The sequence below is a fragment of the Strigops habroptila genome, chromosome 20, assembly GCF_004027225.2.
Source record: "Strigops habroptila isolate Jane chromosome 20, bStrHab1.2.pri, whole genome shotgun sequence".
Taxonomy (NCBI): domain Eukaryota; kingdom Metazoa; phylum Chordata; class Aves; order Psittaciformes; family Psittacidae; genus Strigops; species Strigops habroptila.
The window spans coordinates 3,069,515-3,207,692 of record NC_044296.2 but is presented as its reverse complement, the minus strand read 5'-3'; the positions used below and the strand labels follow the sequence as shown (position 1 = coordinate 3,207,692).

At 53.5% G+C, this 138,178-nt stretch overlaps 5 protein-coding genes across 13 annotated transcripts; 2 read left to right on the top strand and 3 right to left on the bottom strand.

Moving 5' to 3' along the window:
* Positions 1 to 9,236: 9,236 nt before the first annotated feature.
* Positions 9,237 to 17,378, top strand: LOC115618123 (acidic leucine-rich nuclear phosphoprotein 32 family member B). Of its 4 annotated transcripts, none has more exons than XM_030509340.1 (7): positions 9,237 to 9,470; positions 11,616 to 11,765; positions 12,454 to 12,576; positions 13,548 to 13,746; positions 14,046 to 14,170; positions 14,567 to 14,621; positions 15,442 to 17,378. In XM_030509340.1, the coding sequence occupies exons 1-7, from the start codon at positions 9,417 to 9,419 to the stop codon at positions 15,528 to 15,530; spliced, it is 795 nt and encodes a 264-aa protein (XP_030365200.1). In that variant the 5' UTR covers positions 9,237 to 9,416; the 3' UTR covers positions 15,531 to 17,378. The 4 variants fall into 4 exon arrangements, with proteins under 4 accessions (XP_030365200.1, XP_030365199.1, XP_030365201.1 ...); XM_030509339.1 differs by having other exon boundaries at positions 14,043 to 14,170; XM_030509341.1 differs by having other exon boundaries at positions 14,043 to 14,170; positions 14,488 to 14,621.
* Positions 17,379 to 19,234: 1,856 nt separating this feature from the next.
* LOC115618122 (zinc finger protein 414-like) lies at positions 19,235 to 29,054 on the bottom strand. 4 transcript variants are annotated; one of them, XM_030509337.1, is made up of 9 exons: positions 28,959 to 29,054; positions 24,438 to 24,568; positions 22,801 to 22,896; positions 22,615 to 22,722; positions 22,297 to 22,402; positions 21,253 to 21,773; positions 20,842 to 20,892; positions 20,055 to 20,213; positions 19,235 to 19,661 (listed from the first exon to the last, which is right to left on the bottom strand). In XM_030509337.1, exons 2-9 carry the CDS (start codon positions 24,505 to 24,507, stop codon positions 19,585 to 19,587), a joined length of 1,188 nt encoding a protein of 395 aa, XP_030365197.1. In that variant the 5' UTR covers positions 24,508 to 24,568; positions 28,959 to 29,054; the 3' UTR covers positions 19,235 to 19,584. The 4 variants fall into 4 exon arrangements, with proteins under 4 accessions (XP_030365197.1, XP_030365198.1, XP_030365195.1 ...); XM_030509338.1 differs by lacking the exon at positions 20,842 to 20,892 and having other exon boundaries at positions 28,959 to 29,046; XM_030509335.1 differs by lacking the exons at positions 19,235 to 19,661; positions 20,055 to 20,213; positions 20,842 to 20,892 and having other exon boundaries at positions 20,899 to 21,773; positions 28,959 to 29,046.
* Positions 29,055 to 30,945: 1,891 nt separating this feature from the next.
* On the bottom strand, positions 30,946 to 46,627 carry MYO1F (myosin IF). 3 transcript variants are annotated; one of them, XR_003994736.1, is made up of 28 exons: positions 46,523 to 46,627; positions 42,700 to 42,837; positions 40,908 to 40,997; positions 40,612 to 40,706; positions 39,455 to 39,542; positions 39,248 to 39,337; positions 38,983 to 39,114; positions 38,772 to 38,906; positions 38,564 to 38,696; positions 38,006 to 38,202; positions 37,824 to 37,904; positions 37,515 to 37,601; positions 37,273 to 37,359; positions 36,832 to 36,999; positions 36,668 to 36,753; positions 36,131 to 36,212; positions 35,920 to 36,026; positions 35,473 to 35,571; positions 35,245 to 35,389; positions 34,964 to 35,078; positions 34,106 to 34,275; positions 33,828 to 33,973; positions 33,160 to 33,306; positions 32,966 to 33,080; positions 32,613 to 32,696; positions 32,280 to 32,481; positions 31,806 to 31,972; positions 30,946 to 31,333 (listed from the first exon to the last, which is right to left on the bottom strand). XR_003994736.1 is itself a non-coding variant. In XM_030509333.1 (28 exons), the coding sequence occupies exons 1-28, from the start codon at positions 46,523 to 46,525 to the stop codon at positions 31,257 to 31,259; spliced, it is 3,300 nt and encodes a 1,099-aa protein (XP_030365193.1). In that variant the 5' UTR covers positions 46,526 to 46,627; the 3' UTR covers positions 30,946 to 31,256. The 3 variants fall into 3 exon arrangements, 1 of the variants encoding a protein (XP_030365193.1); XR_003994737.1 differs by having other exon boundaries at positions 32,932 to 33,080; positions 33,848 to 33,973; XM_030509333.1 differs by having other exon boundaries at positions 32,932 to 33,080.
* A 1,765-nt stretch (positions 46,628 to 48,392) lies between these two features.
* Positions 48,393 to 106,450, bottom strand: ADAMTS10 (ADAM metallopeptidase with thrombospondin type 1 motif 10). The gene is made up of 25 exons (XM_030509584.1): positions 106,126 to 106,450; positions 93,683 to 94,005; positions 87,828 to 88,192; positions 82,994 to 83,153; positions 80,599 to 80,816; positions 79,310 to 79,393; positions 78,654 to 78,799; positions 75,317 to 75,360; positions 73,979 to 74,084; positions 73,676 to 73,822; positions 71,918 to 72,059; positions 68,279 to 68,386; positions 64,752 to 64,897; positions 64,357 to 64,420; positions 63,350 to 63,452; positions 57,939 to 58,072; positions 56,943 to 57,066; positions 56,311 to 56,391; positions 54,755 to 54,918; positions 54,229 to 54,355; positions 53,160 to 53,289; positions 52,297 to 52,501; positions 51,409 to 51,585; positions 50,604 to 50,760; positions 48,393 to 50,215 (listed from the first exon to the last, which is right to left on the bottom strand). Exons 2-25 carry the CDS (start codon positions 93,768 to 93,770, stop codon positions 50,106 to 50,108), a joined length of 3,330 nt encoding a protein of 1,109 aa, XP_030365444.1. The 5' UTR covers positions 93,771 to 94,005; positions 106,126 to 106,450; the 3' UTR covers positions 48,393 to 50,105.
* Positions 106,451 to 127,121: 20,671 nt separating this feature from the next.
* Positions 127,122 to 137,166, top strand: LOC115618228 (tyrosine-protein kinase ZAP-70). The gene is made up of 12 exons (XM_030509583.1): positions 127,122 to 127,523; positions 128,833 to 128,993; positions 129,626 to 129,764; positions 131,543 to 131,621; positions 132,303 to 132,343; positions 133,531 to 133,579; positions 134,168 to 134,348; positions 135,030 to 135,236; positions 135,496 to 135,688; positions 135,915 to 136,055; positions 136,576 to 136,688; positions 137,049 to 137,166. Exons 1-12 carry the CDS (start codon positions 127,122 to 127,124, stop codon positions 137,164 to 137,166), a joined length of 1,824 nt encoding a protein of 607 aa, XP_030365443.1.
* Positions 137,167 to 138,178: the final 1,012 nt, after the last annotated feature.

The following is a 138,178-nucleotide window of genomic DNA, read 5'->3' as shown; positions in this document are numbered from 1 at the left end:
TAGTAACAGCAATAAGAGCAATAATTAAAGGAAGTTCTCCCAGCACTGTCATCTGTCACATGCGCTTCGTGGCATGCTTGTGTATGTGCCACAGAGATTTGATAACTCAGCAGGAGTTACCTGCTGGATGTGCAGGGGCTAAGCAGAGATACAGTCTGGTTTGGGTTGGAAGGGACCTTAAAGCGCATCCAGTTCCAACCCCTGCCACGGGCAGGGACACCTTCCACTAGAGCAGGTTGCTCCAAGCCCCTGTGTCCAACCTGGCCTTGAACACTGCCAGGGATGGGGCAGCCACAGCTTCTCTGGGTGACCCTTTTGTAAATGGAAATAGAAAGTATCTAAGTCAGGAGAGAGAAAAACCACCTTGTTCTTGGCAGTGCTGAACCAGCCCAGCCAGGGATCTCAGACACAGCGAGGGCTGCCTTGAGTCCCAGCAGGTTTCCAGTTTAGCAGACCCAGAGCAGGGAGGCAGCTCTTGCCAAACCAAACCCCTGCATCCAGCAACTTTCCACCCTTTCTCACTTGCAGGACTGTGGACTTTGAAAAGATGTGACAAGGGAAGGAGATAAAGTTCCTTTTCGCTTTGGCTGAGCCTGCAGCTTTGCATCCCGGCTGGCAGAAGCTTGGCTCTGCACACAGGTAGATGGCTTTATCTAACATTGCAATCCTTTCACAGAGTGGCGCAAAGCTTTGGCAGGAGACAGCAATGGTTTGGGCATGTTCTGTGAGAGATTTAACAGCAGAGCCTGCAACAGGCCTTGGGAACCAGAGGTTTCTTCACCAGTATCAGTATTGGTCTGTTGAAAGGGATAGAAGAGAGAAGGCAAGCAGGAAATAATCCTGCCCCATCTTCTGGTGGTCAGTGACTTAACACTTCCTTAGCTGGAGGTCCTGGACCATCATGTTTAACCAGTCTGAACAGACCGATCCTGTCTATGTTTATCTCAAGCTTTTAAAGGTTATTTTTTGAGGTCATATCCTGTGGAAATGACATTCAGTTTAAATAGGTGCTGGGTGAAAAAGTACCTCCTTTTGCCTATCTGCTGCCTGATGGCTGCATTGGGTGCCTTCCATGTGGGTCAATTCTGGAGTGGGAAATCATGTTCCCTGTTCCCATCCTCCAGGCCCCTTCACTGCATCTCCCTGCAACCTCCCCATCCCACCGTGGTCATTCCCAGTGCACATCCTTGTGCCTTGTCTAGTTTCCCATCTCTGTTCAAAGGAGCACATCCCATCCCAGATGCTTTGAAACCTCTGTCTGCCTATAAAAATAAATGGAGACTAATATTTAACACAGTGCCTTGTCTTGAAAACAGAACTGTGGTGTGAGTGCCTCATGGGCAGACAAGAGGGGTTGTTATAACAAGGACACGGTGACACTTAGAAGCACCACTAGAAAAACCTCTTGGAAGAGTTTGTCACCTGCAATAGCAAAGCCTGAGAAAGGTACAGGAATGTCTCTGGCAGCCACGGAGCAGTTCCAGCCGTGCCCCATTCTCTTCGTTCTTGGTTTGGTGCCTGGACTCTGAGACCAGGAGGAAAACCCTCTCCATCCTCCTGCAGCCACCGCCTGGCACAAACCTCCCTCTTACTACGGAAAGCAGATGAGATCCCCTCCTAGCAGAGAGCATCCCTTGTGTTTCAAACTCAACCCCAACAGATACAAGCGATGCTTGTGTCCTCCTGTGAGCTATGTAACAGCCTCTGCCTGTGTGCCCATGCCCAGGCAGTGGTCAGGGTGCAGCTGCCTGCACAATAAAACATGTTCATGTCAAGAACATGCCACTCCTGTAGATCCTGTTCTTGGTGGCCTTAACACAGAGCTGGATGCATCCCTGAAGGTGTCTTGTCCTCTCTGAACACTCCATAGGAAGCTCCTGATGCCCTTTGCTTAAAGACCTTTAAGACCATGAAGTCCAGACGTTAACCTGGCACTGCCAATTCCACCACTAACCCATGTCCCTGAGCACCACATCTACATGTCTTTTAAATGCCTCCAGGGATGGTGACTCCACCACTTCCCTGGGCAGCCAGTTCCAGTGCTTGACAGCCCTTCTTTCTAGAGAAGAAATTGTTCCTAATATCCAGTCTAGACTTCCCCTGGTGCAACCTGATGGGCAACCAATAGGCCAAACGCCGGGGAGAAGCTGATTGGGAACACTCCTTCCATTGAGGATCCATCCCTTCCCACAGTGGCCCTCGCCAGCATAGACATTTTCCTTTATTCATTGGATGATTCCCCGTTTCTTCGCTATGTTGTTCACTTTTTACATTTCCAGCTTTCCCTTTCCCAGAGGGACTAAACCCCATCTCTAAATAATAAAACCAACTAGTCCTGAGAGCTCAAGAGTCTGCGGGCAACTGGGAGATAAATCTGAAGGGCCCAAAATAGCCCCGGGTTGGTGCAATTCACTTGACTTCCTGCTTGCATCAGGACTGAGTTTGGCTCTGAAATAGCTCCGAGGTGTGGAATCGTCCCTGCCTGCCTCTGACCTGACCTGGGACTCCATCCCAGCTCCAAAGGCACGTGTGAGGGGATGATGTGGTGCTGGTGTGTGATGCCATGGTGGGAAGGAGGGAGCTTTCCCAGTGCCAAGCTCTTTCCCAAGCCCACCCCTGCGAGGATTCCTGCCCACACCCTTGCAGGGAGGGCGAGAGCGTTGCACAAGGACTGGTGATGGAGGAGGCTGCTCTGGGAACACAGCCTCCAGGGTAAGCCCTTGCTTATCTCCCCAGCACAGCTCTGTTGTCGAGACTGGGAAACTGGGATGGGAACTGGGAGATGGAGCCATCCCACCTGCAGCGTGCCTCTCCCTGGGGCACCTGTGGGGCTGTTTCCCAAAGAGTGGAGTTTCCCAAATCCTCTTTTCGTGTCCTGAAATCTCCCTGCAGACAGTGAGAGGAGCACAGCAACCCCCTCGTGCTCTGGCATTGCGGAGGTGATGAGGAGGAACTCCAGTTTATCCCAGGATGCTCTTATTGGGATGTTACTCCTGCAAGTAACCGGAATATTAGCACAAACTTTGCAGTCAGGAGCAAGTGCAGTGACTGAGCAGATAACAAACAAATCCTGTATTTTCCTACCTGTTCACAGAAATTCTTCAGACAAGATGAATAGGTGGAGGGGCAGGATTTCTAAGCCTGGAAGCAGGAAGTTTTGCAGCATTGGAGCTGGGACATATCAATGTGTTTAAGCCTAGGCCAGAGAAAGAAAAGATATCAGGGTTCACCCACCAATGGTCACACTGCACACAAGTGTCATGAGCTGGCTGAGACCTGATGCAGTTGAAGGGGGCAGGAAAATGGTGCAGGGACAGACACGATCTTGGTGATACTCCAAAGGAGGAGGTAGGTATTGTTTCAATCATGTGTTTTTGAGATATAAACCCAAAAGAGGTGGCATTTGAGAATCCTACACACTGACTTCATGCCTGTTTGCTTGCGTGTGTTGTCTTTCTGGACTGAAGCATCTGCTCTCGAGGGGGATGAGGGCAGTTTCCTGGGGTTCCCTGGAGGTATCCATCCCAGCAGACACAGCTTTACCTAACACAAACATCAGGGGTGCATCTTGGGGCCTGAGGCACCTGAGGACCATTCCCCATCCCTGGCAGTGTTCAAGGCCAGGTTGGACACAGGGGCTTGGAGCAACCTGCTCTAGTGGAAGGTGTCCCTGCCCATGGCAGGGGGTTGGGACTGGGTGAGATTTAAGGTCCCTTCCAACCCAAACCGGGCTGGGATTCTATATAATCCATCTCATGTGTGTGTCACACGCTGCTGGGAGCTCTTTGGGACAGGTTTCTCTGTGGTCTTTCTGCTTGTTGGCTCCTTTACAGGCAGATCCAAACCCCCGTGGCAGTGCAAAGCAGTACTCGCTGTGATGATAGTTCCTGGCGCTGTTACTGCTTGGTCCAGCTGAGCTGGGAGGCTTTGCAGAGCTGGTGCCAACAGTCATTATCCACCAGGCTCCTTTTTTACCAAGTATTGCAAACAGCCCGGGAGTGCTGGGGCAGCCTGGAGGTGATAACCCCATGGAGGTGATAACACCTCATAAGGGTTAGGTGGGGATAGAGCACACCTGGCCAAGGACAGCCCTGTCTCCCCAAATCACACCCCAGGTACAACCCTGCTGCCTCCTCTGTAGCTGGATCCATTCAGCCCTTGGTTTCCAAGGCACTGATTGCAATGGAAATGATGCTGAGTGCGTTTCCTGGGAGAAGCTGGGCTGAAGGGCACTGGCTTTCGCTGGGGTGGTGGTGGATAAACACCTTCCCCACTACACAGCTCACCTTCCCTATCAGAAAGGTCAAACAGGGATCTGGAAGGTGCCTCCAGATCTGCTTTGAGATAGGGGCTGGGTGGTGTTATCTGGTTATGCTGCATAAAGACTCCACTATCCACAGCTAATTACAGCAGGGCAGAGAGAAGCCATCCTGAGCTGAGGAGCCCCTGCACTGGGATAATGACTCCATTTTCAGAGCGCAAAGGAAGCTGCCTCCTGCCTGGGTGTTTCAAACCAGGCACAGGCTGTTGTGAGGGATGGGATGCAACAGGTAAATTCTAGGGAGAATGGTTGGATTTTCCTTTTCATTCCCTGACTGGCTGATAAAATATTAAGGTGCAAAGCACATGGCTTGCAAGGCTGTTGTGGTGCAGAAGGCTGGAGGGAGAGGCCAATGTCCCCTCTGCACCATTAGGAGAATCATGGATAAAGGAGAAACGCTGGAAATACGAGAGAATTGTGACTTTATCTTACACTGAGGAAATACTGTGTGTGAAGTGGAGTGCCAGTCCCGTGCCTTGCTCTGCTTAGGCACTAATTCAGATACACAGTGCTCAGGACAGTGGAAAACCCAGGGGTGGCTCTGGAAGTGCCTCCATCTCCCTGCCGCTTTTTGGGAGCCCCCAAACAACTGGAACTGATGCTCCAGGCAATTCAGCCACGTTCCTGGATGGAGGCTGGTGGTATCCAATCCCTTTGGGCGCCTCCGTGTTGCCTCTAAATAGGAAAAGCTGCCTGGAGGTGGCGTGTCCCCTGGACGAGGGTCGCAGAGCCGGGGAGGGAGCATCAGCATCACCCCATCACCCCACATCAGCTTCGGGGCTCCAGCCCCGCTCCCCCGCCCCGGTACCCCTGGGCCCGGCGGGGCGATGCTGCCCTCTGGCGGCACCGGCGCAGCGCTGCAGCGAGGTACGAGGTCGGGGGGTGCCGGGGCCGGCACATGGGACCTGCGGGTTTGGTACCCCCGAGATCCACCCGCAGAACCAACTAACGAGAATAACGGGAATTCCTACTACAGGCTCCCGAGGAATGACAGGAGGAGAGGGCTGGGGGGGGGGAGGCATGCGGCCAGGAGAGGGGCTTTGGACAAGGGCCTGTAGGGACAGGACAAGGGGAAAGGCTTTAACCTGCCAGAGGGGAGATTGAGATAGCTCTTAGGCAGAAGTTCTTCCCTGTGAGGGTGGTGGAACACTGGCAAGACAGTGTGGGATTCTAGGATTCTATGGCTAAACTTCCAATAAGACAACTTGCTCCAGAGATCTTCAGGGCAGTTTGGAGATGTCCAGTGAAGGATATGACCAGGTGACTTCACTGAAGATTTACAAGCCCATAAGGCATCTACTGGGAGACCAAAAGATCCAGTGCCCACATGCACCCCAGTAACCACCCCAAAGGACTAAGCAAATAAGGCTAATGCAGTCATGGAATCCCAGACTGATTTGGGTGGAAGAGACTCATCCTGTTCCAACCCCTGCCACGGGCAGGGACACCTTGACTAGAGCAGGTTGCTCCAAGCCCCTGTGTCCAACCTGGCCTTGAACACTGCCAGGGATGGGGCAGCCACAGCTTCTCTGGGCACCCTGTGCCAGCGCCTCAGCACCCTCACAGGGAAGAGCTTCTGTCTCAGAGCTCATCTCAATCTCCCCTCTGGCAGGTTAAAGCCATTCCCCTTGGCCTGTCCCTACAGGCCCTTGTCCAAAGCCCCTCTCCAGGTTTCCTGGAGCCCCTTTAGGCACTGGAGCTGCTCTAAGGTCTCCCCTTCAGGAGCCTTCTCTTCTCCAGGCTGCCCCAGCCCAGCTCTCTCAGCCTGGCTCCAGAGCAGAGCTGCTCCAGCCCTCGCAGCATCTCCGTGGCCTCCTCTGGACTTGCTCCAACAGCTCCACGTCCCTCTGGTGCTGCTGCCCCAGAGCTGTATCAGGACTGCAGGGGGAGTCTGTGTTTTGAGGATGGGGAAGTGTGTTGTGGTGAGAAGGACCTTGTGGTGCAGAGAGCAGTAATGGCCTGTTTATTGTACAGGTTTCACTCTCGGGATGCTCTGGGCTAGGAACGAAGTAGTTAAAGCCAACTAACACACCAGCAGCTCATGTTGTGTTGTATAACAGACAGATAATACGTTATTCCCAGCATCTGTGCTGCAGCTTGCGTGAAAAGCTCCAGACCTGAATTTCAACCCGTGTCAGCATTTACAGTCCAGCCTTCCAGTTGCTGTCACTTGCACAGTAAATTACCGGCTTCGCGTTAATCTGCCCAAACATTGAAACTCTCGGAGCAGTTTAAATGCATCCACCAGACACCGAGTCCCAGGCGCAGCTTTAAAATCAATTCGGTTAAAGCAGAGCAGGGTTTTGTGTTTTAGGACAAACATAAAGCTCAGCTCCCGAGGGAGCTCTGCAGCCCACGGGACGGGAGATAAAGCCACCTCGGGATGGGCGGAGGGGGGGGGGAGCATTGTTTTCTACAAAGAACAGGAAACGAGCCTCAAAGAGTACATGAAAGAGACCTTAAAACAAATGCAGATCAGCAAGGGGGGACATGCAGCCCAGCTCCCAGCTGCTCTGCCCAGGGCAGCCCCATGGAGCTGCTGTTCTGGCCTGTGGGGGAGCTCAGAGAGGGGAGATAGGGGACCCTTGGGGTGCCAGGACCTGATTGTCCCTCCTGAGTAGGTCTTGGTGAAGCCAAAAAGACCTGGGTTCACCCTGCGGAGAAGGGACCTGGGCATGGTTGGGCTTAGTGATCTTGTATAGGGGTCAGTGATCTTGTATTGGGCTCAATGATCTTATGGTTGGGCTCAGTGATCTTATGGTTGGATGCAATGATCTTAAAGGTCTTTTCCAACCTAAATAACGTGATGATTCCATGCCTCCCTTGCTGCTTCACCCCTGGGGATGGGACTAACCCAGCCAGGGCAATAAGAGGATGCTCGGAGCCTTGCAGCTGAGCCCATCCCAACCATGGTCTGCTTTCCAGTTCCTTCAGCGCCACCACCACACACCTCATCCTCCACAGCATCTGCCCACCTCCACACAGCCTCGGTGCTGGGTGTTTCAGAGTTACTCCTTAGGGGCACGCTGAGGAGAAGGGTGACTGGCGTGGTGCCCCATGGACTGATCACCCCATGGCAGAGCACTGGGAGCTCAAACAGAGTTGCTGTCAGAAGAAGGGAGATCACAGACACGCAAAAATGCACCGACACTGAAGGGATTTCCTTATGGAGATGTCCCTTATCTGCTCTTAAAAATGAACCAACTGGGTTTGGCCCCTTTGGAGCTTAAACCCCTCTACTGAATGTCACCGTTTCATTTTGCTGCTCCTAATAAAATCAGGCTCATGTTAGAGCCAACTGGCAAAAATTATCCGCAATGTACCAGAAAGCCATTTCCTCCCATACAAGGCAAGCCAGTGGCCTCCTGCCAAAGGGGACAATGGGGGACTCTGAGGCTGGTCCTGCGAGCCCTCGTGTTCCTGTTTACTTGGAGGCTTGGTCCTTGATCAGAGAGATTTCTCTGGGTATTTTTGAAGCTAATGTTAATGGAGTCATTGGCAGCAGTGCCCACATCCTGCAGGAATCCTCCTCCTGCACGGGGTCTCTGGGAATGGTGGCACCTCTTGGACCTTCCCGAGCCATATGCAGCGAGTCCCACCAGCTCTGTGGCTCTCCTGAAGTGTGGCTCCATGGCACTGCCTGGGCCTGGCATTCCCACAGCCATGCATCCCATGGGCTGCAGGATTCCCAGCTCACTGTGTTTGTACCCGGAGCACAGCCGTGGGCTGTCCATCAGATGAGAGAAGGGAAAAACATCATGGTAACCCCCACCGTGACTGTTATCTCATCCTTCCCGGAGCAGAAAGCCTGACCAACACCCTGGCTTTATCAGCTGCCCCGGCCCCAGCACCGCTGGCAGGCGCAGCCTCAGCAGTGGCCAAAACAGGAGGCTGGGGATGGGAATGGGGATGTGGTGCTGGGAATGGGAACATGGAGCTGGGGATGGGAACATGGTGCTGGGGATGGGGACATGGAGCTGGGGATGGGAACATGGTGCTGGAGATGGGGACATGGAACCGGGGATGGGAACGTGGGGACAGCAATGTGAAGCTGGGGATGGAAACATGGTGCTGGGGATGGGAACGTGGAGCTGGGGATGGGAACATGGGGGTGGCAATGTGGAGCTGGGGATGGGAACATGGGAATGGCAATGTGGAGCTGGGGATGGGAACATGGGAATGGCAATGTGGAGCTGGGGATGGGAACATGGGAATGGCAATGTGGAGATGGGGATGGGAACATGATGCTGGGGATGGGAACATGGTGCTGGGAATGGGAACATGGGGATGGTAATGTGGACATGGTGATGTGAACATGGGAATGGCAATGTGGAGATGGGGATGGGAACATGGTGCTGGGAATGCAAACATGGAGCTGGGGATGGGAACATGGGGATGGGAACATGGCACTGGAGAAGGGACCACGGCTCCTGAGGATGGAAACATGGAGCTTAGGAATGGGAACATAGCATATGGGAATGTGGCACCTGGAGACGGAAACATGACGCTGGGGATAGGAACACGGGGATGGGGATGTGGTGCTGAGGACTACTAGAACGTGGTGCTGGGATGGGAACATGGCACTGGAGGACGGAACATGGCTCCTGAGGATGGAAACACGGCACCTGAGGATAAGAACGTGGTGCCTGGGGACGAGACCGTGGCACCGGGACTGGGAACATGGCACTGGAGAAAGGAACACGGGGGAAGGGAAGGGAAGGGAAGGGAAGGGAAGGGAAGGGAAGGGAAGGGAAGGGAAGGGAAGGGAAGGGAAGGGAAGGGAAGGGAAGGGAAGGGAAGGGAAGGGAAGGGAAAGCTGGGGCCGCTTTCCCGCCCCCCCCCCCCCCCTTGGCTCCGCGCTACCGAGCGCGGCGGGGCGGGGCCGACAGGGGGCGCTGCCGGTGGGGGTGGGCGCTGCGCTTGGGCGCGGCCGGCAGGGGGCGCGGCGCGCGCCGCCTTTGTTGCCGTTGGCGCCTTCCCTCGGCCGAGGCGGCGGCGGCGGCGCGCGCGGGAGCGGGAGCGGGGCGGGGCGGCGGGAGCGGCGCGCGGCGGGCTCGGCTCGGCTCGGCTCGGCTCGGCTCGGCTCGGCTCGAGGATGGAGATGAAGAAGCGGTTGACGCTGGAGCTGCGCAACAAGAAACCGGGCGAGGTACCGCGGCCGTGCGGGGGGGACCGGCCGGCACGTGTTGCTGGAGGGGAAGAAGGGGGTAACGGTAACGGGGAGCGTTACCCGCGGGGGTCCCGCGCGGTGAGCGGGGTGCTGGGGGTGCCGGTTTGGGAGTGCAGAGCGCGGCGGCGGAGAGTCCCCTTCCTCCTCCTCCTCCTCCTCTTCCTCCTCCTCACCCCCCCCCCCCCCCCGGCATGGCGGCGTGCACGTGCGCGGCGGGGCCCGGGCGGCGGCGGCGGCCGGTCCCGTCCCGTCCCGTCGCGGTCGGTCCCGTCTCGTCCCGCCCCCGTAGCAGCGGGTGACCGGTCGGTGCCGGGCAAGGCCGGGTCCCGCCGCCCCGGAGCAGCCGAGCAAGGCCGGTGCGGCCCCGCGCAGCCATGGCGGCTCGGCCATGTTAGCGGCCGCCCGGGCCTGCCCCGGCCCGCCCCGTCGGGGCTCCGCGGGGCCTGCTCGGGCCGGAGCCGGGGCTCTTCGGGCCGCGCTGTCAGCGCGGGGCTGAGCGCGGCCTCCCCGGTGCGGAGCTGGGAGCGAGGAGCGGAGCTGCGCTTCCCCCTCGCTTGGGGAAGGGGTCGGGACAGCGGCGCCTCAGCGCGGGGTCCCGCCCGCTCCCCTCGGCGGGAGGCATCGTTCCGGGCCCGGGCGTTCCGGTTCGCCCTTGGGCCTGCGCTCCCGGGGCTGGCTCGGCCCTTATCTGTGCGAGGCCGGCGCCTTGCAGCGCGATAGCTGGTGGCTGTCACCCGGCGTGGGGACAGCGCGCTGCGGCGTGGGGCGCCTGCAGACGGGCTGTGAGCGGAGGCTTTGGTCGAGATGAAAAGATGGTTTGTGGGTGGCAGAAGGGATTTTCAAGACGAAAATGAACCGAGGAGTCGGAGCGTCCCTCTTAAGGGCGCGGGGCTCCGCGTTTGACACCAGGGACTGGGGCGAGCGGGGTCCGAGCGTGCCCTGGGGCTGGAGCCGGGGCGAGCCAGCGCTGCTGCTGGGTGAGGCTGTCCTGCAGCAGTGCTCTGTGAGCCCGGACACGGCTTGCTCCGGGTTAAAGCTGCTCTTGGCCATGTTAGTTCATAACCTGGTAACGTCCAGCAAAGCAACAGCAGCGGAGGGTTGGCCTCGACCACCTTTATACCCACTGGGCTGGTTGGAGGCTTGTTTGGGGTGCTGGGGGCAAAACGAGCTCAGCTACGGAACTCCTGACCAGTGATGCCGCTTCTAGAGTCTTTAAGCGTTAATTCGTTCGGAGCTTGTGCTGCAAAGATGGCACAGCAGCCCCGAAACTGCTGCCAGTGAGGCAAAGGGATTTTAAAATGACTCCCTAATAGTTGGCTGATGTGAGCAAGAGAGGTAAAATGGGAGTGCTGCGAAGGAGGAATTTGGAGAGCATCACGAGCCTTCGGGCCAAGGCTGATTTTGCATCTTGCTGTGAAGAACGTGTGGGGTAAAAGTGAGTTTTGGAAGTGGCCTGTGAGAGCTGGGGCTTGAGCTTAGGGGGAAAAGGGGGTGCCGGGGGGGTTTACCCTCCTGGTGCTTGGGGGGGAGCAGTTCTGCGCTGGTGTTTCTTGGTCCTGATGCCACAGGAGGGGTGATTTCTGTGCTGAATTACTGCTTCTGTGTGTGTAGCCTATGCTGGGCAAAATAGTAGATGCCATCAGTGGTTCTGCATCATGAGCCTGAGGCTCATCTGCTTAAGAGACCTGCCTGGGCAGATGTGTCACCTCTGCATGGAGACTGTCACAGGGAAAGGAAGCCTCTGGAGGCAGCTTTTCCAGCACCCCATAGGCATGGGGAGAAGTTAAAGGGGACAAAACCAGAAGACCTTGTTGGGTCTCCTGTTAGTGAAGCCTCAAGTGTGACCCTGGAAGCTTTTCAATGCCTTGTACGTGAAACTTTTTGGTACAACCTCATGGTTCAACCCCTTAATGCTTCTTGGTGGAGAAGGCGGACCTTGGTTGGAGCTGTGCAGTGGTGCAGTGGTTGCAAGTTCTTTAGCTTTAAGATCTCTTGTGTCCCCTAATGTGAGTAAGGAGGACCTGCTGCTTTGAGGTGTGGGTCACTCCACCTGATGCCACCGTGGCGGGCTCGAGGTGAGGCTTGGCCGGGTGTGCTCACCCCTGCTGGTGTCTCTGTTGGCAGGTGAAGGAGCTGGTTCTTGATAACTGCCGTTCGGACGATGGGAAGATCGTTGGTCTCTCCTCAGACTTTGAGAACCTGGAGTTCCTCAGCATGATCAACATCAACCTGCTGTCCGTCTCCAACCTCCCCAAACTCAACAAACTACGGAAGGTGAGTCAGCCCTGTGGTCCCATCTCCAGCAGTCCTTGCTCTGACACTTCTGCTGTCCTGTCCCTGAGGTTTTTTCCTGAATTTGCCAGAAAAGAGCCATTTGATTTTGCTTTTTCCTCTGTAGCCTTCAGTCAGAGCAAGTGACAGAGGTGGTTTTTTAGCAACAAAATGCTTTTGAGCTCAGTGTATATTTAGCATCCTTTCTCTCTTGCTTTTGCTGTTGTGCTACTGTCAGAAGCTTCAGTAACATAGAATCATGGAATGATTTGTGTTGAAAGGGACCTTAAAGCTCATCCAGTTCCAACCCCCTGCCACAGGCAGGGACACCTTCCACTAGAGCAGGTTGCTCCAAGCCCCTGTGTCCAACCTGGCCTTGAACACTGCCAGGGATGGGGCAGCCACAGCTTCTCTGGGCACCCTGTTCCCCAAATATCAAATTATTATGTTCAAAATATCATAAATATTAGGGATTTTAGACATGTGCCCCTGTGTCCTGCAGCACGGAGGTGGCTGGGAGTGCTGTGGGCAAGGGGTTTCAAGTGAATACTTGAACTGCAGCTCTATGGTGTGGTCTAAGGAACAGGGTCTGGAACTTAAGTGCTCACTGTAGTCCTGTTCTCAGGACAGTTTTATTCCCCTTGTTGCAAACTGAAGCCCTTTGTGACTATGTGATACTCCCTCCTGGCAGCTGGAGCTGAGTGATAACAGGATTTCTGGTGGCCTTGAAGTTCTAGCAGAGAGAACTCCTAACTTGACACACTTGAACCTAAGCGGCAACAAGATCAAAGACATCAATACCCTGGAGCCCTTGGTGAGTGAAAGGCTGTGCTGGAATCTCAGGGATGATGATGTTTCCTTTGGGGAGTGTGTCTGTGCAGCAGAAGTCCAATGTCTTGGTAACTCCAGCAGCACTTTGTGGTTCTCATGGGAACAGATGAGTGGGACCAATTTGAGGCTGGGCTAATAGTTCATGGCTCCTCTGTCTGGAAAACTAGCAGCCACTTGCTAAAAGAAGCATGAAATGAGAAAGGACTGTTAATGGGCCAGATGCAGTTGGAGGTAGGTGGCATCTGAGGTGTCATGGAGATGAGCTGCTTGGACACCAGCGAGGATGTTTGTCACATCATTCCAAAGGCACTCTTGTGCTGGGCTGGGACCCTCTCACCCTGGGTGCTGTCACAGCACACATTGCAGGGTTCCCATTGCATCTGCACTGCACCAGAGAAGGCTCTTGCCTTGTGATCCTGACTCGGTAGCTGAAAGGTCTGATCTAGGGCATTGCCTCATTAGTTGTTGCCTTTGGTCCCTTCAGAAGAAGCTTGAAAGCATTTTACTCCTCCTTTGCTTGACCTGCTGCACAGTGCGAGGACCAGAGCAGGGGAGCTGCTGTCGCTGTGCTGAAAGGCTCACAGGCACTTTCTGCCTGGTGATTTAGGTTTTACCTCATGATTTGGGCAGGATGAGTCCAGCTCAGTGATTCCTCCTGCTGGGGAGTTGGGCTTGTTGCCCACCCTGTTCAGAAGAGAGTATGATTTGGATGTGGTTTCACAGGGAGCTGTCTCCAAGGTGGGGAAACTAGGACAGAGGAGCTGAAAAGAAGTCTTCTTTGCCTACAGTTAGCAAGAGCAGTGACTTCTCTCCATCTGAGCACATGGTGCAAATTAAGCATGCAAAGGCGCTTCTGTGCTGGATGTGGGTAGCAAACCAGCTGTCCTGTGATGGTTGCCTGATCTTCAAACAGTGTCAACTTGTCAATAATCTAATGAACTGATCTTTTTGCAGAAAAAGTTGCCAAACCTCCACAGTCTGGACCTCTTCAACTGTGAGGTGACGATGCTCATCAACTACCGGGAGAGCGTGTTCACCCTCCTGCCCCAGCTCACCTACCTAGACGGGTATGATGCTGATGACCAGGAAGCCCCTGACTCAGACCCTGAAGCAGATGGGGATGCACTGGAAGATGAGTATGAGAATGGGGAAGGTGAGGATTTTGCTCTTGGTTTTTTTGCTGGGGAAACAACCCCATTTTTAGCAACGTGACCGTTGCTATAAATCATGATTCTAACTTGCCACTAAAGTGGGGGCTGTGTGGGTAACCCCCCTCCCTCCTTTGGCAGGCTGGGGAAGATGTGAGACTTGCTGCAGGCTGACAGGGCTTGTTGCTGGCACTCCTCGTGCGTTCTTGCTGTGATTTCCTGCCCGCTGCTCACGTAGCACTCGGGCTGGAGGTGCGAGTGTTTGGGAACCGTAACACTTACCTCCTTCTCCTTTTGGTAGAAGGTGAGGGTGAGGAAGAGGAGGATGCTGATGAGGAAGATGATTTGGATGAAGAAGTCATCGATGATGAAGAAGATGAAGATGATGATCTGGAAGGTGAAGAGGAGGAGGACGGAGTAGACGATGAGGTGAGGCTTTCTGTCTTTGGTTTGTGTTTGACAGTGTGTTTCTCCCTCAACCTGGTGGCCCATCTGACCAGGCACCTCGGGTGGATCTGGGGGTGCTGCTGCGTGCTCCCTTTTCCCATACACCTTTTGGCTCGTCGTGTACAGAGTGTGCCAGGTCAGACCCGTTTATTGCTCAGCCTGGTACTTCCATGGCTTCCAGGGACAGAGCTGAACAGCCCCTTCGTAGGGATGCAGGAAGCTGTTCAGGAACCGATAGCTTCTCACTGCTCGGCTTGTGCTTGACACCCTGAGGCTCGAGTAGGGCTGGAGCAGAGCAGGAGGAAGATGTTGCTGTGGATTTACACCTTGCTGGTGGGACTGTGATTCTTGCATCAAAGCATCTTGTTTTGACTCCAGGAGGAAGATGAGGAGGAAGATGGTGAGGATGATGAAGAAGATGAAGCTGATGATGGTGAGTTGAATCCTAACAAACTGCAAACACTTAACATTCTCACATCTGCTGGTTTTGTAGAGCTTCCCAGGCTGCAGTGCAGTGCTGTTGTTGCCTGGAGCTCTTCCCTGATAGGAAGTGCAGCCTTTTGGCTATGCGCACCACTAAAGCTGCTGCTTATGCCTCAGCTGGCCATTGGATAGTGGTTATAACCAAAGGGTCATACAGCGGTGATGGGGAAACAGGTTTCAGTGCCTCCTAATACCAACCAAGCTGGGTAAGTGCTAAATATTGAAGAGGCAAATTGACTAGAAAACCAGTTCTGAGTAGCTTGAACTGGTAGTCTTGTGCTGGAGGAGGGCTTCTGTCACAGAAGCTCATGGTGGCATTATGTGTGAGGAAATGCTCTTGGAGACACATGTTCCACTTCTCTCAGCTGTAGGGGAGCATAGACCCTTCTTGACTCGAGTCCAGACTCCTGTGGCTGTAACAATCCATAAACACCTGAATGAAAGCTTGACAGAATATAGTGACTGGTGTGACTTCAGATCACCTTGTATGAGCCTGGTCCGAAGGGACTGAATTCTGCAAAGACGTTTTTGGTCGTTCTCAACAAAAAAAGCCCATTGAAACATGGGGTGCTTGAAGGGCAGTAGAAAACAGTTAATGCTTTGTGCTAGTCCTGGCTTTCCTGGGTGCCGTGAGAAGCTGGGCAGGGTGGATCTCTGCTCCGGAATGGTGCCAGTCTAGTCTGTGCTTGTTCACCAGCAGCTGGAAGCCCCAGTTCAAATGCTGTTCACACAAGACTGAACTGAGCTTCACGCTTGGCCTCTCTTTGCAGACCTGCCACGAGGGGAAAAGAGAAAACGAAATCTAGAGGATGAAGGAGAGGAAGATCCAGAAGACGAAGAGGACGATGAGGATGACTGATCCCAGCAACCCAATCAGTTTTACAGACTCTGACTGTGCTTGTCTTAACCTCCCCGTTGTGTCTATGTGAGACTGTAAATCCCCGTCTCCCGCTCCTCCCCCCTTTGTATGGCTGCAGCGTCCACAATATATTTTTTTAAGATGTAGAATCCTGTAGGCATTCAGGGGAATCTTCCATCCAAGGCTCACTTCTCACAGGTATCCATGACCAAAGGCTTTCTCCGTTCTGTGGTTTGTGCAGCAGTTTGCAAAAACAAACAAAAAAACACACAAAAAAAAAACACAAAAAAAGAAAGAAAACACACACACAAAAAAAAAAAAAAAAAACCCGAAAAAAACCAATTTCCTCCTCCTCGGGTATCTTTTGTGTCTGAAGTCAGCTTTGCCACACTGGACCCAGAGCTCCAGCTCCCACCCTGCCCGACAGCAAAGAAGGCATTTGCTTATCCACATGCCCTCAGACCAGCTTTCTGAAGACGCTTGAGCCACCTCGAGCAGTGGGTGCGAATCTGGTTCATCTAAATGGACTCCAACGCTCCCTGAGGTCTCTCTGATCAGAAATAATGGTGATGTGATCTCTGGAGATGCTTGAAGATACTTTAGTGCTGGGGATGGGGGGGTGCATGGGGTCTCGGGAGAGGGGGGGTGGCTGCTTGCAAGACCTGGTACCTCTGGCAATGCACCTTGCAGTAGCCCTGCACTTGCTTTCCTATTGTTTTTTTAGAAACTGGAATCTTTCTCCTAGTGGCCACCCAATAACTTCCACTTGGATGTCCAAATAAGCCTGATTTCCGTGGCTCTTGAGTGTCTTTGCTGTGACGAGGCCTCTTGTCACCCCGTAGCAGCCTCTGCCTTTAGGAAGAGATAGGAAATAGCAGGTGAAGGGATACTGCTCTTCTGTCAACCTCCATTTCGCACTGTACAGAACACGTTCAACCAGTATCACTGTGATGCACCTAACTCGGCGTTCCCCGGGAGACCGTGTTAGCCTCGATATTCTCAGGGTCCTTCTGCTAGCCAGTACCAGCTCTGGACAGTTGCCTCAGCGCTAGCCTGGTGTACGCATCCTCCTCTTCCTTCTCCTCTTTCTTTCTTAGCATGAAGAGAAGTGCATTGATCAGAACCCAGCTCTCTCCCACTCGTGTTCATGCTCTGACGGTGCCGCAGAGCAACGTGTCCCCCCACTCCACGGTGGCTGGAAGGAGGAAGCGGGGATGAGCCACGTGTAGCTCCGCTACAGAAGGTTCCTCACCCCTTGCCCACCCTTCCTCCGCCTGGAGGTGTTCATCCAGCACATCCACGAGCTTTGCTGGCCCCGTGGCACCCAAGGGATGGTAACTGGGTGCCGCAGAGCTGTGCTGGGGCAGGAGCAGCTGCTGTTCCTCCTGCTCCCCACGGATGCACTGGCACTTTGTGGCATTCCCGGTGGGCAACCTGCAGGCACCCAGAGGGGAGACTCGGCAGCGGTTCCTGCAGAGGAGTGGAGTGTGTTGCAGCACATCCCAGTTCCTGTTGCTTTGTTCTGGTCTTGCTGTTGTCTCGTGTTGTACAGTAGCTGTAACCATTCGGAGAAGAATTAGTCCTGTAAAATGCAAACTGAGTAACTTATAAATGTTAAAGGAATTTTTTTAAGAAAAAAGGAAATTTCAGAGCAGCAGTTACTTCTAATTTTTTTTTTTTTTTCCCTGCATTTTTAGCAGATTGTATGGATTTTATATTAGCTTAGTGACTGTCAGGTTGCGATTGGTCAGACTAGTCCCAGGAATAAGGATCTCCAGCCCCTTTTGTATCTTTTGTTACAAAATTTGGATAAAACTTTTAATAAAGACTTCAGTTTTTAAAAACTCATCGCAACGAGCCTTGTCTTGGCTGCCTCTGCTCTAGGAACACCCCGGCTGCCCCCAGCCGGTGTGCTGGAAGTGCTGGGACAGGTTTTGGGTCTCTTCTGGGAGCAGAGACTCAAAATCATGGAATGGTTTGGGTTGGAAAGGACCTTAAGATCATCCAGTTCCACTGCCATGGGCAGGGACACCTCACACTAGACCATGTCGCCCAAAGCTGGTGCAGGATGTGCTGGAGGGTCCCTCGCTGTGCTGGGGCTGCGAGTCCTGCCCTGCCCCTGTATTGAGTTGTCACTTCATTAGATCAGCACAAGCATCTCATTCAGTGCATGTGCCCCCATCTGGGGGGGCAGCCCCAGGCCCTGTGTGGACCAGAGCTGGGAGGCTCGGGGTGCTCCTGCAGCCCCCCCAGTCCTTCCCCACTCCCCTCCCATCGGGTGAGCCTCCCCCCCCCCCATTTCAAATACAGCCTCTTTGCCCACTCCCCACCCACATGGGGGGCAATGGGGGCTGTGGGGCTGCCCTGCTGCAGCTCCAGCTGTCTGGCCAGCTCTCTCCATCCAGCCTGGGCTCCGTGTCCCCTGGTTCCTCTCCATTGTCCAGGGCTGGTGCTGCCCCTGGGGCTGGGGAAGGTGGCCCCACACTGGGGTGCAGGCAGGAGTGAGCCGGGGGTGCTGCTCACCCCTGTGCAGGGGCCACAGCAGGATGAAGGCACATCCACCCGGCCAGACCCCTCCTGAGCCCCTGTCCTGGGGCAGCGCTGCAGACACCGGGGCTCACTCTGTGCCCCTGTGGTGCACCCCAGGATGGGTGTAGGTGGGAAGGGGAAGCCCCCGCCCTCACAGGACCTGTGTTCTGGGATGAATGTGGCTGGGAAAGGGGCAGCTCCAGGGGCAGGAGCCAGGGATGAGCCTGGGGGAAAACAAAACATCCCCACGGGTTTGTGTCCCTTTCCAGGGCTGGTGGCAGCACAGATGCTGTGGTGCTGAGCAGTGGGGGTGCAGAGCAGTGGGTGCTGAGCAGGGGGTGCAGAGCAGTGGGGGTGCAGAGCAGTGGGTGTTGAGTGGTGGGTGCTGAGCAGTGGGGGTGCAGAGCAGTGGGTGTTGAGTGGTGGGTGCTGAGCAGTGGGGGTGCAGAGCAGTGGGTGCTGAGCAGTGGGGTGCAGGGTGGTGGGTGCTGAGCAGTGGGTGCAGAGCAGTGGGGGTGCCTAGTGGTGGGGTGCAGAGCAGTGGGTGCTGAGCAGTGGGTGCTGAGCTGTGGGGGTGCCTAGTGGTGGGGTGTAGAGCGGTGGGGTGCTGAGCAGCGGGGTGCAGAGCAGTGGGGGTGCTGAGCTGTGGGGGGCTGAGCTGTGGGGGGCTGAGCAGTGGGTACTGGTGCTCCCATCCCTTGCTCACCAGAGGCAGTGCTGGGCCCCGTCCCGCAGCATCCTGCCTGGCTCATCCCTCTCCCCTCTCAGGGCCAGGCTCAGCCCCAGCACAGCACAGCAGGGCCCAGGGAGCCCCAGGCTGAGCACTCGCTGCTCGGCTCCCTTGGGGGGTGCAGGAGGTCGCGCAGCCCCCAGGGATGTGGACCTGGCCGAGCTGTTGGGGTGCAGCAGCCACCCTGTTCCCGTGGCCTCCTCACACCTCTGCCCATGGAGGGGCTGGGATGGGCGCAGAGGCTGGCTGGGTGCTGCAGGAGAGGGCTGAGCTCCTGCCCTGGTTGGGCGCCCAATCTGGGTGCTGGGAGCAGAGGCTCTAACTCTGCTTCTTACATACGCACCCCCCATCTGCCCCTTCTTCAGGTGGGGACATCCTTAAGGGTGCCACCACTCCCCTGTTGTCCCCAGCCACTGCTGGCACTGACAGAGGCGCTCCCGGCCGCTGCTCCTGTACAATTCCTATTTATTATTTCAAGACCTCATTCCAGAGAAGTCCATGAACTCCTGAGCAACCTACCAGGCTCCCCCCAGAGCCCCTGGGGCTGAACAACGAAACCTTGATGGGAGGGAGACACAGGATTCCAGGTGCTTAAGAGTTTCCGAAGACAAAAGGGAGGGTAGAAATGAATAAGCAAACATCCTCCCCTCCGCCACCCCGAGCTGGGGATGCTCCCGGTACCCAGGAAGGGGTTCCTGTCCCACAGTTGGTGGCAGGGGGCTGTGCAGTGCCCCCCTGCTCGGCTGCAGGGAGGGATAGGGAGGTGCAGGAGCAGTCCCATGGGAGCCAGGGGCATCAGAGCTGGGAGTACAGGGAGTTCTCCATCTCCGGCGTCAGCTTGGTGTGGAAGGAGGCGAGACCCACCCCGAAATCTGGAGGGAAAGGGAAGAGAATCATAGAATCAACATGGTTGGAAAAGACCTTTAAGCTCATCCAGTCCAACCGCTCCCCAGCGCTGCCAAGGCCACCACTAACCCGTGTCACTAAGAGCGGTCAGCACTGTGGCCAAACCCCTCATAACCTGGTGCACGGACATGGGGAGGACACATGGACACCCCCCAGGGCATCACTACAGGGTGAAGAACCAGGGGCTGGAGCCCGGTGCCCATCCCAGCATCAGGTCCTCCCCCTTCCAGGACAGAGGCATCGGGCACACATTGTCCATGCAGGGCAGGCTGAGGGATGCTGCTCCTGACCAGCATCCCTCCCTCCCCACCAGTATCCCAGCAGCTGGGGTCCCTCCCGCTGCCCCCATGGGGCCGTACCCATCTCGGTGTCCATGCGGCCGGGCGGCGGGGGGTTCTTGCGGTGGTCCTCGATGTGGAGGGTCATCTCCTCACGCGAGGCGCTGGAGTAGGGGCACTGCATGCAGGTGTAGCGGCCCCGCGTGTGCTCCCACACGATGCGGCTGTTGGAGGAGTGCCCTGCAAGGACGGGCGAGGAGGGAAGCACAGCGCTCGCCCCCCGCGCCATGGGAGCCGTGCGAAGCGCAGCGCTGGGTGCAGGGTGCTCGGTGCCATGGCTCGTGCTGGGTGCCACGGGGCTCGGATCGGCCGGTGCCATGGAGGCAGGAGACCCCTCACTCCGAGCCCTACATCCATGGAGGGTCCCTGCCCAATGAACGCCAAATCTGGGAGCAGGGAGCGAGGCTGTGCCCCCCCGGCCCTGACGTCCCTTTGCCTGTTGCCTCTCCGCAACCCGTGGAGCAAAGGGCAGCAGTTTCCAGCCCAGCCTTGGGACTGGGGAGGACTCGAGCCCAAGCAGCTCCAGCAGCTCCTTCTCTTGCTGCTTCTGCCCTCAGAACCAGGCTGGGTGCTTCCTGGGGGCACACAGCCAGTGACCCCCCTGTCTCCAAGCCTACCTGGGCAGCATTCCCTCTCCATGTGGCTCCTACAATGGAAGGAGCCTGCCCTCCCCCTGTGCTCCCCTCTACTCTCTGGGGAGCATCACGGTGCCCTGTGGGGCTTCTCCCATCCCCTGCAGCCCCCACCACCACCCACCGCCCCCCCGAGTGACAGAAAGCAGCCCCCAACCAGTAGGTGCCAAACTAACCTGGAGTCACTCCTGAGCCAAAGCATGGGAGGAGTGGGCTGACACTCACACCTGCGGAGGGAATCGAGGGGCAAGACAAGCATTAGGGCTTCCCCTCCCTGAGGGGGGACACGTGGGGGGGAAGGCCTGGCCCGGCCCCCCGCCTCGCACCCCCAGCACGCCGGGGAGCAGCGGGGCTGGGAAAATTTGGAGGCTCGATTTTGGTGTTTGCCGGTGCTTTGTCCAATAGAACATCCCTGTGGATGGGATGGAGAGGGCAGCGGAAGTGGGATGGGGCTGGGGGGGTGCAGAGCGGCCCCATGCGGGGCTGGGAGGGGGATCCTCGGCTGGCCGATGGCGGGTTCTCCTCCGGGAGCTGCTGGTGAAGGTGGGAGCAGAAGAAGCTTTGCCCGGACGGCCCCACGCGCTCACCTTGGCTTTTCTTCCAGACGGCGTTGGAGATGGGGGGGCCGTGGCCCGGCACGTAGGGCCGGAGGCGATGCTGCGCCGCGGGTTGGGGCAAGCTGTAGGGCGAAGGGTGCACGTAGGACAGGAACGGCCCCGGCACCGAGGAGGGGGGTGGCCCCGAGAACCGAGTCAAGGACGATGGCCCGAAAAGGCCGGGCTCCAGCAGCGGGAAGGGGTGCGGGGCCGGCGACACCAGCGGCAGCGCCTCCAGCGAGCCGGGCAGCTCGGGGAGGCTGCTGGGCACCGGGGCAGTGTCCGCACCGGGCACGATGGCTTCTTTCTCCAGGGGCCGGATAACGCTCGGGAGTTTGGGAAGCCCCTCGGGTGGCTTGGCCGGGGGGTCCTTCTCCAGGGCAGAGGTAGCGGGCGGGAGGGGCTTGTCGGCTTTGGGGGGTGGCGTGGGGCTGCTGGCACTGTCAGAGCAGACGTGAAGGTGCTTGAAGAGCGAGCGGTGCGTCCGGAAGCGCAGCATGCAGTTCTCACACCTGCAGGGCCAGGAGACAGCGTCAGGAATGGTGTGTCCCCCCACATCACCCCGAGAGCATCAGCGACAGCGTTCCTCTCCACATCACCCTCCCAACCCTAGCCCCAGGGTCTGCAAATGTGGGACTTCATGTGCTTGGGGCTGTTTGGGAGCTGTTGGGTGCCCCCAGATAGGACATGTCATGGCAGGGGTCTGCAGGGAGATGGCAGGTCTCTTCATGAGGGACTGCAGTGATAGGACAAGTGGGAGCAGGTTTAAATTAAACCAGGAAGAGTTCAGGTTAGATATAAGGAAGTTCTTTACTGTGAGGGTGCTGAGGTGCTGGCAGAGGTTGCCCAAAGAAGTGGTAAATGCTCCATCCCTGGCCGTGTTCAAGGCCAGGCTGGACAGAGCCTTGGGTGACATGGTCTAGTGTGAGGTGTCCCTGCCCATGGTAGGGGAGTTTGAACTGGATGATCTTAAGGTCCTTTCCAACCCAAACCATTCCATGATTCTCTGATGGGATGGGGACCAGCAGGACTCACTTGAAGTAGCGGTTCGGCTTGTAGTGCACCTTCATGTGGGCCATGAGGTCCTGCATGCTGGGGAAGGTCTCTGTGCAGCCCAGCGTGGGGCACTGGAAGGTTTTGCCTGAGCAAAGAAATAGGGCAGAGATTCAGCAACAACGCGGCTGCGCTGCCCCAGCCCCACCAGTGGGTCTCCAGCACCTCCTCTGGTGCTGTGCAGCATCTCCTGGAGGTACAGGCTCCACCACCAGCGCTGTCCCAGCTTCAAGCCCCACTTTGCCACCTCCCAGCCAAAGAAAGCGCACCCTGGAGCGATGTGGGATGTCCCAGCCTTACCCTCAAGAGACTGCGTGGGTCTGTAGTGGACTTTGAGGTGGTCCATCAGCTCCTGCATGCTGGGGAAGGCCAGTTTGCAGCCGTAGCTCGAGCACTGGTAGTGCTTCCCTGGAAGGACACAGATGCGTTGGCCTCGTCCCTGCCCCAGCCGCTGCTGTCACCCCGCGGGGCAGGGCTGGGGCTCACCTGGGACAGGCCTGCGCTTCAGCGGCCGCAGCTCCTGCGCTGGGGTCCCCCCGCTCCCCGGCACCGCGCCGCTGGGCACAGCCACCTCGCTGCTACCTGCGGGGAGAGACCGTCAGAGGCCACGCTCAGCCCCAGCCCGGCCACAGGCACCTCCACAGGCTGGGGAGAAACCTCATGAGGTTCAACAAGGGTGAGTGTAGGTCCTGCCCCTGGGGAGGAAGAACCCCAAGCACCAGCACAGGCTGGGGGCTGTATGGAGACAGGCTGAGAACATTGGGGCTGTTCAGCCTGGAGAAAACAAGCTGTGTGGAGACCTCAGAGCAGCTTCCAGTATCTGAAGGGGGCTACGAGGGTGCTGGAGAGGGACCTTCATCAGGGACTGTAGTGATAAGACAAGGGGTGAGGGGTTTAAACTGAAACAGGGGAAGTTCAGGTTAGATATAAAGAAGAAGTTCTTCCCTGTGAGGGTGCTGAGGCGCTGGCACAGGGTGCCCAGAGAAGCTGTAGCTGCCCCATCCCTGGCAGTGTTCAAGGCCAGGTTGGACACAGGGGCTTGGAGCAACCTGCTCTAGTGGAAGGTGTCCCTGCTCGTGGCAGGGGCTTGGAACTGGATGAGCTTTAAGATCCCTTCCAACACAAACCATTCTATGATTCTACTAGAGAGCATCTCAGCTGAGAAGGGCCTGGGGGTGCTGGTGGGTGACAAATTGCCCGTGAGCCGGCAGTTTGTGCCCTTGGGCCAGGAGGCACAAGAGTGTCCTGGGGTGCATCAGGAGGAGTGCGGCAGCAGGTCGAGGGAGGTGATTCCTCCCTCTCTACCGACCCTGGTGAGGCCACATCTGGAGCACTGTGTCCAGTGCTGGGCTCCTCAGGACAGGAGACAAGCAGCTGCTGGAGAGGGTCCAGCAGAGGCCACAGGGATGCTCAGGGGTCTGGAGCATCTCTCTGATGAGGAGAGATTGCGGGAGCTGGGCCTGGTTAGTCAGAGAAGAGCAGACTGAGGGGATCTCATCAATGCAGATCAATAGCTCAGAGGCAGGTGCCAGGAGGATGGTGCCAGACTCTTCTCAGTGGTGCCCAGTGACAGGATGAGGAGCAATGGCCAGAAACTAAAGCACAACAAGTTTCACCTCAACATGAGGAAGAACTTCTTTCCATTGAGGGTGTCAGAGCCCTGGCACAGGCTGCCCAGGGGGGTTGTGGAGTCTCCCTCTCTGGAGACATTCAAACCCCACCATGGACACATTCCTGTGTGACCTGCTCTGGGGGTTGGACTGGATGGTCTCCAGAGGGCCCTTCCAACACTAATGGTTCTGTGATTCCTACCCTTTACAAACAGGGGTGCATGCAATTGGGGGAGGGTCTGGTGGGGTCTGATTTAGAAGGGGCTGGAGCCCTCCAGGGTGGTTGGAGATGGGATGCTCTTTGCTCTGAAAAAGCTGCTGGTATGAAGGCAAAGCCTGCTGGTGTCTCAAACACATTGGGTGGTGCACCATGTACAGCCATGCCCACCCTCAGGGTGCTCCCCAGTCCACCTCTGGGGTGGGATTTGGCCAAAGGGACCTCACAGCAACAGGAGCAAAAGCTTCTCCCCTTCATCCTGCCCCAACCCCTCTCACCAGGCACAAGGGACTCACCTGCCCCCTCTCCAGTGTATTTACCCCGCAGGGAGAAGGTGGGCACAGACTCTTCCTTCTCCGTCTTCATGGCCTGGCCAGTGGTGGGCACAGGGTGATGCACGTGCTGATGGTGTCTTCTCCTGGTGATGCTACACCGAGTGCAAGGGGGAGAGGTTAAAGCGTGGCATGAAGGGCCTCCTCCTTGATGCCCCATGGTACCCTCCTACCGGGGGACCTCCAGGGCAGGAGATCCCAGCTTCTGAGTGGCTTTGCTGTGCCTCTGACAGGGAGGACCCACTGCAAAGGCAGGACTTCCCTGGATACTCCCCCCATCCACCCTATCCATGGTTTCAGAGGGTTTTCCAGCCAAGAGGAGCACCAGGTCCTATTGCATGACCAGGAGCATCGGCAGCAGGGCCCGATGCTGATGGGCATGTGGGAACAGTTCCTTCACACAACCTGCATCAGATGGTCCCCCAGATTAAATTGGCTTCACCAAGCCTCAGAGTCAGGCTCTGACATGCACAAGTCAAACACTAAGTCCTAGTAAAAAGCATCTGAATAGTCCCTCACTTCAGGAGAGTCCTCAATAGTGCCTTAATGTCAAAGTTAATAATAATAACAGCAATAATAAAAAAATTGAACCACAGAACGGTTTGGGTTGGAAGAGTCTTTAAAGCTCATCCAGTTCCAACCCCCTGCCATGGGCAGGGACACCTTCCACTAGAGCAGGTTGCTCCAAGCCCCTGTGTCCAACCTGGCCTTGAACACTGCCAGGGATGGGGCAGCCACAGCTTCTCTGGGCACCCTGTGCCAGCGCCTCAGCACCCTCACAGGGAAGAGCTTCTGCCTCAGAGCTCATCTCAATCTCCCCTCTGGCAGGTTAAAGCCATTCCCCTTGTCCTGTCCCTACAGGCCCATCATAGCAGTGCTGGGGCTGCAGAGTGGCTGCAACTCACACATCTGCATTTGGGTAGAGGGTTAATATTTCCCCAAGAGCTCAATGACTCCCAAACCAAATATCCCTGGGGAATCTCCTTGGGGATCAGCCTTGTGGTACAAGGAGGTGCACCTGCATCTACCCCATCCCTCCTGGCCTTGCTGACCTGCCTGTCAGCATCTATTTCAGAGGCATTTTCCCAGCTTTTCCGCTCCAGCCTGGCTCCCGGTGGGTCGCAGGAGGTGGGTTTTACCCTGGCACAGGCAGCTCAGCAGCTGTTACTGCAGGAACTGCAACCCACCGGCAATAAATCAGAGCATGGAGTGGGGAATCCATGTGGGATTATTTCTCCGGCTGCCCCCAGGCTTGTGGCTTTGTTTGGGGGTTGCATTGGGGTTTTTTGTCTCAGTTTCTGCTGCCACTGCGGGATGCAACCTGGGACTGAGGCTGGAAGGGGGATCAGCCACAGAGCTGTGGGGTTTGGGCCAGGAACAGGCTGGTTGTGTCCCAGGAGGGGAAATTCAGCCCTGGCTGGAGGGGTTGGTTTGCTCCGTCTGCACAAAGCAGCTTGGGCACACAAAATTCACAGCAGCTTTGATGGAGCTTTGTTTTATCAGGAGATAATGCAGGTTTTGGTGGGGAAAAACATCTTGGGAATCTTCCTTTGATGGAGAAAGCATTAAAAGGATCGAGGCAGGGCTACAAGCTCAGCCTTGTGCAGCGTCCGTGCAATGCCATCACATTTTGGTGACTGTCACCAAAACGCCCAACCTTTGGTGCTGCTGGAGCTTTTCACGAGTCCTTGAGGCTGTAGTGAACCTCCACCAGGTTCTCCCTTCCCTGCTGGAAACACTCATCCTGGCTCAGTCCTCAATGCCTGTCCCCAGGACCTGCTGACGGTCTCTGATGGCCTCCAGATGAGGCTGAAGGCAGCAGGACACCGGTGCCCACCGCACCAAGAGCTCAGCTGGAGCACAGGCAGCTTCCTGCTTCCTCGGGAGCATGGCAGCAGGGACCTCCCAGTGCTCCTGGGTCAAACCTTCCGAATTTGCAGCTCCTGCTGAAACCTCCCTCCTCTTCTTCCCGCGTGTCTGCTGCTGCTTGCTGTTCCCCAGTTGCAAGCAGTACCCCAGAGATGTGTTTTGAGCTGATTTTTCCCCTCTGGAAAAGCTGGGAAATGGCCTCTTGGGGACATACTAATGGACAGGTCAGTGAGGGCAGGTGGGATGGATACAGGCGCTCCTTGCTGCAGCCAGCACACGCCTGTACACACTTTGTGGTCCCGCCAATGTCCTGCTGGAGCAAAGCTGTTCAATGCAGGTGTGTTTTTGGCAGTGGACATGACAGCAGCACCGTAGCATCACGATATGATCAGCCCAGGCCCTGGTTTTTGGGGAGCTGGTGGTACCTGTGTCACTTTGCTGTCATTGATCACCTCCCGCGGGACACTGTATAATACTTTTAATTCTCCAGGACCCTCCGTTCTGCCACCCTGACACCATTCTGCCGCTGAGCTGCCACTGTCCCCATCCCTAGTGACCCCACAAAGCCACCGGAGATGTGACTCCCCACATGCCAATGCAAACCCTGCCCTGGAAACCCAAGTCTGGAGCCACAGCATATTTGGTGTTGTATTCACAGGGTTGTCTTGCTCCAGGTTCAGTCTCCCTGAAAACCTGCTGGCACCAAACTCCCTCATCCCAGCCCCTGCGGTGAACAGGGACCCTAGAAAAATCCTTTTGGGAGGCTGACAGCAACAAGGAGCTTTGCAGCTACTGGTAACCCAGTTGCTGATTCAGTTAATAATTAATACAGCTCATCTCCTGCAAACGAACCAGGGAGTTTATACATATCACCAAGCACAGGAGACTTACACACACACCTCCCCCCAGGAGGATAAATGGGACAAATAATCCTATTGGAGCATCTCGTTGTGGTTTCTGGCCTGGGGTTGCAGAAGCTTCCCAAGAGGCAGCTCCTCGGCGCAGGAGATGAGAGACAAAGGCTCTGAACAAGGGGCTCATGTGATTGCTCAGCCGGGGAGCGCGGAGGGAGGACGCACAGGCTGACAGCAGCACGGATGCTGCCGGCGCCGCGCTCCCGCAGCGCTCCGGCCACCGCGCATGGGGTGCAAACCTGCCCTAAATTAAACCCATGTCCTAAATTCTCCTGTTGCCTTCAGACGCTGCAGGGAGCCCTGCAAGAACCGGTGCTGGGGGGAAGATGCTCCAAGGACCCCTGCCCCTGATGCCCACCACAACCTAGGTGCCCTAATCCCAACCTGGGCTGGAGCAAAGCCACTGCTTTGATGTTTTGCCTTCTACTTCGCTCCGAGGGCATGCTCCCTGCTATCCAACTCAGAAAATCTGCCCAGAGAGGCCCACGGAGCCCACCCTGAAACCCCACCACATCTGCTGCTGGTGGCAGCGTGGGCATCCAAGGGGTTCCCTGTGCCATGTCCCCACAGCAGACATGGAGGGAGCTCATCCAAGGCCCTTCAGTGGTTCCTTTGGAAGCATCTTTCAGCCTTTCCTGCAGAACTGCCCTGGGCAGCAGGGGGGTCCCTGCCATCCCCCCGGCTTGCTCCAAGCCACAAGTGACCTGGGCAGCGTGTGAACAAGGAAAAGCCACGCTGACATTTCCCCACATCCCTGCACCATCCTGATGCCCACCTTTATCAGCCTGCTCACAGCCAGCTGATCTACTGGGCTCTTCAGCTAGAAAAATCCCTATTTCCTTTCAGGAGCCATTTGGGGAGGACAGACCTTCCTCCCTGAGCCCAGACAAAGCCGCTCCCGGAGCAGGCAGCCCTGGCCACGGTCAAGTTCACACCATGGCCAAGGCTCAGGAGCCCCTTCACCCCAGCAGCAGATGAGCAGCCGCATCCCCCAGCCCGTGACAGCAACAAAGCAGCTCCAGCGTGTGCAGGAAGATGGAGAGACCGTGGGGAGACCCCAGCGGGTGCAGCCCCGGGATGCTCGAGGTGGTGAAGCGGGTCTCGGTGCTCCCACAGACCCCACATGCCTGCAAAGACCCCGGGGCCAACACCTCCCGTGGCTAGCTGTCCCTGTGCTACTTAGCCCCACAGGTGAGACCCCTTCTTAGCTAGCAGCCCCCCATGGGTGGCACCCCTATGGCTAGTGGTTTCTGCAGCTAGTAGGCCCCTATGGTTATACACCCATGGCTACTCTGTGAGCAGTAACACGGCCATGGCTAGCACCCCCATGGCAAGTCACCCTGTAACCTGGAGCCCCCCGTGCGCAGCAGCCCCACGGCCGGTGCCCCCCCCCCCGCCTCTCCCGGGCAAAACGGGTTTACCCGGAGCCGGCCCCTCTCCGCAGCCCCCAGTGCACGTCCAGCTCGCTGCAGCGCCCGGTGTAACGAGCCCGTTACACCCCCGGTGCCGTACACCCCCCGTTCCTGCACAGCCGCCGGGGCCGGTCCCCCTTCCGGGGCCGTACACCCCCCCGTTCCCGTACCCCCCCCCCCGCCCGGGGCCGGTACCACCCTCCCTCCCCGTTCCGGTGCTCCCTTCCCGGTGCCGGTCCCGCCCCTTCCCGGTGCCGCGGTGCCGCCCGGCGCTGCCCGCCCGCACGTACCGGGGCTGCGGCGGGGCCGGGAGCGCGCATCAGCGGCGGCGCGGCCGCGGGGCCATTTTCTGAGCGGAGCTGTCGCGAGAGCGGGGGGAGGAGGAGGAGGAGGAGGAGGAGGAGGAGGAGGGGGGGGGAGGAAGGAGCGGTGCGGAAGGGGGGGCGGGGGCAGCGGGGGGGCCGCACGGCCCCGCCCCGGGACCCCCGGCTGCCTTTACCGGGTGTTTTCGCAGCGTCCACCCCCCCCCCCCCCCCAGGAGAGCTCCGCACCCAGCACTGCGGGCGGCTGGAGCATCCCGGGGGGCTCGGAGCATCCCAGGTCCTCGGATCATCCTCAGAGCACCCTCAGTCCCTTGGGAAGCCCCAGACCCCTTAGAGCATCCCTCCAAACCTTTTGGAGCTCTCTCAGAGCACCCCGGACCCGTTAAAGCATCCCAGGGCCCTCTGAGCACCCAAGTTCCTTGGAGCACCCTGGACTCCTGGGACCCTCAATCCTATCATGGCCCCTAAGAGCCCCTTGGAGCCTCCCAGGACCCTCAGAGCAACTGGAGCTCCTCAGAGACCTCCAAGCCCCTCGGAGCCTCTCTGAGCACCCGGAGAACTTTGGAGCAGCCGAGTGGGCGCCTGAGCTGAGTGGGAGCATCCCACACATACAGCACCCACAGCCGGGGTGCTGCCCCCCCACCCCCAAGGAAAGGCTGGAGGGTGCAGGAAGGAGCTTCTGTAATGAATGGATTTTCCAAAGCCTTTGTTTTTTTTTTAATCCAAATCAAATAAGAGTCTCTGCTTACCTTTCCCCCCCCCCCCCCCCCCCAAGTTCTGCAGTGAAAGAACTCCTAAAAACCTGGGATTTGCAGGAAAAATCCCCCCAAAGATCACAGGCGCTGTAAAGCCCATAGTGGGGAGGCCCAGCCGTGGGTTGCAGCGTGGGGCCATGGAGGGCTTCACATCCCAGCAGCCTCCTGCCTTGTGCCATCCCCACCCTGGAGGAAACAGGGTCCCCTGGACCCCTCTGCAGTGTCTGGGGCAGGGGGTGTCCCTGCACAGGGGGCTGCGGGATGGAGGAAGAGGAGGGCAGGGAGCGGGCTGTCGTCACTTCCTCCGGCGCAGGGCCCGGCGGGGGGAGCGAGGCACAGGCAGGATGAGCCCTGACATGTCGGTGCCGTTCATCTCTCTCCCTGCTGCAAACTGCCCAGAACAACCCCAGATCGGGCTCAGCCCCCACTCAAGACCCCCCCTCAGCCCCGGCTGTGCCCCTGTCCTGGGGGTCTCCTGAACCCCGGAGCTGGTGCAGCCAAGGAGTCCTCTGAGCACCCTGAACCCCTTGGGAACCCCCTTAGAGCCTTTTGGAGCTCTCTCAGAGCATCCCAGACCCATTAAAGCATCCCAGGGCCCTCTGAGCACCCAAGTTCCTTGGAGCACCCTGGACTCCTGGGACCCCCAATCCTATCATGGCCCCTAAGAGCCCCTTGGAGCCTCCCAGGACCCTCAGAGCAACTGGAGCTCCTCAGAGACCCCAAAGCCCCTCTGAGCCTCTCTGAGCACCCACAACCCTTTGGAGCAGCCCAGTTTCCACCCCACATATTGACCCCGGCCCCCCACAGATGAGACACCCCTCCTCTGCCCTGCAAACCAGGGGGGCCTCGTCAGCCCTCTGACCACCATCAGACAAAGCTGCTACAGCTCCATGGGCTTCAGCTAAGTGGTTCTCACAGCTTTTCCTATGAGAAATCAGGGAATGGCGATGGTGTCCCAGTCCTGCTGCACCCTGTTGTCCTGCTTTGCCCTGGCAGCTCCCGGCCATGCTAAGCGGTCCAGAGTCGTGCTGGGATGTGGAGGTGCCCAAGCCGGGTTCCTGGTGGGGCTGGTTTCTGTATTCGGCATCTTCTGGAGGGTTCAACACATGTTCCATTTGGGGACACGTGGGTGCAGAGCTCTTGTCAGAGGGCCAGAGGGAGCCACGGGCTGGCACCAGGGTGAAATACAAACTCCAGGCTCAGCTTCTGAATATTTACCATAATTATTAACAACAATCCTATTTATACCCTGGAATCACCGGAGCAGCTCCAGTCCCAGGGTACGAACAAGCAGCAAAGAGCCAGTCCTTGCTGCAGGAAGGCCACCATCTAAAAGCAGCTACAGGATTCCGTGGTTGGCACTGGCACATCCTGGCAGCCACAACTCAAGTCCAGTGTCTGTGGAGAACCACCATGGAGCCACCACTGGCCCCTTTGGCAAGGCCTTGGCAGAGGTGGGGTGTGAGGATGGTGACCCTCTCCCTGCCTCCACGCAGCCACTGTATGCGGCTCAGATCTTCTGCACATAGTTTCCAGGGAAAAGCCCTTCCTTGCCGTGCAGCCGGCCCTTCCACCAGCCCGAGATATCTGCAAAGAGGGAAAAAGAAGAGCTGGGTCAGGCGAGGTGCTGCCATAGGGCACAGAGAGGAAAACTCTTGAGACTCCACTTGCAGCACTGTGTGCACTTCTGGTGTCCCCAGCATAAGAAGGACATGGAGCTACAAGGATGCTGGAGAGGGACTCTTCATCAGGGACTGCAGTGATAGGACAAGGGGTGATGCTTTAAACTGAAACAGGGGAAGTTCAGCATAGATATAAGGCAGAAGTTCTTCCCTGTGAGGGTGCTGAGGCGCTGGCACAGGGTGCCCAGAGAAGCTGTGGCTGCCCCATCCCTGGCAGTGTTCAAGGCCAGGTTGGACACAGAGGCTTGGAGCAACCTGCTCTAGTGGAAGGTGTCCCTGCCCGTGGCAGGGGTTGGAGCTGGATGAGCTTTAAGGTCCCTTCAACCCAAACCATTCTATGATTCTATAAGCTGGGCAGGGCAGGGGTTTGGTGGCACCTTCCAGCAGGATGTCGATGATGTCCCCCACGTTGAAGCTGAGCTCGTCCACGTCCTGCCCGACGTACTGGTAGAGCGCCTGGCAGCGCGGCAGGGCCGCCTTGGGCTGTGGCTTGGGACGCCCGGCCGGAGGCGGCCGCTGGCTCAGGCTGCGCCGGCGCTGCATGCTGCGGGGCCGGGAGAAACTGTGTTCACATCGGGAGAGCAGAAGGGCTCCATCCTTCCTTCCCACCCTGCTCCCCTCCAACAACCCAACCTGCTGTTCTGTGCCTGCGGCTCAGCTGGGTCCTCCCAGTGCAGTGACTGGGAGAACTGGAATGTGCATGAGCCTGGTTGATGACAGCAAAACCAGCTTGCCCAGACCTGGCTGGGCTGTTGGTTGGGCAACCAAGGTGCTCAGAGGGGAAAGAACATCTCCTGGGGCTGGCAGCAGTGGGATGGGGCAGGGAGGAGGATGTGCCTACCCGGACCTACCCGGCCACCCCCTGGTCAGGCACATTGAGGAAATCCATGTTGTGCTCTGACGGGGGCCGTGTCTTCGGCTGGTGGCTGGCGTTCCGAGGGGGTAACACTGAAGCCGGTGGCCCCCGTGCCTGCTTCTGGGCTGCCTTGTGAGTGTCCCGCTGAGCCCGGCCATCTCCGCGTGGGAATTGGGGTGCCCCATTCCTGCAGGCTCCTGGGAGAACCCCGCCAGGATGGTGCATTACAGGGGCCCATGCTCAGCCTGCACTCCCCGGGACCGCAGTGCTGGCTGGACCCAGGCTGGCGTCCTCACACCCTGGTACCGCCTGGCACTGCCCTGCTCACCTCTGGGTGCTGGTGGGGCGCTTCGGGAGGGCGCTGGGCACCTGCTGCCACCTCCGCGCTGTGTCGCTCCTTTCCTCGTGGGCTCTGGGGGGACACAAGCCCCCCGTTAGGTGGCAGTGGGCTGCCCCCACCGTTTGTACCCAGCTGCCTTTCTCCCTGTGCTGCCCCGTCACCAGAGCAGAAGCGGGTCCCTCCTGAGTGAACCACAAACCCGCAGGGCTGGGGCACATGATGGCTCATCCCGGTGTTCCCAAGCCTCCAGTAGTGTTGTGGTGCCCTCCCTTTCCCCCCCTCACCCCCTGAACACCCTGGCACTCACTGGCATTCCTGGGGAGCCCATCCCCGATGCTGACCGTAAGGGTTTTGCCTCCAGCTTTGAGGATGGCCACATCGCCCTGTCCTCTGATGAAGGTGATGCTGCGGGTGCCGCCACCTCCCCAGCCCTCCTTCTTCACCCGAAACTGTAGTCTAGGGGACAGAGAGGCCATGAGACCACGGTGACAGCACCCTGTCCTGCTTCGTCGCCTCTCCCAGCCTCTATTCTTACGTGTCCTTGAAGGAGAGGCTCAGCTTGCTGTGGGTGAGCTCCTCGTAGCGTTTGCACAGCAGGCTGATCAGCTCCGTCTTGAAGATGGACTCCAAGAAATTGTCGGCATTGTTCTCATGGAGGATGAAGAAATCATCCTGCCTGGTGCTAGGAGAGCAACCCCGGTGTGGGGTGTCAGTGGGGGGCAAGACTGGTGCCAGCCAGTGCTGGGGGAGATCTGGGTTTGCCCTGAGGACATTTGGAGGGTGATTTGTGCTGGAAACCTTCCTGGGTTCCAAAGTCCCATCTGCAAAGCACTCTGTGGGAGCATCATCCCCATGGCTCCATAGGCAAGGGGCTGGGGCCTGGCCACAGGCACCGGGGCATGGGGAGGATGGTGGAGCTGATGAGTGAAGCCTGACCACATGGTTAGATATAAGGAAGTTATAGGTTAGGTGTAAGAAAGAAGTTCTTCCCTATGAGGGTGGTGAGGCATTAGCACAGGTTGCCCAAAGAAGTGGTGAATGCTCCATCCCTGGCAGTGTTCAAGGCCAGGTTGACCAGGTTGGACCCCTCCTTGGGCAACATGGTTGGGACTGGAAGATTTTAAGGTTCTTTCCAACCCAAACCATTCTATGTTTCTATGATTCTGTGGACGCCCTGTGCAGAGCCCGTGCTAAGGGACGCACCTCAGCGAGACACCGCTCACCGCTTGCAGCTCCACCTTCTTCTTGAGCACCTCCTTGATCTGCCCCTTCTCAGGACCTTTCTTTACCTTCTCCCGCCCGATCAGGTAGAAGTACTTGGGAGTGAGGATGAAGTCCCGCTTGATGGGCTGGGAAAGGGCAGAAGCAGGAGGTGAGAAGATGTCTGCAGGGGGGCACAAATGCCACACACACATCCCACATTGGCCAGCCACCACGAGCCACAACCTGGCCTGTCCCGTGCCCCTGGTGGGTCCATGTACCTTGAATCTCCGGTCGTACTTAGTGATGCAGTCGGCGAAGTCTACCCGCTCCCGCTTGGCCAGGAACTGGCGCAGCTCCGGCCGCTCCTCCATGCCCAGGTAATCGCCCACAAAGTTCCTGTTGATGCTGTTCCTCCTCCGCTCTTTGAAGTTGTAGAGGATGTTGGAGGCTGTGGGGAACCCCGAGGTGATGCTGGTCAGACAGGGCTCAACCCTCAACCCCTGCCTGCCCGCTTGGCCAGTGCCTGCCCTCCCAAACTGGCTGTGGGGGTTGTGGGAGCTGTCACATAGATTATGGCAGCAAGAAATGGGGCTCATTTTATGCCATGGGAGGAATCCAAGCTGCTTGAACTTGACTGGCTTTGAAACCCCTTAACTGCCTTCAAAAAACCTTGTGCTGCATGAGGGAGGGAGGGACCCCACTGCTTTCCGGGTTTTCCCCCTTGATTTGTCACTGCATGCTTGGGAGGGTGGGAAAACTCCCATGATGGGGTCGGGTGATGACCACTGGCCTTTCCCATCCCTCTGCAAACACTGACTCCCAGCTACTCCTCTCGGTCCCTTTGCAGGCAACGAACTGCAGAGTGAGATAGCGCAGGGTCTGGTTTCTGTCCTATGACCCTTCCCAGGGCTGGAAATAGGAGCAAGAAATCTGTGCCTGCCTTTAAGATGTAGAAAAAGCCCCCGGGCATCTCATGGGCTAGTCTCTCCTCACTCTCCCTCCTCAATAATGCCACAATTGGGAGCTGGGTTTCCACTCTCCTGCCGCTCTGGCAGCTCTCCCCATCTAAGGGCACCCTAAAAGTGCCCTAAAATGGGTTCCAGGGTGCTGGTGTCCCCATCTTTGCCCGATCTTACCCTCCTCTCGCATCTGCTCATACTTCCGGATGGCAATGTGCCGGCGCCAGGCATTCTGGATCACCCTGGCAAAGCCGTCGAATTTCCTCTCCCGCATCTCTTCGAGGAGGAAGAGCTGGGAGAGCCATGGGGTGCTGAGCACGGCCAGCAGGGCCATGATGAGCCCCAGCAGCATCACTTCCCCTGCACATCAACACCCCAAACCCTCTCCAGCGTTGCCCAGAGCGATGCTAAGCTCCATGCAGCGTTCCCCGGGTATGTAGGGGTGTGGGGTCACCTACCGATTCGGGGTTCTTGACAAACACCTTGCTCCGACCCATCTGGTACTGGTCCGGGTCCATGTTGACGGAGCGCAGCAAGTGCTGCACCCCTTGCCGCTCCTCCCCACGCCAGGACGGCCACGTCTCGGGGGTCAGGATGGCGTAGCTGCGGGGAGAAGGGATGTGGGTCACGGCTGGGCTGTGGGGATGTGGGGGGGACACGCCACCCCCATGCTGGTGGGCACTCACCGCTGCAGGAATTTCTGGAAGAGGCGGCGGTAGGCGAACCCTGCCCGGCGCACCCGGATGTTCTCCTTCAGCCCCAGGTACTCGACTTGGTGCTTCACCCTGCGGAGCCAGGAGGGACAGGCTTGGAGCAGGATGGCAGGGATGGTGACGGGACCTGCTTGTGCCCTTGGGCCACTGCTTTGCACCGGGACACCCATGACTGTGCATGTGTGAGAGCTTCTTGGGGCTTGGATGGAGCCTCTCTGTGTTGCATGTGGAGGGGTCTGTGTGTCCCCACATGCTCCTCAGCACCCACCTTGTGTTCCCCTGGGTCTGTGGACAGCACAGAGGGACCATCCCGGGGGTGTAGATTTTGGAGGAAACCTAGTCCTGGCCACATCTCCATGGCTGGGTCCCTTTCCCTGGGCTCTGTGAGCTTCCTGATACACCATGAGGGGCCTCTGTTACCTGCTTTCCTCCCAGTCCCGGGGTTTCTTGGTCTCGTTGGGCTTGATGCAGCGGATGTAGTGTGGTGTGCACTTCATGAGCGTGTTCACCAGGTCATTAGCCTGTTTCTGTTGCAAGGATTGATCTCTGTACCATTAAAGGCATTGGTGGGAGTCCATCACCCTGCTGCTGCCCCAGAAGCAGCTACTGCCCTGCAGCCTCTGCGACATACCTTGATTTTGGAGCCCGCCGTGGTCGGTCGCCCCTTTTTGTCAGAGTCAAGCTTTTCTGGGAAAAGCATCCGGATGAAACCACTGCAAGGCAGGAGGTGACAGTCCCCGGCTGAGAGCCGCCAGGCTCCCCAAGCTCAGCATGGGCCCAGCATGGGCTGAGCTGGAACCAGCTCCAGCTCAGCACCCTGGCTGAGCCCATCCCCGCTGGGTGCCCCTTGACTGGGTAGGACGGGTGCCAGTGGGTGAGCATCCTTCTGCCCAGCCCTGCAGCCCCTCGTGCTGCTGCACTCCACAGGGAGCTTCAACTAGATGGGGGGAGGTTGGAATTAGATGATCTTAAGGTCCTTTCCAACGCAAAGCAGTCTGTGATTCTATGATTCTATGAGTGCTGCTGGTACCCACAGAGCAATGCAGGATGCCGAGCACCCCAAAGCTTTGGTTCCAGCAAAGCTTTATGGTCTGGATGTTGAGGATGCTGCCCTCTGCCCCAGCCTTTTTGGGGTGTCCCCCAGGATCACAGCACTGCCAGGACTCACTATTCACTGCTCTGCATGAGCTCAATCAAGTCCGTGAAGAGCACGTCCCGGTTGCGCTCGCAGAAGCTGTTCACGTCGTAGGAGACCTGGGAACAGGAGGGGAGCTCAGCCCCGTGCCAGGGCTGTGGGGTGTGGATGTGGGGTGTGAGGTGTGGGGGCTGTACCTTGCCAGCATAGTGGTGGATGATGAAGCCTGAGCTCCAGCTGTTGAAGTGCTCGTGGGTGCCCACAGCCGCCTGCAGCTTCTGCAGCAGGGTCTGGTCCGCACCCTCGCCGGTGGCGTGCATGGTGGCACAGACGTCGTCCAGGACACTCATGATCCCAGGAGGGTTCTGGAGAGGGAGAGTGAAGCCATGGGTGTCCAAAGGCTGCAGGCAGGGCCCAGTCCTGCATCTAGCTGTGCTCAAGTGCCCCGCAATGTTTAATGCTGCTTCACGCTGAACCGCAGCTTAGGTTAAGGATGCAGAGCTGCTGTTCTCTAAAGGATGCTCCTGGCAGGACCAGCTTCTGCCACCCGTCCTCAGCACCCAGCCCATCCGGCAGCACATTCCCTGGTGCCTCAGCTCCCTGAGAAAGCCTCCTTGGGAGGAGGAGACCCCACTCACCAGCTTGTTCTCTATCAGGTCACACACCACCTTGTTGTTGAAGTACTGGATCTGGGTCCACTTGATCCCCTCCTGCACATACTCCTCCTGGGAAGCACAGGGAGAGCCAAGTGGCTCATGACCCATGGGATAGGCTGCAGTCCCCTGCTCCGGCCATGGTGCCAGGACTGGCCAGTGGTGGGGGTGCAGAAATTGGGGTGCTAATGCAGCCCCGCAGCACCCCCAGCCCAGCCCCCCCGTACCTGCTCTGCCTTCAGGGTCAGCTCTATGAAGATCTGCTGCAGTTTCTCGTTCACAAAGTTAATGCAGAATTGCTCAAAGCCATTTTTCTGCAAAAGGGCAAAAGATGAAAGAGGAGATGGGGCTGAGTTGGCTTTTGCTCCTCTCACCATGCTGGGGGGACCTCAAACAGCAGAGCCTTTGGGTGCTGCTCCAGGGACTCTTCCTGCAGCCATTGACTGCTACCAGCCTCCTGCTCCAGCTGCTCTCCTTGCTGCAGAACCAGGGAAGGACATTCCCCAACTGGGCTCCTACAGCAAAGCAACACATACCTGGAATATTTCGAAGCCATAGATGTCCAGCACCCCGATGCTGTACTCCTCATACGGCTTCTGCATAGCCCGGTTGATAGACTGCAGGGAGAGATGGGATGAGCCACCTTCACTGGGGCTGGTCACACACAGGAGTGGGTGCTGAGCATCGCCATCATGCCCATCCTGTTGGTACCACGCACCTCCACGAGGAAGTCAAAGACACGTGCGTAGAGCCCCTTGGCCAGGGCGTCCCGGGTATAAGCCGCCTGCTCCACATTGAGGGTGACAGTGATGGACTCGGAGCGGCCGCCCCACTTGCTGTCCATTTTCCTGCTGGTGACCTTCTCGTTGAGGCGGTCCTGGTCGATCCCCAGCAGGTAGGCAGGGAAGGCCAGGGCTGGGCAGGGTGAGGAGGGGAGTCAGGGCTGCCTGTTCCTCGTATACCCCTGGCATGCTGCCTGCAGCCACTGCTGTACCCCTCGGCCCCATCCGAATGCAAAGGACACCAGCGGTGCAGCTACCAAGGATGTGGGTCGTGGTCCTCCCCCTGCTAAATCACAGCAAGCAACTCCTGGCATCCTTCTCCTTATTAATTAAGCTCTGGTGTGCCATTTGCTCACTGCCTCAGTTTCCCCATGTCTGATGCTGATGTTGCCTCTCTTCTCTGCCAGGGTATTTATGCTATGAAGAGTTTGCAATTCTTTGCCAAGGGCCTCTGCGAGCATCCCCATTGCCCTCTGGAGCAGTTGGCTACTCACAGTCAGCGTTTTCCACCCGAGCATAGTTGCCTTCCTCCTGAAAGCTGATGTTTCCCAGGTGGAGGATCCCGGCCACGATCTGCAGCACCAGCTGCTGGTCTTCGCCCCGGATGCCGATAACCTGCATGGCGTTCTGGGGATGTGGGGACCCCATCAGCCCCTGCCCAGCTGCAGCCGCCTTTGGGGTCTCCCCATCCTGGCCACTCACCATGGTCTCATGGAAGTCACCGCGATCATCTGTGCCCTCCACCTGGTACGTGTCCGACTGGTTCAGGTAGTAGTAATAATCTGGGCTCATGATGCCCAGGTTCTGCCGCTGCTCTTGGGATGCCCCTTCGACGAGCTGGGTGAGAAATGGGAATTGCAGTTACGCAGCCTCTGGCTCCGCAGCAGCCCGGCCAGATCCGTGCCCCCCATACCTGGTAGTAGATGTGGAAATTCCTCTCGCACTCATTCTGGCTCACCACCCGGGACTTCTCCAGCAGAAAGTTGGAGATCTTCCCCCCGTCGGGCTCTCCGCCCCGGCTGAACTGGATCTCAAAGTACTTCCCCTGCCCAGCACAGCTCCCACTCAGAGCCATGGCCAATCCCCTGGCTCCGGCTTCTCTCCCCCTTCTCCCAGAGCATTGCTGGGATGAATCCTGGCTGTGGTGCTGGCCCTCTGTACCTGTCCTAGTGACTTACAAAGCGGCTGGAGTTGTTGTTCCGGACGGTTTTGGCATTTCCAAAGGCTTCCAGCAGTGGGTTGGACTGCAGGATGATCTCCTTCACATGCTGTGGGGCAGAGGTGGGAGAGGGCTGAGCCAGGGCTGCTCCATGTGCCACCATCAGATGGTGGGGAGCAGTTGGGAGGTGAAGGGATGCAGGACACTGTGGCTTGGGCAGACGTACCTGCACTTTCTTACCACCCCCGGACACTTTGGAGATGTAGCCCATGATGTATTTCGCTGCCACTGTCTTCCCGGCCCCACTTTCTCCACTGTGTCAATGGCAAAGCAGAGGAGACATGAATCAGCTCATCCTGGGGTGCCCAGGGTAGGATGCTGGAGCAGGGCTGGGAGTGATGATGGGTAGCAGGGGCTGTGTCCTTCCTCCTGCCACATACTCTGAGCGTGTGGCAGTGCCATTGCTGGGGATGGGGCTGCCTGGGTGCTCTGGGCTATAAGCAGGGCCGGAGCAAGGCTGGGTGAGGAGCTGCTCCTGGAGAAGATGTCAGATTTCTTATTGCTGGATTTTGGAGGGGAGGAGGGAGACTTGGAAGCCTCAAGGGGAAGTTGCTTGCCTTGCCCCACATCCTGATATTGCCCTTGCAACATTCAGCCGGAAAGGAGCATTGCACAAGGCTTGGTCCCTGACTGGGACAACTCAGTCACAGCCCTGGCTGGTGTTCATGGCCCAGGATCATAGAATGCCAGACTGGTTTGGGTTGGAAGGGACCTTAAAGCTCCTCCAGCTCCAACCCCCTGCCACGGGCAGGGACACCTTCCACTAGAGCAGGTTGCTCCAAGCCCCTGTGTCCAACCTGGCCTTGAACACTGCCAGGGATGGGGCAGCCACAGCTTCTCTGGGCACCCTGTGCCAGCGCCTCAGCGCCCTCACAGGGAAGAGCTTCTGCCTCAGAGCTCATCTCAATCTCCCCTCTGGCAGGTTAAAGCCATTCCCCTTGGCCTGTCCCTACAGGCCCTTGTCCAAAGCCCCTCTCCAGGTTTCCTGGAGCCCCTTTAGGCACTGGAGCTGCTCTAAGGTCTCCCCTTCAGGAGCCTTCTCTTCTCCAGGCTGCCCCAGCCCAGCTCTCTCAGCCTGGCTCCAGAGCAGAGCTGCTCCAGACCTTGCAGTATCTCTGTGGCCCTTCTCTGGACACTGGGGTCCCCCCAGGCACCTCCATGCACTGGGTTCGCCAGGCATCAGCGTCAGCTGCCTCTTGCTGCTGCCCAACTGCTGTGTTTAGCTGGGATGCCCCCAGCATGGTGGGAGAAGTGGTGGTGGGGACATCACCAGCGCCAGGACAGTGGCAGAGGGTCCCTGGTTGTGCCTCACATATCCCCTACCTGATGATGACACACTGGTTCTCCCCATCGATCAGCATGTTGCGGTACATGTTATCGGTCAGGGCGTAGATATGGGGGGGATTTTCATACTGAGCCTAAAAGGGGAGCAAGGACAGCAGCAAAGAGCCATCAGCTCCTCTCCCTGAGCCCCCTCAGCTCTGCTCATGCACTGCACAGGGCAGTGGCACACAGCAGGGATGGGGAATTACTCTCTTGCCCCCAAAGGGGACACTTATGGGACCAAATTAAACCCAGTGAACCCCTGGTCACCCCCCCATGGCACGGAGCCGCCTCACCGCGCCCTGGTACAGCTCCACCTCCCGCTCTGTGAAGTACGGCATCTGCTTGAAGGGGTTGACGGAGATGAGCACCGGCCCGATGTAGGTCTGGGTGGCAGGTTAAGGTCTCTACGTCCTTTCCTATGACCCCCCTTCCTGCCCTAGAGGTAGCGGCAGTGAAAGCAATGGCAGGAAGGTGCTTGTGGGGTTCCTCATCTTGGAAGATGCACCAGGAATACTACACGGGGGTTTTCAGCTCGGGTGCAGGCAGAGCTGCTGCCATGACTTGATGTTCTCCTGGCCACAGGGCGCTGGGTGTCCCCTGCAGTGTGATGGGCACAGGGTGCAACAGGAGCATCCCCTCAGCTCCATGGTCTCTGGCTGAGGATCAGCTCCATAAGTGGCAGTTCCAGCATCCTGCAGCATCCCAGAGTTCCCCCTCTGCTCGTGCTCTCTCTGTGGCTTTTGCAGCAGGAAGCTGTCTCCATTTTCCAACCAGGGAAACTGAGGCACGGAGAGGAAAGGAGCTGATGGCTCCTGCCTTTCCCTGGCCTGCAGCTTCCCCCAGTCACTGGGGTGTGGGCAGGGGCATAGAAAAACTGAGAATCATTCCTGGAAATGATGCAGCAGCAGGATGGGGAGGCTGAGGTCAGGGATGCCAGCGGGGTTACCCGAAGCCCTTGATGTCCTGTTTTCATCCCATCTGACAGCAGGGCAGGGAAGAGCAGCCAAAAGGCAGGAAGAGGTGGGAAATGCAGAAGCACCTCCATTGAGTCAGGACTAGACGGGGCCCTGCACGCAGCAGCACAGAGAAAAAGGAAGAAAGAGGCTGCGTTGGCCCCAAAGCCAACCCTGAAGCACAGTGAAAGCCCCAGTGCTGCTGACGGGGCTGCGTCACCGCGGGATGGGACAGCATCACCTTGTAAGGACAGGGCCACATCTCTAGGGAAACCACAGCCACTCGCAGCGGTGTGGGCTCAGTCCCACCGTGTCCTGCGCCTTGTGGCAGGATCTTGTCCTCTTCCCCATCAGAGCAGGGGCTGCAGCCCCAAGCAGCATGGGGTGAGCAAGGCAAAGGCTCAGCGCCTCAGCTCCCAGCATAGGGTTGGACCAGATGACCTCTTCCAACCCAAACATGAGCCTATGGTTCTAACACCTCCCTGTCTGCACCATGGACCCAAGACCTTCATGCATGGTGCTCAGCACTGTCAACTCCGTGATGGGACTCAGGGACTGCAAAAGGCTCTGGACTGGGGGATGGCGCAGTGGGGGCAACACTGTGCAAGGTGGGAGCTTGATGGTGTTGTCCCAAGTGGCCTGGCACTGGTGGAGAGTGAGGGCTGGCACCTGCACCCTGTGTCTGCAGGGACGGTCCCGACCCATCCAGGGTTTGTGGTAGGTGCAGAGCAGCTGGGATGTGCTGTTGGCATCAGCAGGGTTGGGTGACAGCAACAGGAGTGATGGCCACAACTGCCCTTGGCAGAGGCAGGAAGGTCTCCGGTGTGCAGGAGCAGTGGGATACAGCAGATGAGGGTCTTTGCTCAGTGCTCTTTGCTTAGGGCTTTGTGGCCACAAAGGAAGGACCAAAGTGCATCCCAGGGCACGGCAGGATGGGGATCATGGTTGTTGCAGTGTCTCTGCCAAGTGCAACTCAGCTTGGGAATGGTGGCATTCCCCCAGCTGGTCCCAATCTTGTCCCAGCACAGTGGGGGATAGGATACATTGGGGTAGTCCCAGTTTAGCCCATGCCCTGGCAAAGCCTTGGAGCACAGCCCTGCTGCTCCCTGTCCCGCTGCCTCAGGAAGGATACGAAGATGTAATCATCCATAAAACGCTTCTTGAGGTTCTCCACGATGGCCTCCTCCGAGATCTTGGAGAGCAGCACCATGTCGTCCACACCGCTCTGCTTCACGTTGTGGCTCTGCCAGTGGAAGCGCTCCTTGCTGCCCTGCGGGGAGAGGGTCACAGCGACTGCACCAGGGCCAGCACTGCTGGGACTGGGGCTCCAGGCCCGGATCCAGCCCCAGCTCCCCTGAGGGGCTCCAAAACAGGCACCTTTGGGTGGTGCAAAAGGGTGTTTTGGCCACGCTGGGAATTTGCAAAGCTCCAAATCTCAGCACTGCTGCATCTGGGCTTGCCCCATCCCTCTGCCTCACCCTGGGGAGAAGCAGCCAGGGTACTGCCAGCCTGAGGTGTTTGTAACATCACCCTGCTCGTAATGGGGGTAACAAAGGACTAACAAGCAACTGCTGATGGGTTAACGGGGCAGTAGAAATAACCCAGAGGAAGGCCAAAAATTGCAGCCGGTGTCCCCACCACTGCACATCCTCTGCACCCCTGTGTCCTCTTTGCACCAGGGCAGAGGAGCGACTGTGTCCCCACCACCCTCTGCTCCCTGCCCAGGGAGATGCTGCCCCCCAAGTTCCCCAGCTCTGTCCTTGGGGGCCGTGGGACAGCAGCAAAAACTGTGAGCTGTGATTTGAGCCCTTGTGGGGCTGAGCACAGCCCCGGGCTGGGACGGGAGGGGAAGATTTCACCATGCAAAGAGAAACCGACTGAAGGGCCCCTTGTCCTGCACGCTGCAGAGGAACCTGCTGAACATGGCTGCAGTGCCTGGGAGGGGACACCCCATCTGGGCCTGCCCATGGCCCCTGCGGTTCCGCTTTCACCCCAGTGCTCCTGGCACCGATTTCACTTCTCCTCCCCACCGTCACCCCCAGCCTCTTGCTCTTTCCATTTCCCTTTTCTTCTCTTCCCCTTTTGGTTCATTTTCCTGCTCAAGGTTTCAGGCCTCCAGACCCCGATGCTTTTGCACCCTCTGGCCAGCCCCGGCTTGTTGCAGCCCCTGCACCCACCCTCAGATGCACCATCGCAATGGAACCACCATGGGAGCACTGGGGAGCTCTGCAGCATCATGCTGCTTCCCCTCGGTACCTCCCCGCTGCACTGCTGGGTTTTGCAACCCAAAATACCATGCACCCCAAAAACCCCAAGTGCAGCTCGAGCCCCATAGCTGGCAGAGCGGCTTTTGGCTTCGTTGTCCCACCACCTTCCCTTGGGATGCATGGACCTGGGTCAGCTCAGGGGGCCTGAAACCATTTGGGGAGCAGCTTCTCTTCCTCCTGTTTGTTGCTTATAGGCCTTTTTCTTGCTTTTCCCTCCTCTTCCACCCTCCATGCTAATAAGCCCTTAGAAAAGCCACCCAGGAAAGCGCAAGCGGGCTCAGCACCCACTCCACGTCACTGTGCTGTCCCCTAGGAGCTGCCCAGCTTCACCCAACCTGCCCAAAACCTTGTGCTTCAGGAGGAGAAGAGCAGGTCAGGAGGAGCCCATGGGGAGCCCCACACCTCAGTTCCCCATCCCCTGTCTCCGTGACCCTGAGCCGTCTGGCACAGGCACCCCATGGGGCTTTCACAGCTGGTTATGGCACCAAATTCAGGCAAATTTGAGTATTTCCTGTATTGCAAGTTGGTGCTTTTGAGGTGGCACTCAAGAGTTTCTCCTTCTACAGTCAAATGGCTGCTCGGAGCTGCCCGCAGCCTTCGCGACACCTCCTCTTCCTCCCAGCACAGATTAGGTGCTTTCCTGGCTCTGCTGGGGCGCCTGATGCAGCCCCACTGCAGGGAAAACACTGGATCACTGTAAACGAAGGCTTTGTCCCCGATGTCTGCAAGGCCAGGGGTGTTTATGCCCTGTGTCTGGGAGCACAAGGTCACCCTGGCTCTCATTGGCAGGTCTGGAGAGGCTGTACAGGGGGTTTTGTGCTGTCAGGGCTCACCCTGCTCCTGTTGTGGGGAGGATGTAGAGGAATGATGCTCCCTCAAAACCATGCTCATCACTCCAAGCCCAAACTCAGCACCCAGCGAACCCTCGCGGGATGGGGGCAGCATCCCTGCGGGGAGCAGGGGCACCATCTAGATTTGCTTTCAGAGTTTTGGGGCAGCGGTTCCTTGGTCCCTTCCTCTGTTCCAGGCTAAAGCGAGGGATGAGCTTTAGCTCATCCTGTCGAGCCCTGTCAAGCAGGGGCTCGACAGCCACCGCTGCAGGGGTCGCCAGGGCAGGGGACTGATGGGTCCAAACACCTCCATAAGGCCATTTCACCCTCAATCCAAGCAGGGAGCAGCTTTGAGCAGCCCTTCATCTGTGCTTTCAGGTACAGTTTGCAGCCACATTGCACAAGGGACTTTGCTTTGCCATTAGTCCCATGCATGACGAGTACATGATCCCCATCAGGATCCCCAGCCAAGGATGGGGACTGTCACCATCGCAGCCACCACCAGTGCCCGGGTCTGCGGATGCACCCAGGGTGCAGGACAGGGCGGGGAGCAGCCCTGCAGCAGCAATTGCAAAACGTCATCTGTTTTTCTTCAAAGCTGAGGTCTGAGCCATCAAAAACACCCCGCAAGCCCCAGGTGGGGAGCGGATGCATCCCAAGGTGGCACCTTTGGTCTTGAGATAGTGCAAGCCCAGATACAGCCAACACCTTAAAACCACCGGAAGCCTTGAGGAGAGAAGCGCGGGGTGTTGCATCGGTGTCACAACCCCCAGCACCCAGAGACATGCAGGGTTTGGGGATGGGGCTGGCCCTGGAGCTGGGCCCTCTCAGGGGATGGGGCTGTGGCTGTGCAGCCCTTCACCAAGCTGCAAAACACCTTCAGGTCCTGGGTGGTGGTAGGGGGTGAGCAGTGTTTGCACCTTGTCATAGACAGCGTCTGAGCAGCCTCTCAGAGGTGACAACCACAGCTGTGAGTGGAGGAAAGCTCTGTCTGAGCATGGCCACGTCCCCTTCGTGGCCGGGCAGAAATCTTTGGGGTCCTGGGGGGACCAGAGCTATGGGCTGAAGGACATGGCTGTGGCCACACTGTGCAGACCCTTACTCCACATCTGAGCATCGCCCTGATTTTGAAGGCTTTCATAGAATCACAGAATCCCTTTGGAAGGGACCTCAGAGATCGTCTGGTCATCTAGCGTGACCTAGACTAGATGTCCCAGCACCCTGTCCTTTCATCTTCCTCTTCTGCCTCCAGATCACCTTCCAGCTCTGCCCGCTGCCCTTTCAGCAGCCCGATGTCCTACCCATAGCCCTTGTTCCCTGCATGTGCCAGGGTGCAAGGTCACTGGTACCCAGAGGGTCCTTCCTGGCTCAAGCTGGCTGCCCCCATCACCCCCGCGCACTCTGCCTGCACCATGCTCTGCCCACACCCCGCACCATGAGCGCTGAAACCAGAAGCATTGGAGGGAAGTTGGGCCAAGAGGAACACAAAGGTTCTCCTGTGGGTACCACACTGGGACAGCAAAATCAAACCTACTTTGCGTCTGCCCAACCTCGCTGCCTCGTGTCCTCCATCCTGCTTGGACCCAGGGGCACCAAACCTGCACTCAGCACCCAGCACCATCCCTGGCTGCTGCCCAGCACCGTGCCCTGTGCCAGAGCCTCACCCAGCCCCTGCTCCATGTCCCCAAGCCTGGGCAGCACCATCCCCTCTCCAGCAGGGACTCTGGAAAAGCAGCAAAGGACCGGGATGGGAGCAGGAGGGATGGGCAGCCCTGAGGTGGCAGGAAGGGAGGGTGACATCCCCAAGGGTGCCCGAGGAAGACAGCGTGGGGGATGCCCAGTGAGGGCTTGCACTCACCATGGTGTCCCTGCGTCGTGCCCCCGGGGCCGGGGTGCTGGGGAATCCTGTCACCGGGGGCCCATGGCCACCCCCATGCACTTTGCTTTTGTGTTTCTGCAGCAGCTACAAGCTGCAACTCATTTGATTTTCCTTTTCCTCCTCCCACTTCCTCATTTGATGCTGCTTTGCAGGGGGGTGGGGAGGATGAGGGTGGCTCTGTGCTGTGGGGGGGCCCTGGGTGCTGGGGGGTCACCAGCCTGGGGAAGGGGGTGGTGCTGCAGAAGGTCCTGCAGGGATGCTCAGAGCCTCCAAAAACTCTGCCCCCCCTCATTAGGGCCATGAAGATGCTGCGAGGGCTGGAGCAGCTCTGCTCTGGAGCCAGGCTGAGAGAGCTGGGCTGGGGCAGCCTGGAGAAGAGAAGGCTCTGAAGGGGAGACCTTAAAGCAGCTCCAGTGCCTAAAGGGGCTACAAGAAAGGTGGGAGAGACTTTCTAGCTGGGCCTGTTGCGACAGGACGAGGGGTGATGGTTTTAAACTAAAAGGGGATTCAGGATGTGAAGAAGAAATTGTTTATAATGAGGGTGGTAAAACACTGGCACAGGTTTCCCAGAGAGGTGGTGGATGCACCATCCCTGGAGACATTCCAGGCCAGGCTGGATGTGGTTCTGGGCAACCTGCTTTAGTGGAAGGTGTCCCTGCTCATTGCAGGGGGTTGAACTGGATGAGCCTTCAAAGTCCCTTCCAGCCCAAACCATTCCACGACTCTATGACAACTGCCACCCCCTTCTGAGGTGGCAGTTTGATGTGTCCCCCCTCCAGGGGCAGCCAGTCAGTGCTGGCGGATGCTTGGCTTGAAGGTGGTTTTAGGACCAAGATGCTTTTAGTTGCTGCTGGGTTTTTTTTACGTCTTTTGAATAAAAAAGGCCACATTGGAGGAAATGTTTTGGTTACAAATGGGCTGAAATAATTTCAGAAAGACCATGGCTAGAGCAGCACAGGGGTGTCCCCAGTGTGACAGCAGAGCTCCTGCAAACCCTGCGCGCACACGGACCTGGCTTCTGAGGGAAAAACCTCACCGAGGAAGCAGTTATTAAAGATCTGCATATGAGTACTAGAAAAACATGGAGTAAACAAGCCTTTGATTTCCTTTCCTGTCTAATAGCAAAGGATAGATTTTCACAGGAAACCAACTGCCAAAGTGAATCCTAGAATCCCAGACTGGGTTGGAAGCGGCCTTAAAGCTCATCCAGTTCCAACCCCCTGCCACGGGCAGGGACACCTTCCACTAGAGCAGGTTGCTCCAAGCCCCTGTGTCCAACCTGGCCTTGAACACTGCCAGGGATGGGGCAGCCACAGCTTCTCTGGGCACCCTGTGCCAGCACCTCAGCACCCTCACAGGGAAGAGCTTCTGCCTCAGAGCTCATCTCAATCTCCCCTCTGGCAGGTTAAAGCCATTCCCCCTTGTCCTATTGTTACAGACCCTGTTAAATTCTGTTCTCTGGTTCTCCAGAGCCATGAGACATGGCACAAACCTTTGGAAGCCAGCCCAAGGGATTCAGGGAAGCATCAGTGGTGTTTCAGACATGTAGTTCTTCAAACAACCCACCCCTAGAATCCCAAACCAGCATTAGCAATATGGGTATTGTGCACCTCAGGAGTGAACAGCCAACCCATGAGAGCTCTGCCAAGTAGAAGCCTGTTCCTATGTGCCACACAGCAGCTCTGGGCCAATCTCCACCTCTCCGACCTGCTCTGGTCATTTGGGATGCAGGGAAAACCCTCTCTTGATGCCCAAAGCCCTCCATCAGCGCGATCATAAGGAGCATCGTGATGTGGGGCTGCCCAGAGCACAGGCTCACCATTTGAGAAACAAGACTGGGACCAGAAGCTGCGCCCGGGATCGTAGCTACTCCTTTATTATAAATCATGCCGTTACGTCGCTCCTCCTCAGAGTTAGTATGTTAAACATTTTTCATTATATATATATCTATATAAAAAGGTGAAAACACCCCCTCCCCTCACCAACATGTCAGAACGGAGCATGGCACCAGGAAGGAAGACAAAGGAAGGCCCACTCGACAGCCGAACAGGGTTTGCTGAGCACCAGAGAAGCTGCGATGGGCTGACGAGTGGGTGAAGATACAGATGGTAGAGTAACACAGGGGGACTGGCCGGGTGGAGAGGTTTGCCGTGGGGAAGAAGGGTTGTCCACCTCCCCACACCGTAGGGATGACCCCCCAGGGGAACAGAACATGGCTTTGGACAAGACTTCCCCTCTTTGTGATGCAGAAAGGCCTGAAAATAGTAACAATAATGATAACAAAAAGCATATGCTTTGTCGATTTGAAACTGAAGTGTCCTCCACAGGCTGTGGTGGCCCATGGAGAAGACATGTGTTGGCCCAGATTTGGCCAGGAGATGACCTGGAGGAATTCCAAGCCTGCTCTTTTGCCATCACTGGAGGTCTCCTGGGGGCAGAGGAGCGGGTGGCACTGGGACCAGCACCCCAAGGCCACAGCAGTGTGTGGCGAGGCTGCCTTTGGAGGCAAAGCACCTTTTGGAGGCAAAGCACCTTTGGAAGTAAAGCACCTCTGGAGGCAAAGCAGCCATGGAGGCTGTGGCGTTCACTGGGGACAGACTGACAGGCAGACTGGTCCTGAGTCACAGCTCAGCAATGGGGACACTGTGACCAAGACAGTTCTTGTCCTGCATCCTCCTTTGCTCTGCTTCCTGCAGCCCAGCATGTCCTTGATGCCATTAAGTGACTGCAACCCCAAGCACGCCTTGGCCCTCACCTCAGCTCAGGCTTTGAGGTGTTTCTGCAATAAAAAATGGTCATAATAGTGACAAGGGCTTTAAGGGAAACCATGGGGACACCCCAATCCAGGTAGGTTGTTATGAGAGTTTGAATAACCCCCTCTCCCAGTTAAACTGGTGTCACCACTCTGCTCACTGAGTGACCTGCTCTCTGTCCCCTGCTGCATGTCCCAAGGTGACAGGATGCAAACTAAGGAAACCAAAGTGCTCCAACCCCACTCCCCACCACAGCTCATCTTCATCCATCGCCCAGAAGCCACAAGCCACGCTTGTCACCTGTGGCATCCCAAACCTCCTCCTTGTCTCCCCTGGGATTCCCGAGGGACAGGCAGCAGCCTCTCTGGGGATGCTCCACTGCAGACCACATGCCCTGCGATGCCCTCGGGACATGGGCACGGAAGAGGACGAGGCAGGAGCGGGGTGAGTGGTGCCTTTTGGGTGGCTGCAGGACCTGGGTCTGCTACTAATAAATAACAAGTCAGAATTTCAAGTAACGTCCTCGCTGCTGCGCTGGACCCAGCTTCTCCCACCGCCCATCGGCTGGCTCCTGTCGCACTGGTGGCTGGCAGTGGTTTAACTGGGAACCTGCCATTGGGAAGCTCAGGGGCGAAGGGTGCGTGTCTTTTGGGGACGGGTTTGGGTGACGCCGGCTCCCACTGGAAGCACGACCAGTGTCTGTGTTGGACCCAGGGGAGGTTCCCGGGGCGGAGAGGAAGGGCACGGCTTGGTGGCCCTCCGGCAGAGCTTTTGCCTTCCAGTTTTCCCACGGGGGTCACGCTGTGTCCCTAGTGCCCCTGGCATGTTTTACAGCACATCTGTCGGAAGTAGGTCCGGCTGCAGAACTTGAACTTCAGGACGAGCGGGCAGTAGGCCACCTTGTTCACATCCTTGCACTCTGGATGGGTGACAGGGGGAAAAAGAGTTACAATTACCCTGAGGGTGAGAAATCCCCAGGGGAGACATACACCCAGTGCTAAGCAAGATTTTGCACCCCAAAGCCCAGTTCCTGGGGGCTTTTTGCCAGGATGGAGCAAGCTGCCATGCTGAAGAAGCTACTGAGAACCCCACTACTGAAAGCTTCTCCTTGCCAAGGTGCAGCTACTCCGTTTAGCAGGGTCACAGCAGGCCAGTTTGGCGTGGGACCAGAAGGGACAGCGTCAGGTCTCCCCTTGAGAGCCTTACTCCACAGCACAGCACCTAGAGCCCAACGTGGGCTGTGTGGACTCCGATGTCCTTGTACCACGTAGCCCCCGGGGCCAGCCCCGGCTCCCCATCTCCCTCACCTTCAGGGTTGTCTGTAGGTCCCGATTCACACTTGGTCTCGCACTGCTGCATGCCGGGAGGCTGCAGGGTCTCCACGCAGTCGCTGGACGGCTGCCCAGTATGAGCCAGGCACTGGACGGATCTTCTTTGCTGGCCAAGGCCACACTGTGCAGAGCACTGCCAGGAAACAGCACAGCACGGAGCTGCAGCAGCCACCACGGCTCTACTAACCCGGGGGGAGAGGGCACAGCCAGGTCTTAGAGGTGCAAAGGGTGCTGGATGCAGCCGTCCCTTCCCTCACCGGCACAGCTGAGCAGTGGCCCCACGCCCCGAAAAGCTTGGTTCAAACCTCCAGGACTCAGTGAGGGTCAAACCATTTGGCCCTAAATCACCTGCACCCCGATGTCACCCTGAGGCTCGAGGGGTGTTAGAGGAAGAGGGGACTGCCAGTGTCAATGGGCTGGGCTGTAGCAGCAGCCCCACCTCTGCAGCCCATCACTCCCAATGCACTGCTCCCCATCCCCACTGCCCTGCTGCCCCCCAGATACCTGTGGGGTCCCTTCAATGATTTCTGTGGGTCCCTGCCAGGCCTGGGAGACTCCTGGGGAGACTCCTGATGGGTGGCACTTGGGCCACCATCACCGTGGCCTTCCTGAGCTAAGGAGGGGCAAAGAACACCACCACGGAGTCCTGCTGGCCCCCAGACAGTTGTGGTGGCCACATCAGGTGCTGCTGGCAGGTAAAAGCCTCATGGGCACTAGGATTTGAATGGCTGGGAAGGCAGAGTCTTCTCCTTCAATAACCCCATGGAAGGATTGTCCCTACCTCTCCCCACTCGCCAGTGACCCAGCGCGGAGGTGGGCAGCGCCGCAGGTTGCACCTCATGCTGGTCGGGGGCTTGGAGCCTTCGTGGCACTGGGATGGGGGCAGAGTTGCGCTGTGGTCACCACTCTTGCAGAGGACAATGCGGTGGCGGAAACCTGGCCCACAGCTTGGGGTGCACTGCAAAGAGAGGACACACGGGGTCAGGATCACAGAACCATAGAATCCCAGCCTGGTTTGGGTTGGAAGGGACCTTAAAGCTCATCCTGTTCCAACCCCCTGCCACGGGCAGGGACACCTTCCACTAGAGCAGGTTGCTCCAAGCCCCTGTGTCCAACCTGGCCTTGAACACTGCCAGGGATGGGGCAGCCACAGCTTCTCTGGGCACCCTGTGCCAGCGCCTCAGCACCCTCACGGGGAAGAACTTCTGCCTCAGATCTCATTTGAATCTCCCTTCTGTCAGGTGAAAGCCATTCCCCTTGTCCTGTCCCTACAGGCCCTTGTCCAAAGCCCCTCTCCAGGTTTCCTGGAGCCCCTTTAGGCACTGGAGCTGCTCTAAGGTCTCCCCTTCAGGAGCCTTCTCTTCTCCAGGCTGCCCCAGCCCAGCTCTCTCAGCCTGTCTCCAGAGCAGAGCCGCTCCAGCCCTCGCAGCATCTCTGTGGCCTCCTCTGGACTTGCTCCAACAGGACATACAGCAAAGAGCAAAGAGAGGCAGCACTGGCCTTCTCTCCCAGTGCTCCCACCTTGCCTCTCTCCTGATCTTCAAGACAATTTCCCACATTACACTTTCCATGGCCAGTAGCTGTCACCAATGCTTTGGCCTAGTGATTGACACTGTCTTCCAAAGGATCAGTAGCACCATGGAGGTGAGGGCTGACACTATGTGCTCACCTCAGACCAGTCCAGGGCAACCCACTCTGGAGGGCACGTCTGGTTATTGCAAGGCTCAAGCATCTTTGGCCGTGGATGGGTGCAAGAGGCATCATCCAAGGTCTTCTCCTCAGTGGCAGAGATCTTACGCTTGCAGAAGACGCTGCGTGTGCGGACGCCTTCGTTGCAACTTCGGCTGCATTCAGACCAGTTCCCAATCACCCAGCTGGGGACAGGTACAACAGAGGATCTTGTGAGTGGCACACTGGCCCATGCTTGTCCCCATACTCCTGTACACAGCCCTATTCCTACTCCAGCCTCCCAGGCAGCTCTGGTTGAACCACAGTTCCTCACATCTCCCTTTCCCCTTCAAGAAAGGTGCAAGAACCAGCCAAGTTGGGGCGGGGACAATTTCTGAAGGACTGCACAGAGTATCTGCTCTGCACCAAAGGAGCAGATGGGGAGGGCTCCTTTCTGCAAGTAGCTCAGCAGCACAGGGAGGAGGTCACCTACAGAGACCATCCTCAGCCATCAAGCCATGTGCTCAGTGCATCTTTCACCCAGCAAGGCACGGTGTAGCCTCGTGCCTGGTGTAGCCTCGTGCACAGCGCACTGAGATGGACACAGGTTTCTGCTCCTTGTATCTCCACTGCTCCTTCCCTGCAGTGATGCACTTGGGCTGTGCAAGTTGTGCACTGTATTGTGCTCGTGATGGGCCACAGAGGGGAAAACTGCCTGTCCCCTTCCCAGCAGAGCTGCTCCAGCCAGGTAGTGTCACCCCTGGGTACTGTGGCAGGAGACTCTGACTTGAGGATGGCAGCGAGGGGGGAATTTCCTCCACACTGGCTTTTCCACCCAGGATCCCTCCAAGCCATGGTACTCACGCTGGGGGGCACGGTTCCATATTGCATGGCCGCTGCCGCTCAGGCATTTTGGCTTCAGGGCTACAGAAATGGTTGGATACAGTTGAGCCATCGGAAAGTTTCCTGCACACCACAGATTGGATTTGGCTGCCTGTCAAGACAAAGAGGTAAGGGGGAAAGAGAGGAAGGTCCTAAGGCCAGAGCTGAGCCAGACTGCAGGTACAAACCGCAGCGCTCTGCTCCCACATGGGCAATGTGACAGGGCAGCCACTTGTCACTGCACCTTGCCAAGCCTGAGCCTATTTCTCTTCATAACCGAGGCCTCCTGTGCCTATACATCTCCACAAAATAGGGATGGGGTGAGGGCTCAGCAGCCAGGGCAGGACTTGGTACAGTTTGTAGAGGATGGAGCATCAAAGTGTTCCTGAGGTCTCTCCTCCTCAAACAAACCTGTTCTACCTGTGATCTTGTGACACTTCCTGGGCAGCACTGGGGGGAACAGCTGGAAAAAGAGGTGGCAACATTTTGTGGATGCCCAGCACACAAGAGCAGGTCAGGGCCCTTAGCTTTAAACAAGGAACATTATCAAGCCTTGCTTTTGAAACTGCCTCTCTTTTACCGAATACCAGCTCAGTCAGTCACAGCCAGGTTCTCCACAGCCACAAGACGTGGTGCAAACCTTTGTGTCAGCCCCCACAGAAACCAGCCCAACGTATCCAGGGAAGCATCAGTGGTGTTTCAATTCACAGACATGTAGATCTGAAGGCCAGAGGGGCTGTTGCAATCAGCTAGCCTGTCCTGCATCGCACAGGTAAATGAATTTCAAGTATATCATGCCACCTTCCACCACCTCTACCACCTACACCTGCCAAAGAACAGCAGCCAGTTGTTTGCCCACAAGATCATAACTGATAGCAGCTTGCATGTGGCTGTGTGCAGGGTGGGAATATATAGAGACCTGAGAGCTCCTGTAGAGCAAAGCAGATGCTAAAGACCGTGTGCTGCCTCATATGGCCCAGACACAGTGCCCTGGAGTTACAGGAGTGCAGACACATGTCCCCCCCCAAGCCGGCACAGGGTCAAACCTCACCCCCAGCACACAGCACTGAGCATTTTGTCCACGGGGCGTAGTGCCAGGAATACTGGTTGGAGGCATCCCTGCCGATGGGTGCGTTGAACTTGTACCGGATCCCCTGCAGCTCTGTCCGTACGAGGACCTGCGGAGAAAGGCACCATTGGTCACTGATTGTGACCATCCTGATGGTGTCCCACAACCTCAGCACCCTCTCTAAAATCCAGGGCAGCTGAAATTTCCCCTCCTTCCCTTTCCAGTCCTTTTCAGCATTGACACAGCAGTCACCAGGGATGACAGTGGTGCAGCCATGAAGGTGACCTGAACAGAGAACCAGCTCCCATGCGCTTAAAGATTGAATCGTTCCAAAGCCTGACAGGTTAGGGAGGGAGACCTGAGAATTTAGCCCAATTTACTCCTGATTTCTGTGTCCCTTTACTCCAAACAGCAAGGACATGGGTTGATTAGCTCCAATCCCATGTAGTCATAGCAAGGTCTCTTTAGCCCAGACCAGGTGGGGGTGTGAGGGAACCACGTTACCAACCATGACAAAAAGGGTGACGTTGGTGGGTCCCAAGGCCTCCAGCGACTCAGGCTCCTCTGGGGATCTCCTGTAGTGGAATGTTGTGCCTGCGATGTCAAAGCGCCGCGGCGGGTCGATGGAGAGCTTCCCATTGATGTAATAGTCACCGCTCTCCCCTCTCAGTGCTGCGAGGACAAGAGGAACAAGGGTTGGCAGAAGGGCTGAACCCACCCAGCTTCAGCTGGGGCACTCATCTGCCAGGCCCAGAGCACTACTACAGCGGAGGGTGAATATCATCAGCCTCATTTTACACGGAGGGAATAGCTGAGGCAAATAACGGAGGTGCCTGGATCAGGGGCGCTCAGAAAGTCACTTGCAGAAGTGGGACTAATGTACCCATCACCTTGTCTCAGCCGGTCCACCACCTCTCTGTGGAAGGGTGATGCTGCGGGGAGCTCAGCCAGCTGCCCCGGGGTGCTGATGGGGACATATGGCCACCCATCATGAAGCCAGGCTCCAATCTCCCTGTGCAAACAGGGCCTGGGCTGCTGGTGCTGCTGGAGGAGGATGGTCCCCAGGAGCCTTGATGTGGTTGCTCAAGCCAGTCGCTAGAGGGGGATCGGCTCGTTCCTGCTCCCCGCTCGCGTTCCCACGCTCTCCCTGTCACCAACACCCGCTGTTGTCCACACCAGCTCTGTGTCACTCCTGCCCTGCCTGCTGGCAACGACCTCATTGCCATGACGCTCTGGCGGGGGGGAAGGATGCTTCGTGTGGTGAGGCTGGAAGATGCTCCCATGGGGTGCAGGGTCAGATCCCAGAATGGGAGGGACTGATTGCAGTGATACGAGCTTGGGCTGTGCCTCCAGTGCATCCAAATCCAGTCTGGATGGATGTATGGAGTCCTCAGTACGCGTGGACTGGGCAGGGAGGGATGTGGGCATCTCCAAACACAGCAAAGGGAGCTGGCCTGGAGGGATGATGCCAGGAGAGCCCCTCTGTGACCTCCCACAGCCAGGCAGGCTCCTGCTCCTGAAGAGCTGCTGCGGAGGCACCCGGCAGCAAGCCAGCAGTGAGCACCCTGCCCATCCCTCCGTGAACACTGTCCATCGCCTGGAGGACACAAAGAGAAGGCACGGGGAAAGAAAGAAGCCCGTTGTAAAAACGAGCCAGAGTCTGGCTGGAAAATTAAGCCCAAGGAAAATGTGAGCAGGTCTATTTTTAATCCCCAGCCCAACATGCTGGCGGAGGGGGGATGCCAGGGAGCCACAGACAGCGCCAGGAACACGGGGTGTGGGGTTTGCTCAGGGTTACGCTGCTGGACAGTGAGTGCAGGATAGAGGCACAGCCACAAGACAGGGGCTGCAAGGGCCTGGGACATGCTGGGACATGCTGCCCTGCCAGCAGGTCCTGCTGCCTTCCTCTGCCCCAAACCCCAGAATGGGACCCCCAATCCCATCCTCTAATGCAGTGGGAGTTTTTCCTTGCTGGGCCTTTCCCACCCCTTATTAGAACACTGGGAAATGGCAGGACCAAGGAGTGTCTGGCTGGGATTTCATCATCCCCCAGCCCCAGCTCACCTAGGTAGTTGATGGAGAGGTTCAGCTCCCGGATGTCGATGTGGACAGAGCCCTTGGGAATCTGGATCACCTCCTCGTAACCTGTGAGACAACCCGGGGCCAGTGAGCAGTGATGCTCAGCCTCCGAGCCCGGCGTCAACCCTGCCCTGGGTGGGATGGGAGTGTGAAGCCCCCCTGTGACCCATGGGTTAAACATTAAACATGGTGCTGGCAGTGCAGAGGGGCTTGTTCAGCCACCTACTGCCATTGAAAAGAAAAAGCATCATGGCCCACCAAGACAGTGGTTTTCTTGCTTTGCAGTGCAGGCTCTTGTGATGGGACTGGCCGTGCCGGGGAAGTGCTGTGGTGCTGGGATCTCCATGGGCATCTCCACAGCCTGCCTTGAGGGCAGCGTGAGCTGGGGAGGAGGGAAGGAACTTGGTGCTCTGTGTTAGGAACTTGGGTGCCAGCAGTGTTTGGGGCATGGCTTGGTTGGTGGTTTGCTCCCTGCTTGCAGCCTGGTCCTATCCTTTGGGGTGTTTCTCTGGGACATGTCCCTGCCTGTCCTGCACGTCCCCAGGAGCTGGTGAAGTTGAAGAGGGACTCAAGGGTGGGTGACACCGGCTGCACTGGCCAGGCCGCTTGCTCCCTACCTCCCTCTGGCAGGGACTGGTTGAAGACACCCTCAATGGTCTCACAGGAGCTGCCGTCTCCACCACACACACGACACTTGTCCTCCTTTGAGTCAGAGCCCAGGACACGGTCGCAGCCCACATGCTGGAGGAAGGAGCAGCAGGGAATTAGCCATTCTGATGAGGGCAGCCTTGTCCTCCCCAGAGCTGGCCTGCAGCATCCCAGGGAGCCCATCCCTGGGCTCCACCTCAATCCCCTCTGTTGCACTGTATGCCAGACAGTGCTCAGCAGCATCTCCTCTGCTCAACCCCATCTTTCTGTCTCCGCTTTCCAGGGACAGCCCTGGGGGGTCTCTCTCCAAGGCTGGGGTGGAGGGACAAGCAGGAATCCTGTGGCTGTGGGATAAGGCAGAGGTGAGGGTGCCTGTGTTGAGCTGGTGGAGCTGCAGCAGCCCAAGGAGAGCCGTGCCCGGGCAGCACCAGCATTGCAGTAGTGAGCCCATGTGATGCCTCCAGCTCTGCCCTGCTGCCACAGCACGTGGGTTAGCATGTGTGCCACCAGCACGGCTGTGGCTACCTCTGGCGCAATCCCCCTTTAGTTCCACAGTATATTCAGCCCCGTAGAGGCAGAAAGATCCCAGAGACTCAGGAAGGGAGACAGACAGAGCCAGAGAGGGAGCCTGTCTGCCTGCCTGCTGACCAACATTCACCACTCCCACAGTGCTTTCCTATAATTAAACTTTTATAGCCTTCCAGATCCCATTTCAAGGGAAATAGCAAGTGCCTGGGGCTACATGGGCTGTAAATGCAGGGACTCATCACTAATACAGGCCAATGTGACACCCAGTGCATGGAAAGGGGGTGGGCACAAGAGCAGTGGTGGACGTGCTCCTGCTCCCATGGGTGATCTGGGTGCTTGGGCAAAGGGATGCCCACGCCTGTGCAGGCAGGGGGAGGGCAGCACTCTCCTGCCTGAGGGTCTGCTCTTGCCTCCCCATCCCGAGTGTGTCCCAGCACCTTGCACTCCCCGTTGACACAGATGTCGTTGGAGTCCTGCCGGCACGGTGTCCCATCCACCACGGCCGCCGCTCGCTCTGTGTAGAAGTTGAAACCCTCGGCCAGGCAGTTGAGAGAACAGGCTTTAACACCCCCTGGGAAAGAAGCAGAGGTTCAAATGATGCCCCTAAGGAGAGAGAGGAAAGATGTGGAGAGCCAGACCTGGATAAGGGCTCCGGGTGCCCAGGAGGATGGCCCTGCTGAGTGGAGGGACCCACAGAGGGACCCAGGAACCGTCCTTCTTGATCAGCACCAAGTCAAGACCCTTGAACCGCACACAGACACATGGTGAGACACTGATCCTTCTGTACAGGCTGGGAAACACAGGATGTATGTGAAAGGGAAGGAAACAAACTGACTTGGTTTTATCTGGTGTTGGCCACTCCTGGGTCTCCTGGCACTTTACAAGGGCTGTCGACACCCTCGTGCCCATTTCACAGACAGGGAAACTGAAGCAGCAGCTCTTCAGCAACTTGCCCAAGGTTCTTCAGTTACTAGACCAGAGCAACCACTTCTTTCTGCTTAAGGCTGGTGCTTCACTGAGTCACCCACAGCAACAGTGATGACAGCAGCATGAGGACAAAGAAGAAAGATGCTTGAGTTCTAGCTAAAATACCTGCTTCCCAACAGACCTTGCCAAAGTACCATATAAGGAACAAAGGTTGGATAGCTGGATATTGGCTTATGGTGCCTGGGAGCAGGACGTGGAACTGGTTATGGAAGGAGACACCTGAGCAGAGCAGTTTCCTGCCTCCTGTCATTGGGTTTCATCGAATGCTGGTGCAGATCGTGGCATTTGCTGCCTTTCCTGAGCATCCCAACGAGACCCAAGAGCCTGCATGACCCTGACAGAGAATCGCATGCCTGAGCCACGGCAGCTCACTCCTGCAGGCACCAGCAACAGTCGTGAGCTGTGTGCCAGAGCTGGGAAGCACCTGGGTTGGGAGCAACAGAAATCTGCAAAACTTGCAACTCGGCAGAGCGCATCAAATGGGCAGATGGAGGGAGGGGTGGCCCTGATGTGCCTGGGAGCACCGAAAGAAGAAAGAGCAAAGCAGGCATGGGGAAGAACAGGAGACACGAGAGGGGAATTTAGCAGCTTGGAGGCATGCTGTCGAACTGGGTGCCTGGGCAAGCCCCTGAAGAAGGTGCTTGATATCAACCCTCCTTCTGGAGAGCCACCCCCTTCTGCAGCACACTGGGCTCTCCAGGGCCACCGAGGGGGACAGTGCGGGCATGACCCTGAGAACAGCCACCTACCCACAGCCCCAACTACGTCCACCCAGACCTCTGGTGCACCATATCACCAGAAAGGTAAGAAACAACGAGTCACAGGGGACCTGTGGTGGCTGCAGGACCTCTCAGCTTGGAAAGCCCGTGCCACCGAGCCCCAGAGACCAAGACACACCGCACGCATGCAACTGTCCCACCAGCCTGTGCTGGCCCTTCCTGAGAGGAATCTGTGGTTTAGCCAGTGCTTGCTGCCTCAGGAGCATCCTTCCTGCCTGTGGCCTTGCTCCTGGCGGAGCAGTGGTGTGCTCTGTTGGTGTGTGGGACCCTTCGTCTCCACCAACATGCAGCTCCAAGGCCGTGCTCTCTCCTTCCATCACTGCAGTGAAGGGCAGGCCGTGCAATGAAGCAGAGCTGAGAAACAGCCAGAAACCTGGGCTTTCATCTCAGGGCTCTCCGATGGCCTTGCTAAGCTACTCAAGTGCTCTCCCTATTCTCTTCCTTGTCTCCAGCTACAAGGAAAAGTGAGACCAACCTCAAATGCCTTGCTGCAGTTCCCTGGTGGGCAGCTAACCACAGCCACAGCCTATTTCTGCTTCTCTCCCAGCCCTACTTCCATTAGAGAAGGGAAGGGAAAAGAAGGAAAGGGAAAGGGACAGCAGTAGAGTAGCATAACGTAGACTAATTTTCAGTTGGCTACACAGTGCCTCAGAGGCTGGTTTGTTTCTCCTGCCTGCCCTGTCCCATAGAGGAATTAAAGCACATAATGATTTATGATGAGCAATCATCTCCTGTTTGCTGCAAGCCCCTGCTTCTTCCCAGCCCTCTCCCAGCCCCATGAGCTGCTCCACTCTCCCTTGGCTCTTGCAGCTGCCAAGAGCAAAATGAATAACTAATTGAATAGAGCAAACTAAACAAACAATTCAAGCTGCATTCCACAAGGTATCTGCTGACTGGTGAGCTCCGACAGGCTGAGCTCAGCGCTTCTTGCTAGGGCTGTGGCCACTATAAATCACCACCAGGAAAACACGACCTACCAGCCCCATGTGAAACCCAACCTCGACTTAGAATCACAGAATCAGCCAGGTTGGAAAAGACCTTCAAGCTCATCCAGTCCAACCATTCCCCAGCACTGCCAAGGCCACCACTAACCCATGTCACTGAGGCCTCGACTACACGGGGTGTGAACACTTGCAGGGCCGGTGACTCCAGCCCTGCCCTGGGCAGCCTGTTCCAATGCCTGAGCACCCTCTGGGGAAGGAATTGTTCCTCAGCTCCATCTAAACCTGCCCTGGTGCAGCTTGAGGCCGTTTCCTCTTGTCCCATCCCTTGCTCCTTTGGAACAGAGACCAACCCCACCTCACTACAACCTCCTTTCAGGTAGCTGTAGACTTGCCAGTGACCTGGCAGCTAGTGTCAGATGTTCAGTGGGTGGCTCCTTCCCTTCCCAAATTCCTTGCAGGATCAGTGTCCTCCCCCATCCAAGCCAGTGGGGTACTCCTTGTCTTCAGGCTGGGGGTGCTCCATGCCCAGGACAGTTCTCTTGACCAATGCAGGGCCAGCATCTGATGGGCAAATGACACAAGCACCGCTGCACCTTTCTGCAAGAGGGGCTCAAGGGTGCAGTGCTGAAGGCAGCGGCTGAGCTGAGCAGGGTGAGAGGCTCAGCAGAGGGGTCAGGGTGGTGAACAGCTCCCAAAGCACAGACATGTGCCCAAAAGCAACCTGAAGAGCAGATATGCCACCAGCTGGAGGGCAGAATGCAACAGGGATGGATTCTGGGGAGCTGCTTGTGCCAGTGGGGCAGGAGGGACTGACACCTGCCACCCCAGAGCTCTCTGGGCACCACTGGAAGAGCCCAGGATGGAGTGAGGGAGATGATGGCCAGCCCTCATTGCCTCCACAATGCTGGATAGGGATGCCTGCTAGCACAGGGGCAGTAGAGGGAAAACATGGGTCCTGAGAGCAAAACTCCTGCAGAAAAGAGAAGTCAAGAGCAGGCTGTTTCCCGGAGGCCTGATCTACAACATCAAGAGGGTGGAAGTAGAAGGGATGCTCCCCTCCTCCCCGACAGATGTACCTTGACACCAAGCATCACAAAACCCTGCAGGCAAGTGAAGATGCAAGTACTTGTGCTGCAGAAGTCATAGTCATAGAGTCCCAGACTGGTCTGGGTTGGAAGGGACCTTAAAGCTCATCCAGTTCCAACCCCCTGCCACGGGCAGGGACACCTTCCACTAGAGCAGGTTGCTCCAAGCCCCTGTGTCCAACCTGGCCTTGAACACTGCCAGGGATGGGGCAGCCACAGCTTCTCTGGGCACCCTGTGCCAGCACCTCAAGTACCCTCATCATACAGTGTTTCTTCCTTACACCCACTCTAAACCTACCCTTTTTGCTTTTAGCACTGTCACCCCTTGCCCTGTTGCTACAGGTCTTGGTAAAAAGTCTCTCTCCATCTTTCTCATAAGCCCCCTTTATGTATTGAATGTCTGCAACCGGGTCTCCCCAACCCTGACCGCGTGCCCAGACTTGGGCAAAGAAGTTCATAGGTGGAAGGGAACAGTGATGACACTTTCCCACCTCCACAGTCCCAACTGATCTGAGTCCAGCGTGGACAGCCCATGCCACGAAGAGCTGACCCTGCTAATCCTGGCTGGTGGGTGCTGGATTCCTCCAGAGCTGGGAGATGGGCATTCTCCTGGCCAGCTCCTGAGGAGCTGCAGCCTCCAGCGCCTCTCTACTTGTGCGAACGTGCCTCAGTTTCCCTACCTGGGCCACTGCACAGGAGGACACTGAATAACTACAACATCACTGCTAAACAACACAGCTCCTCATGACCAATACCCACAGCCAACCTGGAGAGCTGAGACAGAGAGCTCCCAAATCCCTTCAAGACACAATTGTACCAATGCTCACAGCCTCCTGGGAAGGGGACAGGTTTCATCATCTTATTTCATGGAAGAGGAAGCTGAAGCAGAGAGGGAGGAAGGTGCTTTTTTTGAAAGCCAAAGCAAAAATCCATGTCGGAGCCAGCTTACAATTCAAGGGCCAATGCTCAACTGGCCAACTGTCCCCTAGACTCAAACCACTGGGCCACGTGTGGGGAAGAGAGAGGTCTGAGCAAGAGCAGATCCAGCCTGGGGGCTGTCTTCCATTGGGCTCTTTGTTTGACTTACTGCTTTGCAGTTTTATTACATTTCTATTGATCCATCCCCTGCAGCCTCAGCACATCTGCTCCAGCTGCAGGAGCCCTGCTGGGAGCTGTGTTTATTTACACAGCTGAGAAGGATTTCCCCAGTCAAGTTCATTAACTTCATGAAGGAGACACACTGTTCTTTCTCATTATGAAGAGATTTCTGCCACAAAGGCCTCCTCCTGCCTTCTCTCCTAGCTAGATGCTTCTGCAGGACACAGGAGGGCTGACCTTGGGAAGAGGGAGTTCTGTGCTCTTTGGAGGATCCACCAGTTCCCATCCCTTTTGCCTGTGCAGGAGCTGGAAGCTTTACCTGCCTGCACTGCCCTGTCTTCTCCCCATCAGGTACTAGCCACTAACAACTCCCTTCTTGTCTGTCTTCCTCTGCTCCCTCAGCACTTAAGGAAACAGACTTGAAGATATTAGGAAAAATATCTTCCCCAAAGGGTGCTCAGGCATTGGAACAGGCTGCTCAGGGCAGTGGTGGAGTCACTGTCCCTGCAAGTGTTCACACACCGTGTAGCCAAGGCCCTCAGTGACATGGGTTAGTGGTGGCCTTGGCAGTGCTGGGAAACAGTTGTTGATTTGATGATCTTTTCCAACCCTGTTGATCCTCTGATTCTATAAAAGCAGCTGAACAGCTCTGGTGCTGCTGGAATTGTTTCTGGCAGGGAATTGTACAAGGGGTAAGTGACCTAGGACATGCGGCACAACAAGACAGTCGTGGGCCAGCGCCAGGGCCAGCCACGTGGAGGGATGCTCACAGATCCATAGTTGTGTGAGAGGGAGGCAGCACAACCAGGAACACAAAGCGGGCATCCTGGGCTGGCAGAGATGGTGACTAACTGCCCACCCGAGCACTTGGACCACGAGACCTGTCCCTGCAGAGGGTGGAGGAGAGCAAAGCCCCACACAGCCCCGCTCCAGCGCTGCTCAGCGCGGCACTCACCTCCGCGGTACGTCTTCCAGGTGTAGTACTTCCCTCGGAAGGGGACGTTGTCGAACTCGGCACACTGGAGCTCTCGGAAGTCCTGGGAGCCCGGTGGGCAGTCCTGCAGCCACACAGCCAGCCGTCAGTGCCCTGTGTGAGCAGCCTGCCTCGGCTGCTAGGAGGGCAGGAGCTGCGGCTAACGCCAGCCCTATGAGGAGGTGGACACCAGCCCTGACAACTGGACACTGCTACAGTACGGCAGGAGCATCCTTCCTGCAAAGCTAGACACTGTATGAAGACTAATGGCACAAACCTTTTGCCCAACTGGTCTGTCTGCAGATGCAACACTTGCTCTTGCGAGCAGTCACAGCACCACAATAGTCAGGGTTGGAAAGGACCTTAAGCTCGTTTAGTTCCAACCCCCCTGCTGTGGGCAGGGACACCTCACCCTAGACCATGTCACCCAAGGCTCCTTTCAAAGCTAGGTGCAAAACCCAGGATAAGCAGTGTGGAGCCATCTATTTTCTTCACCACCAGCCTGTGGATGTCAAAGCTACTGTTTCCCAGGTTCAAAGCTTCACTGATCTTCTCTGCAGCAGTTATTTCCTTGCTCCCTTTGAGGTTTAATCCTCAGCTCTGGGAGCAGGGTGCTACGCTGCATTTTGTGAGCTGCTCCCACCTGACCAGGCCTGCACTGCGAGAGGCAATCACTGTCATGTCAGTGCTGGAAGCCTCTGATCTCCTTTGCCTCGTTATCTTTTTGAGCCCCTTCTTGATGTCGAAGCCCTGGAGGTACATCCCGCCCAGCCTCCCTCTGAGCCTGGCGAAGGCGTGCATGGTCCTGCTTGGATTTCCCCACTGCGGGATTGCTGCCGGCACTGTGTGGCTCACCCCCACCAGCTGCCTCCTCCCATGGGTTCCGTAACACCCTGTATCCATGCGGAGAGGGCTCATCTCTGCCTCCTTGCTGCCTTTCCCACCAGCCAAGCCCCGCTGCTCCTTAACCCGAGCCTGGCAGTACTCACATCAGTGTTGCAGGACCGGTACCGCTTCCGCTCTCCCAGGCAGTACTTTCCTCCAATCGTGGGCCTGACAAACCAGGAATGAGATGGAAGCTTAGGGAATGGAGCCGGGTTTGCGGCCGGCAGCTGCCCAAGTTTACAGGAGCACCCTGGCTTTTCCCAACCCTGCTTCTCTGCAAGGACAGATCCTGCCTGGAGGGGCTATTGCCAAAGTGCAGGTGCTGAGTAGACCTCACAGGCTCAGCTGCGAACGCACAGTGGGGTTGTACAACCCTGTGGCTGCAGACCCAACACCAAAGCAAGAGCAATGAGCTGCTGGGACAGCAGGAACCTGGTTGCTGCCTTCCCCACTGACCCCAACAGCGATGCTGTACGTGGCCACACACATGCACACCTACCGTGGGCTGTCACAGTGGCGAATGGATGATGATACACCTCCACCACATGTCCTGCTGCACTCTCCCCAGGATGACCAGGCTCCCCAGGCACCATCCACGCCCTCTGGCCGGGTGCCGAAAGGCACACACTCCCTCTTGTAGCACCACTGTAGGAAGACAGAGCTTTAACCCGACTGAGCACACAGTCATCTCCTCCCAGAGCCTCCATCAGATACAGCAGCCAGTTCAGGGCTGGGATCTGGGTTGAACCCATGAAATCTGAACTCAGAGCTGTGCTGGTCTTGGAGCCAAGTGCTCCCCTGCAGAGCACATTTGTCTCTCCACAGGCATCCTCTCCTCCGAGTCACACTGTCACCATTTGCACGTTGCGTACTCGGGGTTCACAGGGATGCTGGGACCAGTGACCCCACTCCCAACCTCCTGTGCACCATCCTGTGGGGCAGGCAGCAATGGGAAAGAGGGTTACATCCCCAGTTCTGCTCTGAAAGGGTCCCAGGCACTAGGGTGACCCAGGTTGTTAACAGAGACATATAAGAGCACACACCTCACTGCCTGTAATAGTATGTGGCGGCAAGTCTCATGGGACTTGGACTGGAGCTGCTGCTGCTGGGCAGCAGGGCCTGGATCCCTAAGGAGCATGGACATCTCCTCCACCAGCTGCACCCTCCTAGGATGGAGTGAGTTTTGTATGTGTACTGGGAGCTCAAGCTGTGGTTAGTGCATTAAAATGTCCTGATCTGCAAAGGGTCCAGGTTAAAATCAAGTTTTGATTGTAATAAAAACACAGTTGTGTCACTGTTCTGCCGAGGATCCTTAAAGAATCCGCCTGTCCCCATCCTATTGGGTGACATGCTCAGAGAAACTTGCCTATGAACTATTTCCCTTGGAGCTGGAAAGCGTCCTGCACCCCCTGGAGTTACCAGTGATGCAAGGAGCGGGACAGTGCCAGCCCTGCTGCCGTTCTCCGGGCACTGTGCCGGACACCACGCCTCGGGGACTGAGATAATCCCAGGAAGGAAGGAACCGCTGTGTGCTCCTTCCAGGGGCTGATAACCCAGCCTGGAGCTGCTGGCTTGGCCTCTCCTGGCTCCTTCTGAGCACAATCAGTAGGGAAAAAGGAACCATGGTCTCCCAGGACACTCATAGAGCCACCTCCTTGCACACCAGCACCTTTCCAAAGGCGTGATCCCATGCTCTGCAGGCACAACCGGCTGTTGCTCCAGACTGGAGGTACTGAGGCTGCTGCTTCTGGTTGACCAGCCCGTGCAAAACCCCCCATGCACTCAGGGCTCTTGAGAGCACCACTGGTGGGCTCTGCCCTTGCACCCTGCCTGCTAGGAGCAGACCCTGGCTCACTGTCCTGCACCAAGTGTGGATATAGCTATGAGACCAGATAGGAGCTGGGGGCAGGTGGGGAGGGAAGACGTGTAATGAAAGGCATCCTCACAGGAGGCACTGGCCATAACCTGTGTAACAAGTGCTTGACTACTGGAAATTAAAAGAGAGAAAAGAAAACCAAAAGAGACAGGGAAGGAGCCAGCAAGACACTGAGAAACTACCACCAGATCCAGGCCTAAAGTCACCTACTGTGGGTTCTTGGGGTAGGGAGAGGTGAAGCCGTAACAACCACAGGGGATTTGGGAAGAGGAAACAACCAGGAGTCTGGGATGAGGGCACAGCCACCACCCAACAGAACCTGGCTCAGCGTTTCCCCCACACTGATGCCCCAGTTGGATGGCAGAGCACAGAAACTCACCCAATCTCTCTGTTAATCTTGCACACCTTAAACAGCTTCTACAACCTGATCCTTGCCTCTGCTCTCCCCAGCTAGACAGGGAGAAGGTATGAGGGCTCACCCGGCCACCAGCCAGGAGCTCCAGCTTGTGCAGAAACTTAATACAAAGGTGCATTTCCCTTCACCCAAAGATATCAAACCACTTTTGAAGCATGAATTACAACAAAGGGATAAAAAGAAGCACAGGGGGTTCAAACTGAGTCAGTATCTTCAATGGGAAGAGCTCCCACGAGTCCTGGGGGCTAAGACTGCTTGTCACTTCACTTAGGACTTTAGAATAACTCTGGTAAAAGAAAGAAACCAGCGAGTGGAGGAAAAAGAGATATTTAAAAGTGGGAAAAGCTGGTACAAAAAGATGACTAGTGGAAAAAAATTGCCATTGTATATAGTGAATCTCCAGCAGCAGGGATGTGCAGCCCCAGAGCAGGGATGTTCAGCAGGGATGTGCAGCCCCAGGAGCTATCTACTCCTTTTTGAACTAATTCCCAGCAGAACTAAGACAACTTTGCAAAGAATAATGCTTCTGTCAAAGCCATCTTCTTTCCTGCACATCAGCTTCTGCATAATTTGAAATTATTCTTCAATTTCTTGGGAATTTTCTTTCCTCTAGCGGAAAAACACACGTCCATTTTATGGAGAATGTCCCTGCCCTGATTCTCCATTGTCCCAATTATTGTTCAGTTTGCAAAGGCACTTTGTTTTAACAGTGCTGCACACTCACTTTATACTGGTGCAAATGGGTGTAGGAGGTGCAAGGGATGGAAGTGATATGAACAGTCAATTCAAAATTCACTTTCAGAGTATGTGGTCATGAAAAATCCTACCTTCCTCTCTCAGCTGAGCCTGACAAATGAAGTTCCTCTGAAAGCATGTTACAAACCCACTGTCCCTGCTGGGCAAACTGGGGCAAAAATCACTTTTCTCAGGAGACCTCAGAGCAGACCTGAGAACAAGGACCTGCTGGTGAGGGCCCAGTGGAGGCCACAGGGGTCTGGAGCATCTCTCTGATGAGGAGAGATTGCGGGAGCTGGGCCTGGTTAGTCAGAGAAGAGCAGACTGAGGGGATCTCATCAATGCAGATCAATAGCTCAAAGGCAGGTGCCAGGAGGATGGTGCCAGACTCTTCTCAATGGTGCCCAGTGACAGGACGAGGAGCAATAGCCAGAAACTAAACCACAACAAGTTTCACCTCAACATGAGGAAGAACTTCTTTCCATTGAAGGTGACAGAGCCCTGGCACAGGCTGCCCAGGGGGGTTGTGGAGTTTCCCTCTCTGGAGACATTCAAACCCCACCATGGGCACGTTCCTGCATGGCCTGCCTTGGCAGGGGTTGGACTGGATGATCTCCAAAGGTCCCTTCCAACCCTGATGGTTCTGGGATTCTGTGAACAAGATGTTCATCTGAAGCACATGGCATTGCTTGGGGTCACTGTATTGTGCCTCCAGGAGCTTGCTGGAGCAGGGACTTCACATTCTGCATTTCCAATAAATGGATGATCTGTACTTCAGGGTGATTATGGATCCCTGGGCTCCTTGGCACATCCCAGCCTCCCTCCATGCCGGTGGGGATGGTGGGGTGGCTCCAGGCTCTGGGCTGCAGGGGAGGATAGGCTGGTGGGTGCTCTTAAATCAACTCTGTGCTCACCAATGTAAAAAATAATCCCAGTTATCACTTGAAGAGTGATTCAGCCACTCACTGTCAACTTGCTACGGTGCCCCGGGCTTCCTTACCCCCTTTTCAATGGTGTTGGTTTGGCATATGGTCCCCTCAGCAGCAGGGATGCTGTTGGTTATGCAGCGGTTGCTTTTGCTCAGACACCATAACTCACTGCAGACTTCCTGGAAAGAGAGAGAATTTGGGGGAGAAAGGGGGAGGGACGAAGAAAAAGACAAAGAAACAAAGCTGAGATTAGGATTCACTGGAGCTGGGGGCTGTGGGGCTGGGGCAGCAGCACGCCGGTGCTGGGCTGGGACACAGGGACAGGAGCATTTCCAGCATGGTGGGAGGAAAATAAGATCAAATCTTGTGAGGTGTTGCCAGCTGCAGTCACCCCAAGGCCACTGACAGCTCATCCCCTTCTCTGGACTAAGCCTGGGCTGGGAGACCTCCAATCTCTTGGGATTTGGAGGTTCCACAGCACTCGGGGGCCAGAGCTGGCACCACAGACAGCCCACACAGACAAACCTGGACTTTGTGCCACAGAGGACACATCTCCATGGACATCCCGATGAGGCCTGAGCTAATCCTGCTGTGCTCCACCTGACCCCTCTCCCCAGGGCTTAGGGATGTTCTCTTTTGTGGCACTGTGCAGTGGATGCTGAGCACAAGGACCCATTCCTACCACCTGCCATGAGCATCCCTATGCCACGTGGATCCAGACCTGCCACACGGATCTGGACCTGCCTCTGTGAGAAGCTGGGACTCCCCGGGAGCATCAGCATGGTACATCTGCTACCTCCTGCTACAGGAATGTACCACAGGTCACCGTGTGACTACCTTGAGTACTGACAATCTCCAGCCAGCTGAATAGTCCTAAAGGGAAGAGTCCCCTGGAAGATTCAGAGCTGTCTTTAGAATAATCAAAATAATGCCAGATCCTGAGCAAGCCCTTAAGTAGCTCCAGAAGTGGGCACTTCTCTCTGTCTCTGCTTGGTGCAGCCAGGTCCACTGAGTGATGCTAGGCTGAGGACTCTACACCTCTTTCCAGGAGGTTTCTTGAGCCGCAGATCCTGAGCTTCAGCCCCTCCTGGCCTCTCAGAGCACCAGCAAACAAAAAGCTTCCCTTGGCTGTTTCCACTGTTTCCAGAACCTACCCAGAAGTTAGGTCCGTGACAGAGACTCTGCCAAGTTGTCACAGCTGCTAAAGCAGAAAGCCCAGGCCCTGTGAACCTGCTCTGCCACTGAAGCAACCAGGCTGGACTTCAACACATGCAAGCACTTCAACACACTGCTGCACTTGGTCTCCTGAGCTGTGCCCCATCCCTGGCATTGTTCAAGGCCAAGTTGGACACAGGGGCTTGGAGCAACCTGCTCTAGTGGAAGGTGTCCCTGCCCGTGGCAGGGGGTTGGAACTGGATGAGCTTTAAGGTCCCTTCCAACCCAAACCAGTCTGGGATTCTACGAGTCTATGAAACTGCAAGGCAACACCTAAAACTCAGTGCTGAGTTTCCTACCAGGTCACCATCCTGCTCCTATTCCTATTGAAATAAGCCTATAGAAAACTTGCTGCTTTTCAGAGGGCAGCTTGCTGTGACTTGGGTTATACCCAAAAGCATTAAACAGCTTCACACTGTCAATAAAGGAAACTGTCTCAAGATGTGAGAGCAGAGCCCCAACAGCCACGGCTGCTGCTCATGTGCTCCCAGCAGACACTGGTGCCACTGTCAGTGCACACCAATGCCACAGCACGGGATGAAGGACACGTCGTGCTCTTGTGCCAGCACAGCCACTGCCTGGCTCCCTGCCTGCCCTTAAGGCAGTGTGACCAACAAGACAGCTCCCAAGCTCTTCATCATGCCACCAGGCTTGGTTCACCCTTCCAGCACAGCATTCTTCCACCCATCAATGGCTGTGTTCTAAACAGTAACTGATTCCCTGCAGGATGAACTGACTCAATGGTTGGGAATCCTCTGTGCCGGTATCAAGAGGGGTGAAGCTGGGGATTTCTCTGTGTCCCTCCTGTTCCTGGGGTTGTAGAGTGCCACAGGGTGAGCTGGCAAAGGGAAACACTGTGGAGTCTGTGCCGAGCATCACAGCAAAGGGATTTTGGTTCCTAAGTCCTTTGCCAAGGCCCAGCTGCAGCTGGCTTTAACTAGTGAAATGAGAAAGTGTCTCCCATCTTCAAAAGGTGTCTACCACTCCATAGTGCTCTTGCAAACCAGCGTGACTATTGGGACGTAGGAGTTCCTGTATAGGCTCTTTTCTCCATGTCACCAACGGAAAGGACTTCCCAGCTTCAATCAGTGACATCTGTTTGCTCTGTCCTCACCATATCTATTAATCATCTGCTCTGTACTGGCATGGAGGAAAGGATGCTGCTGTGTTTGTGCCATGTCCCTGGAGTTTGTTTATACGGGGCACAGGATGGGTGGACTTGCCTTGCATTTACCCAGATTTATCTGCATGCCCTTGAGCCCTTACACCCTTTGGGTTTCTCCCAGACAAGCACGAAGGGTCATCACAAGGACATCTTGTGCTTTTGTGGTCCTTGTATATATACAGGAAGCTTCTGCCCGAGTTAAACATTAGCTGGGAAACAGGCATGTAAACGCAGAAAGTTTCCATTCCACAGCCTCTGGCCCAGCTGAGGAGGGACACGGGCTGCAGGCAGGAGCACCTGACATCAGCTATCACGACCACGTTACTCAGACCCAGTTTTCTGCTGCTGCTCTAGACATCCCCATGTCCAGTGGGCTCCGGGCCCCTTGGCCAAGCTGAAAGACAGCACTGGACCAGGGAGAGCCAAACTTTGCCCTTTGTTGACCAAGATGAGCTGGTGAGACCACCAGTGGTTCAGTGTTTAACCACGCTAAACAGATGAACACCCAAGGGTGTTCACATCTGGTCAATTCAATGGCAGCACTGGGCTTGCATCTACATGGTTGCAAGAGAAACTAAACCCTGGTCTGATATGTTTCCTCCTTCACAGCTTTCCAGGGCCTAGACTGGGGTGGGTACACATACATGCGTGTCCATCAGACAAACACAGCTGCCCGTGCATCTCCCCTAACCGCTATGCTCAGCTAGTTGGCAATGCCCAGTACATTAAGATCAGCAAAATGTCAGGCTGAGATCCAGGAAGACTCTTTTCTCCTGAAACAACCCTTCCTTTCAGTGGTTTCTTGGATTCAGAGATCAGGGAATGGCAGGACGGCAGGGCTGGCTTAGGTGGGCAGCTCAGTCATATCTACAGCACATCGACCCACCTCACCTAGAAGAAAGATGTTTCTCCTCCTAAGTTTGCGTGAGCAGCAGAATGACTTCTAGTGAGGATTATGAAAAACATGCCTGTGTACAAAGCCCTGCTGAGAGGGGAGGCTGGATGAAGGGACTGCAGCCTGGCTTCCAGCTGCAACCCCTGGGGACCAGCAGCAGCCAAGGTATCAGGCAAAGGCAAGAGGCCTCTTCCCATGGGACTAATCTGACTGAAACTGAGCTGGGGTCAACCCTTGTGGGTGGGAAACAACCTCCTCTGGCCTCTCACAGGGAAGCAAGGCAAAAAGCTCACAGGGAACATGCCAGTGCCCTTCGTTTGAAGCAGGACAGCAAAGCGATGTGGCCAGCAGAGGAATGGCCCACAGGGCCCTTTGCCCTTGTACCCCTGTCCTCCACCCCCTGGGAACCGATAGTAAAGCAGGAAGGCTCTCTACCCCGTATTTACACTGGCGAGATTTAACTCCGTACTGGAAACGGCACTGCTCGTCTGCATCGTAGGCCTGTCCTGGAGCCACTGTTGGGTAGATAAAGTCTTGCTTGGGAGGAGCGTTGTTCAGGCATAATCCCATCCCGGAGCTGGAAACAAGAGATGAGAATCAGAGCTCAGAAAGTCTTGTAGGAGAGCATCGGGGTGGAGGATGCTCTCCTACACTCCCTGCTCCGCATGGGGCTGCTTGGTGGGGATAACTGGGCAAAACCATGGCTGAGAAAGTGCTCTGAAGTCTCTGTTGTTCCCTCAGGGCTGGGAAGCACATGCTGGTTCCTAAGTAACTCTGGATGTTTTAATCTGAGGGTTTTATAGGCTCTCATCAGCTCCTGGCTGTCCCAACATGTGCCCAGGACCCTCATGTGGCAGCAGGTATGCAGAGGGGCTGCCCTCCCACCCCACGGCTGCAGAGCCCCAGCTGAGAGCAGCCAGAGGTGCCGAGTTCAGACAGCCCCTGCTCTCCAAGCCTGTCCTTCTGCATGCCAGAGCTTTGTAGGAGCATCCAAGTTTTGCAGACACACGCCTTTCCCTCCTCCTTCCCTGCTGCTCTCTGAGCTCTCCCTAAATCAAGGCCCCTGTCACCACTCCCCCGCTCCCGGGGTCTTGCACTCCCCATCCCAGCAGAGGCTCCTGGGGCCGTGCTCAGGCAGGGGTGGCCAGCACAAACTGTGGAGAGGGCTGACATGAACATGAAACTCCACCAGCCCTGCCAAGGCCTCAGGGTCACCTGAGGACAAGGCAGCTTTCCCAGTGCTGTCCATGTAACGTGCCTCGCTGCGGTGCACGTCCAGGGGTCAAGAGCTAAGGGGACAGGTTTTGCTGCTGCCAAACATGATCTGCCAGATGTTTGGTGATGAGCCATGTGGTTGGGGACAAGCTTTGTGGGACCACGGGGTAGGTGGCAGGCCCTCGGGGCTGTTACAACAGCAGCATTGCTGGTAGAGGGCTGGTATTCATTCCCTGGGGACTTCCCTCCACAGTGACCCCACATACTTGCTTCTTTCAATCATGACCGAATCCTTCTATTAGGTAGTGCCCATGTCCTACCAAAAACCTCACCAGAATTAATCCTGACTGCTCGTTTGGTGATAGAAACTTGAACTGCCTGAACCCTGGATGAGAAGTGCTTTCAGGTTGCACAGAACATGACTCAGGCAAGGTGGTAACAGCAGAACTTTGGGACAGAGGAGCCTAAATCCCTTCTTGTGAATCCTAAAGGTGCTTTGGATAACAAAACCAAAACCTTTCTCCTAAGTTGCTCAATCACCTGAAAACTCCTCCTCAGTGGCTGCCTACACTATGCAGACCCAGTCCTGTCTCCAGATCCTCCTTCCCCACCACTCCGACCCTCCTCTGCGATTCCTGGATGAACTTCCAAAACATCCCAATGCCTCCAGAAGCTATTGATTTATTTGTGAAGTGTCTGGAAGTGGGGAACCTAAATAAAGGTCTCACAGCCGCAAGGTAAATGGGGTTGGTATCTTCAGCAGGCAAGCAAAGCATGGGAAAGTCTCTAAAGGAAAGAAGGAAACCCCATGCCCCTTGGGATAGGATGAGGTGCTGGGAGACAAGACAGAAGGTGCATGGGTTGTGCCCTGGGGGCTTTTCTTTGGCTTTACCCACTCCTCACAAGTGACTGTGAGAGGCTGGAGGTGTGTACGGGCTACGAGGAAGAAGGAAGGGCAAGGTGAGATGGATTCCTTACTCCAGGAAGCTGGTGATGTAATCCCTGCTGCACGTGGACCATACAAATGGGTTTGTCTTCATGGTGATGTGAGCAGCCATGAGCTTGGCTGTTTCTTGCCCACGGGAGCCACAGCTGTTGCCGACCCCATCATGATTCATGCCAAACCTGAAAGCATCACCAAGGCAATAGAGAGATGATCAGCTGCATTTTCAATACATCTGGATTATCCATAGGAAGGATTTTTCAGCTCCTGTTGGCAGGAACAAACCAACAGGGGCCCTTCCCTGTGACTCCCAGGGATTCCTATAGCACAGCACTCACGTGTGGCCAATCTCATGGGCAATGGTGAAAGCTGTGGCCAGGCCAATGTCCTCATTGATGCTGCAGCTTCGCTCTCGTTCACACATCCCACCAACTGGGGCCAAGCCTGGGGAAGTCAGATAAAGCTGTCACATAGGGCCAGCACAAAGCACCTGGAGGGGACATGGGTGCTATCTCAGAACTAAATAATGTGCTTCATACTCACTAACACTGAGCATAGCCTACTGCTAAAAATAAGTTTCTTCCCACTGGCTGCACTAGGCTTTGGGATGGACCCATGGCTCTTATGGGCTGTGGGCACATGGTCACTCAGCACTGTCACCTGAGTTAGCAATGGCAGGTGTGGAAATAAAAAGAATGGGTCAAAATCCTGTGAATTTCATATCGAAACCCCAGGCCGTGTGCAGGGAGCAGTCCTTGTCACAACACTGGCACTACTGTGAGATCAGCTGCACCAGCACTTGGGCATCCGAACACAGCCAGGGCAGCCTGGACAACTGAGTAAGTCAGGATTCAACCTGACCAACTCTGCTTGGTTCTGGCTGACACCCACCAGGTGTCATTCCCATGACCAGGAATCCAGCCTGACTCCATCTGGAGGGCTGGATCATGCAGAAATCCCTCTTGCATCATGGCAGCAGATTCTCCCAACCCTCTGCCCATACATTGTTCCACCACAGGCTGTGCCTGCTGCACCAGGCCAGGGGAGGAACAGGGTCTGGAATGACTTGAGCCATCACGGCACCTCCAGCCTCAACCTCCCTCCCAGGCACCTCGTCTGCAGCCACATCAGGTCAGAGATCCACCAACTTCTCCTTTTTCACTGCAGTGATTCAGAGCAGCAATCCCTCCCTGACTGCTTAGTCTAGACGAGAGCAAGACAAATTAGGAGGTCCAGCCAGAGAGAGCTGCAGGCTCTGTCTGTGTCTCGCAGTTTAAATAAAGAACTCCCTTTATAGTCATCACAAAAAAGTCTGATTTCTCTCTGCTAAGCCACAAATACTCCACTAGGCTATGGACCAGCCCTAGATGCAAGAGGTTCTTAATCATCAGGCTGGACCTGACCCAGGGCTATAATGGAGAAGCACTCCGGAGCCCATCCATCCTCTGGGTTGCTGCTTTTGGTGTTTACAGAAGCAAGGAGGCTGCAGTGGAGAGGGCTGGAAACCACTGGCCTGTTCCTGGCTCTGCTGCTGGTGCTCGTGGTAGCGTTGGGCAAGCGCTTCCCTCAGCCTGCTCAGTAGGAAAGGGGGATGGCCCAGCCTGCCCTCACCATGCTCCCAAAGATGTGTGTGCTGGTGGGAAGTGCTTCCAAAGGGGCAGCAAAATCCTACCTACCCAGCGTGCCGCACGGCTTGTTCTTGTAGATGCAAATGTCATATCTGCAAAGAAGAGAAAGCAGCGATAAGAACACTTACAATTCCAGTGGCTCCAGGGTAAGTATCTCCATTTTAGTGATGTGTTCATCTCCAAAACACTTCAAAACAGCACATGGCTCATGCAACACTTCTGGAATAGAAAGTACCGACTGGAATGGGTAAGATGCCTCTGATCTGTATCAGCCAACACTCATTTTCCCCAGGCTGAGACTCACTGTGGATGCCCAATGACAACTCCAGTCCCTGCACTCTGGGGCAGTGCTGAGCAGGGGCAGAGGCTGGGTTTTGATGGGACGTGGTAGATAAGCAGGGACAATTCTATCCCAGCCATGAAGCTCTTTGGGTTTGGAGGGGTGGTCCAGCTCTGCTCACCAGCACCACTGCACCCCTGGGAGCTGCCAATTCTCTCATGGGAGGCATCAGGCTCAGGGCTCTGCCCCAGCAGAATAGGGTGGAAAAGGACAGGTCCAGCCTCCTGCCTGTGACCTGAGGTCCCTGGCAGCAAATTGTGTCCATCAAATATGTCATTCTGATTCTTTTGTTAAAAAATAAAGAGAACATTTCAGTTGGAAAAGGTGTCGCACTTCCAAACTCACCGTGGCTTCACTCAAAGTCATTTTTTATATTTTTTTTTTTCAGTTTAGCTCTTTACCAAGAATTTTCCAAACAAATTCAATATGGTTTGATTCAAGGTGATTCTTCCCTCTGTTCCTGGCCTCAACTCCCAACCATTGCATCAAGGAATCACTTGTTTGTACATCGTTAGCCACATACAAGGAAAAGCTAAGACAAGGACAGCAAAGTAAAATCTCCTCCAAATCCTTCACAATAGGATGCAGCAGCAGCTGCAAAAGAGACAAGCTTGGTCCAAAGAGTGACTATTATCATTTAACTGCAGAGATGAACCTTCCTCTGCTCAAATACCCTCTCCAGAAAGTGAGACTCCCCAGATATTTGGGTCTTTGCAAAATCCAGGCTGAAAGGGGCAAGGCTAATACTGAAATCCACGTAGGGTGGGTAGATGGAGGGACCAGTGGATGCCCCAGAGCTGGTTGGGGTGTTGCTCCTTACTCTTGACATGCATTTAAACCAGAGTGTGAGTTGGGCTCAGAGCATGAAGGATGCTGAGCAGGGTGTGGATTTGGGGGACACTTGTGTGGTGAGCAGGACCATGCAGCATCCCCAGTGGCCCCACGGGGATGAGAGCGGGGAGGAAGCAAGCTGATGGCACACAATGGGTTAAGCATAACGTGTTCCTGGTGATGGCTCCTGTCCCTTTGGCCCCTGGTGCTCTCTGGAAGTGTCCAAACCTCTCACCCCAAACAGGAAACCAAGTGAGTGAAAACCATTTGTTGCTTTGTTTTAAGCAAATGCTGTGAAAGTCTTTGGAGGCTCTGGTTTGACACGTCCCTGCAAGAGAAAAACCCCACAGCTCAGCAAGATGTTATCAGGAGACAGGGAATTTATTAGAGATAGGCCAGATGCGCTGGTGCTATCCAAGCCTGGTGTGGCCAGTGAGTTGCTTTGGGTTAGCTCAGATGTGCTGAGAGGCAGAAGAACTTGGAGCTGGTGTTTGTCCCCAACACGTGTGGTGGGAGGGGAGGAAAAGCAGATGCTGCAACCCCAGGAGGGTGAAAAGCTGGGGCTGAGGGGCCTTTTGCTCACTCCTCCCCTAGTGCTTGCAGGCTCACAACTCATGAGCTCCCCAGGAGGGATGCACCAGGATGTGCATGGCTCAGGCCACAACCGGGAACTGGAGCAGGAGCACAGTGCCAATGAAACCGGCTCCCGCTTGGAGGCTCCCGTCTCCACCACTTTCATTTCATGACTTTCCTCCACTCCACAAGAGGGAGGGAGAAAAAAAAGCACAAACAAATCTTGGGTTTGCCTTTGGCTTCTCCCCACGCTGCTGCCCCTCTGCTTGAGCAGGGTTTATGCAGGCACTAGAGAGCTGGTGTCCTGGATGCAGCTGGCAGCACCAGAGAGCTGCCCTTCATCCCCTCTGTCCTTCCAGCTCTCCCTTTGCCATCCTCTGTCCTCGCAGCCACCCCTCTGTTCCTTCCACTGCCCCTGTTGTCCTCTCTGCATCTTCTGCTTTCGTGAGACCTCAACACAAGAGAGACATGGAGCTGTTGGAGTGAGTCCAGAGGAGGCCATGGAGATGCTGTGACGGCTGGAGCAGCTCTGCTCCGGAGCCAGGCTGAGAGAGCTGGGCTGGGGCAGCCTGGAGAAGAGAAGGCTCCTTAAGGGGAGACCTTAGAGCAGCTCCAGTGCCTAAAGGGGCTACAGGAAACCTGGAGAGGGGCTTTGGACAAGGGCCTGTAGGGACAGGACAAGGGGAATGGCTTTAACCCGACAGAGGGGAGACTGAGATGAGATCTTGGGCAGAAGTTCTTCCCTGTGAGGGTGGCGAGGCCCTGGTACAGGTTGCCCAGAGAAGGTGTCCCTGCCTGTGGGAAGGGGTAGGAACTGGATGATCTTTAAGGTCCCTTCCAACCCAAACCATTCTGTGATTCTATGATTCTTTCCTTCCATCCATCTGTATGTCCTTCCAGCCATTCCTCCTGTACCCTCTGCTGCTCCAGGCTCAAGCACCCATTGATTCTGACAGGGGTTATGTGTCCTGCATGTGAAGGTTCAGACCCCTTCACCCAGCTCTGAAGGTCTAATTCAGCTGCCGACCTGGACTGTTGTTACAGAAGCACAGAGACACAGGCAGGGCAGGACTGCTCTTGACCTCAGGGAGTTGAGATGAAGTCACTACTTCAAGTGTGTCTATCAGCTACCAAGGAGAGAGTTCAGCCCTATATATAGGCACCTAAAATGAGGTGAGCCAAACCCCACACTGGCTGGAGGCCCTCTGTCACTGCCATGATGCTCCGATCCAACTGGTATCCTCTTTTCCATCTTTCACAGCAGAGCAGATGGGCCTTTCTATTTCAGTAGGAAGCCTGATGCTCCATGACTCCGGGGTGGTTCCCACACATGCTCAACACCGTTGTACACATGATGCCATTCACTGTTGGTACACACATCCCCATGGCTGCAAACTAAGCTCCTTGAGAGCACAACAAAGACTGAGAGAAGACACTGGAGGATGATAATGATCTGAACTGCAATAATCTGCATTGTTGGAAAGGAACTGGGCAGGCTGAGGGACAGCCGTGGCAAAGCAGCTTATGGGGGAGTGCATGGGAAGGAAGCTTTGGATGAACCACTTGGACAGGGATAAAGGACAGTTGCACAGAGGACACCCTCGTTGAGGACAGCACTGCCAGGGCCAGGCTTAGCCTTACCTGGTGATCAGCACTGCGGTGTCATGGTTGGCTATGCCATTCTCGGGGATAGCATTCCCATTGCCATTCCTGTTCACAATGGATTTCTGCCACTTGCAGAAGCTGTCCAAGGATTTCCCAGCATGGTGGTTAATCTCCAGTGTGGGCTAGAATGGAAGCAATATGACAGTGTGTTCCCAGGAAAGCTCTGATGCAAAAGCCTGTGATGCCTATTCCCATGCCAGCAGAGCACTGACACCCATTCAGATGCCCCCACCTTCTCATGGAGGCCATGGGAAAGCAAGACTTTGCGAGGACTACAGCTACTCAAACCTCCTTAAAACCACCTTGGCATAGAAACAGTGCTCAGAGTCCCAGAGGTGCTCTTAGCCCATGGCCTGGACCCAGTCCCCAGCTGCCATTGAGAAGATTGAGAGGCCAGGTTGGACAGGGCCTTGAGCAACCTGCTCTAGTGGAAGGTGTCCCTGCCCGTGGCAGGGGGTTGGAACTGGATGAGCTTTAAGGTCCTTTCCAACCCAAACCATTCTGTGACTCTATGTGGTGCACCCAGCAGACTGCACTGGGGGGACTTCCAGGGGTGACACCCAGGGGAACACACAGACCCACAAAGGAAGTGCAGACGCATGACAGAAGTGGCTCAACAAACCCCACCTTACCTGATCCTCGGTGAGGAGAATCAGCCGGGTCACCAGGATATTGACAATATTGCCCAGACTCGAGTCCTGGAAAAGTTTGGCAACCTGACCTCCAAGAAACAAGAAAAGACGAGTCTTAAAAATGAGCTCCCTGGTGAGCTGGCATGGAGAGAGACAGGGCTGCTTCATCAGCATGGGCTGCAGGGTCTGAACACAAGTGTTTTAGAAAGCAGAAATAGGTATGGGACTCCATGTTACCACTTGGACTGCAGAGCCTGCTAAACCACGTTCAGACCTTGGTGTTTCCTTCTGGGGAGATCCAAGTAGTGAAGCCAACATCCCACAGCAGCTTCTCCTGGCCTGGAGCTCAGGTGGGGAAGCCCCATGGTGCTGGCATTACTCAGCCACAGGAGGAAGCTTTGGTGACTACCCACGGGCAGGGGATGACACAGCACCTCTCAGAAATCTGCCGCCACACGATGGGTGTTTCACAGCAGATGAAACAGTTACAAACAGCATTGTTTTAAAATCTGGCATCTGCTTTAGAAATGCAAACAGGGCCAACCATGAAAAGAGATCCTGCAGAGGACAGGACAAAGAACCAGCACAGAGGGGCTTTCAGCAGTTTGACGGATAACTTCCAAACCTATCTCACCTCACAGGAGGATTCAGCATGGCCAATTCATGCTGTTTATGCGTCCAGCCTGGTATCGTGCCGCCAGCAGTGACCCAGATCTGATGCTGCAGAGGAAGCTCCTCTGCAGTAACCCAGAGACACAGGCAGCGTGCTATGGAAGAACGAGGGTATTTCTCCCTACCCCTCACACTGCTCAGCCCCCAAGCGTGAGAGCTCACTGTCCTTATGCTTTCCCATGTGTTTCTCAGCTTGGCTGGCCCTATTTGCAATGCTAATTTGAGATGAGAGATGCAGTTCAAAGAAGGGGCTTTGTTCTCCCAGTCCAGATCTGTAGCATGGTCAGACAGGCCAGAGTTTACCTCTGCTACAGTGCTCCCCTATACAACAGAGAGTCCCTGCAGACTCCAGAGAATCACTTTTTGACCCAAACATCTTGCTCTGGAGGTGGGCAGAAGCCATTGCCATGCTGAAACAGATCTGATTCCCCCTGTGCATTCCCATCCCACTTGTCTTCCTGCAGGAAAAGCACATGGCACCCTCTGCCAAACTCAGACATTCAGGGTGAGGAACAGGGTGACACAAACAGGATTTGTTCCTGCTTGCTCTCCGCTGCTGGGTGTGCGAGCCCCTGTAGGGTCCCCTCCAAGGTTCATGATGTGGTTATAACACTTACAATATTCATGATGGCCAGGATGTACTGCTCGATGTCCCGCCGCCCGTGGTACCCCACCATCATTTTGTCAGCCACCACCAGGGTCTCCACGTAGCGCTCTGTGCTGACAGATCTCTTCAGGGGCAGTTGGCCACGCTGGCTGTGGTTGCCCGACGGCTTCAGCGGGGAGGGCTTCAACGTCCGCAGCCACCAGTGCCTCCCTTTCCAGGGCTTCTCATCTGAAAAGGGAAGGAGATGTTTCTGTTGCCCTCCAGCAGCAATTCAGCAGCACGCAGAGGTGAGCGGCGCACAGTATGAGCTTAGTTTCAGGGAAGGAAAGGCCATTACAAGGCTCTTTATAAACCATGTGTGAACCCAGCAAATGCTCCCACTGCCATCAGCTGGATCTGCTGATCTCTTCCTACTGCAGCCCAGGGCTGTGCTCCTGCCCTCCTGCCTGCCCTGGTTGCTCTCCTGCCTGTCTCCTGCCTGCATCCTACCTGCCCTCCTGCCTGTATCCTGCCAGTATCTTCCCTGCATCCTACCTGCCCTCCTGCCCAGGCGCTGCATGCAGAGATGTGCACCCATCCTGCTGCAGCAGCCCCATGCACTACAGTGCACACTGCAAGGCCCTGCCCTCTCCTCTGTCGCAGGCAAGAGTGGTGTGGGTTTAGAAACTACACAGACATAATCTGCAAATAAAGCCATTGCAGATCATTTCCTCTTTCCTTTTCCTGCCAGGGCCTGAATTTAAAACTTGGCTCTTCCTCCACAGAAATGGCTGCAGCCTCCAAAGCAGCAGCAGCAGGTTTGTAGGACTTTGCTCCAGGCTTCAAGTGCTGCTGACGTGACCCTAGGGATGTCTCCAGCAGGGCCATAAGCTCCAAACTCATGGCCTGGAGACTGCTACAGGGTAGGAGAGCTGACTGGGAGATAACAACCACTCTCCTGCCCTGTCAGGAGAGCTGGCTGAATCCCCTTCCTCTGCTCTGATGCTGGATCATCAATCATCCAGCAGTTCTGGGAAGATGGGCAGATCACAGGCAGCCCCACAACCTACCAGCTCCAGCCCCTGCGGCTGCTGAGAGGGAGCTCACAGGGATGCTCAGGGGCCAGCTATGCAGGGCAGGTCAGGACAGATCCAGCCTGTGGGGCGATAGGACGGGGCAGCTTTGCTGGGGCCAGTTGCATTGTGGTTGTTCTGAACTATATTTGGCCCGTGGCTCTCACTGCAAGGTCTTTGCTTTCCAAGAAGCAATTAGGAACAGGCTAACTTTTGTCTGGAAGCTGTGGAATGTGGCAAAGAGTCAGCAGAAGGGGAGTCTGTTGGTACTTTGTCCACTGTGACTTTGGGAGCTGGGACAGGAGGAGATGAGCCAGGGAAGCACAGGTTGTCCTCAGAGATGCTGGCAGGTCTGCGGACATTCAGAGCCTGCTCAGAGCAGGCTGGCAGCACCCTGGTGCCTCCACACATTCCATCCCTTCCAGCAGTGACTCCTCATTTGATGATGAGTGCATCACCTAGGTGATGAGTTCACCCAGTGCACTGCTGGGGCACTGGATGAACATCCTGAGGTGACACACAAACCTGCCAGGTGCAACTGGGAACAGCTTTGCTTCTGCATCCACAAGCTCTAATCCATAACATGTGAGCTGGCCCCTCTGCAGGGATGGCATCTCCACTCATCCTTACTGAGCCAGGGGAAGCCTCTGTAAACTGAGGGAGCAGCATCCTGTGTGCATGCAACATTTTGGGTAGATGGAGAAAAGCTGCACATTCATAAGGGCTAGCAATTTCAGCCAAGCTCTGGGACACTGCTAGCAAGGATGAGAAGGACACAGGCACTGGGGAGAGGCAAGGGCAGACCTGGGTGAGTCCTTTAGGAAGTCATAGGCCTGTAAGCATAGAAGTGGAGTAAATGTGCAACTGCCATTCTCTATAAATGTCTCCCAGAGCCCACTGTGACTAACCAGCTCCCACATCCCACCCTACAAGGCATCTTTCCACCTGGTCTCTAACAACAGCAGATGTTACCTCAATGCGGACACAATCTTCAGAGACAAAAACCCAAAGACAAGTCTCTGCTGAGCATGTGGAAGCTAAGATTTCCCAATACCTTGTCAATTGGCCAAATCTGGAAGGATTTTTCTTAAGAACAATAAAAGGCAGTTTTTTCTCTTCTATTCCATGCTCTATTTACAAATTTAAAAGCCCTGCTGTGAAGAAGAGAGTACAAGAGCTTACCAAAGACCAGGCCACCAGAAATGCTTAACATGAGTAAAAGCAAATACAGAAAACTTTCTTGAATCCAGGAGATAAATTTGGTTCTTTGCCAAAGTATGGACCTTCAAAGCCTGGTCTACCAGGACTTCCCAAGCCTGCACTGGGATGGATTGAGGATGTGTTGGTGGGTACCTAGCACGCCACAGGCTGCATCCATGTGTGGGTACTGGAGAGACGACCGCTTGTACACGACGTGGGGGCTGCCCTTGCCCTCACTCGCTGTGCTGACATTGGCTCCTGGGCTCAGCGGCTCAATGAAATACTCCTCCTCATCTGCGACGATCACCCCATGCTGCAGAAGGAAAGAGACAAAAGGCAATAAAAGAGGTAGAGAGAGAACCGGCTGACATATTGCTGGCTTCTTGGAAGGAGCTTTCTGTTGATTAACCACTGAGTTTCTGAGGACTGACAAATACTTTGGAGAATGTGATGGAATCCTTCATTTACGCATGAACATTGAACTACGTGCACCTACAGACCAGAGGAAACGGAGCCAGATGGTCGTGGATGCCTTGGGACATCTTTGTTCACTGAAGTCCTCTGGAAATCACAGTCTTTCCTTGCAAAATTATGAATGAGTTGTTTCCTATTCCACCCACTCAGTCTAATTGAGAGATGCCTGTGGGATCCTAAATACCTTCACATAACAGTACAACTCAGCAGTGGGATCTCCCCCTCCTATGCTGTTCAACCTCACCAAAGAGCCTTTGGAAGCAGCCCAGGACCATTACCACCAGCTGGGAAACTCAGGCACAGAGCTGCAGAGAAGCGTAGATGCTCAGAGGCTGTTGAGAAACACACTGAATCTATAAAATCTGAAGTCTGTTTAGCAGTGAGGCGACCAGCAGGAGCCACAATCTTTCTCTGCAGCCTGAAACCTGGTTTGTGCCCTGTAGGCACTGCCCATTTCACACCTCTGACTGGCCACCTCAGGCAGATGATCTTGTTTCTGCTCTCTCATTTGTTTCTTGTTCTCCCTGATTTTACTATTTGACTGAATGAATCTCAGCTGCGAGCCCAGACTTTGCTCTCTGCAAGTGGACCCACAGTGATGACTGGGCAGGAGCAGACCCCAGTGAGATGAGCACCCAAACTCACCAGGTGCCTGCAGAATCTCTCCTCTGAAGCTGGTCCCATCCTTGTGGCAAGTTTTCCTTCTACCCAAAAAGTCTGAGCAACCTAAAAAGTTTCTGGCAGCCCAACAGGGTACAAGTAGAAGCTCCATTGCTGTAAGAACTCTTGGCACTGAATCTCACCTAAGTCCAAGAAATGTGGGTGTGCTACAAGCTGAACTTCACCAACCAGCAACCGAGGCACAGAAACATACCCGACATTGCTCAAGCAGGACAAGAAGTATCCCAAAAGTCAAAGACCCACGTTCCCCGTGCACAAGCATAGCTCTAGGTGCAGCAACACCCATGTCCTGCCATCAGCTCTGCACCAGTGGTGTCCTTTAGATGTCACAGCACTTTTCCAGCTCCCCTCTACGCAAGGACAGGAGGCCTGTCTGCCAGGACAGGGAGTGGGGAAGCAGGTCTCTGTAAAACATCTTGACATCCTTGCATTGAAGACGCCACCTGCGTAACAGCATCATTGCTGGGTGCTCATGCGGAAGAGCCCCTCCAGGGTGGATGCTGCCACCGCCATAGGTCTCTCCTCCTGTCCCTCCCTGCCATGAAAGCTGAATCGGGGCAGTGTGTGCACAGCGAAGTCCCCATCTCCAGAGTGCCGGGGGATTTCCTCCTGCACCGGGCTCTGTTGCTCTTGGCTGGGCTCCACCTCCTCCAGCACAAGCAAGGTACTGTGAGGTTAGCCTGGCAAGGGCTGCGGCGGAAAGCCGAGTGTCGGCCGGCGAAGCCAGCTGGCTGCCGGCTTTGTGGGATGGGGAGAAGGAGGTCACCACCGCCTTGGGGCAGAGCAGCGGGAGGGGAGAGAACGTCCTACTCCAAACCCATGTCCTGCTAGAAAAGGGCCGCTTGCACTTAAACCTGGAGCCTCTGCAGAGCACAAGAGTCAGGAGGCTCCAGTGCTGGCCTGGCATCCTCCAGCAATGAAGCTTGGCCATCACAGGAGTCTGAAAACTGCCCCATCACTGACCCCAAAGACCAAGCTCTGAGGTCCAGGCGCTGGACATGACACAAGCCTGTTGCAAGGGGGCGGCGAGAAGCCCTTAGAGAGATCGCTGTGGTTTGTGGGGGAGCTAAACTGGATATCCTGTCTATGATTCACACAGGTCATCTGCAGAGCAAGGATGGTTTGTGCTATTAGCTTATAACCACAGTTAAAAACATGGCCACATACTGCAATTCAGCTCTTCTATGTCCTCATACACACACAAGCAGCTCAACATTAGCCTTAGCAGCGGGGCCATCTGGCTTGCTCCGAGCTTTAATGTTCATGCTGACCTTCAGGAGGGCTTTTCAGATGAAAGCACAATTTCAGCTCGGACACACAGGGTTGAAAACCAGGCCTTTGAATTGTCCTTTGATGAGCTCTGACATAAGAGGTAAGAAGGTGTCATTTCTCTCCTAAAGTTATTTTTTCCTTCTTGTGATTTTTTTGATGGTAGGACACAGGTACTTGGGATCTTGCATAGCCAGTGGGATGAAATGTGGCTTTGCTTAAGACAAGGATTTCAGCTCCTGACCAGGCTGAGACAAAGCTGCCCGGTCCTCACTAGCACATGGCCCTGCTGGCAGCTCACAGCTCTGTGTATTTTGGAAAATGGACCACTTAGCCCTTTGCTTCTGATAACTTAAACATGGGTGACTTTCTCCCTGCTCAGCCTAAAGCGCAGCATGGTGCATCCTCCATGGGAGATAGAACCCCAACCTGGTTTGGGTTGGAAGGGACCTTAAAGCTCATCCAGTTCCAACCGCCTGCCACAGGCAGGGACACCTTCCACTAGAGCAGGTTGCCCAAGGCCCATCCAATCTGACCTTGAACACTGCCAGGGATGGAGATGCATGGGGTGAGCCACGATGCCTGCCTGCCCTCAGGCCATGCTGATGGTGCATGTGGTAGGGAAGAAAAGTGGGTGTTTGAAAACAAAGTGATTTACAGTGTTTCACCTTGCAGACAGAATTATAGACGTGGGAGTTTGAGGACAGGAGGATGGCTTGGGGCTTGTTACCCATTTTCACATCTTTGTGCTGGATGCTTCTGTGGATGCGATCACCCCTTTCCCTCCTCCTCATGCACAGCTCACCCCATAATCAGCACCTGGTCCTTGCTTATGGCCATGCAGGAACACAACACAACCCCCTTTGCATCATCCATGAGTCAGGTCTGCACAAACGTTCGTCGCCGTGTGCAGTCACCCCTTAGCACGTGTCAGCATGAACCTGAACCTTGAGACCTCAGCAACTGGAAACCCTCTTCTGTCCCCACCTGTCCCCTCCAAAGTGGACTGATGCCTGCCTGGAGGGGAGCGTGCTGTGGCTGAGGGATGGCATGAGTGGATCAGCAGTTACTCATCAACCAGAGCCCTGCAACAGGTCTTCTCCCATGGCAAGTACAGCCCCCACTCTGTCAGCTAAAAGATGCCAGGCTCCTCCTGTCTAAATTCCTGACCCTGTCCTCCTCACTAACCCCAAAGACCTCCTCCCCTCTCCTTGCTGATGGCTCTCGAGGGCAGAAGGAAGAGTTCAGGCAAAGGAGAGGTTGTTGGATGACCCTCCATCCCGCTTTGTGCCTGGCTGCATTTTCTTCAGACAGCCCTGGTACCTCTCCAGAGCTAAACACAGCCTGTGGACTGAATTATCCCAGCACGAGTGCTGCTGGGCCATTGCTTGCCCTGGACTTGCTGCTTTCTGAAGTGGAAAGGCAGGCTAATGCCAGACACCTTCTGAGCCAGCAGCATCCAGCTCACCCTTCAGTGCTGTTGTGAACACCGCTAAAAAGTCTGGGACTTCAGAGTTCCCATATCTGAACAAAGGGCTAAGCAGGGAACCAAGAGTTTATGCAGCTCTGACTTTTGGCTGTGAGATAGAAACATTAGACTCTATGATATAATGAGTCAGATTCTCATTTCTGTTAATAACCCACAGCACTGTTCTGGCACTGTAATTTAGCAATAAATCAAATGTGAATTCATTCCCATTTGGAAGCTCTTCCACACTGCCAGAATACTGCTATGAGGTGGGGCTGTAGCATAAATATGAATCTGGCCTACAGAGTCTTTTTCTACATGTTACCCCTCCAAGGGAGCCATCATCCTTGGGATTCACCAAAAGGGTATGTTTGCTCCATCCCTCCATCTGGCAGGTCATGAAATGTGCTTTGGGAGCCAGAAATATCAGAAAAATCACAGAAAAATAAGAAAGGAAGCCCTTAGTGTATTCCCAGTGCTGGAAGAGCTCATACCTGGAGTATTTCTGAGAGGCATTTGTCTGGCCTATTCTTAAAGATCTCCCATGACGTAGGAGCCACATACTCTCTAAGCAACGTATTCCAGAGCTCAGCTGTCCCTACCACTAATGTCTACCGTTAAGTTTTCTTGATGATATTTAAGACCATGATGTCTAGTCCTAGCTGTTATGACATGCAAAATCAATCACTGCCACCCTCTTTGCAGCATCCTTGCTGGTTTTGAGGAATGCCATCTTGTCCCTTCTTGATGTTTTCTCTTTCATACTGAAAAAAAAGAGTATTTCAGATTTCCCCCCAGAAGTCCCATTCTTAGCTCCTGAAATCCGGACAGAAGTGACTGGGAACCCCAGGAATGTATCTGCAATTGTAAGGATCTGAATGCATTTTGACAATCCCAGCTGTGCTGTGAAATTCCTGCCCTCCTGCACTTTGTCCTCAATAGCACACGCAAAATATATCTTTCTCTGCTGCTGTTGGAAGTGGAGGGGAGAGTTCTGAGAGAGCCAGAATAATGGTCTAGAGCCTGCATTATCCCATTCCAATTAAAATCAATGGAAAAATGCCCATATTTTGGCTGGTCAAAATACAGACTCACCAGTCCATTGCAGTTGCTGATGGCGACCTTTGAGTTCAGGTACTGATCCTGTAAGTGTCCCGCGTAGTGGCAGTCTTCATGGAAATCATGTTGCCAGTCCACACCATCTCGCTTCCAGTATTCCACAGTGAAATGCTCAGCCAGCAGGTTGGAGTGCAGGGTCAGGTTGAGGAGGAACTGGGTTCGATGGGCAGAGACTTTGTAGAAAACCTGCTGCTCAGATGGCTCATAGGCCAAGGAACCCAGACTGCGCCGAGGACGTTGCTTCAACTGGCTTCTCACGTCAAAGGTGAGGAAGTCCCCGTTTTGGTCCACTTGGATGGGGAACGCAATTTCATAGTGATCCAGGCTGGAGAGGAACTCCTCTGGGGAAGGAAAGCAAACACAGGAGGAATGACAATCTGCGAAGGGGGGCAGAGTAAAACACACAGTGGCTTCAGCGCAACCGAACCGCAGGCAGCACAAAGCAGGGGGACAGAGTCCTGGCACAGAGGGTCATAGAATCATAGAATCACAGAGTTGTTTGTGTTGGAAGGGACCTTAAAGCTCATCCAGTTCCAACCCCCTGCCACGGGCAGGGACACCTTCCACTAGAGCAGGTTGCTCCAAGCCCCTGTGTCCAACCTGGCCTTGAACACTGCCAGGGATGGGGCAGCCACAGCTTCTCTGGGCACCCTGTGCCAGCGCCTCAGCACCCTCACAGCGAAGAACTTCTTCCTTATGCTCTGTCCAGACTGCAGTATCCTTGGGGTATTCCTAAAGGCCTTCAGCCTACATAGCCCTGGCCTATCAATAGGCCTTGAGCCTATGGAGCATTATTTTCTTCCTCTGCAGGTGATGGAGAGAAATGGACTGGTCCAAGCGGCCATTAAGTCCAAATCCTTGCTCTGGTCCTGGACTATACCTCATCTTTCCATCTCCACTGGGCAGAGGGACTCAAGGTTGTGCAGAGTCACAGGAGGAGGGTTATTTTAACCTGGATCCTTTCAGTAACAATGCCATCAATAAGGTCTCTTCAAAACAACCTAGAACAGGCCTTGGGGCGAAAATATCTCGGGAGAAGACAGTCTTACTAAGGAATGGTGGTGTTCTTCAGAACATCTACAGTTGCCACGTGGACCTGCTAACTCTGCTTTGATAACCTGCATAACAGCACCATACCAGCCTCCCCAATCATGGCTTCATTAGGGCATTAGGACTGGGCACCCTCCCAAGAGGAACAAAGACAATGTCCTTGCAATGCCAACCTTGCAACCAAAGTAAGAAAGAGGGTAACCAGAATTCCCCAGCTGTGCTGAAAAGGCAGCGAGAAAAGAAGTCAGACATCCTGACTCTCCAGCCAGGTCTCTATCTATGACACCATCCTCCCTTCCCAGCTCACCAGGATGGTGTTCTTTATTGTATCAGCCTGGCTTAGCACCTTCTCTTGGGGCACTTGAGTTTTTGAGCCTGTCTCGTACCACTTACTTAGGAAATGTGCTCTGACAAGGTCCCTGTTGAAAACGTCTGCCTGCGCTCACAGGCTAAAGCAACATTTTTGGCTGTCAAAGAAATTGGCACTAGACAGAAATTTCTCATTTTCCAAGCAAAATGTCACAGGGACTGCCAGATTGGAGCTGAGCGGAGGTCTAGATGTCTCTGACAGCCTTCAGTACCACGGGCTTCAGCAGAAGATGTATAAAATCACGCACTGGATAGGCTAGCTCCTTCCATCACAGTGTGTTGTCTGAACCCCTCATCACTGGAGATTTGCTCACGGAGCAGGAGGGGATTTGTCCTCTTTTCACTCTGGAAGATTCTTACTGTGCTTTCTGCATCCTATTTGTAGTTGTTTTCTAAGTAAAGAGGAGAGGTCAGCCTGCTCCACGGTGGCTGCATTTCGCCTGGCTCCACACAGCACCCATCTTCAAAGCCTTCCCAGCCATCATAAATTTGGACTCCAAATTACACTCTTACCACATGGCAGCACTGGAAAGTTTCCTTTTCCCCTAGTGTGTTTTCCAGTGTGGGAGCCCGACAGAGCGGTTTCCTTGGCCACTGGTAATGGGACAGTCCTTCCCACCAGCTGGGTTTTAGGGGTTAGCTCCCATCCTTCCAAACCATAAGCACTTCTGGCACCTTTCCCTTGCCTCGACAAGCCAGAAATAATTATTAGTCTTTTAACTTCCTGTGCTCCAGCTTCTCCTGCATCTCAGCGCCTTGCGTGTGATGCAGCCGGGCAAACAAGAGTGACTCTGCATCTAAGCAATGACCTCAGGCTTGGAAAAATTTGCTGTCGGAAGCGTCTTGTTTGTCTTTTTCCCTCTCTGCAGTCTTGCAAAATAGTGAATCGGAAGGAGGTTTGTGTACGCAGTGGCTACAAAGGGCTTGGGACAGGGCTGCAGCCCCTGCTCCTGACCTGTGAGGTACATCCAGGAGATTAAAGATGTCCAGAGCCTGTAGGATGAGGTTGGGTGTGAGAACCTGCTTTTGCTGTAGTATCACTGTGCATCCTCTTGGGGGTGGAAACTGAGGCACAGGGAGAAAGATCAAAAAGCAGTTCCCTGCATCACATTAATGTTTTAGGAAGTGACACTTTAGAGCGAAGATGCCACAAACAGAAAAAATAATGAAGAGAGACTTTCAACAGAAGGAAGAAGCCAGCATCCTCATCCAGTGTAACGGCCGGCTCCTTCCTCTCCTCTAAACATGTGAAAGATTAGATCAGGCACTAAGATATTAGGTTCTTTTACTCCCTAACCCCATGTACCCCAGCCAACATCACAGATGTTCCCTAATTCCTTCATTTGCTCATCCCTACCTTGGTTATGCTGCCTGTGTTACAGGAGCTCCCAACAGCAAGAGCAGCACTGTTTGGCCCTTCCTTCCATTCAGAAAAGCCACCATGTGCCCTGTGACCCCTCAGCCACTTCATGCTGTATTAATAGATCTTGGCCTGAAATGCACAGTACTGCACCCACTGTATCAGGAAGGTCTGCACTGGTGATAAGCAGCCTGGTGTTTCCAGAGAGCTGTCAAACTGCTGTGGAGGAGATGCTATAAAAAGCTTTTCTCCAGGAAAACCTGCCCATGGCTGTGTGGGACTGAGGACACTTGGAGCATAAACCTCCCAGGAGAGGGCAAGGGAGAAAGCTGGGAAGCAGGATGGAATGGGGTGTGGGGAGAAGTACCTTGCTGTCCAGTTCTGGTGGAAAGGGAGCACACATCTATAGGGGCAGGGCTGGCAGAGGAAGGGAAAGGGCACAGGGGACACAGACGGGCAAGCTGAACAAAAAGAAGAGAGGGAAGGTGAAAGTTGGAGGAGGAAGGATTTTGTTTTCTCCTTGTATTCTCACTACTGCCTCTCATTACTGAGCTGCTTAAAGGACGAAAAGGAAGCAGATGTTTGCTCTGGTCTTCTCACCAGAGCAAAGAGGAGCCCCAGCTGCAGCCCAGACAATTCCTAAGGGATGGCTGTGGAAAACACTATGGGATTGCATGGCTTCAGGCTGCCCTGGCATCATAGCAATCTCACTACATCCTCCAAGGGTCCATTGGTTTACATGTGAGTTAAGGAGGTGGACTCACATGTAAAAAAATGAGGGAGATCAGCCTTGCGCTGATGTTCTATAAAATGGGGAATGTCTCATCTGTCAGTCACTAAACTAAGGTACTAGCAGAAAACTTCCTTTTGATTAAAGCCCGTTCAGCAGCATGTTCCGCTGCTGTTCCCTGCACTGTGAAATCCTGCAGCCTGAATGCACACGTTACATCTGAATCCCATTACATCTCTGCTGGCTTGAAGAGGCCTTCAACACTGGGCTGCTATTTCCCACCAAGATAATTACAGCTTATGACTCTGATACCTTAATCTTTTTCCTGCATAAAACAAATACACTGATCTGGAGTCGTGTACATGGGGCATGTGAAACCTGTTCCATTGCTAACTAGAGCAATTCAATTGGTCAAAATCAGTGGCTTGTTGAAAACACCAGCCTTTACTCTCCATGCCTCCAACTGCTAAGAGGAGATAACAGTGGTTCACCCTCTTGAAAGGGTGTTGTGAGGATTATGTACTTACTATCTCAGCAGCGTGGTGAAGAGAAGTGTTGAGTAACATCAACAGCCTGACGCCAAACGTTCCGGATGCAGGGAGCCTAAAAATGTGCTCTGACAGCAAGAGGGGCCCATGGGGCAGCATGACCCTTGGGATTGGACAGGGACTGGGGAGCGGAACGGCTGCAATCCCTAGCTTGATGCTCCCACAGCACCACGCTCCCAGCAACATCATGGGCTGAGACTCATCCCTCAGACTGGCTCAAGGGAAGCATCTGGGAGAGCACAAACACATGAACTGTAAATGTGATGAGACCTGGGGTTTAGACCAAGGTGTATTAGCAAACAGCGCGGGGACTCATGAGTGAGTGAGGATCTGAGCTGCTGTGAGTCAGGATGGAGGCGACCTGGCAGTGATGTCCTGGTCAGAGCATCGCTGTGCGGCGAACGCAGGGCAGATGGAGGGAGGTGTGAACCGACGGGTGCGGGAGGCCCAGAACAGCCACCCCAGGCACTGCCAGAGGCTTTGGCAAAAAGGACCAGAAACAGGGTTTGTTTCAGATTCAAGGAAATCTGCCTGTATAACCTTGCACATTGCGCAGTGCCGGCACAGCATGCAGCTCCGTGTCTGAATGCCTCTTGTTTCACACAGCATGAGCTGGGCAGCGTCCCACCTTTAGCAACGAGACGCTGCTCAGACCCACGACAGTATGTGGCTTTCAGTTGCCTTTGTTCCTCTTTCCAGTTCCGCTTCACAAGACAACCCACAGCCATAGCAACTATAGCCTGGTGGCGTTGCACTGCTCAAGAGCCCTGTACACCACTGACCTTGGCCCTGCTGCAATTAGTCTGGGCACACGTGGTATGTCACAACTATGGCTGTGTAAGCACACTGCTGAGGTTTTAACACCTTGCACAGATAAATGTCTAACTTCAGAGCTCTTTCTTCTTACCTCTGGTGCCTGATGGCAGTGTTCATATTGCCTCTGAAGAGAAAGTCATGAAAGCAAATTAGTATTAAGCAATTTAGCCAGCTTGTGTTACCTGCCCATGCTGTATTTGTACTGCAGGCTGGGTGCAAGGCTGTTCTCACTTTCCAGTCCTTTCCTAACCTGGAATAAAATCATGTACAAAGGCACAAATCTATGAACAAGAGGCCCACATTCTGCTTTCCTTGCAATCACTTGCATGTGGGTCTCTGTATTTCAACACAAGACCATCAGAAACACAGTCATATAGGACAGGTACAAAGTGCTTACGCCTGAGAAGGTTTGAGCATTTAGTAATGGTAGCACCTACAGAAATGTGTGTACAAACTAAACCTCCTCCAACAGCACACATCTGACCAGACTCAGCTGGGCAGAGTATCTGTAATGCTCCAGCAGCCACCTCCATCCCTGCACGCATGGAGGACTCGCAGATGCTGCACACACACAACCCTCCTCGGAACAAAGCCTCTATTCATCTGAGGATGCGCCGCTCCACCCGAGTGGAAGAGGAGCTTCCTCTATTGCTACCACATCTCCTTCACTAAGCCTGTTCGTGGCTCTCATCTTGCACAGACCTTATTGCTCTGAATTCAGCAAAAAGCCAAGGAGCACGACATTGGAGAGCAAAACACATCCCTTCCTTGGAGGTCAAGGGAAAACACCTGCAAATTCAGCAGCAGGAGCTCTGCTGTAGTGCAGGGAGCATAGCAGAGCTAGGGGTGTCTCCACCTCCTCCTCAGCACATTACCCTAATACCTCCCCAGGGCCAGCATTAGGGTTCCTGCCAGCAGAGGTGCGTGGCTCCAGCTCCCATTCCCACGCAATTCCTACCTTGTGACTGGAACGCGTAACCGGGAAAGTTGCACAGAGCCGCAGTGAAGATGACAGTCCATGTGAGAAGCCTCCAAGCTATTGCCATGGTTAGCGATGCTTGTCTCAGTGCAGGGAGTATTGTGCCAGCTGAAAGGGCGCTGTCCCAACATGTCTCTCCCTCGGCCACCGCTTATGTAGAGACAGGAGTCCTCGGTCCCTCCGCAGGCATCCTCGGCCGCTCCGTGCTCTCCCAAAGCAGCGAAGCCAACGGTGTCTTTGCCGTGTGCTGTGCGGGGTCAGCATGGGCTAGTCTGAACCCCAGGTTCTCGGTGGCATTGCCCCTGTGAAGGAGAGAGTGGGAATGAGTGAACAGGAGAGACGGGCAGGGGGCAACAAAGGATGGAGGAGAATGACACAAAGAAGAAAATGGTGTGCAGAGGGAATGAGGAAAGCCTTAGATCTTAGAGAAGGGAAGAGTGAGATGGAAAGAAAGAAAAAGGGGAGAGAAAGAGAGAAGTGAATGCAACTACAATTAACCACACCAGTTCACAGCACTGGAATGCCACGTTATCCTGCTACAGTGACACTCCACACCCGGGTGCTTTCCTGGAGAGAATCCTGCACCCAGCACAGCCCCTGCACTGCTCTGACAGTGGCGCTAAAGGGCTGGTATACACCTTATACCGGAGGCAAACATCACAGAATAGATGGGAACCCTTTGTCGACACCCCCGAGGAGGTGCAAACCAAAGAGTGATGTGGTCTCAGTTACCTGATCTCTTAAAGGAGAGCATGAAACAAAAGCATTAGTAGGGTGGTAGTGAGCAGCAATCTAGAAATCCTCTCTACTCCAGTTTCCCTAGCTTCAAAATACACTTTAATGACTGTCGCTGCCCTGAAAGAAGAGCACTTGCTCTCAGAGTGCATTGGCTAAACCTAAAAAAGTGATTGAAAACAAAGGGCCCATTCAGTGAACTCACCCTTACCCTCAGCCCTATCCACAAATGGATCGTGAGATTCCAATTGTATTTGTTATTTAAAATGATTTGCTAATTGCTTCAGTGAAAGATTTTTGGCTTGCAGATAATTTCCACCCAGTCTGAGGCAATGACACAAAACTCACATAGTGCTGGAGAGTTGCATAAAGCCTGTGGGTTTTGTTTCTATCCAGCGATTCGATGACGTCTGCAACGAATATGGCACATACCTAAACACCACCCAGAGAATCCCAAATATCTGAGCGGTGATGCTCTGCTCCAGAGCAGCCCAGCAGCAAAATGCAAATGTTCCTGCAAAGGCAACAGATAAATACATACTGAAGCCTGACATCAGACCAGAGACGCAGCTACAACTCACAGATGGTGCCGGAACACGGTGGGGAACAGCAGGAGAGAAGCTCCTGAGCTGCTGGGAAGATGAGGCTCGGCTGGAGACAGGAGGATGGTGCTCTTTGCAAAGGTGTCAATAGCTATAGCTTGTGTGTGGCCCTCATCCCAGTAGGGAAACGCTTGGAATAATGCTGTTAACCCTTGCTTCGCTCTGCTCTTGTGTATTTTAAATAGCAAAGACTACTGGCTAGAACACAGGGCAGGAGAGCCTGGTTCCTCCTTGGGTCACCTGGTGTCTTATGGGGAGTCTGCAATTTACTTCGACTTCTGTTTTTCCATCTATGCAGTTAATGTTATTTGTGCTGTGGGGGCTCGGAATAACACCCATCCCAGGCCGGAGGCTACATAGGTGAGGCAAAAGAAGAATCACAGAATCATAGAATCATGGAATTGTTTATGTTGGAAGGGACCTTAAAACTCATCCAGTTCCAACCCCCTGCCATGGGCAGGGACACCTTCCACTAGAGCAGGTTGCTCCAATTCCCTGTGTCCAACCTGGCCTTCAACACTGCCAGGGATGGGGCAGCCACAGCTTCTCTGGGCACCCTGTGCCAGCGCCTCAGCACCCTCACAGGGAAGAACTTCTGCCCAAGAGCTCATCTCAATCTCCCCTCTGTCAGGTTAAAGCCATTCCCCTTGTCCTGTCCCTTCAAGCCCTTGTCCAAAGTCCTTTTGTAAAATATGAAAATGCTGAGAGGACCAACCAAGCACCCTTAAATCACAATTTGGAGATCCATATTTTAAATGTCAAGATTTTTAACTGCTTATTTACAATTAAAAATGGCCAAAGACCATCAGTGAGGCCTGGGGCTGGTCTCCCCCGTCCCTTCTCGTGCCGCTTGCCAGGTTGGTTTCTGCAAAGCCCAGACACAACACCCATGACAGTGACTTCAAAGACTGTGCACACGATCAGCAACTGTGAGAATAAACTGCCTGATGGGTTAAAAACTCTCTATAGCTCATCTTGGGCTGCTCCACTCACCCACAACAGGTAAAGGAAAGCAGGCAGTGGAGGCAAGAGGGATGGGCAGGAATTCTTCTGCCTTCCTCCATCACGACTCAAGGATGCTGCGATTAGCACTGTGGGTCCATGAGCCATGTCCACCTGGTGACGGCATGCTCTGGAGCATCACCCACCGGCTGCAGCATAGAGAGGGCAGAGCCAGGGCCATGGCAATGCACGGCCAAGTGCTGGGAATGCTGCAGGCTGCTCTGTGCCTGCTTCCTGCTGGGCTGTGGGAAGTGAACTGGAAAAGGGAGAAGGTGAAACGAAAGCCGGGCATCCTGCAGCCCTCTCCTAAGTCAGCATTTTTCAGCATCTATTAAAGCTTGAGATTCCAGCTTTTAAACCCTGTCACGGCTCCAAAGTCTGCGGACAGAAAGCTGCTCAGCTGAAGTGTATTTTCTCCTGGGCTTCACACTACTAATTTCTCTTGTTTTCCAGCTGTTGAACCTGCTTCCTCTAGGCTGTCGTTATTTCCTGTCCTTTCTCTGCCTCTCCACGACCCTGAGCCGCAGCAGCCGTGAGCGGTGCCCCCGTGTCCCCTCTGCCCTTCCCCTTCAGTCCTGGCTCCTCAGCATCCCCCAGAACAGGGGCCAGGAGGGAGCTGCAGGCGCCAAGACCCCGCAGCCCCCAGCTTGGGGGAAGGAGCAGCACAAGTCAGGAATTACAGCTGCAAAATTCCCATAAGCCAGGCTGGGGGAAGGGCCCAGCTTCGATTCCTCCAGGAAAACATGGCCCCTTCCAGCAGCGCTTCACTTCCGAGACCCCAACGAGCTTGTGTCTTGCAAAAGAAGGACCCGGTGCTCTCCTCCTTGCCATGGCGGAGTGCGGCTCCACGGCTGCTTCAATACATAGGAACTTTTCCACCACCTCATTTGTCAGACTTTGCTTTCGGAGCAGCAGCGACCGGACAAGCCTGAGGAGCCCCGGTCCACATCAGGACCAGTGGAACACCAGTGGGGATGGAGGGGCTGCGGGGAGGTCCAGGCCATGGGGTGACCTCTCCGGTCTCGTGCCTCCCTCGCTTGGGCCGCTTCCGATTTGCTCCTTCCCGAGGAATTCGTTGTCCTTGGCAGGCGCCCCGCAAGCGGCTGACGCTCCCGCTCCCCGCGCCAAGGTGGCTTTCGCCGCGTGAACCCGTGGGCCGGGAAGAGGCGGCGGGATGAGGGGAATGGGGCCGGTGCCACTGGAGCCGATGGTGGCTTTGAGGTCACCTCTTCCCACACCAAGAAAAACATGGGAAAAAGGGGGAGAGGGGTGTATGGGGTTGGGGTTTAAAATTCAAGCTGCAATAGAGCAAAAAGAGAAGAGAAAAAAGAAAAACAGATGACAACTGTTACTAATTTCAACATCGGGGCTGCAGACAGAATTCCCTGAAAGCCCGGCTTTTTGGCCGGGGAGGCAGCTTTATGGGAAGGTAATAGGAAGCAGATGGGCTCTGCTCGGGGCCAAGAGGAAGGTTCAAGGTGCCTCCTAGTGCAGAGAAAAGGAATTTAACTGCTTTTAAAGATGCAGGGCCCGGCAGCTTCCAGGTTTCTCATCCAACTTTTGCAAATTATGAGCTCAGGTGTCCTTTTCCCTTCTTTGAGAGAGAGAAATAAATACAAACACAGATTTCTGCTTCCAGCTTTCCCCGGTGGGAGGAAATACTTGCAGCACCCCCCCTGCAGCCCCCGGCCCTTCCACCGACATCTTCCCGACATGCAGCGCCTGTGAGCAGTGAAAGCAGCACGAGCTGTGAGAGCAGTGAGAGCAGAGCAAGTGAGAGCAGTAATAGCAGGGCAGGGAGAGCAGTGAGAGCAGAGCACTGACAGCAGTGTGAGCAGAGCAGAGCAGAGCAGAGAGAGCAGAGCAGGGCATCCCATGACTGCACTGCTTCACTCTCAACAGCATTTCTGGTCTGTGCTACTGGCAAACAGCATTAATGAATGAATGAAAGTCACCAGCCCTCATGGTTACTTCTTTCCTCTGTAAAAGGGGCCATGGCACTTCATAACCATGTTGGGGTTATCGTCATGCCATGTCCCACACCTTCGCCAGCGTTGGTACCAGCTCCCTCCTGACCCTGCCAACGGGCTGAGCAGCATTTCAGACCCTGCAGGAGGGCAGCTATGTGGCCATTGTACACACAGCAATGTGACGGGATTTCTGCTCTTCATCCACTCCAACGTGAAACTGCCCTATCAGTTCTGAAGTTATCACTGGGGGAAGAGCTGCAAACACACAGCTCGCTCCATGGACATCATGTTCTTTGCTAAATAGGGTGGGCACTGCAGGGTGCTGGGATGCGTGGCTCATCTCAAGTGCTAGAGAGGCACTTGGCAGCAGCATCACCAGATTCCTCAGGCTTGCTCATCACCCTCACGGAACCCCTGCTCTGCACAGCATGCTCTTACCTACCGCCTGTTCTCATAGCTGCCCACCACAGCCATACTGCAGACCTCACAGTGCCATTAGCTCATAGATGCTGAGCCTAAAGTCACGTTTTCTGAGAGAACAGCCCCCTTCTCACCTGCTGCTGTAAAGGGGATACAGGAAACCTGGAGAGGAGCTTTGGACAAGGGTCTGTAGGGACAGGACAAGGGGAATGGCTTTAACCCGACAGAGGGGAGATTCAAATGAGATCTGAGGCAGAAGCTCTTCCCTGTGAGGGTGCTGAGGCGCTGGCACAGGGTGCCCAGAGAAGCTGTGGCTGCCCCATCCCTGGCAGTGTTCAAGGCCAGGTTGGACACAGGGGCTTGGAGCAACCTGCTCTAGTGGAAGGTGTCCCTGCCCGTGGCAGGGGGTTGGGACTGGATGAGCTTTAAGGTCCCTTCCAACACAAGCGTTCTGTGATTCTGTGACATGCTGGCCTCCTTCCCTTGAAACTTCTCCCAAATCACTTCTCACCATTTCTACATCCCTCCTTCTCACCACCTCGACTCTGTGCACCCTGGGGAAGGGCAACAGGCAGGTCTCTCCCTGCAGGTGCTGCATTCCCAGTGCAGCCTAGGGGTGCTGGCCCACTGCGTTCCCCTGCAGTGATGGGCTGGGGTGACGGGTGTTCCATTCCTGCGCAGTCACCACCCTGGCTGCTGGCAGGTTCCTGCATGTTCCTGAGGACAGAGTAAACAGTGCTGCTCCCCCCGCCACGCTGCACCTCCTGCTTCCCAAGACCTTTCAGCAAGAGCCTGTCCTGATATTCCTAACAAAGTATTTTGCTGGACTGCTAAGCTGAAAACATGCTGAGTTGCAGATGGCAGAAGTCTCTTTGCAGCCATCCTGCCAGCATGACAGGACTTCCACTGGGAAGTCATTTCTCAGCTCTAGAGTAGCATTAAGGGTTAAACCCTGACAAATCAGCATTAACTCACCAGCAGCTCGCTGCGAGGAGCATTGGTTGCAGCATGCAAAAAATGGGTTAAAGTCACAGGTCTGCAGAACTGAAAACAAGAGCTTGAACCGAGTCTGCTTTGCTGCTCCAAGCCTGGCCTCTCTGGGGGCACAGCAAGCAAAGAATTAGAAACACGTAGTTATCACTGTTCACCAGAAAACAGCAGCCTCCAGCCATGGGATGGTTCCTGCCTACACTGCTCTACAGCAACCCTTTAGGATCCTCTCGCCATCCCTCTGGTTGCTCCTGTTATCAAGCCCATGCTGGAGTACAGACAAGGGCTTTTGCCTTTTCCTTTCTCATGCGTTGCGAGGGGACCTATAACACTCGCTGCAGCTCCTCTCTTGTAAGAGCTGTTTCATCTCACCTCAAGTGCAGTTCTTTACAGACACCCATTCCAGCGACTCCAGGGTCAAACTTAGAGTTTGCCTGGAGGACAGATGCAGCTTTTGCACTGTTAAAATAAGACCCAACCCTAACCAAAGGCAACGTGGGAAATCCAGACTGATGCTGCCAGTCTGAACCCTAGAGGCGAGGGATCTGGTCCTGGGTCTCCATCCCCCTGCCAGCACCCTGGTGCCCGGGGGTGAGCAGGGAACACCCTCGCTGCCTTTGGACCCCTGGCTCCGTGTTCCAGGCTCGCTGCAGCACTCCACATGGGCCCTGCTGGGCTGCAGCCGGGCACACCCTCCATCCCTTTGTACAAGCAAAGCTTCCCAGGGGTTTGGGCTCACTCCAGTACTGTGTGGGAGTAGCTTTTCTTTTTAAAACACGAGAATTGTTTTACAGTCAAGTCTATTCAGTGCAATCTTAGTGAGGAAAGGACTGAATTACCCCCTTGCTCCTCCCCAAAATCCAGTGGGATCTTTCATTTCACCAGCGAAAGGGGCAAAAGCAACAAAGGGAGGGCATGCGAATGGAGAGCTGGGAGCACTGACCTCTGACTGCTTTGCTTTCTGGAAATCCTATCTCTCCGTTACATAAGGATCTGGCCCTATCTGGAAAGCTGGGGTCACTGCATTTCTCCAAGTGTGGTAAAATGCTTGGAGGTCCTCAACAGGAAAGCCTGAGAGAAGTGCCAGCTCATCTTATCATAAGGGAGGGATGTTCTGCACAGGGCAGTGCAAGCCCCAGGGCTGAGCCCAAATCTAGCTGCTGGACCAGCCAGCTTCAGCCAGATGGAAGGTGGCTACTGAGAACCCAATGTTCCCAGCCTCGGACTTCTTTTACTTTAAGGAGATGACTCCACCAAGCAGGTCCACTTTCAGACAGGACTTATGCAATAGTTTGGAGCCACTCCACGTGACCCAGACTTGCTGGCCCCCTGCCACCATGCTCCTTGCTGGCTCCAGCCACGCACAAACGAGCAGAGTTAAAAAGACAACTGAGCAGTCATTAACAGAAAGCGCATCTCGCCTACCATACAGTGCCCCGCCAACCACACGCATGCACCGTACATGGAACTGTGCACATGTCACCCACACGCATGCAGATCACAGCTGCAGCTGTTTGTGTGTGGCTGTGCACGTGATACACGCTATCTGTATGAGGATACATGCTATTTGTGTGAGGATACAGGTTATCTGTACGAGGATACACACTACCTGTAGCACACCTATGTTCGCTACCCACAAGCCCTCTGAATGCCACCACACACCACTGATACCTGTGGATATGCCATGCACAAAGGCTGGTTTTATATCTGGAATATATATTCCATGTCTGCGTGACTGCCTTCTGGTTTCATAAAACCACCCCTTCTCTCTGCCGGGTTCAGTGTAGCCAGGAGAGAATCCAGATCTCCTGAGCCTTTGCACAAGCAACTCCCTCCCTGTGCTCCCACTGCTGCCCCTGCACCAGCATGGAGCAAGCCCCACTGCTCTGCTGTGCTCTGGATGCCAGGAAACTGCCCCAGGCTCTGGGAAAGGCCAGGAGCACCCACATCTCACACCTCGGAGCAGGCGGGAAGCAGGCGCAGCCATCTGAATCCCGGGGGAGCTGGCTCCAGCACCAGCCCTCCAGCAGTCTTTGTGCTTACACAACACAGCAACACAAGGCGCCCAGCCCTGGGGCTGCATAAAGACAAACACCCTCCTGTGCCAGCACTGAGCTCCACTCACCTGCAGAACCACCACCAGCATTCTCCAGGAGGGATCTGGTCTGATAAAGAGATGTGGTTTTTGTTCCAGTTCAGGCAGTGGCACATTTTACGCAGTTAACAGCTTACAAAGACCTGTCATAGCTCACACACCAAGCATGGCACCCTAAATTTGACTCCTTCCTCAACCTGGCCTCAGGGCAGGGCCATACCCCATACATCTGTAGTGCTGTACCTGTGCTGGGACCTGCCGACAAAGATGTGTCTGATCATCAGACTGGAAGTGCTATGCTGGAGAGCAGAGCCCCACCAAAGCCCCCCTCATCGGCTGCCACACCACCTGCATCCATGGTACAGCACAGTGTCTTATGCTGAAGCTGGAGAGGTAAGAAAGCCCAACTGATCCTCACAGGAAGAGCATCTGAGGTGACTCCTGTTACCCAGAAGGGCTCTGAGAAGCACCATGAGGCCTGCAGTGAGCACAGAGATCAGCAGCTCCTTCTAGCACCACCACAGCACAGCATCCCCAAGCACAGCAGTGTCTAATGCTGCACTCAGCAACAGCACAGACCTGCAAAGGGGATGGGATCTGCAGCATTGCCTGTCTCCAGCGCCCATTGCTGATTTGGTCCTGCCAGGCTGAATCAAAGTATAACTGAGGATGGAAGGGACTCAAGGGGACCTCTGGTCCCACCCCACTCTCAGAACAGCATTAACTTTGACATGAGATCAGGTTTGGATCCCAAACCCCAGACAATTCAGGGGCTCACACACAGAAGTGGCTTGAAAGAAACACAGTGAGCTGTGAGCGGGACCCTACAGCAGCAAAGTCAGTTTGGACCACGCTGTCCTTCCAGGAAATCAGAAACATGTCTTTTCAGAGAAGTGGCTGCATCATGGTGACACAGAGAAAGGGAGAGGAACCCTGGCTGGCCAGAGGGCTGGCTCATCCTGATCTGCTCTGCCTGCTTGGCTGCCTGCTTGGCTGTGTGCTTCCAGCACCTCGGGACCAGGACTCCCCTCTGCAGAGGTGCAGGAGGCACCCAGCCTCCCAGGGCACTGAGAGCATGAAAACACAAACCCAGCCTTAGCTTCTGTCGCCATCCCCACAGCCTCACCTCCCTTCAGCATCTCCCTGCAAGCAGGTGAGTGCTCCTGGCTCTTTTTCACAACAGGGCAAAACCAAGGCAAGCAGAGAAGTGATTTGGTGACAGCCAAGCAGGAAGCCTGTGCAAGAGCATGGGGCCCCTCCCATGCAACCACCCTGGGGCACCCATCATGCAAGGCAGTGTGAGCACCCACAGACCCCAACACATTTTACCCCAGAGGAAAGTGCCAGGCGAGCTCTGCAGCGGGATGAAGTCTTGCAGATGCCATCAGGCTGTGGGCTCCCTCCTGCCCTCACAGATCTGCAGATCATCCACGCTCCGGCTCCCTTAAGTGAGCTCCGAGAGATCTGCTGTGCGGAGCGTTTATGGGCCCTTTTCCCCTCCCTGCAGGTTCTCTGTTCAAGGAAACATATGGCCCAGCTGGTTTGGATTTGTTGGGGTATGGCAGGGTGAAACAGCACGTGTGGCTTCCCAATAAGGAAGCTGCAGCCTAAAGGCCACCGAGTACATTTCTTTGTGCCCGGCCATGGAGGAGCTGCCTTCATCCATGGCCAGGGAATGAGGAGCCGCTAACCCCGACAGGACTGAACTCATCTTTTGCACTCTGGTTTTGACCGAAGCCACTTTGGGGTAAAGTCTTGGTCCTGTTAAGGTCAGTGGCACAAATCCACAGCAGGAGTCCGGGATTTCACCCGGAAGTTCAGCTCAGCTGGAACCAACATTTATGAATGTTGGAATTCAGAAGGATTTGCAGAACTGCACAGGAATAGATTCAGTTTAACGCATTTTCCCTTTAAAAATTAAGCTACGATGGAAGAGTAGGAAACGATAGCAATAACAGTGGGTTGGGATGAAAACCAGATACGTAAAGACGCTGAACAGTCAGACATGGCATACCCCAAGCATTCTTTTCCCAGCCTGGGAGAATGCAGAAGGTAGACAGTAGCAGCAATGGAGCAACCGGGTGGAGACCCTGCACTCAACACGTGCCTCTGACATTACTCCACTGAAGTCAGATGGAGCTAAAATATTTTGGCAGAGTTTCCGAGTGGTGAATCTCCCAATTCTTGAATTGGTTGCAGACTTAGTTGAAGGCACTTGCAGTAACCAAGATGGGAAAATTTGCTTTCATGGTGTCCCTTTAAAACCTCCTTCTGTGTTGAAAAATGAGTCTGTGTCCAGGCTGGTGGTTTTCCATGTTTCGCACTCCCCAATCACTGCATGAGATCCGACCTGCTTGCAGATTCCCAGGAAATGTTTGTAACCACTCGCCCTGCAAACATTTCCTATGGTGGTGGGGTCAAGCGAAGACCTTTTTGACTTGCATGTCTTTAGCACATCTGAGCTGACCTCATCCAAATCACTAGTGAATTGCTTCTGAAACTTTGACAAATTTGGTCCAAATTCTGTTTGTTTTAAGTTCATTTGTGTTAACTTGAGATCTAGGCAGGACAGGACGTGACAAACACATCCTGCGGTGTTTCTGGCTTAGAATGAACTAATTGCTGGAAACTTGGCAAGAAAAGTGGTTTTTGGAGTTGGGGGTTTCAGATAAGCTTTAGATAAGTGCTTGAACAGAATCATCCCCTAGGTGGGCCTGATGCAACCTGTGCTGAAAAGCCCTCCGTGGAGCTGCTCCTCTGGGCAGCTGAGCCCATGCTGTCTCTGGACCAGGGCTTCATGTGATGATAAGCACACTTACTCCTCCCCGTAACAGTCTCTGGGTGGCCTTGAGCCATCAGTGATAATAGAGCCTCTCACGGTACAGGTTTGCATGTTGGTGTTCAAAAGGCCTCTCGCAGGAGGAGCACGCACTGTTTATGTTGAGCAGGCAATACCTTCCCTTAGGGCTCCACTTCATACCCCATCAACTGCTCGCTCAGTCGCAGCTTATCGGGGTCTTCCTCTGCCAAATGAAACAGTTCAGCCCCTGAGTCTTATCTGGGAAAAGCATGATTTACAGGAGATGACAGGACCTTTCCCATTCCACCCAACAGGCAGCTGCTTCGGGAATGCAACTGGAGACGCACCAATGAGCGCTGGAGGGTTTATGGATCTAAGGAGGAGAAGGGAAGGAGAGGGAGCTGCCGTGGGGTGAAGCAGGAACAACGGGAAGCTGAGGATGGAGCAACTGGAGCACTCGGCGTGTTCCATATATGGAGAAACTCTGTGACACTGGAACAACCTCCCAAGAACTGGAGGAAGCCTCACTGACGAAGGCATTTCAGGCTAGTCCAGGCAAGGCTCTGGCAAGCAAAGCAGAGGGATCACCCCTGCCCTGGCTGGGGAATTACCTGGGCACCTGACAGAGCGTTTCCCCTTCTACCATCCATAGCACAGGGGGGACCAGAAATAAACAAAGACTTCAAATATCTTCCTGCTCTCAGCCATCATGCACTAGATTGCACGCTGTCACCACGTGAGCTCTGCTAACAGCAACATTAACGACCACAATAAGAAACAGATCTCTGGTGTGGCTATCTCCAGCCAATATGGGTCTTGGCATGCACTGAAACAAGAAAACAACCTCCTCCCCCCCCACCCCGAGGTTACATCCCTGCATATGCTTGACCAGATATGTCCCCAGGTACCTGCCCCGGAGTGCGGCTCTGACCAGCGTGGCCCAACGCTTCCCCCTTGGTTGATTTTTCCCCTCTGGAAGCTATTTGCCAAGGTTATATTATAAACTCCTTTCTATTTATAGCACAGCTCCTTCAGCTCTAATGAGATAATCTTCTGGCATTTCACCATCACTAATATTTACTTTGATGTTTAAAATAACATGTTCTGAGGGATTGATCTTTTGAAAAAAAGAAAGAAACCCTTTAAAACATAATCAAAGCAAAGAAATACATGAGTAGTGCAACAGGGCCAAATGCCTGGTGATGCCCACAAAGTAAATGACATTGCAACTTTTTCAGGGCAGACAGTTTATAATCCTCTGACCACATTGTACAGGAGGGGAAGAGGCATTGGCAGCTCCTGAAGATGGAGAGAGACAGCAAAAGAGGGAGCGCAGGATGTGTTTATTCTCGGGAATGAAGACAGCAAGGAACGTCTAATTCTGCCACAGGGATTATAGCTTTTGCTTTCTGTAATTGAGAGCTTTGCCCACGGCAGCTCTGGAATAGAGAATTGTATTTTAGAGCAGCAAACATGATCGGATGGCTTAACGCAATAAAGAAAGCGGAGTGGTGTGGGGACAGGGGGAGGCGAGGGAGCCGCGAGTGCAGATGCCTGACTCCTGCTGCCTGCAGACACTTTGAAACACAACCCTGCATTTTTATGGAAACTCTGAATGTTGGAGAAGGGTGAACATGGTTTTCATTCTCATAAATGTTTTTCCAGCGTGCAATGCTCTTCGGGCTCATTCCTTCTCCAGGGAGACGGTTCTGATTTCAAAGAACATTCGCGTTCCCTCCACCCCAGACCACCCCACTCCAACCTCAAAGAGGCTTCTCTGGAAAGAATTATTTTAAAGTGTGTTTTACCTTTTCTAGTGTTTTCCCTTCTTTCTTCTTTTTCCCCTTTTAATTCTTTGAGCTTTTTTCTTCTTCTTCTTCTTCTTCTTTTTCCCAGCAGCAGCCAAAAGCTTCTCTCTCCCCCTCAGTCCTGCGCGTGTCAGAAAGTTTCCAGGCTGAGGGTTTATGTCGCCTTCCTCAATAACCTTCTTCTGTCAGACCCAGGCAGCGCTGGAGCTAAAGCCTTTGCTAAGAAGTCTCCTTTCAGGAAGTGAGCAGTAATAAGAGAGCAGCTCGGAGGCAGCATGGAGAGGGGCTGCTCATATTAAAAAAAAAAAAAAAAAAAGGAAAAAAACTTTGCTCAGGAATTTTGCCAGGATTATCCAAAAAAAAAAAAAAAAGGAAAAAAAAATTCCCCAAAGCTAGAGGGCTGTAAAAGTCCCGCCCTGGCTGCTGACATCAGTGCAGAAGGCAGGTCTTGCCTGCAACAGTATAAAACTAATCGGCTTAGTCTTTCTCCAAAGGAGCAGGCAGTGATCTTCCCCAGCTCACAGGCCAATCCAACACCCCAGTATGAAAGTGATAAGGCAAAGAGGTCACTTTGACGGTGGCACACAGCACACAAAGCACATAAAGCAAGCCAGGATTTGGGTGTTCCCCCCCTCCAACAACTCCCATCCTTCATTTTAACCTTAGCTTTCAAACTGCTTTTAAAACACCAGTGCCTGTCTGGTGAAATGGCCTTACCAAAGGCCTCTGTGCTCTCTAGTGGTGTTATGTATTGGCTTTAAGTTTAAAAAAGCCCTCAGGAACTTGCTCATGTTTTAAGAAGTCCCTTCCCTCCCCAGTTACATCATTTTTGCCCTGCTGGCTCTGGTGCTGCCGTAATTTCTCGTGTTCTGCTGCCACCATGGAGTGTCCCACAGAGGACAATACATTTCTAAAGTAAAGAATAACCATTGCAAATACACTAAAATGCTGCTTGTTTCAAAACAAAGCCCTCTCAGGACACATAAAACAATAAGCAACCATAAAGGGCAAGAGCTCATTTCCTTCTTCCCTTTAAAGCCGTCTTTTGAGATTAGAAAGCTGAATATGTAGGCCTTGCTAAAGAGAGAATTACCTGGAAATTCAGCAAATATTATAAAACCAGGCCCTTTCACATTGCCAAGCACTGCTCAACTTTTCCCTGGATACAGAGAGGAGCCTTGGGGAAGGACACAGGGAAAGGATGGCAGGACCAGGCAGTGGTCCTCCAGCCTGAGCCCATCTCTGGGGACAGAAGGACCCCAAAACCACATTCGAGGAACCTTTTAAAAGATCTGAATGAAGACTAAGGAAGTGAAAAGTTCCTGGGGGAAGAGGTAAGCTAAGTCTTAGACCAAGTTCCTTGACCATGAGACCCCCCTGCCCAGGAGCAGATGGCAAGGAGGGGCTCTGTGAGGCGGGTAGGGGGTTTGCAGCCCTGTGGTGCGGGTGCCACGTCTGCAGGACTAGCAGCTCCTCCAGATTCTGTGTCCTGCCCTGGCCCTTCTAGGTCAGTACATTGCCAAATCCACAAGATCCAACTCTTGGGCAGGCCTGAGCAGCCAGGGCTCTTGGTAATGGTCTTGGATGCCACCCAGGCTGACCCAGCACTGGTCTGTAACCATCTGACCATTAGACGGGAATGGAGAAAGAAAAAGCCACAAAGGCTTTTTGTCCCAGCCCGACATCCTCCCCCGATGCTGGCCATGGCATGCCTAAGAAAAGTGATTAAGAATAAAGCATGAAGCTGTGGTGCTTTTTGCGGTATATCCTCCTACATCGACCGCTATCAAGAGACTAAGTGCAGGGCTGAACCTAAGCCAGAAGCTGTATCTTTGCATTTAACAGCCATAATTCTTTTTCTTCTATAAATTTGTGTAAACCCTTATTGAAGCCCTTTGAACTCTGCTCCTTGGATGGAGCAGCAGTGTGACCTGAGCAGGAGATGCCCAGGAGGGACCTCCTGAGCCTCTGCTGGTCTCAAAGTATTTGGTATTGACTGGTAGATGTGCTTGTCATAATAGCCCTGAGAAAACAAGGGAAAACATCCTTTGCTCCCAGAAGGAGATGTCAACGGTGAGAGTTCACAGCCCCCATCCGCTGGCGCATCCCAACACATGCATGAGGGCCGCTATTCCTTACAGGCGTTCAGACTGGAAAGGCCTGGCTCTCCATTTGAAAACTGAGTTCAAAGGGGCTGGAATTGCTGGGCTGGATTTTTGGCCGATTCCCTGGCTGGGTGGAAAGAGCGTTTTCCTTCCTCCCCCAGCCCTGCTGGCCATTGTCTGAGCCCCCAAAGCACATACATACAAGAGCAGCTAAACAAAGTATTTGGGGGTTAACTGAATGGTGCTGCTTCTGGCCAGGGAAAAACTAATTGCTCAAAGCATGGCCCAGAGCCATACCGGGGGCTTCTGTCTGCTGATGCTTGTCTCCAAACACACTCAAGACATAATGAAGAGGGACTGAGGTGCAGGTGTCCATCTTCCCTGCTCAGAAGCGAGCAGTTCATTGCTATCTGTCCCTCTCCCTTTCCAGACAAACGTGCTTTTCCCTGATGTGCATAGTCTCCACTCCCTCCCGGATGGTAAATATGTTAGAGACTCCTGACATACTAGGGTACACAATCTGTGTGCCTGGGGCCAACCCTGCAGCCCTGTACCCCAAACCAGTCCTGGTCTGAGGACCCTCTTATACTTGTACCAGGCTAGCTCAAAAACTAGCTCTTACTCCAGTCTCAACCTGTCTCTGAAGGGGTGATGGAGCCACCTCAGAGCTGTGCACACCTTCCCAAACCTGCACAAGAGCCTCGAAAATGAGGAGAGGTAAAGAGATAGGATACTCATAGAAAAGAGGCAGAGGGTATTGGACTCTGCCTGAAAAAAGGGTTTCAACAGGCAACCAATGGTCACTACAATTCATCGCCAGCATCAAACAGTGCCAACCAGTTGCTTCCTCTTTCTAGGATGAAGAGATGACGAGACACTTGAAATCTTGTCCCTGTGGCTACCCTGCATCCTCACTCACCCCTGGGATGGGGGGAGCCCTGTGCTCAGCACAGCACCAGCACCCAGTTCCTGCTGCTCAGCAGCCTGGTGACACTGCACCCTCCTGTGGCTACACGTGGCAGAGGCTGCATGCTCGGGTCCTGCGAGGTCCAGGATCAGCATCATGCTGGTACAAACCTTGCAGGGATGATGCACTGAGCCCTGAGGAAGCACAAAGAGCAACGATTCCAGGCAGACTTTGTTCTGTAGCTTCTCAGTGGTGCTGGGCAATGATCAAAAACATCCGGCGTGCCCAGCTGCAGTACCAGCTTGCACAACACTAAGGCCAGTGCTCATTTTAGGGCTTGAAAGGCTGCAAACTCTGTCCCGGGTGCCATTAAAACACATAACGAATGATGCTGAGGCCTGATGGGGTAATTTTGTATAACCATTTTGTGCATAAAATAAAAAATTCTCTCTTTTGCTATGTCTAAACTGCAGGGCCTGGGCAATGTTCCCAGCTCTGGCTCTACATCACAGCCTGGCCCCAAGTCTGTGTTGGGACTAGCTACTTGGCCACAGACTAACCCTTTTTATGGTTGTACAGTACCTAACACAACAACGCTCCATTCAGTCTTTCAGCTACTGCTGTAACAAACAAACCACTTTGCTTTGTTTGTAGCCCAAACACTGCAGGTTGAGAACCTGCAAGTGAAACCAGCTGTAACCAAAAGAGTTTGGTTTGCCACTAGTTCAGAGACATGCAAACTAATTGCCCACCAGTAAAACTCAGCTTCAGTCCGAGGTGTTAGGTAAAATTGGGTTGGCATCTCTGAAACTTGTAACTCCAGATTGAAGGAGGCACCACTAGCTTTGAAAGCACAGCCATCAAAAAGCCTTTAGCAAGATCATCATTCATCACCTTGTGGGGATTTTGGGAGAAGGACGCGTATGAGCCTTGCTGAGGGGTCAGGACTGAGCTCTCTGCTAGCACTGCAAGGGGTGTGTGTTGGGGTGCTGCATTTTCATCGTTGTAAACTGCCTAAGTGACTCACCCCTTCTATCTCAGGATCTCACCTTGTCCTTGGAAAAATCTTTAATATGGATTTCTGAGTAAACCTTGTGTACAGCCCCATGTCCAGGTGTAAACAAAGGGCTCCTCAAGGGGGATTTGGCAATGAAATCAGTTGAGTAATGCTGATTTGCATTTTGCATTTTGCATATCTAATCTTATTACCACATGGTTTTATTCCAACCAGTCTTGAACATGAGCATGCTCAACCTGCCAAGAACAAGACCTTTGTCCCAGCTTCTTCTACAGTAGAGTCTTCTGCCTGCAACAACGAGACTCTTTGGGATTCTTCATTCACCTCACTGGGGCACCTCTTTGCATTCAGCAGACAGAAGTCACAGTGCTGTAGTCCTTCTCCCCATTCATCAAGAGCTGGCCCTGAACACCGACCCTCTACCCATCTCTTCCAAGTCAATGAGGTGGCAGTGAGCTGTTTACCATGGCTGGTGATGAAAAACAGAAGCTTCTCCCTTCTGGAAAGGGAGACATGCCCCTGAGGAGCAGCTGAAAATCCTGCCAAAAATAAGCACCACTTGGTGGGACTGGTTTTGGATGGTTCCTAGCCCAGCTGGTAGTGTTATGGCCATTTTAGCAAAACAAAGAACTAAGCAGAAGGCAGGGCAGGAAACACAGGCTAGGAGAGGCTTCTTGAGTTGCTGAGCCAAGCTCTTGACCATCACAAACCACAACTCCAAAGGAGTCCTGCTCAGAGGACCTTTCTCAGTAGCCTCTGGACGTGGAAAATCCAAAGATATTAAACTCTTCTTGCCACCTTGTGACTTCCAAGGGACGCACCCTGGCATGGCAGAGATGCTCATGCAAAAAGGCTCCTTTTCCCATGGACATTTGTTCAATGGGCAAGAAGAGAGCTTTGCTGTCCATGCAATGCCTTCCCCACCACATCTGTTTAAATAAATAACAGCTCTTCACCACCTTTCTCAGATTTGTTTTCTTCCATAGAAGACCCATGCCCTGGCACTGAAAAGCTCTCAGAGCTCTTTCACCCTTCCGAGCTACACAGCTTTTATTTTCTCTTCTTTCCTTTCCTGTGCAGCAAGGAAATAGGTCACATTTCAAAGAAACCAGCAAACAGAGGTTAGCAAATGCTAGGCAGCGCACTGGATGCTGTGGCCCATTGCCCTCTCATCTTCCAAAAGTGACGTATTTCTCACTCACCAAAGAAAACTTTCCCTCTTTTTAACTTTCTTTCTTCAAAATCGCCGTCGCCAAGCCCTGACAAGACATCCCACCATCTGCAAGCCAGGTAAGACGCACTTGTTTTGCTGTTGGTATCTGTAATAGCTGTTACGCGCCATGGCTGCTGTTTCCTTGTCTTGTACTTTTCTGCACACCCCGGAGCTCTGGGAGTTTGGCGGCAGGAGGGGAGACCCTGTGAAATGTTGGTGTTAATAGGCCCAGATTAATTCACCATGCGACTGCTCTGCCTTTTCTACTGATTACTCCATTGGTTCAGAAAACACCTGGTGTAAGGTTAGGGGGCATTGTATTCTTTTTGAAGTTGGGGGTGGACTTAGATAGGTCAGAAGATGCTGAAATGATGGCCTGTAGTCCAATATTCAAGACAGCCATTCTCTTTTTACCTCTGGACATAACATCAAAACTTGTCTCCTATGGAAGTTTCTCTTTAAACTGCCTGCAAGCCTTAGTGCAGTGTGGGAAGATTTAGGATACCTGGCACCTGCTGAATAATGCTCCAAATACTTGAGAAGGACTTCAGGGATTTCCTACTGACAATACACCAGCAAATATACACAAAACCAGAGGCCTCTGGCAAACTCACATTTACTTCCTTCTATTTCTTTGTCATCTCGTCTGTTTTGCTCTGCACTTGTCTGTGAAAACAGGCACAGTTCCAAGTCCCATCAATTCAAGCCCAGACCGTGGTGTTACAAAATAAACTAGAACAAAGGAAAGTTGACATTAAACCTCAGAAGACATTTCCTAACCGGCAGATCTATTAGACTGTGGAATAAATGCCGCAGGGACGCAAGGGAAACCCATCACATGGGCAGAACTGGAGAGGGGACTGGCGAAGGGATGAACAAACTTATCTACACGGTTTTGCTTTCTGATATATTTATGATGTCTATATTTTCAACCTTTCATCATCCTTTTACCTCTGGAGAAGAGAAGGGGTCCAAGTCTCTGAAAAGCTTGCTGAAGCTCCTGGGAACAGGATCTCCTAAAGAAACATGGATGATGCCACAGCAGTGTTTAGAATCCACACAGGCACACATGAGTGTGTTTAATGACTTTAAAAGTTAATTCCCATGAAGACATTAACCAGAAAGAGGGTTTCCTCAGAACTCTCAGACAGGAAGGATTATGCCACAGTCTCTGTAGAGCCCTGTAAGGCAACTGGCTTCACAAAAAGCAGAAAACCTTAGAGGCACCAGGCTCTGTACATGATCTAAGCTCACTCAACCAGCTACATAAAACTTGGCTTGAGCAGCCCAAGTCTGAAAGGTCCAATGTGGTCAGAAAGGACAACAGATGTGTCAGTTAAGCCAAGCTTTGACTCACTCAAACTCCGAGCAGGTGAGATCAGCAGCACAAAAGCTGAGATGCCAGTGGCAAAGGATGCCACTGAGACGATTGTTCTTTCATTTCTAACCATTGTGTTGGTCTGAGTTGAGTAACATGACTGGGAACAGAAAGATGCACGGAGCAGTTGTTACCAAGGGGCAATGAGAAAATTAATCTAGAGCGTCAGAAACACCCACAAGTACAGATAGCTGTTATCAAATAACTTAAAGCCCCCCAAATTTTGTTTATCACTTGATTTCCCAGGGATGTCTGCTAACTCATATGGCAGCATCAGGTGGGTTATATCAAACAGACTAGGTCGGGAATTAAAAGTATAATACTTGCATAGTCCTTTCCTCACCGGTGCAGGAATATGCATTTTAAACACAGTTTTCGTCGCTGAATGATGAATGGAAAGGTCCTGCTGAGTATGGAATTAAATGGGCAGAGCAGAGATCAGAGCCAGGCTGGAGAGAGCCCAGAACAGACTCCAGGGGCCAAGGAGAACATGGGGCAGCTTTCTACAAACTCCATACAGAGCCAGCAAACAAAGCTGTAGTCACTGTAAGGGAGGCAGAATGGCTAAAGCACGAACTAAGGTCTTAGATAACTCTGCTTCCCTAAATTCTATTCAAATAATTGTAACAAAAAGCCTTTGCCATTATTATTTAAAATAAACAAAAAGCCCTGTGCAGATCTAGCCCATTATTTCTCTATGCCCCAGTTATATACTAGGAAAATAGAGATAGCAAACCACCTGTTAGTGGAACATTTCAACACTCAGAACAGATCTTTTCACATAGGAAATGACTGATGGTGAACACAAACTTCCACTACCACTTGCAAGTCACACGCTTTGCCCAAACACATGCTGGTCACATGCAAGCACATACTTATCCTTCAGAGCTAATAAGCTTTTGCAAGAAGAGCAGAGCTGGTCAAGTCCAAGTCTTTAGCTTGCCCTGCCTCCAGTTGTATTCATTTTCCTCTTCAGGAATCTCCTATGACCATCCTGTAATCCTGCACAGTCTGAAGTTTAATCCTCTTAACATACACCAGCAAATATAGCCTCACTCTGCTTTGAAATAGTGTTCAAAGAAATCCTGAACAACTGCAATGAGGCAAAGTTTGTGCTTCCACGTTGACAAAGATCTACCAAGACTGTCCCTAACCATCAGGCCAATATTTTACACATGCAGTTTTGGAAGCTCAGCTGGATGTTGCAGAATTCCCCTCCTTGTTACAGATTAGATTTCAAGCTCAGATTCATCTTTTGTCTTTTTAAACTCCAAACAGAACAACTGATGCTCAATAAACCTTGCTGTCAAGCTGCAGATGTTAGGCTCTAGGCTGAATTTCTACTTTATTTGCCTAGTTTATAATCTTAAAGCTCCAGATCTGCCAGTGCAGTGCCCAGGCTCCAGTCAATCCCAGTGTAGCTCAACCACTGCTCTGGCCTTTTCTACAGACCTGAGAAAATACTCCCTGGTATGTTAAACATGCCCTTGGCATACAAGAACCATCTCCCACCTCCCTGTGTCTACTTTAGTGAGTAGCAAGTGCCAAAGAGCAAACATGGAGATCTTAAATTCATCACCTAATGGACTATTTTCAGAAGCCCCTGGTGAAGCGTGACCTCAAACTGCTTCTGCCTGCTGGAAGGAGCAGTGTTGCTGATTGCCATCGTCTCCCATTTCTTACCAGGGCAACTTAGCCAAAGACATTGTTTCCTAACTCATAGAAGACTGAAGCCTCTTAAGCCAGTAACAGCCTTTGGCTTCCAACAGGATTGGGGTGCCTGATTTTCTGCTACTGCTGCTCGGTGCCTGCCTCTGCACTATGCTCAGAGCTACCTGAGCCGGCTTCAGGACTGGAAACATCTGGCTGTGGTCACCCAGTGCAATGCCAGTGCAGGATCTTTGTGGGCAATAGGTGTTAAAGGCAGACACAGCTACTAAACTTTTGTCCATTGGCCAGTCCCTGCATGAGCTGAGCACCCAGAATCTTCTGCACATGCATCAGAACATAAGGACCCTTTGCATCAACCCTGTACTTGGACACTATTCCTGAGCATGCAAAAAGCCTCACAGGACTGAAGCTATCACCAACTGCATAGCTAATCTGGACTGAAAGGGATGGCAGGAGGGTTTGTACACTTCTCTCACCTGACGCAGAATTACTTTAGCAGGGACAGAGGATAGGTTGGGCCAGTGAAGAATAGATTATTCAGTTTTTCCCTTTCCCATCTGCTATCCCGCTCCTACCTGCCTCTTCTCCATCTCATTAGAAAACTCCCAGCATGTGGCTCTGGAACAGATCACACTGGGATCTATAAAGTTGTTGAGATCTGCAGGTGGAAAGTTTGCAAGATTTTGTTTTATTTTATTTTTTACGTGAAAATCATGACCCTTTTTCCATCAGATGTTTGTGCAGATCCTAAAGATTACTTGTGAAATCATACATGTATGGTTTGCCCCTCATTTCTTATCTGAGGAGATCATAATCTTTCATGCCCAGAGCTAAGAAAGCAGAGGTAGGAGAACCCAACATAAACATTATATGACAACTACAGCTTTATTTTATTAAGTTAATACAGCTCTAGGGACGAGTGTGAGACTACGCACATTTCTACAAACCAGTTGAAGTAGCACCTCCCAACATCTTACATCTGATGTTCAAGGTCCCGTAGCCATTGTCATACAAACCCAGGCTGGTTTGAGTTGGAAAGGACCTTAAAGCTCCTCCAGTTCCAACCCCCTGCCACGGGCAGGGACACCTTCCACTAGAGCAGGTTGCTCCAAGCCCCTGTGTCCAACCTGGCCTTGAACACTGCCAGGGATGGGGCAGCCACAGCTTCTCTGGGCACCCTGTGCCAGTGCCTCAGCACCCTCACAGGGAAGAGCTTCTGCCTTATATCTAACCTAAATCTCCCCTGTTTAAGTTTAAACCCAGGACAGAGGAGTACCAGAGAGGGTCCTGCCAGACTCAAACTGTGCAGATGGGTACTCGGCACAGACTCCAGTGCTGTGGCTGAGCTGGGAAAGAAGCCAGCAAACACTGCCCTGAGGAACATGATTTTGATACAGGAGCCAACAATAGTCTAGAGAAAAGCCCTACAGCCATAGCAAAATGTGGCAATAGCTGCCAGAGGCACGGGCAGAGTTTTCAGTGGTGCCTGCATCTCTCCGAAATCCTGTTCCAAGGGCAGGGTTAAACAGCACCGGGCACTCCTGGCAATTCAGCTGGGCCCACACAAGGCAAGACATGCCCTGCACAGCTTCCCTGGGACCTGGAAGGATTTCCACTCTCTGCTAAGAGAGCTAAAGAAAAGCCTATTTGCAACTAATTGTTGCTGCTGAGGCACACCCACTATGAAATGAGCTGTGAGAGCAACTACAATTGTGTGAGCAGTGCCCCAACAACTGCCAGGTTCTACAGCAGTGCCCCAACAACCGCCAAAGAACATCCAGCCTGCCCCTCCATGGCTGGATGCAGTCCCACAGCCTAGAGGGCTCTGAAGCACAAACCCCCTCTCCTTGAACCACAATGTTCTCCTTGGAGAATCTGTTCTGGTGGGTTATTGGCATCTCACATGTCCAGCTGACAAGGGGAGGCTGCAGGAGGGTGAAGCAGAAGCTGAGTGACCAGAAAGTTCTCTGTAAGACAGCATGAACCCTCTGCTGCTTCTTCTAGTGTCTTGTGCCCAAGGGGGAAAAGAGGATGGGTGGTTGCGACAGGGTGGTTGGGTACAAGGTTAGTTCAAGTTGGTTTTACTTGGTAGAATAGCTAAGGGAGATGGTGCATTTTGCCCATGTAAGAATAGACTGAGAACAGGTAGAAATTGGTTAATACAACCTCCCATTGATAGCATAGAAAGGACAAAAGCCAAGAATTTACCAGGCTGTGGACAATGAGCTGTTTTTTCACCTTAGTCACCATGTAGCTGATCACTGAGCCACATTATAGAAATGTGCTGGAGAATATTTACTGCATGTAACCCTAGTTCACAAGCAAGTAGAGGACTCCATTCTCATTTCAGACACCGGTGTTCAACAAAAGACCACCAAAAATGTCAACAGCAGATGCAAAATGCTTCTGCATTCAATGGTTTTTGGTTTTCCACGGAACATTGACCAAACTGGAAATTACATTGGACAGAGAAAGAAATTGAAAGTATTATTTTCCCTAACGGAATTGCAGAAATTAGATATGGGAAAGTCCTATTAGCTCATCCCAGTTTCTTCCTGCTAGAGAGGATTGTTCCCTACTGTACATTTTCTGATCTAATGTTAAGTGACCAGCAATGGGACTTCCACTATTTCTCTTGTTCCATATCCTGATAAATCTTGTTAGGAAATGTTTCTTGATAACCAGACTTACTTTCCACTGATTAATATCTTCTCCTTTACCCCATATCATCTTATCGGCGCATCCAAACCAGCTTTTCCTCTCTGGAAGAGGATCATGCTCTTTAGATACTTCTACCTTGCTCTCAAATTTCCCCCCATCACTCTTGGTCAACAGCTAATGCATGTGCTCCATTTGTAAGAGCTGTACTATTAATCAGTCCAGTCAGGCCCTTCATTGCTCTCTCCTGAACTTGTGATGTTTCCAACATTTCTACTAACAATTCACCTACTGAAATAAGTAATCTCAATAGCACCAAAGTGCTGGGATTATGTTGGCCACTGGTGCTGAACCACACGGGTGGCATTTATTTCTTACTTTTTAAACTGCAGGAACTATTTTGGTCTGTTCCACGTCAACAAAACTCATCTTTGCATGTCTGAGAGTGCACCCAGTGCTCTGTCAGCCTCTTCCCTGCCCGGCAGCAGCTTTCCGCCACTCTACTTACAGTAAAAGTCTGTTCCTAAAAGCCAGTGCTACAGCTGCAGCAGCGGTGGCGAACACCAGACGCCCAACACATTCATTTGGTCATGTTTGGATCTGCTGCTAGCCCCCTTCGCCTGGACTTCCCAAGTGAGATTGAGAAACCCTGTGACTCACGACCATTAGAGCCCATGGCGCTTACTGCAAGCATAGAGAAGTTGCTTTGGTGTCTCAGCCAACTTCTGAGTTGGATCTTTATACTCTGCCTGCCTAAATCCCCTCTAGCAGTGCTGGAGAAGGTTGTCTCCCTGTTACGGGCAGCACAAAAGCTGCCATGTCCCATATCGGGCATGGATACACTGGAAGATGAGGATGAACCATCTCTCATGTCTGCTTCAGAGATGTTCAGAGAGCCACTGCAGTGGTGCTGGCTCCATAGGGGTGAGCTATAACTCACAGCTCATGAGCAAAGATGACCAACATATGGCACTGACATGAGTATGATCTAGCTCAGCACTGGCTTGAATGGCAACTGCCTGCTTCACTGTCCCCATCCTCCTCCTCTCCAAGAGGGAATTGAAAAGCTCTGGGGACAGCTTCAGAGAACTATAAACCACAATAAACTTATGAAGTGCCACATTTGCATAGAGATATTGTCCAGAGTGAGAATACCTTGAAAATACATCTTGTATAGTAGACAGAAGAGAAGCCAGGTAGTTTTGGACAGACCAATCAATGTCTGACAATATCTACCATGTGAAACAGCCCAATGACCAAAGCAGAGGAGAGCCTATGCTGTGTAGGGAGATGTTTTACTAATGGAGACACAGAAACCGTTTCCAGCCAGGACTAAATTAAGGCAGAATGATGAAAGGCCTGAAATCAGACCAGCAGCTCAGGTCTAGCCTCCACCTCAGATGCAATGTATTTACACTGAATCAGGTTTTAATTCATATGAAGCCTTCAAAAGGAACTCTGAAGGCTGGCCGGCAGGTGGGTGAGCCCTGCAGTGTTACATCCAGACAGCCTGTACCCCCCTCAGTAGACCTGATAACCCAGCACCCTACCAAGTGTAGTACAAAAAGTCAGCATCCCATTAGGAAGGCATCACAGCCCGCTGGCCAGAAAGCCCTGTGCACCAGGAGCAAAGAAGTTTTTGGAGCTCTACACCTGACCTGATTGCAACTGCACAGACAACGGTCATCATCTCCTCAATTTGCTTCTATCTCTTCCTCCTCCCTGTCTTTCCTTCTTCCTGGGCTTTCCAGGACACAGCCTGTGCATTCCTATGCAATGCAGATGGTGGTTGTGATCTTCCAGGGATCACAGGTACTGCAAAACATAAATGCTGCTAAATTTTAAGCTCAGCTATTACATTATGGTTAAGCGGTGAAGCATAAACGCAGATGTTTATGTAACAAAAGCACTGTCATTTGGTGGTTGGAAATAGAGTTGTCAGCCACTTCATCACCCGAAGCAAGGAGGGGGGCAGAGGTGAGAAGGACACATTGTTCAGCACCCAACCTGCTCAGCAGGTTTCAGCCCTTCCAAGGAAAGGACCCACTCAGCACCATCAGAAGGACCCAAACCAGTGCAGGACACCAAGCTTATGTCCAGTAAGATGCATCACAGCCAGCACTCTCACTTTGGCTCAGAGCTCTCTGTGTCACCTTTACTGTGCCAGGCTCAGCATCTATTCCTCACGTGAATATCTCATTTAATCTTTGCACAGCTTGCCACCCCCACATGCTCTGTACTGGCAGGAGTCAATGGTTAGGCCCATAACAGTGTGTGCTAAGTTGTTTATGTCAGCAAAAGCCCTTCACAAGGTCATGCAGGGAGACCAAGTAGGAGCAAGCAGAAAAGCAGAGCCCTTCTCCTCTGAGTTATTCATAAGTTCCTGCAGATTTCTGCCACTGGCTCCATGAAACCATCTGCTAGCCCCAAACCTCAGAGGATCCTGCTTGAGTACTGACCCTTCGCTCTGGTTAGTTGTCAACACCAGCTCCACCTTGGTGGCAAGGACAAGCTCTGTGCTCAACTCATCCCCAAGACAAACATCTTGACATAATTTCTTTAGATGCCATGACCCACAGCTGAGTTATCAGATCCCAGGAGCACTTGGATACAAGGCAGGAAACTGCATGTACTGTGTTTAACGATGTACCTTAGACCCTAATTAAAAGCTGTTCAGGATCAATGGGTCTGAAGCGAGAAGCGTTTTCAGTGGCTCCACAAAGGATCAGCAGGGTGTTTTCACAGCCTTCCAAACTAAATCCACATGCAACAGATGAGCACAAGCTGCCTTAGGACCACACAGTGACTTTGCTTTACCCTCTAACGTAGCAGTGTGCTCATGGGCCCCAGCACCCACCTATTCCAGAGCTGCCCTTAGAGGGAAGCTGCTCACCTAGGGCACTTGGCTTGTGAGAAGATACTCCAAACCAGAAGCAAGGGCAGCTCCAAGGGCACCAAAACAGATTTATATTCCTGCACTAACCCAGCCACTGAAGCCTAAAGCAAAGCCCTGCTCTGTGCAGGTTGCAGGGGTCTGGGTACTTGTGCCAGGCTACATCACTGGTTGTTCCTGAAACATTAATGTCAGCTTGAGTTTAAACAAAGAACCACAATAAGTTAATTTTTTTGTGCTTCTAATTACAGCGTTTTAGGAAAAATATTGTTCTTTACATTCTGATTTACCAGGATCTGACAGACTCCTACCTAGAATCATAGAATCAACATGGTTGGAAAGACCTTTAAGATCATCAAGTCGCACTGCCAAGACCACCAATAACCCACGACACTGAGGGCCTCGTCCACATGGTTTGTGAACACTTCCAGGATAAACACTTGCTCAGGGATCTTTTAATGGAAGATAAGCACTAGATAAAGAACCAATACCCTTTTCTTTAAGGGAAGGGCCAAGTATTTAGCCGAAACTCCTACAGTTGGTGGCAGAACTTGAGTCGGCTCTGTGGCCAGTGATCACCCAGTGCAAAGCAGACTAGGAGCAGCCACTTGCATTGCTCTGTGCTGCAATCCTTGGGTGCTGAGGAGCACACAGAGATCCGTGTGCTTGATTCATCTTTCCATCCATACTCCCCAAGGACAGTACAACCAGACAACAAGGTTTTAGTAAGAGACAGATGCATTCTGCTAGCAAGAGCATGTGATACACCACAGGCATGACCACATGTAAACAGCAAACAAGTTTGTGCATATAACAATTTACCCATGTTAATCTGAAGGTAGTAACACACCATCTGCATGATCCAGAGACCCACTGGACCACCCTAGTGCAATACTCTCACTGTGCTTTGCCTCAGGGGGCTGCGCTCTGCCTCTTTGACTTCCTTGATATGGCACTGCAGCAATACCTGCCCCAGTCTCCTGTGGGGAGGCACTGAGCCCTGCCTCGTGCTACCCCTGAGGCAGCAGCAGTGCAGGCTCACGAGCATCAATGAGAAACCCAAAGGAAGCCAGGTAACCCCAGAACACGGCTTTCTGGGAACCATGCAATACCGGCCGTTAAAACAACAGCTTGAACAAAAAAGGGAGCTAGTTCTACCCACCAGCCCCCATGCAGGTGGCCTTCCCCCTCCCCAGCCCCCTCCTTGTCTCCTGCTCTCAAAGCTGGAGGAGCAAATTGCTTCCGCTCATTAGCATTTGACAAATAACCACAGAAGGAAAACAAGTCCCCAGCAGGATATGAATGAGCTCAGGCCTTTATTGCCATCTGACTGAACCAAACAAGCATGTCATCAATTTTCCATGCTCTATTGCACCATTTCTCCCTTTTGGGGTAGGATGAGCACCCTTGTCTGCTCAGGCAGGGTTCAGAGTGGCCAAGCTGAAACAAAGCAGCATGATCTGAGAGCTGCAAGATGGGAGCAGAGGTGGCACATGGCATCTTCTGAGCCTCTGAGCACAGGTACGAGTGTCAGGCTGGCTCTGCAGGAAGGGCTCATGTATTGACCCCTCAAACCGAAAGCAAGAACACTGGCTCGTGGGAATAAGTGTTTTAACAGAGCTGAGGGGACCTGAGGCATTCTGCCTAGGTCACATCCTGAGTGGAAGGAGGCACAGAAAACCAGTCACCCATTACCCCTGCCACTGGGTCAGCACTGGCTGCTTCTAGCATAGATATACTACAGCTAAGATCAGAAGCATTTGAGCAGAACCATTCCCTCTATTTATTTTTGATCACCAGTAATACTGGGACAGGGTGGCACAAGGTCTCTGGCCAAGGATTCAGAAAGGGAAAGAGGGGTACTGATCTCCACACCACCAGCATTTCTCAAAGCCTGTGTCTGGTGCAGTCCTGTCACTGTTAGGAGGCTTCACACCAAGCGCATCACAGGAGCACCAGGTTCCTCTGTGGGCCTTGCGAGTGTTGCTGTGGAATGTTAACATTTTTCCACCCAAAAAGGCCTGTGGACTGTCACTGGGGCCAAGTGGTTCCTGTGTTCCACTTCAAAGAGGGAGGAGGTATAGGAAGCATTTCTGTACCTGGTGTGGGATCCACAGGCAGTGGAGGGGCAGTTTGGACTTACCTGCTTGCTTCAGGGGCAGCAAGAGCAGACAAGGTCCTTAGTGGAAATGAGACAGGTTTTTCTGTGGAGTAAACACAACCATTTCAGGTAGGACTGAGTCAGTGATACTCACCCAGATGCTTATCTTCCCATGCAAGCAGAAGGCACACTGTTTATGAGTACAAACATAAATGGTCTCGCACTTTCATAAACTCCCACTCACATGTAGTTCAAGTGTTAATAGATGCTTGAGTAGCTGAGGTTTTAATGAACAGTCAGCAGGGAGGGTAGGAAAGCAGCTACAGCCAGGAATGTAAGTGCTCATGAGGAAATCTAGGGAAGAGCTGCCATGGAGTGCATAAATAAAATTAAACATTCATCAAGAACAATTAGAAGAATGTAGCTAGGCCAATCCAAAGTTCAGTTTTTCTGGTTTTTCTTTGAACTAAGAAGCATTTCAAGTTGAATCAAAGTGATTTCAAGCCTTTTATTACATAAAAATTCAAAAACACCCCATGTGCCCAAGCTCCAGGAATCAGCTCTTAGGCTCATCTTCTTGCACAGTGCCAGCTACTCCTGGGAAGAATGACTTGGAAAGGGAATTTGTACACTGCAGACATTTTTCAGCCCTTCACATCTTCAACCAGGCTCTCCATCGTAAATCTAGTTCTCAGATCAAATCGGGAACAACAAAAGGAATCCAGGGGAAGGGATGGGAGACAGCAGCTCCTCTGTAGCCCTGGGGAAGCCAGGTCCCCGTACATGCCCAGCACCTCTGCAGGTACAGCAGCTCTTCCCTCCGTACCTGCTGCTTGAGACCCACTGTGCTTTCTGCCACCCCTCTCTGCACCTCCCACCCTGCTCCCACCTCTAAATCCTGCCTCCAGCCTCTGCTCGGCAGGCTCAGCCCTGCTCCTCCAGCCGGCTGCCCCTCCATGGGGGCCAGCAGAGCTCCTGGAGAGCTTAGGGAAGAGGAGACTTGAGATAATCTTGGGTTCAAACCTTTACTCAGTGCTCTGCTAAAGCGCTGGAAAGAAGGGGCTGTAAACAGCACCATAAGAAAGCACATTTATTCGTGCATTAACTGCAGATGGGTCTAGGCAAGGCACCACAAAAAGCAGCTTTCCTGCCCATGAGGTGTTCAAAGAGGCCAGTTCACACCAGGAGGAGACAAAGAGGTAGCACAGGCCACTTGGGAGCTCAGGACAGAGCTGATGTGCAAAAATGACCCCCCGCCCCATCAGACAGGCTGACCTCGCCTCTCAGCCATGCCATAGGCACGGTTCCCGCGACACATCGCACTCTCAGCTACCTCTCCTCCCTCCCCAGTTAAACACCTTTGATAAGCTGTTAAAGAGACCCCTCCCTCCCCACATTGCGAACACAAACCTCAGCAGCAGCTCCTACCAACACCTCCTGGGCGCCCTTGAACCCTCTCCAGGCTGGTTCCCCATTGCATGACTCCCATCCTCCCAGATCTCCCCTGGGCAGGTCCCTCCTCTACCCCAGGCTGACCCAACCACCTTAAAGAGACAGCCCAGCCAGCCAGGGCTGTGTTATACAAGGGATTATTGCTGGCAGGACAATGATACAGAAAATATGGTCCTAACAGGATGCTGAAGCATGCCAGTGCCTCCTCCGGTTTCACCAGTGCACCCTGCTGCTCGCAGGGACTGTCCCTGTATTCACACCAAATGGTTCTGCTGTTCTAAGAAATGACAAAACCCAACCAGTTCCTGATGGTTCTTGTCTGATCTAAGAAAAAGCAAGTGGCCAGCGATATATATAGATCTGATTGACATCTCAAAAGCTTCCTGCCTGCCTTTCCTGTGTGTTGCGGCCACAGATTGAACTACTTTTTATATGCTGTTGCTTTTTTCAGTGCATCTTCATGTCAACACCAACTTGCAAACATGGCCATTACCACAGGAGATGTGGTTTTAAGGCCATTTTCCCTAAATGCTGTTTCTAACCTGGGGAGGGGGGGGTCTTGAAACCAACAGCAACGCCTGGGATCTGGGTCGCTGCATCCCAAGGGACAAGAGATTCAGCAGGTGCTGGAAAAATCAGGTCCTTTTGCTTGAAATGAATAGTGGTGGAGAGTCCCTTGCACAGCTTCTTCCAGCCCCTAGTTTGTTATGGTCATAAAAGCAATCCATGAAATCAGTTCTTATTTTCATCTGCATTTTACGGTGTCAGAAAACAAATTTGCATGAGGTTTGTGCAAGTCTGTTGACGTTGTATCAGGGTTGCTCAGGTCGCAGAGGTAGTGCTAGGAACAGTGCTGTACTTAGGAAGAGGAGCTTGTCTATGCCCAGAAGACCCTGTGCTGGTGGATGGGCAAAAGCAAGAGCCAGGATGGTAGAACAAACGTTCTTAAAGCAAGAGCTTCAGAGGGGCTATAAATCATCCTGTTCAAATCTGCCCTCAGACTTCCAGGGGGTGACTTTCCCTCATGCCTGGACACTTACAAGTTTTTCCTAATAAGGGTAATTTTCTAACAGGTTTCATTTGTGGCACAAGGCTCATACGAAATGGGTGGCATCACCTGAACCAAGCTCTGATTCCTGGGTTCACTCTCATATCTCTATGAGGCTTTCTTGACTCACAGCCCTGTGCTTGGAGGAAAAGCAATCTGTTTATAACAGACTCCCTGTGTAGGCAGCTGGAAACTTTGTGTGAGCTCGGTGGTCATCAAGGGCTTCTGCCATCTCATTTTCACCTCTCTGAACAGTTGCCAAACATGTTCCATTTGCTGTGATGTTCTGGTCCTGGACTTGCCAGAAGAGGGAATGGGCACATTTGGGTGCAGTGTTCTTGTACCTAGTCACTGTTTATCCCATGTAGCTAGTGGAAATTAGCAGCACATGAAGAAGGACATCAACCTTCCACTGCCCACTCAGCGCTTCCTCTTCCTTGACTTGTGAACATGACTCATGAGCCTGACTGCAGTTAAAACCAAGAGCTGCAATCCTCACTTCTCACATCCTTCCTTCCTGGGACCTGCCTTCCTCTGGGACCAGGCTGAGGCTAGGAAGACCTGGCAGTTGTCTTGTCTCAGGAGTTGAACCTGGAGATTATGCCTGTCCAGTGATTTGATGCCTGGAGGCCTCAAGGAATTAGGACATTTGCCTTGGTTCTAAGCACTGACTCCAGTTAAGGTTTGAGTTACAGGCTGTTTTCATTTGCTTTCCGTGTCCCAGACTGGCAGGTCTGCCAAGACCCCACTTTGCTTCATTTGATGAATTTGATGAAAGGGGCTTCACAACTCAGGCTTATTTGTGCTGCGCCTGGTACGGTTTACTCTAGTCCCGCACCCAACTGCAAATGCCACTGACGGCTTCCTGTTGTGGTTTCCTGCCTCGGCTAAAACGCCTCCTCAGCGGAGCCTGCTCTCCCTTCCTGTTCTCATCCGGGCCATTTCTGGGCTTAATGAACACAACAAATAGGTAGAGAAGAGTCTGGTTGCCACAAATCCAGCTGCCTGTGGGTCTTTGCTGTGTAGGCTGAGCAGAGAAGGGTGGTTGCACACAGCAGAACGGTTTCTCCTGAGCAGTTTCCTCCCGATCCCTACCCTGTTCCTGTTGACACAAAGCACATATCCAGCCGATTGCTTCCCAGCTCCAGCCATCCCAGAGGCTGGCAGGAGGTGGCCCTGTCACTATGCTGCTGAGTGGGCTGAAGCAGGTAGGGTAGATGGAGCAGAGCTGACCACCAGCCCAGGCACAGCTCCAGCCACTGCCTGGGAGCAGAGGCCACTTCAGGCATAGTGCAGCAGGCCCAACACATCGGGCAGTGACTTCTCCCATCATGTCCAGAAATGAGAGTTACATTGGGAAGCATCAAGGCACATACGCAGTGTGCTGGCCAAAGAGACAGTGGTTTTTTCTACTCTGAACGTGAGTGATGTGTTTATGGGACATGTGGATGGAGAAAAACACTCCGATCTTTTGGGGGTCAGCATCTGCACAATGACAAAATCAAAGATCAGCCTCCAGGGAAAAAATGAATATGATAATATTTCTATTAATTGCTGGAAATTGGCTTGTGGTTGTGGGTGGGATTTTAGATGATACCAGACCTATAGCTCTTTGGCAAAGTGGCTCTGCAGTGAGTTGGCCACAAAGTGCCGTTTCTTGCTGGTTCCCACTGGAGCTGGTTTTGCAGCAGCATGGTGGCACATTCATTTGGGGGTTTATGCTCTTCTGAACAGGGGGCTCCAGTGATACTTGCACATTGCAGCTTGGCAGAGACAGTGGGATTAAACTCCCGTTGAAGTGACAGCGGCCACATCTGAGCTCTGGCCAAATACAGAAACCAGCCAGAGCCAGCTACTATGGGAAAACATCCATAAAGTTTTCAAGAGACAATTAGAGGAAGGTTTCATCTTGTTGCTGTCAACTGATGGTTAATGTCTGCCCAGAAGCACTCATGTTTATCTCTTTTTGCTATGTTTGGTACAATTGTGTATCTAAATGTTTTTAGACCCTTAATATCCATCTTGTGTTTTAACCAAATTACATTTAAGATTTTGGCCTTACAGACGCTCATGGCAAAACTAATTTATTCAGAGAGGCAAAAGAATTTCCTTTTATTGTGAACAGGGCCTGTGAGAAAATGGTAGGAAGTCAAAGCTAAAAACTTTGGGATGGATTAAGAAGCACATTTTTAATAGTGAAGGTATTTATCCACTGTAACTATTCACTGTAGGATTTGTTGCGTTCTCTGTTGCTTGAAATCTTTAAATCGATATCAGATGGATTTTTACTTACACTTTCTTCAGGGCAGGATAGAGGAATCACTGTGGGATTCTCTGGCTGAGGATATGAATGTGCCCATTGCTACTCCATGCTATGAAATGACCCTAGAGGTAGTCAGCTGAGGGCTGAGGAACCTCCAGGCAGATGAGGCTGAGTTCCACCTAAACCTTTTTGCAAAATGATGTGTTGGTGAAGAATTCTGCTCCTCTCTTCCAGAACGAGCACCAGGAGCACGTGATCCAGCCCAGGCTGTCCCAGTGAGCGCACAGAGATGCCAGATGCTGCAGCTCACCTGCCCTTTTACTACGGCAGCATTGCCAGGGCAGAAGCAGAGGAGTACCTCAAGCTGGCGGGGATGTCGGATGGGCTGTTCCTGCTGCGGCAGTGCCTGCGCAGTCTGGGGGGCTACGTCCTCTCCATGGTCTGCAACCTCCAGTTTTACCACTACGCCATTGAGCGCCAGATGAACGGTACCTACGCCATCGTGGGAGGCAAAGCGCACTGTGGGCCAGAGGAGCTCTGTGAGTTTTACTCCAAAGATGCTGATGGGCTCTGCTGCACCCTCCGCAAACCTTGCAACCGCCCCAGTGGTATGGAGCCCCAGCCCGGTGTTTTTGACAGCATGAGGGACAATATGGTGCGGGAATATGTCCGGCAGACATGGAAACTTGAGGTACTGACTGCTGCCAAATGTGGGGTGGGACTGTGCAAGGGGTGCTCCCTGGGGCTTACTGCTGCTTGTCTCTCTGACCTCCTCTGTCACTGTCATCCCCCTCTTACAGCATGGTAAACCAAGGTCCTTCTCCTCAGAGGCTGCTGGCACTAAAAGCAGGCTTAAATCTGTCTCTTCCAATTTCTTCTTCAGAAACAGGTCTAAACATCTTCCCAAACCTTCAGACTCTTCCTCTGTGTGGTGTCTGCTCTGCAGGACGTTGGAGCTCACTGCCCACCTTGCAAGCATTTCCCCACATGCCATTTGCTCCTCTGCAGCACACAGGATGCTCGCTGCAGTCAGACCAATGTTCTCCACATGAGGTGTCTGTGCTTCCATAATGTTGCGCTGAAGATGTAATAAAACCAGGCTTAAGTTCTTGCTCAGGCTTTCCTCGCTCTTTGAAGTCAGGGGAGGTTTTGCCTGTGAGACTAAGGTACTGGGCACTGCATAATGTCTCTCTGTTATTTAAATACAGGCAGGTTCATGGATTTTATTACAAAGTGGAGTACATAATATATGTATAAGGCAAAACTGTGAATGGTCACACTGGCAGCCACGTAATTATTTCCTTCTACTTGCTGTCACCTTGACAGTGGCTACTTAGACACTTCCAAGTCCTCACAGAAAGACGGCTTGAGCATTCTCCTTATGGAGACTTTCTTGGAAAGATCTCTCAATTTGGTCTGGTTTAGACCAAAGGTGTTTGGCAGAATGAGGTATTCTATAGGGTTTCTCCAGGAAGCTACTGGGTGGATGCTGGTAGATAACTCAAAGGACATTGCCACCTACTGGCAAACGAAAAACTACAGTTTATAAAATATGTGGGGCCAGTAAAACCAACTTAGGGTCTCCTACATGATTTCCACTGCACTTGACAAGTTGTGTCTGGGGACAGTGAGCAGCTAGGCAGAAGCACCAGAAAGAGGTCCTGGTCTCTCAGGAATGTGAGGCTGAAAGACAGCCAGGATCCTGACCTCAAGATCCCCGATAAAAATGTGATGACTTCTATGTTCCCTTACCAGCAAGTCAATGGACTTGCTGGATTCAAGGGATGGGACCACTTTAGACAAGCAAGGAATTCTGCTCTGCAACAGAATAGAATTCTAACCACTATTGTGATAGTCATGATTAAGGCACAGGCACTTCAATTATGAGACCTTCCAAGTTTCCTGGGTCATCGGCCCAAAAGAGTGCAAAATAACCTGTGCTGAAGCCACACAACAAGGCAGCAGAGTGGCAGGAAGTCTCATTTCTCACTCTTTTCCAGGGGGATGCACTGGAACAGGCCATCATAAGCCAGGCTCCACAGGTAGAGAAGCTCATCGCCACCACAGCCCATGAGAGGATGCCCTGGTACCATGGAAGCATCACCCGGGATGAAGCTGAACGGAGGCTCTACTCAGGAGCACAACCTGATGGGAAGTTCTTGTGAGTATAGAAAGCCCTGGCAGATGCTGTGAACTGTCCTTTTTACCATTTCCCCCGCTCCACTATCCTGAAGTTACTTGTTTCACATGACAGTTCCTGAAAGGGGGTTTAGTTGAATACGGTCAGACTGTGGCTAGAGATCTTTCAAAGACAGGGTCTGGCACCCCAAACCTATTTTTGTCCAGAGCCTGACCTCCATGAAGAGCCAATCTGGAGCTTTGTCTCTCATGTTTAGATATCTCTATGAATTATGCTTGTCAATGCACCAGATGATATGAGATACAGGGTTCAGGGGGTGAAGACATATAACACTGACAGGTACACAATGTGCGGTCAATAAAACACAGGAGAAAGCATTTGCTCTGCATCTCTGCAAAGGTGAGACAGCCCTTAATTTAATTATCTCCTAAGCAAGTTAGGGAAAGAAAGAATTAACTGGAGAGGATGGAGGAGAGTGGCAAGAGACAGAAGGTGAAGGGTCCCTCCTCAGCTTCTGCAGAGGGGTGTCAGGAATGTGGCAATTCCAACAGCAGGATGCAGGGACACCTTACCATGTGCCCACCACTGCTGCAGCCATGATAATTTGCAGGGCAAAACCTAGAGTTGTTTTTAATAGTTCTCTTTCCTACCAGGCTGAGAGAAAGGAAGGAAAACGGCACCTACGCCCTCTCCCTTGTCTATGGCAAAACAGTGTATCACTATCGGATAGACCATGACAAGTCCGGCAAGTACTCCATCCCCGAGGGGACCAAGTTCGACACGCTCTGGCAGGTACCGCACTGTGGGATGCTGACCACTGGTCCTAACAAACTGAAGGCACTTTTTCCTTGTTAGTCTTGAGGGACAGGCCAGGCCAGGCCATGTGGAGCCTTAAAGGCTTTAAAACCATATATGGGTGGTTGTAGTCCCTTCCAGAAAACTCTTACATTCCCTGTGGCTGGGTGTCTATAAGCTCACCTCATTTCTATGCACTCCTAGCCAAGTGGATCTAAGTCTGAGATATCACAGCAGCTCTGAAACAGTGCTGGCTTTACCACTGCCTTCACACCTTACACCAGCCCAGTGCCTCTCCAAGGAAATAAGAGGATCAGTGCTCTTCATGCCTAGCATCAAGCCAGGGGACTTGAGATAGTTATTCATTATACTTGCACCCCATCAGCAACCGTCACACATTCAGCCACAGCATGCACCCTGGACCTCTGCCTGCAGCAAGCCCTGGTGAGATTGCTCATCCCGGGCTGTCCCTCCCGCTCATCCCCCACTGCTCCTGTGTGCAGATTGGCACTTTTTGTTCCAAGAGCAAAAAGTAGGGGAGGCCAGAAGCCCTGAGCCAGCTGCCACAGTCTTTACAGGACTGAAGGTCCAAGTGCCAGGAGACACACAGAATCATAGAATCGACGTGCTTGGAAAAGACCTTTAAGATCATCAAGTTCAACCGTTCCACAGCACTGCTAAGGCCACTACTAACCCATGTCACTAAGTGCCTCATCTACATGGTTTGTGAACACTTCCAGGGACAGTGACTCCAGCACTGCCCTGGGCAGCCTGTTCCAATGCCTGAGCACCCTTTGGGGAAGAATTTTTTCTAATATCCAATCATCCTAATATCCTAACATCCTATCACCCCTAAGAGTTGGGGGCTTTGGGAAGTGGTGATGGCTGTAGTGCCCCAGCAGTCTTAATGAGGATGGGGCAGGGGTTTAGGGAATGTGACACATGGTCCAGCACTTCTTGGCACTGCTGGGGAATCACATGCTCCCCTAGAGCCCAGCTCTGCCTGATTGATAGCACACACCTCGGACCTGCTCCTGGGAAGGGATACCAGTGCTTCCTCCTGGGCAGGGCTGGCTGCGGGACAGTGACTTTGTTTTGCTGAATTTTCCAAATTCCCAGGACTGTTTTCACTCTGAATTTGATTGAAAACAAAGACTTTGGGGCATTTTTATGGCAATGGAATTATGCCAGGCTCCCAATTGCAGATGAAAACTGAACCAGGCAGGAGGGGAAGAGAAAGATTTGTCTCCCCTGTGGTCCGGTGACAAGGGGCTGGGCTGGTCGTCTCCAGCCAGAGTGAAGTCCCTACTGTGCTTGAACTGGTGGTTAAAAAACTACACAGTTTTAACCAGGTGGTAAAAAAACTGCAGTGAAAAACTAGCCAGGATGCACAGAGCTCACCCTGGGGTTCCTGTGGAAAGCAAAAGATTTCTTTCAGGCTTTATCAAACACAATACAACTAAAAACCTTTCTGGCTGGGACAACAATAGCATTACACTGAGAATGCCCTACCCAGTTCTTCTCCTGGAGATTTTCCTCTTGTGTTTCTTCAGACCTTATCTAAATTCCCAAGTTCTTCCCACCCCTGGCAGATATCCAGGTATGCAAGCACTTACTGTAGGAGATACCTGAGTGCATAGACAGAGGAGAGAAGAAAACAGACTATTCCCTGTCTGCCATAAATCTGAGAGAAATCATTCCCACGTGAGTTGCTGCAGAGAAAGAGTGTATTTTCTCCTCACAACCATCTCTTCTTCCTCCAATTCCTTTCCCAGTTGGTGGAGTACCTAAAACTCAAACCGGACGGGCTGATTTTCTACCTGAGGGAAACCTGCCCCAACCCCGACATGCCAGGTGAGCTGACATCTCCCAGTGCCATTCCTCACCTTGGTTTACCACCAAGAGGAACAAATTTGAGCAGCACCAACCCAAGTTTCCTTTACCATGTCCAACCTTGCTCACACTTTGGTAGTGAGGGAACGATGAGGTCTCTGCTCCTCTGGCAAACTGGGCAAGTCTCATGTCATGTTGTTTGCTAAAAGTGGCCTGGCCTAGGGTGGACCAAAGTCAGCAGCAGATGAGGGAATCATTGCTCCAAATAGGTTAGAGACTGCTGGTGCCAAACAGGCAGCTTCTAAAAAATTACCTGCTTTTTAGGCAGCAGGAAACATGTCCTGCAAGTCTGGCTCCTGGTGGGTCTCTTGAGCTGAAGACTCAAAACCCTGGGTCACTCTGTCCTGCTCCAAGTGTCACAAATGTCACCATGGGACCTTCAGTCTCTTGGGTAGGTGGCTCTGGGGAACAGCTCAGCCTGCTCTGGAGACAGTACGGTGCTCCCGTGGGCCTGCAACCCCTGAGGACTGGTCTGGGAATAACACCCACATCCAGGCATGTTTCCACCCCCTTGTTGGCTGAAGGTGGGAGAGGAGGGAGATCAGACACAGGCATCCACACAGTCCTTCAAGGACTGATGCTCTGATCCTGTCTGGGACATAGGCAGACTCTTAATAACAACTTATCTTTCCTGATTCACAGCATCTGCAGCACCAGTTCCACCAACCCACCCCTCTGTGAGCGTAAGTTTTGGGGAGGGTCTGTTTTATTGGTACCTCAGTGGTTTAACGTTATTGCATTTCAAGCTTGCTGCTCAAACTCTGCTTGCTTGTCAAACTCTGCTCTTCTCTAAAACTCAGTAACTCAAATGGAATATATTAAGCCCAGCTGCAATGTTGTCCCCTTTCCAGCTTGGATGGGACTAGGAATAGCTGGGCACAGCTACCGTTAGAGCTGAAAATGGTTTCCATTCATACTGTGCTCCTTGCAACATGTGGGCCTGTCCTTGGGGAGCCCTCTCCCCCCTGCCCTCCTTGCCAGGCAGGAGCAAGGAAGACGTGGTCGGATTCTGGGAACACTCAGCCTTGCTGCTGGCTGCTGGCCACTGGCCAGCTCTTTGTGCTCCCTCTGTGTCCTGGCCTCGGGGTATGTCTGCACTCAGTCACCGCTCTCAGTGTTGAAACCAGCCACTTTGGGCTCCCTGAGCCCATCCCAGGGCCCAGCAGAGGCTAAATAAAGGCCTGAGAATTCACCCATCGTTCTCAGAGAGCTTTCACAATCTGTGGTGGGATCCCATGTCGCAGCGACTCTGCTGCAAGCAGCACTGGCGTTCAAAGCTGAGCTGGACAAATGTGTCCCATGCTGCTTTGTCACTGTCCACTTTTGGGATGGTGGTATATGGTGTCCCTGCTCACAGGGACCACTCTCTGGGCAGGTAGGTGTGCTGGCTGCAAGCTGTGCTGCCTTCGGGCTTTCCTTTGCTTCCTGTCTCAAAGCAAGCCGCAGAGACTTGGCTGGGATGACCCCTACTACTGCACAAGACTTATCCCTTTGGGATAGGGAAAGTAGAGGGGGCAAAGAGCAAAAATGCAGCCCTGTGTGCGTGCCCCTCACAGGTACACACAGCCCTCAGCACCTGACAGGCTGGGTTACTGGAGGATGATGCTGCATTTGGGCTCCACGGCACTGAATCCCCCCAGGGTCTGATCCCTCCTATGCAGCAGCAGTGAGGGTACTTCCAGCCAGGATTGGAAGCGAAAAGTCGGCTGGATATCACTGCAATCTCTTGTGCCCACTTCAGGGTTTTTAGATGGAACCACCAGCTGAGCACTGTTGGGTTGCAGAGGCCCCCATCCTTTTCCTCTCCCATTTCAAACTGAAGCAGTTTCCCCTGGCTCCTTTATGCACTTTATCCCCATTTATTTTCCAGAGACACTTGGGGCCTCTCAATGCAGATGGATACACACCAGAGCCTGTAGGTGAGCATCTTTGAAAGCCCTCTTGTCCTAACAAGAGAGAGGACCTGGGGATGTCACAGGAGCCACAGGGGTTACCTGACACATCTATACCACTTTCTGGTCAAAGAGCTGTGTTACAAAGCTCCTTTCTTACAAAGGCATCCAGGAGTATCCAGTCATTTCCGGGTCCTGAGGCAAGAATATTGTAAAACTGCCCCAGTGAAGCAAGCCCTACCCCATTCCCCGTCATACCCAGCAAAACAATTCCAGTCCTATTCCCCACGTTCCTTCCTGCCTCCTAAATACTCAAGTGTATTTAGGTATATTTCAGTGGGGTGAAGTCATGCACATGTCCAGGTCCTGCAGGGTCTGATACATGGGGTGGGAATTCTCAGACACCTCTCCCCATCCTCGCTCCTTGAGCAGCTGTAACTGGGAGAGGCCATGGGTTGTGAAAGGATGGGAGGTGCCCAGGAGGGAGGCCTGAGTGCTGGAGCTTGGGAGAGAATTGGTCAAGAGACTAGAGAAAACCTTCCCTGTCAGTGAGGGAGGGAGGGATGGGGAAGGGTACATCATTTGCTGTTACAAACAACTGTATCCCTTGAGAAGGTGCAGGAAAGTCACGCCTGCTACCCATGGACACCAGTGTCTACGAAAGCCCGTACAGTGACCCTGAGGAACTGAAGGATAAGAAATTATTCCTGAAGAGGGACCATCTGATGATTGATGAAGTGGAACTGGGTGCAGGAAACTTTGGCTGTGTCAAGAAAGGAGTTTACAAAATGAGAAAGTGAGTGCTGCCCTGGAGGATGTTGAGGAAGCTGCAGGAGAGTGCTCCAGGCTGAGCTCAGAGGTGGCCTCAGCTAGCCTGTTTGTAGGTAGATGGACCCTAAAGTGGTAATGGGGTGGAGGTATGATATACTCTGAAATGTCATTGATGACTTTCCATTGACTTTCAGTGATAGATGTGTTGCCCGAGAGTGTGATCTGCACTGCACACTCCCAGGCATAAGACTACCACTTCTGAAGGCATTTGCTGGGCTCAGAGGAACAAGTCCATGCTTCTGAGGTTGTCCTGGTCCACGTCAGGGCAAAGGAGTGAGACTGAGGAGATGTGCCATCCTTGGCTGTTGCTGGTTGTCTTGAGACCACAAAGGTGGCCTTTGCCCACCGTGTGCCTGAGTTTCCCCCTTGAAAAATGACAATGATGGTGCAGATCTCAGTGTGTGAGGTGATGCATCTTCAGATGGCAAATACTGGCCTACTATATTAGAAGGGTGAGGTGATCCTTTCCTCTTTAGCCTTCTGGTATAGCAGTACTGTGTAGGGATCTGTCAAAAAAGGCCGCTGTGATTGCTGTTGAGAGATCAGACAGTAGCATGTGAGAAGCAGTTTGCATTCCTAGCTGTGATACATGAGACCAGCTGCTGTTTAGTTCATCCCATGTGTGTTCCTCTTGCACTCTATGTAGGAAGCAGATCGATGTAGCCATAAAGGTGCTGAAGAGCAACAATGAGAGAACAGTGAAAGATGAAATGATGAAGGAAGCCCAGATCATGCATCAGCTGGACAACCCCTACATTGTCCGCATGATCGGGGTCTGCGAGGCAGAGTCCTTGATGCTCGTGATGGAGATGGCTTCTGGAGGGCCGCTCAACAAGTTCTTGTCTTCCAAGAAGTGAGTACTGAATAAGATGTGGCTGGCTGATTTTCTGCACTTCTCATCAAACTCTTTGCTACCAGGGGAGCCTAGCTTTGTAGGAAGCTGGTAATAGCAGAAAGAGATATCTTTTCGTGTGAGGTAACTGGGACTAATGCTTCTGGAGCAGAGATGTCCATGTTCATCCTGCCTTGCAGCTAGAAAACTTGGAGGAGACCATGGTGTACAGAGTAATGGCAGGTCCCTTATTACTGCATTGTCCTCTCATCTTCCCCAGAGACGAGATTACAGTCAGCAATATTGTGGAGCTGATGCACCAAGTATCCATGGGGATGAAGTACCTGGAGGAAAAAAACTTTGTCCACAGGGACCTGGCAGCCAGAAATGTCCTGCTGGTCAACCAGCATTATGCCAAGATCAGTGACTTTGGACTCTCCAAGGCTCTTGGTGCTGATGACAGCTACTACAAAGTAAGTGTAAGCACAGCAAAGGTGAGCAGGGTCAACAAGACAGCAGGGCATGGGCTGGCGTTTGGGGTTCAGGGCTTTGGACCTTGAGCTCCTAGCCCAAGGCAAGGGGATATTTTCAGCAGTGTGGGATTCCATTTGACACAAACATTTAGCAAAGCAGAGTTCAGGTTCAGTTCATAGCAGCCTATGTCTCAGGGTGGAAATATTCCCCTTCGCTTTGCTACAGGCCAGGACAGCAGGAAAGTGGCCTTTGAAATGGTATGCCCCGGAGTGCGTCCTCTACCACAAGTTCTCCAGCAAGAGTGATGTATGGAGCTACGGTGTTACCATGTGGGAGGCCTTCAGCTTCGGGCAAAAACCATACAAGGTGAGGCAGAGCCAGGTCCATCACAGATGGATGCCACAATCTAGTCTCCCACTCTATAACAAGCTGACATGCATTAAAACTATTATTTCTATTTCCTCGTGTGGGTTGTCTTCCCACTGTCAGAGTGGAAAGGAGACAGGCTCACTTCCACTTTACAAAAAGAACAAATTAGATTGTTTGGATCCTGCAGCTTTATGTTCATTTAAGGGTGAAGAAACAGAAAACAAAATAAATTCATTTGGGTTTGAATTAAAGCAGATCTTCCCTTTGATCCTTCTGCTCACCTGCAGAGACAAAAAATCAGTTGCTCAGCCACTGCTCTGCCCATGCTTGGGATGGGTCCTGCAGGTTGGCCACAGCGCCAGACACTGCTGCTGGGTGCTGGGCTGAAAACAGTGACTGTACAGGTGTGTGGTGCATGGACCCAAAACATTACACCAGACCCTGCTCTAATCTGTCTCTTCTAATCCTGTTGCCAGCTCCAAAAGCATTAAGCATTTCCTACTTGATCTTATCCTAGAAAATGAAAGGTCCAGAGGTCATGAGCTTCATAGAGCAAGGGAAGCGCATGGAATGCCCCACAGGCTGCCCAGCAGAGATGTACACCCTCATGCAGGAATGCTGGACATTCAGGTAAGGCTTTCACTAGCTCAAACCTTTGCTGGGCATCAGAACAGCACACAGTGTCTGGATAGTAACACCACAAAGCAAATGGTGTCTCCTGCCTTAGTCTCATTCCCTGGTCCATGATGAATGATGCACCTATTTATTTGTTCTCATACCTCTCCATTTGCCTGTACCAGTCCTGGAAGATGTCAGAATGTCTATGCCTTTGACCCTCTCTAACCCAGAAAATCCCAGTTGCCTTCCTAAGCCCTGGTACAACTGGGCTGCTCTTCTCCTCCAGGTTCTTCTATGCTTGGTGTCTTCTCATTGCATCAGTCCAGTTTAGTCCTTTCTGTTGACTATATCTGTTCCTTTCTGCACTTGCAGATGGGAAGAACGTCCAGGATTTATTACCGTGGAAAACACAATCCGCTCCTACTACTACAGTATTGCAAACAAGACAGAAAATGGGCCAGAGGACAAGTCAAAAGAAACTCTTCCTTGAGTTTCCTTCTCTGCTCCTCAACACACACCCTTCCTGCATGGGACCTGGAAAGGCTCTTTGTGAATTTTTGCTTTAATCTCTCAAATGCTGGTTTTGTTTCTCTAGTAGTTCCAGAACTAGGAACCTGGGAGATGATGCAGTCACAGCAGTCGGGGCACTCAGTCGTGCCTCGTGTCTCCAAACAGCCAGCCATGATGTACACCTTCAGCCTGACCCAGAACAGGACAGAACAGACAGTGCCATAGTTCCTTTTTACCCTCTTCCAAAACTATTCCAGGACCTCAGAGCTTAATGCCTACCAGGCTCACTAAGGATGAACTGTGTTGGCTCCAGCAGACTTGGATTTTTCCAGAACCCTTAAACAATTCTTTGAAAGGAAACCACCAAAATTTCTGGTGAGGTTTGCATGGAGCGTGACACAGGACATCAACATGACACAAGGGAGCCATCAATTCCCTTTCCCCTTGGCTTAGGGCAAGAAGCAGGTGGTGTGCAGCTCGCTCCCAGGAATGATGGGGAGGAGCAGTGGGACAGAGCTGCATGCAGTGGGACATACCTGCATGGTGCCACTGCTGTGTCCTCCCTGGGCCCTGCCAGCTACAGCTCTTACACCCCAGGACACTGCCATGCGCCTGCTGGTCACAAAGCACAGTGCACATCCCCCTCCACTGCCACGACCCTTTAAGGTGGTTATGGCTCCTGAAACAACTAAACTCCCAGGAGCCATTACTCACTTCCTGGATCCCATCTGGCTCCTCTGTGCTAATGAAATAAGTATCTTGCTTTTCAAGCCTGAAAACTGGTCATCCTGTAAATAAAATCTATATTTTTAACATACCTACAGCTCAGACTATTGAACTATCATAAATGTTTGCAATGGCTTCAAGCTGACAAAAAAACCCAACTTCTAATTTCCCTCCACTAGGCCAGGGTTTCCCTCCTTGATGCTCTCCGTAACCCTGCAGAGTCACTAACGGGGTCACCCTTGGGCTGGCTAAAGTGCAGAGCTGGA

What these genes read in the sequence shown, in the direction of transcription:
- LOC115618123 (XM_030509339.1), top strand. Translation starts at nt 9,417, where the DNA reads ATGGAGATGAAGAAGCGGTTGACGCTGGAGCTGCGCAACAAGAAACCG. An exon ending in TCAATACCCTGGAGCCCTTG is followed by an intron (nt 12,577 to 13,547) that starts GTGAGTGAAAGG and finishes ATCTTTTTGCAG; the next exon opens with AAAAAGTTGCCAAACCTCCA. An exon ending in AGGACGGAGTAGACGATGAG is followed by an intron (nt 14,171 to 14,566) that starts GTGAGGCTTTCT and finishes TTTTGACTCCAG; the next exon opens with GAGGAAGATGAGGAGGAAGA.
- LOC115618122 (XM_030509335.1), bottom strand. Translation starts at nt 24,507, where the DNA reads ATGAAGACGGAGAAGGAAGAGTCTGTGCCCACCTTCTCCCTGCGGGGT. An exon ending in ATACACTGGAGAGGGGGCAG is followed by an intron (nt 22,897 to 24,437) that starts GTGAGTCCCTTG and finishes CTCTCCCCGCAG; the next exon opens with GTAGCAGCGAGGTGGCTGTG. An exon ending in GAAGCGCAGGCCTGTCCCAG is followed by an intron (nt 22,723 to 22,800) that starts GTGAGCCCCAGC and finishes GTGTCCTTCCAG; the next exon opens with GGAAGCACTACCAGTGCTCG.
- MYO1F (XM_030509333.1), bottom strand. An exon ending in TGGAGCTGTACCAGGGCGCG is followed by an intron (nt 40,707 to 40,907) that starts GTGAGGCGGCTC and finishes CTCCCCTTTTAG; the next exon opens with GCTCAGTATGAAAATCCCCC. An exon ending in ATTTCCACATCTACTACCAG is followed by an intron (nt 38,907 to 38,982) that starts GTATGGGGGGCA and finishes TTTCTCACCCAG; the next exon opens with CTCGTCGAAGGGGCATCCCA.
- ADAMTS10 (XM_030509584.1), bottom strand. Translation starts at nt 93,770, where the DNA reads ATGGCAATAGCTTGGAGGCTTCTCACATGGACTGTCATCTTCACTGCG. An exon ending in CTGGAAGACGTACCGCGGAG is followed by an intron (nt 58,073 to 63,349) that starts GTGAGTGCCGCG and finishes CTTCTTTCCCAG; the next exon opens with GGGGTGTTAAAGCCTGTTCT. An exon ending in CTCAGTGCTGTGTGCTGGGG is followed by an intron (nt 53,290 to 54,228) that starts GTGAGGTTTGAC and finishes TTGTCTTGACAG; the next exon opens with GCAGCCAAATCCAATCTGTG.
- LOC115618228 (XM_030509583.1), top strand. Translation starts at nt 127,122, where the DNA reads ATGCCAGATGCTGCAGCTCACCTGCCCTTTTACTACGGCAGCATTGCC. An exon ending in AGTTCGACACGCTCTGGCAG is followed by an intron (nt 129,765 to 131,542) that starts GTACCGCACTGT and finishes TTCCTTTCCCAG; the next exon opens with TTGGTGGAGTACCTAAAACT. An exon ending in GGAGTTTACAAAATGAGAAA is followed by an intron (nt 134,349 to 135,029) that starts GTGAGTGCTGCC and finishes CACTCTATGTAG; the next exon opens with GAAGCAGATCGATGTAGCCA.